At 47.6% G+C, this 144,179-nt stretch overlaps 5 protein-coding genes, 2 long non-coding RNA genes and 5 pseudogenes across 13 annotated transcripts; 6 read left to right on the forward strand and 6 right to left on the reverse strand.

Annotated features, from left to right (window-relative positions):
* Positions 1-24,313: 24,313 nt before the first annotated feature.
* On the reverse strand, positions 24,314-25,774 carry LOC136501615 (carboxylesterase 1-like). The gene has a single exon (XM_066497134.1). It carries the CDS (start codon positions 25,672-25,674, stop codon positions 24,664-24,666), a length of 1,011 nt encoding a protein of 336 aa, XP_066353231.1. The 5' UTR covers positions 25,675-25,774; the 3' UTR covers positions 24,314-24,663.
* A 1,267-nt stretch (positions 25,775-27,041) lies between these two features.
* Positions 27,042-27,749, reverse strand: LOC136500062 (uncharacterized). The gene has a single exon (XM_066495492.1). The coding sequence runs from the start codon at positions 27,747-27,749 to the stop codon at positions 27,042-27,044; it is 708 nt and encodes a 235-aa protein (XP_066351589.1).
* Positions 27,750-28,080: 331 nt separating this feature from the next.
* LOC136500063 (uncharacterized) lies at positions 28,081-29,457 on the forward strand (annotated as a pseudogene).
* Positions 29,458-29,488: 31 nt separating this feature from the next.
* Positions 29,489-45,667, forward strand: LOC136500064 (uncharacterized). Its single transcript, XM_066495493.1, has 3 exons — positions 29,489-30,384; positions 41,742-41,934; positions 45,416-45,667. Exons 1-3 carry the CDS (start codon positions 29,513-29,515, stop codon positions 45,665-45,667), a joined length of 1,317 nt encoding a protein of 438 aa, XP_066351590.1. The 5' UTR covers positions 29,489-29,512.
* Positions 45,668-47,240: 1,573 nt separating this feature from the next.
* LOC136501683 (uncharacterized) lies at positions 47,241-51,150 on the reverse strand. 3 transcript variants are annotated; one of them, XR_010770348.1, is made up of 5 exons: positions 50,740-51,150; positions 50,212-50,312; positions 49,600-49,695; positions 49,100-49,218; positions 47,241-47,675 (listed from the first exon to the last, which is right to left on the reverse strand). It is a non-coding gene; the product is annotated as an uncharacterized lncRNA (long non-coding RNA). The 3 variants fall into 3 exon arrangements; XR_010770346.1 differs by having other exon boundaries at positions 47,241-48,883; XR_010770347.1 differs by having other exon boundaries at positions 47,241-48,883; positions 49,571-49,695.
* A 5,890-nt stretch (positions 51,151-57,040) lies between these two features.
* LOC136501082 (uncharacterized) lies at positions 57,041-66,303 on the forward strand. Its single transcript, XR_010770164.1, has 4 exons — positions 57,041-57,753; positions 57,836-57,901; positions 57,994-58,053; positions 66,104-66,303. It is a non-coding gene; the product is annotated as an uncharacterized lncRNA (long non-coding RNA).
* Positions 66,304-67,335: 1,032 nt separating this feature from the next.
* LOC136500524 (flavonoid 3'-monooxygenase CYP75B137-like) lies at positions 67,336-69,437 on the reverse strand (annotated as a pseudogene).
* A 767-nt stretch (positions 69,438-70,204) lies between these two features.
* Positions 70,205-74,228, forward strand: LOC136500066 (uncharacterized; annotated as a pseudogene).
* Positions 74,229-74,417: 189 nt separating this feature from the next.
* Positions 74,418-82,412, forward strand: LOC136500067 (hydroxymethylglutaryl-CoA synthase-like; annotated as a pseudogene).
* A 2,699-nt stretch (positions 82,413-85,111) lies between these two features.
* LOC136498871 (large ribosomal subunit protein uL2m-like) lies at positions 85,112-86,499 on the reverse strand (annotated as a pseudogene).
* Positions 86,500-116,774: 30,275 nt separating this feature from the next.
* Positions 116,775-123,099, reverse strand: LOC136501491 (MYB-like transcription factor ODO1). Of its 5 annotated transcripts, XM_066497014.1 has the most exons (4): positions 122,766-123,099; positions 120,309-120,403; positions 118,789-119,094; positions 116,775-117,782 (listed from the first exon to the last, which is right to left on the reverse strand). In XM_066497014.1, exons 3-4 carry the CDS (start codon positions 119,049-119,051, stop codon positions 117,263-117,265), a joined length of 783 nt encoding a protein of 260 aa, XP_066353111.1. In that variant the 5' UTR covers positions 119,052-119,094; positions 120,309-120,403; positions 122,766-123,099; the 3' UTR covers positions 116,775-117,262. The 5 variants fall into 5 exon arrangements, with proteins under 5 accessions (XP_066353111.1, XP_066353109.1, XP_066353113.1 ...); XM_066497012.1 differs by having other exon boundaries at positions 118,789-120,403; XM_066497016.1 differs by lacking the exon at positions 122,766-123,099 and adding an exon at positions 122,568-122,750 and having other exon boundaries at positions 118,789-120,403.
* Positions 123,100-125,019: 1,920 nt separating this feature from the next.
* LOC136500755 (uncharacterized) lies at positions 125,020-129,064 on the forward strand. The gene is made up of 6 exons (XM_066496185.1): positions 125,020-125,386; positions 126,832-127,031; positions 127,448-127,588; positions 127,681-127,761; positions 128,595-128,719; positions 128,803-129,064. The coding sequence occupies exons 1-6, from the start codon at positions 125,161-125,163 to the stop codon at positions 128,849-128,851; spliced, it is 822 nt and encodes a 273-aa protein (XP_066352282.1). The 5' UTR covers positions 125,020-125,160; the 3' UTR covers positions 128,852-129,064.
* Positions 129,065-144,179: the final 15,115 nt, after the last annotated feature.

A 144,179-nucleotide genomic window follows, 5' to 3' on the forward strand; every position in this document is an offset into this window, starting at 1 on the left:
TTATTTGGTTATGTTATGTCAAACTTATGTCAAAACAATGAATATGTTATGTAGCAGCTTGTCAACTTGCTTCTTATTCGTTTCGTTGAGTCACGGCAGCACTGCCGGTGAGATTAAGTACCCTGCGTTCGGGAACCGACAGTCCTGACGTATCTGGACACCGATGGCAATTTTTCGTAATTGATTAGTTAAAATGGTGCATAACCGTATTATGAAAGACGAAAAACTAATCATTGGCTTATCAAATTATCTATTCGGCCGTGAAAAAACTCAACAAAATACGGGCGCGACGCGTTTCGATTCTACCATCTAGGTAGCCCAGGCCGGTGGTAGGCGTCGTGGCCAGGTGGTGTGGCTGCTCGTGCGGTATGTTTGGTCCAACCGCGTCACGCAATAGGACGTGGCACTACCGCGCTAGGGTTGGTGACGCGGCATTGACATGCCATAGTCAGTGGCGCGGCAGGACCCGCCATGTCAGCGACCCCCCGGCCGCCCCAATGCCACGTCAGCCCTGTGCCGCGCCACCATACATGACACGGCACAGGCATTTGGCCACGCCAAGATAATAGGCGTGGCCAAAAGTGTTAGTTTAAAAAAACCGACAATGTTAGATTTAAAATTATATTAAAAAAGGGTTAAAATTAAAAAAAAATTCCCGATCGAGAGCGAGAAGACCAGAAGCGAAAGCGTAACGAAGCGAGAGTACGTGCGGCGTTGCGAAGACGGTCATTCCATCTTGTGCGCGCGGTCTACCTGAAACGTGGACGTGGCCGATCATACCTAGTACTACTTGTACATTAAGGGGGTGTTTGGTTCCTACAGGAAAATTTTAGTCCCTATCCCATCGGATGTTTAGACACATGCATGAAGTATTAAATATAGACGAAAAAAGTAACTAATTACACAGATTGTGGCTAATTTGCGAGACGAATTTTTTAAGCCTAATTAGTCTATGATTTGACAATGTGGTGCTACAGTAAATATGTGCTAATGGCGGGTTAATTAGGCTTAATAAATTCGTCTCGTAAATTAGTCTTCGTCTATGTAATTAGTTTTATAATTAACTCATATTTAGTTCTCCTAAATAGCATTCTAACATCTAATGTGACGTGGACTAAAATTTAATCATGGAACCAAATTTGCGACGGGAACGGGCCGGGACAGACAGCACGTGGGGGAACGGGTGGAAAAGCCACAGCCACATGCGGACCGTGACGTCCCGTGACTTGTACGCTTTGTACTGTGATGACATGACATCTCAAGCTTGCGAATTTGCGATGGTGCTGGCGGCACGACGACGGCCTTGTTTAGCAATTTACATACGATAGCACGTTTTGTTTGTATTTGACAAACTTTGTCCGATTATAAATTAACTAGGCTTAAAAGATTCGTCTCGTGATTTATAACCAAACTGTGCAATTAGTTCTTTTTTTACCTACATTTAATGCCTCATGTATACGTCCAAAAATTGATGTGATGGAAAGAAAGTGAAAAAACTTGAAATTTGGAGGTGATCTAAACAAGGCCGACAGCGGGAGCACATATCTCTACATGGGTTATATATAAAAAAATCAGGAAAATACTTGCAGTATCGGGGCGCATTTGGTTGGTGCCCGTGCATGTCATTGTACACCATCATTTATGTAATTTATAAGTCGGTTAATACTGTTTTGTTGTAAGAGAAAAACGCTGTATTATGACTGATAAGCATAGCTGATACAATCAAGCGAACAGGGTATAGTTGTGGCCGCGCTAGCAGCGACCAAATCGTCCGCCACAACTTTTGGCGCATAAATTGAACTAAGCTGTGGCATGCCACAAGTCTGAAAAAAGGAAGTAAATGCATGTTAAGACTTAGGCGTGGAAGTTGCGGCGCGTTGCGGCAAGTTAGGGTAACCAGCCAAATGTGGCCTCAACCACTCCGCATTGTTCTTACAAAGAAGAAAGAGACGTGTTTTTTTTTTGCCATTAAACTATGACTGGTGTTCGATTTTGCTTTTCAAACTTCCAAACTGGATACGTACGTTTGGTCATTGAACTATCAAAGTCGAACAACTCTGGTCCTCGACTGGATTCGGAGGTGATTTTTTTCTACATACCCCCTCCGCCCCTTTATATTAGTCGTTGTCGCCTTGGACTCAGTTACCAAGAACGTTTACAAAAGACTCATACACCTCTATGTATAACAATCCTTTCACAGCTGCACTATTAAATGAACAAGTCTATGGTGTGAGGAGAAAGGGATAAAACTGTCTGTTGGACGGGGAGACAGGCTCTTGGCGACATTTATTTGGAGACAAGACTTTAGTCCTTCAACGACAAATATTAAGGGACTGAGGGAGCATGTATCTTGAAATAGAAATATGGTTAAGTCTCTAAGAAATTATAACTAAATTATTTAAATCAAAAAATACGAAACCGATGCCATTCTTTTCTAAAAATATAACTTGTCTATTAGAAATACTCTGTTTAGAGTTCATTGGGTTCCATTGCACATATTTTATTGCTCATAGCCTTGATCGTTATTAATTTAAAGTATCATTATTCGTTGTACTCTATGTCAATCGCTTGATCAGTTCATTACATGACGTTTGAGCCCATGCCTTATGTGAAACCTATTACCTAGTCAAGTAATCAAAATAAAGTAACGCACCTACCATGCAGTGCCTAAATAGGATCTTTATGTGGTGGAGCATGGCATCCACAAGGTTGGTGTCACCTTTGAGATCTTTCATGTACTCGGAATCCATTTGGTCATTTAGGCTGATCTCCAAGTCTAATATAGCGCAAAACTATGATTGAATAAATAATGGTCATGAGTAACAATATCAGTAAGAACGAGATCCAAATAGACCTAAATATAGCACCAATAGATAGACTAGCTTTTTAGAAGAAAAAATAGTACCAATTTCATTTTTTATTTAAAATGATTAGTTATTGTTTTAGATATTTAATAATATATTTATTACTTTTTGAAAAAATAACATAGGCAAAACCAACTTTCAAACCAGCCGTATGTCTAAAGTTGCCCAGTTTTAATAGTTCGATTGTCAATGATGGTTTTGAAGTTTGGTGTCCAAATATCGCACCCAGGTAATAGTTCAATTGCCACAAAAAATAGACTTCTTCCTTCTTAGAAATATAGATATAGTGAGCAAACAAGCTACTTGTATCACATCATCAAATAATTCATACTGCCACATAACAGAAGGAACCACTCAAAAAATGCCCGTGTATATGGAAAGTATGTTGATTGCTAGTTTTGAGTTGTATACTTGTATCTGAGTCTAAGATTCCATGTTGCTTAGACCATACTATATATATCCTCTTCTTTCTCCATTTTCTATTTTCTTATTACTGTTTCATTTGTAATGATTGCAATAAAGCTTTCTCTTTCCAAAAGATCCGCTTACCTCCCTAAAATATGTTTCTTATTACGGAGGACACTTTGTGTTAGGTCAAATGTCCAAACACATAGTTATGGGGAGGACATAGGTCGATTTTTCAATGGAAAAAAACTCGTTTTACCTCCTTGAAATAACTTCGTACTTTGATTTTCCTCCTCAAACTCTAGACCTAGGCATCTTACCCTCTAAACTCTCAAAACATTTAAACACCACGTAGCTCAAGTTAGAAGTGGTTTTTTCAATGCGATTCTATGTTTTCTAGTTTTAAAGTTTTTCTGATAAAGTACCTAATAAAATATTTAGAGCACATGAAATGTCTTAAAATTTTAATAGTTATGGGAAAATCCTAGAGATTATATTGGGACACAACAAACCCAAATAAAGTTTTCAGAGCTCGTGGAATCATCTCTAAAGTCTAGGGAAAATGCGCATAATATCAGAAAAATAAGAAAAATTCCTAAAACATTCTAATTGATGGCTAAACACATTTTGAAAACTTTTGATAACAAAAATATGAGATTTAATCAGCATCAATGCGTAAGATGAGTGCATTCAACATTAAATTATGTTTCATTCTTGTTGGTTGCCTCTCATTTTTGTTGTAGAAAATTTTTAAAACACATGTGGACATTGATTAGAATGTTTTTGGGAAATTTCAAATTTGTTTTGCATATTTTTCTCATTTTCCTAGAGCTAAATATAATTTTTAGAAGCTTCTAGAGATATTTTCACTAGCTCTAAATATTTTACTTTGGTTTTCTGTGTCCAAATATATCTCCAGGATTTTGTTTTCAGAATTCTTAGAAGCCTGTACACTTTCCTCATGGTTTAGAAACCTTATCGTGTATTTACTGAATTTTTGGAACTAAAAATAAGGATGAAACTACCTTGAAAACTATTACTAACCAAGATAGGGAGATAATTTAAATGGTTTTGACAGTTGAGTGTAAGATGTTCGATTTTACAATTTGACGAGAAAAATCACGTCACGAGTTCACGACGATAGTTGAGAGGTAGAAAGGACTTTTCTTTTGCAATCTGCAAGTATGCCAACGGCCCAATCTACTCGTTCGACAGCAGCTAAGTTCAGCCCGATATTGTGCGCACGGCCTGTTGGAAACTTATTGGGCCGGGCTGAAACAGCAACTGCGCGAGTCTACCACAAGCAGAAGTGAAGAGGATTCATCAGCCCATTTCTTGTTCAAAGCCCGTCACGGTTTCCTTTTTTTTTCTTGTTCAAAGCCCGTCACGGTTTCTTTCTTTTTCTTTTTCTTCATCTTCCGCTGTCTCGGTCGCACCATTGTCCATCCGCAGAGGCAGGGATATGATGGACAGCAATTAATAACGAGAACAAGACAATTCAGTGGTCAGCGCTAGACAACCAATCGATATCAGGAGCCCTGAACAATAATTTAGAGTACCTGTCATGTCTGTCGATGTCTCCACAATATACCCCATCAGTCCAAGAAAGAAGAACATTATGGGAATGTGTGAATATTAAACTTTTTAAAATTTAATTAGGTTTTTAAAAAATACGTGTAATATTTATATCTTCAAATAAGTTTATTACGAACGTATATTAAAGATCTATCTAATGATACTAATTATATATTATAAATATTAATATATCTTTATATATAATTGGTCAAAGTAAAAAAAAGTTGATTTCTTAAGAAGCGAGGAATGACTTTTTATTTTAGGAACAGAGGGAGTATGTCCCTATTTCAACATCGAACACTCAAATCTGGCTTAATCTGGTGCAGTCTTTAGTGTGATGCTATAACTATCATTTCTCTTGCTCCCTCCATTCCTGAATAAATCAATTCCTGAACTTGCAGACATTTTTAAATTTAACTGAATTTATAGAAAAGGGCGCCTGTGATTTATGACATCAAAATATATTTTTATAATATACCCATTTAGTATCATAAATAGTTGTGTTCTTTTCTACAAATTAAATCAAACGTAAAAAAGTTTGATTTAAGATAACTCTAAGCATTGATTTATTTAGAGATCGAGTGAGTAGGGTCGGTCTTAACGGAAGTTTTATGGTCATTAAATAAGCTAACATAGCATATGTAACACCTCTGGTGTTACGAGCTCGCTAAGCACTGAGATTATGGCCTGAGAAATAGATCTATAAATATAGTGAGTTAGTTACTTAAATGTGCTAATGAAAATCTTAAGAAAATAGGAAAAGTAGTTTTAATTGTTTGGCATGAAAAGCAATTTCTGTAAACAAGAATAAAACAATACCTATATTTAGTACTTAAATAAAAATTGAAGTACAAGTTTAGTAGATAGGAAATGCAACACTAACTTTTGAGAAATTGATGTTGTTAGCTAGTGTTGTGGGAGCTCAATTATCAAATAGGAAATTAAGATAAGCCTTTTAGTGAAAACTGACAAACACTTGAATTTATGTTTAAAATATCATTTTTGGCTAATCATATTGAGCGAATTAGTTAAATGATGCTTATATATTTTGCTCCTACGGGTTAGCATTAGGTATGGACTATGGCATGAAGTATTTGTTGGTTGAGGTTAGCAAGGTTTAGATTTATTCAAAATTGCGACAAAAGAGTTAATGGATTACTTAGTCCTAACTGAAAACCTTAACATTTCTAAGTACGAAGGGTGGATAGACAATGATATTTTAGCATTTAATTTTTAACAAAAATGTTTAAACATTAGTTGCATATTTTGGTATTGTTGATTACATCAAAGTGAGTGCTTTGTGATTGTATAGGTGTTGGTTTGGTCAGTGCGTGTTTTGATCACTATTAAATGTCGTTAAATAGCTAGAACGTGTTGTTTGTCAGTTAGTTCTTGACCTTGGGCACTGGTTGATAGTCCCAAGCTGGCACGTCTCTATCTTTCCTCTCTAGTTCATCTTTGTCTGAGTTTGTTGCTACTACTAGTAGCCGTATATATCTTCTTGAGCATTGTCGAGATGGTTTAGTCCTAACCGAGCAGGATTAGAATTTGGGCGTGCTTTAACATTCGTGCAACGCACGATTCCGACAGTTTGGCCTGGTGTGCGCGGTCACCGCATGCTTTAGCGCTCACAGGCTACCTTGCTCGGCTTGTCACGCTGCGCTGACCGAGCACCAGTGCTCAACTTGGCCGTGTGCCCAAGCAAGGCCATGTGCTTAAATCACCATGCCATTTTTCTATTGAAAAATAAATAAAAAAAAGTACAATAGGAAATGCGCGTATAGGTATCCTAGGCCAGCAAGCCATCGTGAGCCATTCATTTCACTTACCACGGCCTGCTGTGTCCTTGCAACCTTTCCACTGTGGCCGCACACGCCGTGTTGCCCCTGCCCTCTGCCTTATAGAGGTTGCCGAGCCGCTGCTTGCTCTCCCTCCCTCTCGCTCTCGATGCTCGTCATGGGCGTGTCAACCATGGACGCGACCGAGCACCCTTGCCGCCCATTTTCATTGTTGTGTGCGGTCACAAGCCAACCCAAGCTCGTTACCGCTCCGCTCTTCCTCTTCTCCACACCGCGCCGACCTAGCTCGCCGCGCGCAAGAGCTCCGCCTCCTTTGCCCGCTGCCACCGCGCTGCACATCACGCCTAGCCGTGCGCGCGACCAGCCTGCCGAAGCACCTTCCCGATCCTGCCACCCACCCCTCGGGTGCGCGAGGGCCCTGAAGACGTCCGTGCCCCTCACCTGGGACCGCTCACAGAGCCGCCTGGTCCCATGCCCCCACCGCAGAGCCGCCTGGTCCCAGGCTCCGACGCACGTGGCTGGGGCTCCACGCTCTAGCTTTGGCCGAGCCACGTCCATCAGCGGGTGCCCCCCGATCCCACCGTTGCCCACGCACCACCTTCTCATCGTCGGTGAGTACTCCCCCAACCGGTATCAACCTCGCCGTGGTGTGGCAGAACCGCTCGAAATAACATACTTACGGAGGCGCTCGTCTTCCACTAGACACTAAGCGTCCTAAGAGCGAGCTACATCAGGTGGATTCTATCGGGCACACCGCAAGGGAGAGCCCGAATAATCCTTATTTTTTTCGCAGGATCCAATAATGAGAACGAGTTAACATTGTTTAGTCCATTTCATACATCCAGAGTTCTTAAAAATTGTATTATTACATTACTAAATTCAGAGTGCGAAATATTAAACAGCAGAATGAAAATAAATAGCAAGTAAACATCTATCGATAATAAGTAAGGATCCATCTGTGCCCACGAGAAGAATTCTTCACACAACGGCTACGTCTCAAGCAATACCTATAATAGGGGTAAATAAACCCTGAGTACATAATATACTTGCAAGAGTTATTCGACTAGTGGGAATAATTTCCTGACTTCAAGGAATATGATAAGCTTTATGGTTTGCTGGTTTCCTTTTTGCAGAAAGCAATACTAATAGTGAATCCTTATATAAGTTAATATTAGCAGTCATGATTAATTTATTATCTAGCCCTTCTATGTAAGCACATGTTCTACTTTCAAGCAAGGGTTGAGCAAACAGTTCTATTTCATCATCTTTCATCTTTAAGTTCTTACTACAATGCTAGAGTTTAGACAAGTCGTACCGACACGGCAGCGATTCATGAATCAATGTGCCCAGCTGGATACCCTGAAACACATGCCCTGCTTGTACCCTAGATACAAGCAGGACCAACTCACCACTCTCCTATCAAGGGGTCCAGGTCTCCATCCAAACTTGGACTCCAAGCCCCCGCTCCTGAGTCCCGCACTCAGTGCGGTGCTTAGACCTCCACCATCCTCGCCTCCAATCAGTTGGTTCGGAAAGAGCCAGAACCCACAACAAGAGAGCAACAAGCCTTCCCTGCGCCCATACACAAGTATGTGCTTGGAATAATAAATTTGTGACTTGCCTAGCGTCCATTGCAACGGCTGGTCCTTAACCGACACAGATAGGGAAAAAGTGTAACCAAGCTATGCCCCATTAGCCACAGGACACAACCTCTTACACCCATCAATACCCAAACCATATCCTTGCCTGGTCTCCATTTTCCGTTTCCACCATTTTATCATGAGTGATAATAATCATCTATTGTGAGTAACGACAAGTTACTCACGCTACCGAAATCTTGAGCATAGCAGCTACTCGACCTATACTAGTAGGACTCATAGGTAGATATATTATGCATGTAGTTTTCATAAAATGCATGTAACATAAATGCACATCATATATATCCAGTGATAATTCAAAATAAGGGTTATGCACCAGGGCATGCCTTGTGCAGGCTGTGTGTCAACAAAGTCAGCAACTGATGCCTCCGAGGCTCCCTCTTGAACAAGAATCTCCTCCTCGTACTCTTCAATGATCTCCTTGAAGTCATGTTCATCCGTAGGCACGAACTCTACCAACTCGTTATCTACATGCATGAAATGATGACGCAACACTTAGTAATACGGCAACAATAACTCTTAAAATACGAACACACCTATCAAGTTACTAATCTAGTTCTACCGACTGAGGTGGCTAAGTTACCTATTGTTACCACTAACAAGTATGAAACATGGCATGTACTATCTTAGCAACTAAAGGCATTCTTACTCTTAATACTGATTTACTATATGTATACTAAAATAAGGAGTACTAGCAACTCTATTTATCAACCTACTCAAGGGCTTCAAAACTTACAGTGAGCACATAATAATCTAATGAACCTACTGTAAAAAGTTCATGGCCAATGCTATCACCAATTTGCCACAAAAATTCCTACAAATATTAAGCTAAATAATACTAAGCTCTCCTAAATGAATTAATGAATCTATCATTATCATTGTTAACTATAAATTAACTACACCAACAACAAGATAGCATTTTTGTGAACCTAATAAATTTTGTTTCACTATTTTTGGACATCTACAGAATTTATAATAATTTTTCAAAGTTCAGCTCAAAACTAAATTGAATAAACCTTTACTAATACACTAGAAAATGAAAAACCAAAATCCACTGCGTGGCCCGCGAACGAGCAGAGCAGGCCCACTCCCAGCGCATTGCGCGTGCCCGCACGTGACCCACCAGCACGGCCCACACGTGACGTGGCCCAACCGCGACGACGATGCCCGCGACGGGGAGGCCCACGTGCGCGCCGATACATTTGCTAAAACATCCTCTCTCTAATACCAAATCCAATCGATGTCCACTATCACTATTCCTTCAGTCGGCTATCTTACAATTACGCCCCTTCCCCTTTCCTTTGATACCACGACCATACACTCGGGCACCCGCGCGCGCACCGATGCGGCGGCGCTGGCGCTGGGTGGTCATGCCGGCCAGACCAGCCCCTCCCTGCCCCCAATAGCGAGCTGATGCTCACCTAGACGCAAACTCAAAGCGATGGGCGATGAAGCGGTGAATGGAGACGTCGTCCCGAGCTGCCTCCACGGCGGCGGACTCCTCCCTGTGACGGTGGCCACGTTCCTATGAGCCAAGGCACAGATGACGTGAACAAACTCAAGAATGGGCATCAATGACTCACCACGAACCTACCAGACGTGGTGGCTTGACCGAGGACGGACCGGGTGCGTCCGACCATGCACGTATGGCAAGCCTCGCGACGGCGGCGGTGGCGTGACCGAGCCAATAGCACCGGGAAGGCAATGGTGGTGGAAATTGGGTACGCATGGGATGGAGGGGAACAGGGCGAAGACACAGTGCCAAATAATAGAACGGAGGTGGATGGTGTGAGGTGAATTGAACGGGCACTGCCATGGGGTCTTATGATGGCTGACGGCGAGGGAAGCTTCAAATTGGGCCTTGGCATGGTACGGTTGCAACAGTGGCTAAGCTCGACACATAGCTAGGATCCCAATCAACCATCAGGCGCACTCAATTGCATGGATTTGACCGGCGCTACAAGCTAGCCTTGGCACGGCTCAACGACTCTAGCGCGACGCCATTAAAGATAGAGGTGACTCGGGAAGGCAGCGTGGTGCTTGCCACTCAATAGACGAGGACAAGGTCACACACAGGAGCTACATGTGTGCGTATGGAGTCAACATGGTTCGCACGGCTACAGCGCCTTAATTTGCAAGTCGACGGTGACACGGCCATGTGTCAGTGTCATAGGCGCATGCAACAGCAGCAGTGGCGATGAGATGCAATAGCATGGGTGCACGTGAAGCGACAACACAACGCAAAGGAAACGTGCATGCTGGCGAGGATGGCTGCGGCCCTATGATGCCACACACCCGAGCGGACGGCGACGATGACTGGTGGAGTAGGACTGGCAATAGGGCGATGTGGGCGGCTCCAGGGCACCAACAGCGGCAACAACATGCATCATGGCGGTGAGGTAGACCCGCTGCTAGCCAGGGATGTCAACCACCACAGCCAACCAAGCAGGACCAGCATGCGCGCGCTCTCGGCCGGCGTGCTACCGATGGCATCAAAGCGCGGTGACCATGTCCAGACACTGACACCGGCCAGAAACGTGCCATGCACGCAATTTAAAGTGCCCCAAAAATCAAACTCGTTACTTCAGGCGCCAAACCACCTTTTCTATCCTCAAGAGGGTACGTTAAACTACTAAAACAAGCCCTAGTACCCCACCATTACTTAACCCAAATCTCCTACAAAAATTGCCAAACTTGACCTCGTCGAACCAATTTCCGACTTAAGAAATTTGACTAAGTCTTGCCCGGATTCGTGTCAACCTCGATTTCGAAGCTACCAACCATGCTAGCTAGGGAATTCATTTCTCGATCACAGGTATTTCATCATCACCTATGAAGTTTGTACTACAAACTTTATTAAAATTATGTATATATGTTCTATATCATTTTCGCTTAATAAAAATTCGTTTACAACCCTAAGTGACATAACATGACATTCAATGTAACTTTCGTTTCATGTTTCCGATGAACGTTTCAGGTCACAAAATTTGATTTACACACTATATTACATACACTATCACATAAACATGATGCCCATGCAGTGTTTTAGCAAAAGATTTACAGTGTAACACCGATGGTGTTACAAATCTATCCCCCTAAAACAAAATCTCGTCCCAAGATTTCAAGTACCTAGAGTGGGAAAGGAGATAGGGATACACTTCAATGTAAACAACTACCTCAGTGACTAGAAAGAAGGTGGGGATATTGCTCTAGGATGTAACTTTCTTGCTCCAACGTTGCTTCATCCTCCGAGTGGTTTTGCCACTGAACCTTATAGAACTTTATCACATGGTTCTGAGTCACTCTTTCTTTCTCATCTAGGATCTTGATAGGATGCTCATATACGTCAAGTCAGGCTGGAGAAGCTGCCCTTCAATTTCCATAGCTTCATTAGGCACCCGCAAACATTTCTTCAACTGAGATACGTGGAACACAACATGTACCACCGATAAAATATCTGGAAGTTAGAGACGATAAGCAACTAGGCTACACTGCTTTAAAATTTTGTAAGGACCCACGTATCGAGGAGCTAGCTTGTCATGCACACCAAACCGATGCACCGCTCTCATAGGAGACACCTTGAGGTACACATAATCCCCAACTGTAAACTACAAAGGCCTTGTCGCTTGTCCACATAAGCTTTCTATCGGCTCTAAGCTGCCTTCAAATGACTCTGAATAATACTGACTTGCTCTCGAGCTTCTTTGATGAAGTCAGGCCCAAAGTATCCACGGTCCCCCACTTCAACCCAGTTGAGTGGTGTCCTACATTTCTTCCCATATAGAGCTTCAAAGGGTGCCATGCGAATGCTTTCTTGATAGCTATTGTTGTAGGAAAACTTAGCTAACTTCAAGCATCCATCCCACTTCTCTGGAAAAGAAATAGTATAAGCTCTCAACATATCTTCTAGTACCTAGTTTACCCTTTCTATTTGGCTATCAGTCTGTGGGTGATAGGCTGAACTGTGGAGGAGGCTAGTACCAAGACACTCCTGGAGTTGCTCTTAGAAGTGAGAGATAAAAACTGACCCTCTATCAGAAACAATAGTAAGGGGGACTCCATGCAGGGTCATAATCCAGTCCAAATACAACTCGGCATACTTTCTAGCAGAATATTTTGGATTCACTGGGAGAAAATGAGCTGACTTGGTAAGGCAATCCACAATGACCTAAATAGAGTTATAGCCCTTGGATGTGCGGGGTAAACCCACAATGAAATCCATAGAAATATCTTCCCATTTCCACATAGGAACAGGCAAATGCTGTAAATATCCTGGGGTATGCATGTGGTTGGCCTTAACTCTACCACAAGTGTTGCACTCCGCGACATACTTGGTGATGTCCTGCTTCATGTTAGACCACCAATACAAGTGGCGCAAATCATGGTACATCTTATTGCTGCTAGGATGGATAGACAATTTGGAATAGTGAGCTTCATTCAAAATCTTCCTTCTAATCTCCTCATTTGATGGAACCACCAATCTGTTCTTGTACCTTACTACCCCTTGCTCATCAATACTAAACTGAGGACCATGCCCTTCGGCAATCAATTTCTTGATGTGAGGAATTTCTAAAGTGTCTTGCCTTTGCTCCATAATAATCTGCTCAAGTAATTCTGAGACAAAGGCAATGTGAGCCAGCACCTCTGCATGGTTGAGAGACAAAGGTGTTTCTTCAACCTGATATGACTTCCGGCTCAAAGCATCAGCTACCACATTAGCCTTTCCTGGGTGGTAATGTACCTCCAAGTTATAATCCTTGATCAATTCCAACCATCTCCTTTGCCTCCTATTTAACTCAGACTGAGTAAAAATATATTTGAGGCTCTTATGATCTGTAAAAATGTGTACTTTGTTGCCCAACAAATAATGCCTCCAAATTTTTAGAGCGTGGACCACAGCAGCCAGCTCTAAATCATAGGTGGGGTAATTAACTTCGTGATTTTTCAGTTGGCGTAAAGCATAAGCTATCACACACCCTTCCTGCATAAGCACACATCCCAACCCTATCTTCGAGGCATCACAATATACATCAAAATGTCTATCAATATCTGGTTAGGCCAAGACAGGAGCAGTGGTAAAAAGGTTCTTCAAAGCTTGGATGACTTCTTCACAAGCCGAGCTCCAAACAAACTTGGCATCTTTCTGGACCAGCTTGGTCATCAGCTGAGCTATCTTGGAGAAATCTGGGATGAAGTGCCAATAATATCCTGCAAGACCAAGGAACTAACGAATCTAATGCACAGACTTTGGAGAATTCCAATTTAGCACATCTTACACCTTGCTTGGATCTATAGAAATAACCTCTGGTGTCAGATAATGTCCCAAAAATTGCACTCGATCTAACCAAAATTCACACCTGCTGAATTTGGCATACAACTTGTGTTCCCTCAATCGAGTCAGTACCATCCAAAGGTGTTGGGCATGCTCTTCCTTGTTCTTGGAATATATCAAGATATCATTAATGAATACCACCACAAATTTGTCCAACTCCGGCATAAAGACTAAGTTCATGAGATACATGAAAAATGTAGGAGCATTAGTGAGACCAAAAGACATGACTAGGTATTCATATAACCCATACCTAGTAGAAAAAGTTGTCTTTGGTATATCTTGTGGTCTAATCTTTATTTGATGATAGCCTGAACAAAGATCAATCTTGGAGAACACCTTGGCACCATCTAGTTGATCGAATAAAGTATTAATACGAGGTAAAGGATACTTGTTCTTAATGGTTACCGCATTGAGAGGGTGGTAATCCACACACATCCAAAGAGTGCCATCCTTCTTCTTCACAAAAATGGCTGGACAACCCCATGGTGAAGAGCTAGGATGGATGAATCCCTTTTCCAACAACTCCTCTAACTATTTCTTCATTTCAGCCAATTCCTTTAGGGCCATGCGGTACGGGCATTGGGAGATAGGAGCAGTGCCATGCTCTAACTCAAGGGAGAACTCCACATCTCTCTCTGGTGGCAACCTAGGTAGATCTTCAGGAAAGACATCTGAGAACTCATAGAACATAGGAATAGAGGCAAGATCAGGAGAGGCTTTAGCATGAGCAGCAACAGGTAAGACTAGATCTGAGGGCATAAGAAGAGACATACTATCCTTAGAAGAAGGAAGTTGTAACTCCACAACACTCTACTTTAGATCCAAAACTACCGCATATACTCGCAACCAGTTCATTCCTAGAATTGCATCAATGTCTTGCCTAGGCAGCACCATGAACTAGAGACGGTAAGTGTGAGTGGCTAATACTAAGCCCATTGTGTCCGTCTGAGTATTAACGCACAACTGCACACCTATAGTACTGATTCTATATGCAAAAGGTATAGCCATAAGAGGTATATTGTGTCGGTGTGCAAATCCCATGCTCATGAATGAATGTGATGCATCAGAATCAAACAACACATAAGCTAGATGGGAATCAATGGTGAACATACCAGCCATCACCGGTTCATTTTGCAATATTTCCTCAGCCTCCATAAAATTAATCTGTCTAGATCAGCTCACTAGCACTTTCTTCTTGATAATTATCTGCTTGATTAGCCTAGAGTTAGCTGAAGGCCAAGCCGACTGGGCTGGGTGGTTTTGCGGACACTCCCAGGCATAATAGCCTTCCTTGCCACACTTGAAATAAGCACTAGGCTTGTTCCCTAGTCCTAGATGAGGTGGACCTACTATCCCTGGGGCTGCTAGTGTTGCACCTGCTAGGTAGGTGCACGACACTGAGTGGAAGGAGCCTGAAAGGTCAGCTAACGCTATTGAAACGATTGCCCACCCAAGGGCTAGTAGGGCACCTACCTGACAACCTATACCTTCTGCGCCTGGGGATGACTAGAAGACCTAGTAGCCACCTATTTGCACTTCCATTCTGCCTAAGAGTCATGCTGCAAGCCCTCCATGACAATAGCAGCATTCATCATTGCCCCAAAGGTCTGATAGTTCCCAGTATATAACTCCTTCTGCAAGATGCACAAGAGGCCACGATAAAAATGGTCTCTCTTCTTCTCATCGGAATCAACATGAGTCCCGACATACTACGACAAGTGGTTGAACTTGTTGACATAGTCCATCGCAGACATGCTTCCTTGCCAAAGGTCCAGAAACTCTGTCAACTTCCTGTTTAGAACACTAACAGGAATATTATACTCTCTGAAGGCCATAGTGAACTCCTGCCAGGTCACACGGTGATCTGCTAGCTGTAAGGCATTAAATGTGTCCCACCATGCACTAGCAGATCCCAATAGTTGTTGCCTCGCAAAGCGCACTCTCTGCTCATCAGTTATGGTGAGCAGTAGAAACTTTTGCTCTAGAATATGAAGACAATGCTCTGCATCTAGAGGCTTAGCCATGGGCGTGAACGTGGGTGGGTGCGTCTTCAAGAAATCCTAATAAGAGTAGGGTCCCTCAGGACCATGGGCACCACACCCGTTCCCACAATTGCCTCCGTGGCCTCCACGGGCGAAGCCACCGATAGCCTGTGCCAACAGCTCCATGGCACGGGCTGACTCATGATGAGTAGCCAACATCTCTGCCATCATCTCCGCATGAGTCATCGGAGATGGTGGTGGAGGAGGAGGAGCCAGACGTGGAGCCTCATGGCTCTCCCCATTGTCGTTCCCATTGCCCCGGCCACTTTCACCTTAGCCTTCGCCAAGACCATGGCCCACTCCGGCACTGGTGCTCCCACGACCGGACCTTAAGTTCATCTGTAACAGATAGGAACCAACCACTTAGGATACCCCTCCATATCCGAAATAAGGGATTAGAGAAATGATAAGACATTTATTAAAGCATTCTTTTAATTTATCCTACCAATTTACTAATCCAAATTATACGTGTAGGGGGGATTTAGTTTTAGCAAGATTCTCTTATCATGATGCATGCATCAGCCTATACATTCACTCAAGCCAGAATATAGCGGCATTCGTAAGAATTTTTTGGCACATCATACACTCACTTTCCGTATGCAAAACGATCCTTACGCAGCGTAAGTTAGTGTACCTGTAGAAAACTGATTAGATAAAACCACTGCCACTATCCTAGATAGACCATATTGCTAGGGCTTATACTTATTTACATAATTTTATTGCATCCTACTTTTCACACACTTTTGTTGGTCAAGTTTTTAGGTTTTGTAAAAGAGTGATAAAACCCGTAGACTCATTATTGGCTCTAGTACCAACTGTGGCTAAACTGTCTGAAATAACACATTTACAGAGGCGCTTGCCTTCCACTAGACCTTTTCGCCGTGGCCACACATGCCGCATTGCTCCTACCCTCTGCCTTCTAGAGGTTGCTAAGCCGCTGCTCGCTCTCCCTCCCTCTCGCTCTCGATGCTCGTCAAGGGTGTGTTAGCCATGGAAGCGACTGAGCACCCTTGCCACGTCATTTTCATTGATGCATGCGGTCACAAGCCAAGCTGAGCTCACCACCGCTCCACCCTTCCTCTTCTCCGTACCATGCCGGCCTAGCTCGCCACGTGTAGGAGCTCCGTCACCTTTGCCCACCGTTGTCATGCTGCACATCACGCCCAGCCATGCACGTGCCTAGCCTGCCGAGGGCCCTTCTCGATCCTACCACCCACCCCTCGGGTGCGTGAGGGCCCTAAAGACATCCCGTGCCCCTTGCCTAGGACCGCTCGCCGCTGGTGTGCCCCCACCATAGAGCCACCCAGTCCTAGGCTCCGACGCACGTGGTTGGGGCTCCACGCTTCAGCTTTGGCCAGGCCACGTCCATCAACGGGTGCGCCTGATCCCGCCATTGCCCACGCACCACCTCCTCATCGTCGGTGAGTACTCCCCTGGCCGGTATCGACCTCACCCTGGTGTGGCAGAACTGCCTAAAATAACATACTTATGGAGGCGCTCGTCTTCCACTAGACACTAAGCGCCCTGAGAGCAAGGTACATTGGGCGGATTCCATCGAGCACACCCCAAGGAAGATCCCGAATAATCCACATTTTTTGTAGGATCCAATAATGAGAACAAGTTTACATTGCTTAGTTCATTTCATACATCCAGGGTTTTTAAAAATTGTATTATTACATTACCAAATTCATAGTGTGAAATATTAAACAATGGAATAAAAATAAACAACAAGTAAACATCTATCGACAATAAGCAAGGATCCGTCTGTGCCCACCAGAAGAATCCTTCACACAACGGCTATGTCTCAAGCAATACCTGCAACAGGGGTAAATAAACCCTGAGTACACAATGTACTCGCAAGACTTATCTGACTAGTGGGAATAATTTCCTGACTCCAAGGAATATGATAAGCTTTATGGTTTGCTGGTTTCCTTCTTGCAGAAAGCAATACTAATAGTGAATCCTTATGTAAGTTAATATTAGTAGTCATGATTAATTTATTATCTTGCCCTTCTATGTAAGCACCTATTCTACTTTCAAGCAAGGGTTGAGCAAACAGTTCAATTTCATGATCTTTCATCCTTAAGTTCTTACTACGATGCTAGAGTTTAGACAAGTCATAATGACACGACAGCGATTCATGAATCAATGTGCCCAGCTAGGTACCCTGAAACACATGCCTTGCTTGTACCCCAGGTACAAGCAGGACCAACTCACCACTCTCCTATCAAGGGGTCCCGGTCCCCATCCAAACTTGGACTTCAAGCCCCCGCTCTTGAGTCCCGCACTCAGTGCGGTGCTTAGACCTCCACCATCCTCGCCTCCAATCAGTCGGTCTGAAAAGAGCTAAAACCCACAACAAGACAGCAACAAGCCTTCCCTACGCCCATACGCAAGTATGTGCTCAAAATAATAAATCTGTGACTTACCTAGCGTCCATTACAACGGCCGGTCCTTAACCAACACAGATAGGGAAAAAGTGTAACCAAGTTATGCCCCATTGACCGTAGGACACAACCTCTTACACCCACCAATAGCCAAACCATATCCTTGCCTGGTCTCCATTTTCGTTTCCACCATTTTATCATAAGTGATAATAATCACCTATTGTGAGTAACGATAGGTTACTCACGCTACCAAAATCCTGAGCATAGCAGCAACTCGACCTATACTAGTAGGACTCATAGGTAGATATATTTATGCATATAGTTTTTATAAAATGCCTGTAACGTAAATGCACATCATATATATCTAGTGATCATTCAAAATAAGGGTTATGCACCAGGGCATGCCTTGTGTAGGCGGTGTGTCAACAAAGTCAGCAATTGATGCCTCCGAGGCTCCCTCCTGAACGAGAATCTCCTCCTCGTACTCTTCAATGATCTCCTTGAAGTCATGTTTGTCTGCAGGCACAAACTCTACCAACTCGTTATCTACATGCATGAAATGATGACGCAACACTTAGTAATACGGCAACAGCAACTCTTAAAATATGAACACACCTATCAAGTTACTAATCTAGTTCTACCGACTGAGGTGCTAAGTTACCTATTATTACCACTAACAAGTATGAAACATGGCATGTACTATCTTAGCAACTAAAGGCATTCTTACTCTTAATACCGATTTACTATATGTATACTAAAATAAGGAGTACTAGCAACTCTATTTATCAACCTACTCAAGGGCTTCAAAACTTATAGTGAGCATATAATAATCTAATGAACCTACTGTAAAAAGTTCATGGCCAATGCTATCACCAATTTGCCACAAAAATTCCTACAAATATTAAGCTAAATAATACTAAGCTCTCCTAAATGAATTAATGAATCTATCATTATCATAGATAACTGTAAACTAACTACACCAACAACTAGATAGCATTTTTGTGAACCTAACAAATTTTGTTTCACTATTTTTGCACATCTACAGAATTTACTATATTTTTTCAAAGTCCAGCTCAAAACTAAATTGAATAAACCTTTACTAATTCACTAGAAAATGAAAACCAAAATCCACCACGCGGCCCGCGAGCGAGCGAAGCGGCCCACTCCTACGGATCGCACCGCGCACGTGACCTACCAGCGTGGCCCACACGGATGTGGCCCAACCGCGTGACGATGGCCCTCGACGGGGAGGCCCACGCACGCCGGTACATTTGCTAAAACATCCTCTCTCTAATACAGAATCCAACCGATGTCCACAACACTATTACTTCAGTCGGCTATCTTACAATTACGCCCGTCCCCTTTCCTTCTTTACCATGGCCATACCCTCGGGCATCCATGCACGCACCAGCATGGCGGCGCTGGCTCCGGGCAGTCATGCCGGCCAGACCAGCTCCTCCCCGCCCCCAATAGCGAGCCGATGTTCACCTAGATGCAAACTCGAAGTGATGGGCGGCGAAGCGATGAACAGAGACATTGTCTCGAGCTCCCTCTATGGCGACAGACTCCTCCCAGCGACGGTGGCCATGTTCCCGTGAGCCAAGGCATAGACGACGTGAACGAACTCAAGAATGAGCATCCGCGACTCACCCCGAACCTACTAGACGTGGTGGCTTGACCGGGGACGGACCGGCTGCGTCCAACCACGCGCACACGGCAAGCCTCACGACGGCGGCGGTGGCGTGACCGAGCCAACAGCGCGGGGAAGGCAGTGGTGGTGGAAATTGGGTGCACACGGGATGGAGGGGAACAGGGTGAAGACATAGTGCCAAATAATTGAACGGAGGTGGACGGTGCAAGGTGAATTGAACGGGCGCTGCCGTGGGGTCTTAAGATGGCCGACGACGAGGGAAGCTTCAAATTGGGCCTTGGCATGGTATGGTTGCAACAGTGGCCGAGCTCGGCGCATAGCTAGGATCCCACTCAACCATCAAGCACACTCAATTGCATGGATTTGATCGGCGCTGTGAGCTAGCCTTGGCGTGGCTCGGTGACTCCGTCGTGACGCCATTAAAGGCGGAGGTGACCCGGGAAGGTAGCGTGGCGCTTGCCACTCAATAGACGAGGATAAGGTCACACACAGGAGCTACACGTGCGCATATGGAGGCAACATGGTTTGCACGGCCGCAACGCCTTAATTTGCAAGCTGACGACGACATGGCCATGTGCCGATGTCGCAGGCACGCACAACAGTGATAGTGGCGATGCGACGCAACAGCGTGGGTGCACGCGAAGCGACAACACGACATAGAGGAAACATGCATGCTAGCGAGGACGGCTGTGCCCCTATGATGCCACGCACCTGAGCAGACGGCGACTGGCAGAGCAGGACTGGCAATAGGGCAATGCGGGCAGCTCTAGGGCACCAATAGCAGCGACAGCATGCATCGTGGCGGTGAGGCAGGCCCGCTACCAGCCTAGGCTATTGGCCACCATAGCCAGCCGAGCACGGCCAGCATGTGTGCGCCGTTGGCGCGCCGACGACGGCACCAGAGCACGGTGACCGCGTCCAGACGCTGACACCAGCTAGAAACGTGCCATGCATGCCATTTAAAGCGCCCCAAAAATCAAACTCGTTACTTTAGGCGCCAAACCACCTTTTCTATCCTCAAGAGGGTATGTTAAACGACTGAAACAAGCCCTAATACCCCACCATTACTTAACCCAAATCTCCTATAAAATTTGCCAAACTTGACCTCGTTGAACCAATTTTTGACTTAAGAAATTTGACTAATTCGTGCCCGGATTCGCGTCAACCTCGATTTCCAAGCTACCAACCATGGTAGCTAGGGAATTCATTTCTCAATCACAGGTATTTCATCATCACCTATGAAGTTTGTACTACAAACTTTATTAAAATTCTATATATACGTTCTATAGCATTTCTGATTAATAAAAATTCATTCATAACCCTAAGTGACATAACACGACATTGAATGTAACTTTCGTTTCACATTTTCTATGAACGTTTCGGGTCACAGAATTTGATTTACACACTATATTACATACACTATCACATAAACATGATGCCCATGTAGTGTTTTAGCAAAAGATTTATAGTGCAACACGGCGCTCCTCTGCTCTCCTCTGTTGCGAGGTTAGGGAAGAGGAGTGGGAGTAGGAATAGAAACTTTTCCAAGGTTCTCAATGTAAACTCGTGACACTTATGAATAGTGCAACATAGTGTTTGGGCCGTGTGTATTTTTGTAAAGTGCGGGGGGCTCAGTGAAAAGTGTCGCTGCCTTGCCTTGGCCGCGTGGGCCGGCTGCTGGGCCGCTCACGCCCGCACCGCGTTGGGCCGCGCTCTCTACGCCATGGGCCATGGCCTGTGGCCACGCGCACGCCCTATCCTTGCCTGGGCCTCGCTGCTGGGCCGGTGGCTGGCCGAGCGGGCAGTGCTGGGCTAGGCCGAGCCCACGAAGCTTTTCTTTTCTGGTTTTGTGTTTTGTTCCAAAGCAGTGATCTTGTAAAATTGATAATAAAATGTAGAAAAATCACAAAAATGTCAAACTAATTTTGTTAAGTTTCTAAAATCATGATCTATCTGATAGTATATTTTATTCACATAGGTTCTGTATGTTTTTAGGGTTGCTCTAATTATTTTAACATACTTAATATTGTTAAGACATAAACTTGTAGGAATTTCCATGATAAATCGGTGATAGTGTTAGCTCTAAAAAATTACAGTAGGTTAGAAGTGTTATTAGGTGTTCTCTGTAATTTTTGTAGCCCAATAATAATTAGTTTACTAGAGTAGTTAATGTGCCCTAGTTTTGAGTATATTAAATCATTAATAAATCAAAAAGAGACTTGATTTGGTAAGAATTAGTACTTGTTGATGAAAATGATGCTTTGTTTAGTGAAGTTAATACTTAGCTAATATATTAGTCATAGGAGTTAGCTTGTTAGCTTGGTTTGTGCACTCGTATTTTAAGAATTGTTGTTGGCTTTTGATTGATTGCGCCATCCCTACATTTGCATCAATACATATCATAATAGGAACGATGGTGGATCGATGGTATCAAACGGAGTAGCTGAAAAGATGGTGCTAGGGATCAGGACACAAAGATGGAATACTAACTTTTGGTTATATGTTACTCAGGCAAGCCTCGGTGCATAACCCCTACTTTTCTACACTTTATATTGTGTTTGTACATTAAGTTTTAAGGAGTTGAATGGAACCCACTTGCATATATATCTTTATCATATGAGTCTTACTAGTATGACAGGATCGTGTAGATTGCTTTGCTACAGGACTCCGGTAGAAGTCGAGTGATTGCCTGTCACTCGCGAGAGATAGAAAAAATATTATTGTTGTTACTATATTATTATCACCTGGAATATATATATATGAATGATAATTGAAGACCGGGCGAAATGGTACTTTGGATCTAGACTTGGTTTGGTATTCGAACTAGGCTCGGATTGCATTTGTTTCGCCTGTGCCAGTTAAGGACCGGTCGTTGCATTGAGGCAGGTCGCAAACTATTATCTTGAGCACATACTAGTTTATTGGAACAGGGAAGGCTCATTGCTCTCTTATCGTGGGTTTCGGCTCTTTCTGGACCGACTCATTGGAGATAGGGATGGTGGAGGTCTAAGCACCACACTGAGTCCAGAACTCCAGTGTGGGGGCTTAGAGTCCAAATTTGGACGAGACCTGGACCCCTTGATAGGAGAGTGGTGGGTTGGTCTTGCTTGTGCCTAGGGTACAAGTGGGGCGTATATTTCGGAGTACCCAGCTGGACACATTGATTCGTGAATCGCCAGATAATCTAGTATGACTTGTCTACAGTCTAGTATCGCAGTAAGAACTGGAATATGAAATATGGTAAAAATGATTCTGATTGCTTACCACCCGCTTGAATGTAGCACATGTGCTTACCTAGAATGGATAGTTAATGAACTAATAATGACTGCTAATAAAATTGAATATAAGGATGCAAGCTTAGTAATGCCTCCTGCAGATGCATTAAATCTACAAGTCAGATAGCCTTGCATATCCTTGGAGTCTTTTTTTTCCTCCTAACGGGTAAGTCTTGCGGAGTACAATTGAGTACTCAGGGTTTGTTCTACCCTCTTGCAGGTGATAGGCAGATGCTAGAGCTGACTCTTGTGTGTGGATTCCTCCTGGTTGGCTCAGAGATGATTTCTTTACGTTGTGATCATAGTTTTTATTTATAACTCTCACAAAATATTTTTATAAATAGAAGTTTTATAATATGTTGTCATAGCTTATATATCAATGTTTCACCATGTCATGAATAGATATTTATTTTCGTTGTAACTCTGATCACATATTTATATTCCGCTATTAAATTAAATTATTCATAACTCTGATGTTGTATTAAAGTGATGTAAAAAATGACTTAAGAATGTTATAAGCTTTATTCTCTCATTTGTGATCCTGATGAAAAATGTGGATTTTTCGGGTTCTCCCTTGGGGTGTGCTCGACGGAACTGCGTAATTTAGTGTCCTCCCTTGAGTACTTAGAGTCTAATGGACGACAAGTACTCCTAGGGAGGCATTAGAGTAGGCAGTTTTGCCATAGCATAGTATAAATAAAGAGAAAGACGGTAGAAGTTTCAAGGGATGAAATCACCTGAAAATCTTAGAAAGAGGGGACATAAAACCCTGACCTGATATTCTTTGCTCAGGACCAGAAAATTGACACATCAATGTGAATACCAAGTCTGTAGCTATATCTAGAGCACATTCGCTTTTCAAGGAGGAACATTTTTAGGGAGTTGCTATATTTTATTGCCTGGATTTTTAGAAATTTTTAGACAACAGTTCTACACAATCAACTAATACAATTAAAATACAACTCACAAGGGACAATTCATATTTTTTTCTATAGCCTAAACAATGAAAAAATTGCAGGTTGCCTCAAGCTCTCAACGACAATAAAAAAAATCAGGCATCTGATATATAGAAGTGACATTTTTACGTTGACAAATACAACCGTTTTACCATAATTTATGCTTGCTGTAAACCCAATATATGGATGGCACCTACCGTTGTTCTTTGGCCAGCATACGGCGATGCTTTTTTTTTGAGCTTTTGAATCCCTAAAGTGTACTTAATTGGTTGTACATGTAGCAATGCTTTCCTACAATAAAACATGCACATGGACATGGTTACAGAACTTGTAACAGAATTCCACGAAAATATTATCAGGGACTCGGGGTTCAGATTGCAGTCCTGCACGGCTGTACTAGAATTTCAGAGTTACCTACCACTTCAACCACCTAATACACATGCCAATAATCAAGCATTAAACCTTTGTTGACAGAAGTAATGACATGTTCTTTGGCCAGCATACATGAATTGTCCAGTAAGATCCATGAAAGCGATTTATTTGTAGACAACTGCACTCCAACCCACTCGCATGAACCAGAACGGTGCCAGGTTGCCAAGATTCAACACTACAACAGTGCCGAGAATTATTTGGCTTATTGCGCACGGTCACACGACGCACACACCGATGCAACAGCAACACATGTTCACTTCTGGTCACCGGGACGAGAATTCGACGTGTCAAGCGTCGTCGCCGGTGGACACGAACTCGCGCATCGCGGCGAACAGCACCTCGGCGATCTCCGGCACGAACAGCTCCGACGCGTGGAACCCGGCGACGTCCGTCTTCACGACGACCTCCACGCTGCCGCGGTCCTGCAGCCACCGAGCGAACTCCCGGTGCCTGTCGATGAGCGGGTCGTCCAAGTTGCCAGTGACCAGGCACCGCGGCGGCAGGCCGGCGAGGGCCTCGGGCGCCATGGCCTTGACAGGGTTGCAGAACTCGTGGTCCCGGTCGGCGCCCAGGGGCAGCGCGAGGCTCCAGAGCCTGTCGTTGGCCTCCAGCGGCAGCATGGCGTCGTCCACGGACCCGGCCTCCGACGGCGTCCGGTCGACGCCGCCGAGATAGGGCTGGTGCAGCAGGACGCCGCGCACCGTGGCGGGTCCCAGGTCGAGGCCCCCGGTCCGGAGCGCCGCGAAGAACGCCATGTTGCCGCCCGAGCTGCTGCCCATGAGGAAGCAGCGGGAGAGGTCACCGTGCGCGGCCACCCAGGGGTCCCCCGGCGCGCCGTCGCGGAGCCACGCCACGGCCGCCGCCGCGTCCTCGTACGCCGCGGGCAGGCGGTGCTCCGGCGCCAGGCGGTACTCGAGGGACGCCACGATGGCGGGCACCGCGGTCGCCATCGCCTCGCAGTGGCCGTGGTAGAAGACGGTGGCCGGGGAGAGGATCACGAAGCCCCCGCCGTGGAAGTAGAGCACGACGGGGAGCTTGCTGGCGGTGGCGGCCGGCGCTGCGGGGGACGGGGAGGGAAGGTAGAGGCGGAGGTACGTGCCGGCGGAGGCGTCGAGGGGCACGTCCCTGGAGATGACGCCGCCGCCGGCGACTTCGGAGGCCGGGACGAGAGGGACCTCGGGGCGTGTGACCGTGCCGTCCGGGTTGACGACGATTTGCATGAAGAGGTTGGTCTCCTTGGTCAACGTCGGCGGGCCCGAAGCGGCGGCGGCGGCGGCGGCGGCGGTGATGTCGCCCATGGTCCTTCCTCCTCTCGACGTCACACTCTCGGTCGACTTGCTCTGTGTTCTTTGAGGAGGACGCGGATGGGTGAGTCGTCGGTCGTCGAGGCGCGCAATGGTGGCTGCAGAGCAGAGGTGAACTGTGGGGCACGGTTATATAATGCGGGCGCTGCGCCGGTGCCGTGCGTCACGTGGGTGGCGTCAAAATCAGCACAAAATCAGGGCAGTTTTCTGATGGAAACGAGGAGGGCCATAGCATCAACCGAGCCGAGCCGAGAGCCTGAGACGGCGATCGAGTCGCGGCGTGACGCCCGCCCCGCGTCCTCTGCGCGAGCACCAGATCCGGTCCAGAGCGCAGGCATGGGAGTACGTAGAGCTGAAGACTGCCGCCGAATATGTCCGAGCCGCACGGGCGCGCCCGGCCATAGGACCGGGAGAAATGCTCCGAGACCGATGGGACAACCTGGGGCTTGTTTAGTTTGCAAAATTTTTGACGAAATGGTCCTGTAACAATTTCGTTGTTGTTTGACAATTAGCGTCCAATCATAGTCTAATTAGACTTAAAAGATTCGTCTCGTGAATTTTGTCTAAACTGTGTAATTAGTTTTATTTTTTATTTATATTTAATGCTTCGTGCATGCGTCTAAAGATTCGATGTGATGAAAAATTTTGAAAAAATTGGTATTTTAAAGTGGAACTAAACGGTACCCCGAGGTGGCTGTAGGTGCCTCGGAAGTTCTTTGCCTACTGTCGCTATGGTTGGAGAGCCTTGGAGGCGCGTGTACGTCTGCCGGCAGGCTTCGCTGTTGATCGATCGTCTCATTTGTCACGTATCGGTCCCGTTTCGGTTCAGGAAATGTGATATGCCCTGTGCTAGCAGACTAGCCGACTAGGAGGAAATGTTTGTCTATTTGGTCTTCGACGGCTATAGGCTGTGGTATGGCAAAAGGTGGTTAGCGTCGCATGCGTTCCCCTCTGCTTTCTTGACCCATGAGGCTCCGTTTGCCTTTGTCTCATGGGTATACGACAACACCATTACCTCAACTTTCCAAACAAAAAATTAAAACAAAGAAAGATCGAATACTTTTTGAGTGAGGTTCTTAAAAAAAAGAGAAGGAACGAAGTCGTTTGGTCCGGCCCAACTAGCACTCCTGTCTCTTAGTCTCTCATGGTTAGCTTATAAAAAAAACCTGACTCGCGGAGGGTAAGACAAGACAGCCCTGGGTATTGTGTTTAAAAAAAGACATTTTCACATAGGTCGAGAAAATCTCCGAACATTTGCCCTACCCATACACAGCGGTATCATAACTCCCAGTGGCGGATTTGGGCCCTGGGCTGCCCGGGCTGCAGCCCGGGGCGAGGCCCATGAGCAATGGAAAATTTCTTTATAAAAATGGCACAAAAAGGCTTTCCAGCCCAGTAGCCCACCCCGAGCAGGCCGTCGCAGCAGGCCAGCAGGCAGCAGCGGCTCCCGTCTCCCGTCTCGCGTTTCGGCCTCCCCTCCTATTTCCGCTGCCTCCACGGACCACGGCTCCACGGCAGCCGCCACCCGCCACTCCGCCACCCCGGCTCCCCGCGACGGCCGACGGCGCTAGCGCGACCTGCCGACCTCCGTCCGCGTCCCGGCTGCACCTCCGCTGGCCGCGCGCCCGCGCGCCGCGCCTCCCGGCCTCCCCTCTCCCGTGTCCGCCTCCCTGCGCCACGGCGACGCCGGCCGCGCGCCCGCGCGCCGCGCCTCCCGGCCTCCCCTCTCCCCGTCTCCCGTGTCCGCCTCCCTGCGCCACGGCGACGCCGGCCGCGCGCCCGCGCGCCGCGCCTCCCGGCCTCCCCTCTCCCGTGTCCGCCTCCCTGCGCCACGGCGACGCCGGTCGCGCGGCCCGCGCCCGCACGGCCGCACCGGCTGGCCCCCTGGCGGCCTGGCCCCCTGGCCCTGTGGCGGCCTGCTGAGTGCTGAGCCGGCCTGCCGGCCGGCCTCCTGGCGGCCTGCCGGCCTGGCCCCGTGGCCCCTGCTGCCATGTAGCCCTGCTGGCTGCTGGCTGCTGCCCAGTGCCCACCCCCACGCGGCCACCCCCTTGCTGGATGACTGGATCCATGAAAATATGAAATAGGTTGATTTCTACTCTTTAGTTTCATTTCTTTTTGAAAATTGCTCCATGATTGCTACCTTTTACATTGCAAAGTCATGAATATTTCATTTCATTGAGCAGGACTGTCATTGAACATTTGAGTCTTACTTTTCAATTGCAACATTTCATACCTTATAATGGAGAAATACTATGCCAAAAAAGATGCTACAAAGAGTACTGTCGAAACCATAGAGAGCCGGGTTGAGCAAAAAAGACCACGGATTGAACTTGATATGAGAGATATAGTTGCCGATCCGGGAGAAAGGAAGCCAATTGATGATTTTCATCATGACATTAGGGATGAGGCAAGGAGAGCATATCTACAAATAGGTCCATATAGGCCAGCTGGTCATAAGTTTCCAAAAACTAAAAAAGATGGTAAAGGCCAATCAAGAGGATTTGTTGGATCATGGTTTGATCAATTTGATTGGTTAGAGTACAGTGTAGCCAAGGATGCAGCTTATTGCTTTTATTGCTATCTCTTTAAGCCACAACAAGCTGGGTTTCATAGTAATGATACATTCACCAAAGTTGGGTTTAGAAATTGGAAGAATGCAAAGGATTCTTTCAAGGAGCATGCTCAATCAATTGATGGCTTTCATAATAATGCAAGAAAGCGTGCACTTGATTTCAAAAATCAGAGGCAAAGTGTTGAACATGTGTGGACTGTTACAAGTGCAGCAGAAGAGGAGGCATATAAAGCTCGTTTAACTATCATGTTAGGCATTGCTAGATTCCTCCTTTTGCAAGCTCTAGCCTTTCGTGGACATGATGAGTCTAAAACATCAAGAAATAAAGGGAACTTTATGGAGATGCTTGAATGGTACAGAAAGAAGGATCCTAAGGCTGCACTTGTGACCGGTGAAAATGCTCCAGGGAATAATCAAATGAGTTGTCCAATGGTTCAGAAAGATTTGGCTAGGGCTTGTGCAGAGGAGACAAGTGAGTTAATTAAAAGTGAAATAGGAGATCGTTGGTTTGCGGTGCTTGTTGATGAGGCTCGTGATGCATCTATTAAGGAACAAATGGCTGTGGTTGTGAGGTATATACCTCCTCTCCATTTGGTTATTTCGTTGGTTTTGTTTTGTTGCTTTCAAGTAACACTATTTTCTCTTTTCTCTTGTAGGTTTGTCAATGATAAAGGAAGTGTGATTGAGAGGTTTCTTGGCATTGAACATGTTTCTGACACCACATCAACCTCACTTAAAAAAGCATTGGATACTATGCTTAGAAGATATGGTCTATCTATTTCTAAGATTAGAGGGCAAGGATATGATGGAGCTTCAAATATGAGAGGACAATTTCATGGGTTACAAAGACTGGTATTGAACGAAAACCCATATGCCTTTTACATCCACTGTTTTGCTCATCAATTGCAGCTTGTGGTAGTTTCTGTAGCCAAGTGTTGTGGCTCAACTTTTGATTTCTTCAATTATGTAACTTCAATCGTCAATGTTGTTAGTGCTTCTTGCAAGAGGAAAGATCAACTCCTTCAAAGTCACCATGATAAGCTTATTGAGCAGTTAGATAGTGGTACTATTTTTTCTGGGAGAGGGAAAAACCAAGAAATTAGTCTTGCTAGGCCCGGTGATACACGGTGGGGTACACATCATAAAACATTGGCACGTCTTATGATCATGTGGTCCTCTATACTGGAGGTGTTGGAGAATATTAGTGAAGATGGAACTGATGGGGAAAAGAAAACTACAGCCTCTGGATTGATTCAAAGAATGGAGTCATTTGAATTTGTGTTCATATTACATCTTATGATCAGAGTATTGGGGATGACTCAAGACCTGTCACAATGTTTGCAAAAAAAAAATCAAAACATTGTTCGTGCAATAGGATTAATTGGCTCTGTGATGAGAAATATGAATGAAATGAGGGAAAATGGTTGGGAAGCTCTTTTTGAAGAGGTAAAGGAGTTTTGCCTCCTCAACAACATAGAAATTCCTAATATGGAAGATATGATACCAGTTAGAGGTCGTTCGAGATGTCGTGGTGCTAAATTAGTGAGTTACTACCATCATTTTCATCATGGAATTTTCAATGTTGTGATTGATCAAGTTTATTGTGAGTTAAACAATCGATTTCCAGAAAGATCAACTCAACTCTTGAGATGTGTTGCTTGTCTTGATCCGAGGGATTCTTTTGCCAACTTTGAGGTACAGAAGTTAGTTGAGCTTGCTAAGATTTATAAAGATGACTTCTGTGATTATGACTGCATAAAGCTTGCGGGTGACCTTCGTATATTCATTGATGAAGTCAGAAATGATGATAATTTTGACAATTGTACTGATCTTGGTAACCTTGCTGAGAAGATGGTTCAGACTGAAAGAGATACAACTTTTCCTTTGGTGTATCGTCTCATTGAACTTGCATTGATTTTGCCGGTGGCAACAGCTACAGTTGAAAGAGCCTTCTCTGCTATGAATATTATCAAGACCGAGCGAAGAAATAAAATGAATGATGATTGGCTGAATAGTAGCATGATTTGCTTTATTGAGCGGGATTTGTTTGCATCGATTGAAGATGAAAAAATTCTAAAGCGCTTTCAAGGCTTAAGAAACCGTAAGATGAATTTGCCAAATGAGGGCTCAAGGTGCGTGTTGTTTACTTGTATTAATCTATTTCAATACATAATGTTATCTTGTTTTATAAATGGCTGAGATGTTGAAATTGTTTATGTAGAATTGAGGATGTCGGTGCAAGTGGAAGTGGTGTTAATTCATGAAAACATGTATGGTTCTTTTCTTTTTGTCATGGAAGACTCGTAATTTGGTACTTTTCTACCTTCAATGTTCTACGTATTGTTTAAGTCTATTGGTTGAACACTTGGGTGGGGTAAAATTTTAAGTCTTATATTAGTTAGCCCGGGGCGGAGCCCGTTTCTGGATCCGCCACTGATAACTCCTGTGAGATTGAGCTGGCTTTAGACCTGTGCTTTGGCGTGGGGCAGACGAGGGGATTTTTTTTCAACGCGCAGATAAATTACGCCTCATTCGGCTAACAAATCCGCCCCAAAGGGTTCAAACTCTGATCGGCAGGGTGTAAAACGCATAGCCCGACCAACTAGTCTAGCATTCGCTTACGGTTAGCTTATAAAAAAAAAGTTTAACGCTCTCTGAATTTAGTGACCGAGACCACACAGAACCACAAATTTGAAGACCGGGCCATGTACTTTACTCGCTAAAATACAAAAAAAAGCAAAGTTGCAGGCGCCTTTTCGAAGCTAATGAAATTTCTTGGTGGGGTCACTAGGCCCTGCCCCCTCTTGTATAAGCTGATCAAGATTTTTTGTTTCTGCAATCAGCCAATAGTGCACTTAGCGCCACCTCTTCTCCTCCTTAAACAATGGGCTAATGGCATGGCACGTAACGTTTCACCCCAATCTTATAAATATGATAAATGTCACGAGGGAAATGAGATACGTAGAAAATGACCGTATTGTTGTTGTATACTGCATGTGGACACAAAGCAGCCAGCAGATGGGACAGGCAGCGGATTTTATTTTTTGATTGAGACGGAATGATCGAAAAGACGAAAGGGGCGTGTTGCACTTGCCAACAATGATGCGGTCAGCCGACAAACACAGGTCTCGTTCGGTTTACTCCATATTCAGTTTGTTTCACTTATTTTTTTAGTTAGAATAGTATTTTTTTTTCACAATAATTTAGTCAGAATAGTATTTTCAGCTAGTTCAGCCAAGTTTGAGACCAGTGAATGGGGCCACTAAGGGAACGAAAGCCATGCAGTAGTTCAGTCTGTTTGCTTTTTTTAGTCAGGGCTTATCAGCCAACCAACAATATTTTTCTCTTACAACAAATCAGCATCAACCGAGTTTATCAACCCAGAAATCAACTAGCGAACATACTGATTAATTGTTACGGCAGCCTTGCATATCTCGTTTCCTGCAAAAACAAAGCTTGATGACGCTTGGCGTGGACAATCATGGCCTGCTTTGGCATTTGATTAACAAGCTGTACTATGTGACAAGATTGGCTTGTTATTTACTCCAGAGCTTCACTGTGCAGAGTTGACAAGATTGATGGCGTTGCATTATTTGTAGCTTGTAATATCAAGGCATGGGCTATATTGATTGTGATTGCTTATTAGTGTGTACTGAATTCGTCAATTTTACTTTCAGAGTTCATACCCAAATTTCAATATTTGGCGTACGTACAGAGATGAATATATCGAGATGGCCCTATCAGAGGTCACTGTACCAAGAAAACAAAAGTTGGTGCCCATTTGGGCTACTCCTTTTGAACAAGAAATAGCAGGTGCTCTAGTTTTGCAGTTTGTATGTTTTTTTCGAGAAAAGAGAAAGTTGTATTGTATTAACTAGATATAATTGCTAGTACAATATCGCTATTATGAGATCCTAGATACACACAGGCAGTGTGTACTGGAATTCATCAATTTTACTTTCAGCATACCCAGATTTCAATATTAGACGTACGTACAGAGATGAATATATCAGGATGGTCCTACCAGAGGTCACTGTACCACGAAAACAAAAGTTGGTGTCCTTTTGGGCTACTCCTTTTGAACAAGAAATAGCAGGTGCTCTACTTTTGCAGTTTGTATGTTTTTTTCGAGTGAAGAGAGAGTTGTATTAAGTAGATATGATTGCTAGTACAATATCGCTATTATGAGATCCTAGATACACACAGGTGCTTGTCCCAACCAAACTGCAGTGTTTGTTTCGTCTAGCTAAAGCAGCTGAAGCATTTGCCACTTAATTACAACCTCTCTTTACATGAAGTATTTTCACTCGCTCAGGAGCAGGGCAAGTTCCCTTGCTTCAGCTATCACAAATCTAGTCTCCGATTTATTCGCTGCTGAAGTTCTCATAGTGTCGACGATACGTGAACAATCCAATTTGATGATGATCAGAGAGTGACACCATTGCGTGGCCAGGCGTAGACCCTCGACGCAAGCCTCTGTTTCCGGTGCACTGCCACAGTGCCACATCTAAAATGATCGTACCAACTCCAAAACCTGGTGACTGCGCTCCACTGCCGACAAGGGACATTCCCGCAGGCCTACCTCGAGCTGCCATTGTCCAATACCAAGCTGCAACTGTCGGCCTTTGCGCCGCTCATAGCCAAGGTGGACCGGTACCTCGTCGGCTGGAAAGCATCCCCTTGAGCCCAGCTGGCCGCGCCGTCCTCAGCAACTCCGTCCTCACACTACGGGGTCTTTGCAGAGTGCAATTTTTTTTTTCAAAGTGCTAAAGGTCGGGCACTCGATAAAGAGCTATTTTGCCGAGTGCCGCACTCGGCAACGATATACACTCGGCGAATAAGGCTTAGCCAGACACTCGGCAAAGGCCCTTTTTGTCGAGTGTCAGGCACTCGGCAAACTCTGGCGCTCGGCAAAAAACGGCGTCAGATAACGGCCGCCGCCTGCCGTCTAAGTTTGCCGAGTGCCAGCGGGTAGACACTCGGCAAAAAACTTCTTTGCCGAGTGCCAGACTCTGACACTCGGCAAAGAACTAGGGCTGCCGGTTTACCGAGTGCTAGATCGGGGCACTCGGCAAAGGTGTTTTTTTAATCTAAATCCTAAACAGCACTGCATCTTTTTTTAATAAAAAACACCACTTTATCGAGTGCCGGACGGAGAGGCACTCGACAAACATTTTAAAAAAATTGGCACGCTCTTTGCCGAGTGTCTCCTCGGACACTCGGCAAAGGGAACACTTTGCCGAGTGCCTGGCAGCTAGCACTCGGCAAAAGAGCATGTTTGCCGAGTGTCAAAAGATGACACTCGACAAACTAATTTTTTTGTATTTTGACCTCCAAACTTTTTCTGTAGTTCTCTTACAGTACTTGGTACTCCATGTCAAAATTTGGTACATTTCCCGAACTGTTTGCTATATTTAGTTAATTTATTTCATTTAATTGAATTTTTTCGGAAAATGCAAATTTGAACTGCACGTGCATCGAATAATGGAATTTAATGATTCAAAAAATAATATTCATGGTATTGAGTGTAGTGTGAGGCCGTATCTAGGAACGGACCCGAAATTTCGAACATCTTGTTCACGAAACATGACCACAAACTTGCGGACGATTCTATAAAATGCAAACGAAGTCCGAAAATCATGAAACTTGTCGAGATATCATGATATCATATGTGGAGGATATGATAAAAATTTGAGAAGGTTTGGTGCACGTTATCACGTACGATGCTTACAAACCAGGACATCTTCCCCGTGCCGCGCGCCGCCCGCCGCAGCCCCTCCCCACGCCGCGCGCCGGCGCCTGCCCCTGCCAGCCCCCGCCCCCGCGCCCGCGTGTGGCCGAGCGTGGCCAGCTCGCCCACGCCGGCCCGCCAATGCCGGCGGGTGGAGGAGGGGAGGAGGAGGAGTAGGAGCCGGCCCTGCCCCCGGCCGCGCCCCGTGGACCGCCCGCCCCGACGCCGCCCGAGCCCAACCCCGTTCTCGACTCCGGTGACCCCGGCCCCGACATCGCCCGCCCCTACCCCCAGCGCCCGTCAGGTATACCCTCTCTCTTATTGTTGTCGTGGTAGTGATAGTTGTAGTAGTATTAGTTGTAGTAGTAGTGCTAGTGGTAGTAGTAGTAGAACTAGTGGTAGTAGTAGTAGAACTAGTGGTAGTAGTAGTAGTGGTAGTAGTAGTAGTAGTAGAACTAGTGGTAGTAGTAGTAGCAATAGTGGTAGTAGTAGTAGTAGTAGAACTAGTGGTAGTAGTAGTAGTAGCAATAGTGGAAGTAGTAGTAGAAGTAGTGGTACTACTTGGATATATTCTTCTGCATGGATTGATATCCAAACTACATGGCTTCTCTTGAGACATATGTGCTTGTCGGCCATCGTGTCGTTGTTTTTTGCAGGTTTTGGAAACCTCACCGTGTAGTGGAGGTTCTGCCGATTTTTTTAAATGACAGTATTTTGTTCTATTTTTTTAGAGAAGAGCCCGTCGGAGCTGAGTCGGAGTTCCCGTCACCATGCTGGTCTGCCTGCACCGTGTCGCCTCACCACTGCACCGACCCGCCATGGCCCTGCTAGCCTGACTCCGCCGCCACCCTAGGTATAACCCCTCTTTGAAAGGTCCTTGTTTGGTTTTGGTAATTGAGTGACAACCTAGGATGGACTAATTGTGTTTATGTGAGATACACAGGTGATTAGTCCACAGGTACATGTGTGTGAGCAACATATGCCATGAAGGTGAAAATGGCTTGGAGATGTTGCAAAGCTCACACATGTGATGATGAAGGAGCATAAATGCACATGAGACATGACATTGAGTCATGTGATCAAGATGGAGAAGATCAAGACAAGACTTGGCTTGATGGACCGGTTGCAAGCGTGAAGGGCAAGTCGAAGGCTTTGGAGTGATGGACCGCATGGCGGTAAAGCTTGAGCAAGACTTGGCGCCGATGGACGATGGCAATGGTGAAGAGCAAGTAAAGTCAAGATCGATGAACCAATATGATCATATGATGATATGAAGTGGATCATATCATTGTTGATCGTGTTGGTGCATGTGTTGCATCAACATTAGAGGAGATGGAATGGAATGCGCAAGGCAAAGGTATCACCTAGGGCATTTCATTTCACCGGTCATAGGTGTGTAGAGAAGTTTATGACCGGGTTTAGGATAGATGGCCGTACTATCAAGAGGGGCAAACTTGTTTGCATATCGGTCATCTAGTGTCACTCGAGTGATCTAACTTTGCATTGTCGCTAGGATTGAGTGGCGTGGCAAGTTGAGTGGCTAACATCCTTTGGGAAATGATTGTGAAAATGCTAACACACATACACATGGTGGTGTACACTTGGTGGTGTTGGCACATTTACAAAGGAGATGGGTTTGGGTCCCTCTCTATTGCGCTTTTGGGAAAATGCTAACACACATACACTTGATGCTGATTCGGCGCTTTCGGGAAAATGGAATGCCTATTTTCTATTGCGCCGGGTGCAAATTCTTGGTGGTTAGCTCATTGGAGCAAGGGTGAAGAAGTTTGAACTGAGAACGAGTTGGTCGCGAAGATGCTGGCGTCGGTCAACTGACCGGACGCTGGATTTGAATGCACCGGACGCTGGCTAGCTGCGTCCAATCATGCTGACATACAATGATGCAGAAGCTGGTGTGTGACTGGACGCTGGCTGCGTCCGATCGCGTTCGACCGGACGCGTCCGGTCATGCTCGGGAGCTTACTGGAAACAACCGGACGCTGAGGGTCCAGCATCTGGTCGGTCGAATGCTGCTGTGTCCGGTCAGGTCAAGTGACCGTTGGAATCGGGACACGTGGTCGTCTGCGAGCGACCGGACGCTGAGGTCCAGCGTCCGGTCAACATGACCGGAGCATCCGGTCGGTCCGACCGTTGCCCAGTGAAGGGGTAACGGCTAGTTTAGCCCTTGGGGCTATAAATAGAAGTGGCCTTCGGCCATGGCTGGTGTGGAGCACCTCAAGGGACTTAGTGTCCATGCTTGTGAGTGCTTGGGAGCCCTCCATCACATATATACTTGATAGTGATCATTCGATTGTGTGAGTGAGCGATTCTAGTGCGATTGCATCGTGAGGTTGCATCGAGTGACACTAGGTGATCGAGTTGCAAGCCGGTGGTGCTTGTTACTCTTGGAGGTTGCCACCTCCTAGATGGCTTGGTGGTTGTCTCCATCGAAGCGCACAAGAAGCTTGTGCGGCGCTCCGGAGAAGTGCTTGTGAGGGGCATTGTGCTCACCCCGCAGGAGCCACGAAGAGCAACTCTAGTAAAGCGTGTTATTGAGCTACCCTCACTCAAGGGGTAGGTTCTTGCGGCGCCCGACGTGCGGGCTTAGCGGGTGATGCTAATTAGCCGCCGAACCACCAAGTGAGCGGTCGACACAACGGGGACTAGCGTGTTGACAAATACGTGAACCTCGAGAGAAAAATCATCGTGTCAACCTTGTTCTTCCCGTTGGTTTGCATCCCCATTACACAAGCTTGCAATTACTTTTATACATATTAAGCTTGTGTAGTTGCTCTTGTAATTAGATAGCTTGTGTAGCTTGCTAATTATCTTCTTGCTTGTGTAGCATAGAAGTAGCTCCCTTGCGTGGCTAATTTGGTTTTAGTAACCTTGTTAGTCACATTGCTTAGTTTGTGTAGCTAAGTATTTGCGCTCTCTAATTAGGCATTGGTTGCCTTGTTATTGAGCATTGCTAGTGAGCTTAGTTAGCTTTGTGCTTTTGCTTACTAGCATGTGTAGGAGCTCCCTTGTCGCTTAAAGTACTAGTAGCATAGGTTTGTGTAACCTTGCTCCTAGAATTGTTTAGGAGAGCTCTAGCTAGCCCGGCACCTTTGTTGCATAATTGTTATCTTTGCAAGGTGCTAGTGAACATATATAGTGGGGTGTAGTCTTGGCTAGACCGTTAGTTTAAATTCCGCATTTGTATCAGTTAGCCGACGTGATTAAGTTTTAGAAAAGACTATTCACCCCCCCTCTAGTCGCCATCTCGACCCTTCACTCTTTCCGTATCATGATCGTAGATCGCGTAACCCAGTTAGGTGTCTCCCGTTCAAAAGAGATATGGTTGGAGGTATGCAGATCTTTGCATATCTATGATCGTATCTGTTTCGGATTGTCCATGTTTTTTGGACAGCCCGCGGATACATAGATGGGTTAGTTTCCATGGTCTGATCCGGTCCAAGACAGAGTTTCGGCATCACCTCCCTGTTGTTCTCTAGATACGCACTCTTCTTTGGCAGGACGTGTATCTTGAGAACAGCGGGGAGGTGCTATCGAAATTCTATCTCGGATAGGAGTAGAGCATGGAAACTAACCTCATCTACGCATCCGCGGGTGGGATTAGGACCTATCCTCACCTATTAGACAGTAGGAACACCATGTAGATGCAATTGATGGTTACATTACTCACTGATACATATGTTAGAGGATGGATGACCATCGGTGGATGTACACAGGCTGGAGAAGTCAGAGTGATTACACCATAGAATGGATGAACAAGACCGATGCTTTCTTGAACAGTGTATTTGGCAAGACTGCTAAAGGACATTGCCTAGTTTTGTGTCCCTACAGCAAATGTGGAAACAGGAGAAGGGTAAACATGGTGGAAATGGGTAAACATCTTGTGAAGAATGGATTTACGCTGGACTATACCCGGTGGGTCCACCATGGTGAAGCCCATCGTATGAGAGAGGAGGTGGTGAGACCACGGGTGGAGGCTTTTGATGCTGATGTCGGGGTAGCAGACATGTTAGATGACTTTCACCAAGGATAGTTCGATGAGGGATGTGAGAAGGAGGAGATGGAGGTAGCCGCACAGACGTTCTACGACATGATGGACTCAACACATAAACCCCTTCACGATCAGTCAACGGTGTCTCAACTGGATGCCATTAGATGCTTAATGGGGTTGAAGTCCAAGTTAAACTTGAGTCGACCTGACTTCGATAAGATGTTGGCCGTGATTGGCACCTTGCTTCTAGAGGGCCACATTCTACCAAAGAGCATGTACGAGTCACAGAAACTCTTTCGTGCACTTAAGATGCCGTATGAGCAGATACATGCTTGTCCGAAGGGGTGCGTCCTATTTAAGAAAGAACACGAGCATGCAAAGTTCTGTCCAAAGTGTAAATCCTCCAGGTACCTAGAGGTAGACTCTGATGATGGCCAGAAGAGACAACTTATGATTCCTGTGAAAATCCTATGGTACCTTCCGTTCCTACCGAGGATCCAATGGCTATCCATGACTAAGGAATCCACGAAACAGATGGCATGGCACAAAAATGGCAAACGGTATAATCCTAACAAGATGGTGAAGCTTGGATCCGCTTTAATGACAAACATCGTGACAAAGCAGATAAGGCTCATAATGTACGTGTCGTGCTGGCAATAGATGGGTTCAATCCTTATGAATGATGGCTACCCCATATACATGTTGGCCAATCTTTGTTATCCCCCTTAATCTTCCCCCCCTGGTGTCTCCTTTCAACGACATACCATATTCTTGTCGTTGTTAATTCCTGGACACCCGGGGAGTAATATGGGTGTGTTCATGGAGCCCATGTTTGATGAATTGGTCCATGCTTGGGACGAAGGGGTATGGACATACGATCGAGCTACAAAGACAACCTTCAAAATGCACGTTTGGTACCACTACTCCCTGCATGACTTCCTGGCGTATGGGATATTCTGTGCCTGGTGTGTTCATGGAAAGTTCCCATGCCCAATATGCAAGGAAGGTGTGAGGTTCGTTTGGTTGCAGAAGGGTGACAAGTATTCATCGTTCGACAGACATCGTCAATTCCTACCTCTTGACCATCCATTCAAACAAGACATCTAGAACTTTACGAAAGGTGTCAAAGTGACAAACCCTACACCACGGATGATGACTGGTGCCGAGGTTCATGCTCAGATAGATGCTCTCGTGCCCAATGAAGAAAGTGGTTTTGTGGGATATGGTGAGCAACATATGTGGACTCATATCTCGGGCATGACGAAGCTCCCCTATTTCGATGACCTTCTTCTGCCACATAACATTGATATAATGCACACTGAAAAGAATGTCGCCGAGGCACTTTGGGCAACACTCATGGACACTGAAAAGTCTAAGGACAACCCTAAGGCTAGAGTGGACCTAGCAACGTTGTGCGATAGACCAAATCAAGAGATGCAACCTCCTAGTCGTGGCAAGACCTAGAGAAGGCCTAAGACCAATTTTGTCTTGAAAAAGGACCAAATGAGGGAAGTACTTGAATGGATCAAGACACTAATGTTCTCTGATGGGTATGCAACAAATCTAAAGAGGGGAGTGAACTTAGGCACTCTACGAGTCAATGGGATGAAGAGTCATGACTACCACATATGGATTGAGCGGCTTTTTTCAACGATGGTTTGAGGCTATGTCTCGGAGCATGTCTGGCAAGTGCTGGCAGAGTTGAGCTACTTATTCCACCAGCTTTGTGCCAAGGAGCTCTCTCAGACCATCATTGATGACTTAGAAAAAGCGGCACCCGTGTTGCTCTATAAGTTGGAGAAGATCTTTCCACACGACTGCTTCTTGCCGATGCAGCATTTGATTGTGCACCTCCCATATGAGGCACGGATGGGGGGCCCTGTGTAGAACTGTTGGTGCTATCCAATCGAGAGATGTCTGAAGACTCTTCGTAAAAATTGTAGAAATAAAGCCAAAATTGAGGCTTCCATTGCAGAGGCATACATTCTAGAGGAGGTGTCGAACTTCACAGAGAAATACTACACTGAGAACCTTCCTAGCGTTTATAATCCACCCCCTCGTTACAATGCTGGCAAAAATAAATCGAACCTCAGCCTTTTCCAAGGGCAACTCGGAAGCGCAAGTGCATCGACCACTAAGCAATTGAAAAATGAAGAGTGGCGTAGTATCATGCTATATGTGTTGACCAACCTTGTCGAGGTGTAGCCGTTCATTGGGTAAGTTCTGAATGAACTTGTTTCATTTTGTCGTATGTCCTTGTTTCTTCATCCAACCCCCTTGTTTCTCGTTGGTACAGGGAATTTCTTCGTTAATCCTAGCATGGATCAAGGCAACCTACCCCACAAGAAAATGATATCCTTCTTTCATAGGGTGCGGGACTAGAGAGACCCGATTTCATTTGTTGGTTTAAACAGAAAGCCCAAACTGATGCGCCTATAAGTGACGAGCTGAGACAGGTTGCAAATGGTTGTGCCGTTAGGGTCAAGTCATTTACCGATTATGATGTGAATGGATATCGTTTTCACATAGCAAGCTACGAGCAGAGTCGGCCCAATCGAAAAACCACAAACAGCGGAGTTGTTACGCCCAGCACTGATGGACTCGACTATTATGGAAGAATTGAAGAAATCTACGAACTATCATTCTATGGTTCCAAACCTCTTACTCCTGTCATATTCAAATGCCACTGGTTTCATCCTCGAGTAACGAGACGGACCCCTAAGCTTGGGCTAGTCGAGATTTGATAGGATTCCATCTATCCAGGAAAAGATGTCTACATTGTGGCTCAACAGGCCGTCCAGGTTTATTATACGTCATACGTGTGCAATGACGCCGAGCATCTTAAGGATTGGTCTATTGTGCACAAGGTATCGCCACATGGTAAACTACCTGTCCCAAATGATGAAGATTACAACTTCAACCCAAACACATATGATGGAGAGTTCTATCAAGAAGAGGGGCTATAAGGGAGGTTTGACATAGACTTAACCGAAGAGATAGGAATGGAAGTAGACAATGAAAGGGATGATGACGAGGACGCTGGAGACGAGGTGCAAAATCTGAAGTACATACAAATGCTTGAGCGATTACGTTTAGGCAATGACAATGAAGACAACATTCCTCCTTCGGATAGTGCTGATGAGTTGGACAATGCTAATAGTGATGACGAGACCTAAGATCTAGCTAATCTCAATCATGAAGATTATTTCTAATACATGTAATACTATGTTTTTTGTAATTATGTTTTGTTTATTTTTGCATATATTTCTAATACATGTATTACTATATTTTTGTAATTATGTTTTGTTCATTTTTGCACCTATTTCTAATTACGTCTTGTTTTTTATTGCAGGTGATTGAATAAAGATGGCGGCGCGACCATCATAGGTCCGTGAACTCGATTTACCAAAGACCACGTCGGCTATAGGAGGAGGCGGAGGGGGCGGCGGAGGGATCGGACAGGAGGAGGAGGAGGACCGCCAGCCACAGGAGGGGGCCGTCTCCTCCCACGTCGCGTGAGGAGGAGCTGGAGGAGGAGGTGGCACCCGTGAGGCATGGGTTTCACTTCCTCCGACTCCTCTTCGAGTGTCTACTTGCGAGGTCCCGTGAGCCTCCCACAGGTTCCGCTTTCTCACCAACGCCCAGTGATTCGCCCCAAAGAGCAAAAGTAAGTAACTTTATATGTTATCACCACTACTTCATATGATATGATGAAAAAAACTAATATTTTTTCTTAATCACTTGTGCAGGAACTGGGTGTTTATGTCGGGTGGTAGCGCACGGCTAGTCAATGGTATCCCGGGTCTTCTGTGCAGGCAACACTTCCCCGGCATTGTCACGTACGCATCGAAGACGAAGCCGGCCTACTCGTTTGACCACTACGCCGTCGCCCTCGATGTGGAGTACCCCAACAAGGCAGTGTGGGTGAAGGTAGAGTTTTGGGTAAGTCTTCCTCGCACAACATTACTCAATACGTCGCATTCATTGGACTTTTCTTGAAATAATGAATGGATACATCGCTTTTGTATGCAGACTTATTATAGATGCGAGGAGGGGTTTGAGGCCAGGGCGGAGCAGGTGACTACCAAAGCCTGTAAAAAACTCGTCATTAACATGCATCATGAGGTGCGCATCTAGGCCATCGTAACCTACTACGGGTCAAAGCTTGGATGCAGCTGACCCGGGAGCAGTACCTTGAGGTAAATGAAGAACATCAATATTAATTCGTTTTGAGATTAAGTTGGTTTAATTTGATCTTCTTATATGTCCAATACTTGATGACATGTAGATGATTTCCTGGTGGTGCCAAGCGTATCCCGAGTGCTGGGCGATGATGGTGGAGAGGTGGTTCACGGAGAAGTACCTTAAGATGCACAGGGATGCCCGGGACCGTCGTTTGTAGATGCAAGGTCCAACACACCATCAAGGCAGCCACAGTCTCGCTAGATATAAACAAGCATGGGTACGCAAATTTATTTATCTATTATGATGCTCAGTTCTGTCTAATTTCTAATTATCGTGCTGTCTTTCTCGCAGTCGGCGTCACATAGTGGCCAGGCTTGCTTGAACTTCTAGGCATGGTGTATGGCCCACAAGGGCAAGGCGACGTTCGACGTCTCCTTCAACCTAGAGGACCCATCCGTGACATACACGAACCCGAGCGTCCACTCCCGCATCAGTGAGTACATTGAGGTGGCAAGGTCGCTCCATGGGTCAGACCACAATCCGAGCACCCAGGACTTCGATGGAGAGGCCGTCATGAGGGCGGGGCAAGGCAAGAAGCATGGGCGGTTCTGTCTTAGCAACGGCGTCATCGACACGGCCTCTACTCCCTCTCTCTCTCCTAGATCCGAGCACGGAGCATGAGCGAGAGCCCGGCCATTCGCACACGGCCGACCGCTGCACAACGCCGGGTCGATACACTCGAGGTTATTCCTGTTTTACTCATCATACATTGATCTTTACACACCTTAATTAGCTTTGCATTACTGAAATATTGTAGGCCCGGCTGGAACAAGAAATGAGGCAACGTCAGGAGCTAGCAGCCCAGCTGGACGCTGAGCGGACCGAGCGGCAGGCCTAGGTGCAGAGGCTGATGGACATTACGGAGTTTCTACAAGGGCTTGGGCAACGTGTGGGCTTCTCTCTGCTAGCTGGGTTGTTGGTTCCACCTCCGCCTCCAAGTCCTGTAGCTACAGCTACTCCTGTGAGTATGAAAGTTTTTTACTTTCGCTTGTGCTTTGCTTGTATAGCCTCTACCTTTCTAGATTAGCTATCCAAATAATCTTGTCTCACATGCAATCTTTACTCCTTTGTGCAGTCTCCATCTGACGGTGGTTCGAATAATCCACCTCATGCACCTCCGAATGATGGAGCTGGGCCTTCACCATAGTCACAGTAGCCAAGATGAGTGCACGTTGTATTTTTTTTATTTGTTGTTCACTTGATGATGGACTTGTGATATACTTGTGATGCACTTGTGGACTTTGATGGACTTGTGGATTTATTTGGATGGACTTGAGCACTTATTATTATATATGTGATATATATTGTGATAGATGTGATATGTGCAGATGGATGAGATATATTATGTGATGGATGAGATATATATATGATGGATGAGATATATATGTGATATATGTTTGTATAAATTTATTTGTCATGATAAAATATAAAAAATAAATAAATAAATGTCGTTTTGGGTCACTTTGCCGAGCGTTTCACTCGGCAAAGGACCCCGTTGCCGAGTGTCATGGTCACAGCACTCGATGGGCGCTCGGAAAACCATTTTTTCAGCTTTGCCGAGTGCTAAGACCATAGCACTCGACAAAGATTTTTTTTAAAAAAAAATCAAACTTTGCCGAGTGCCAGCCAGAGGACACTCGGCAAAGAATTTTTTTTAAAAAAATTCAAACTTTGCTGAGTGCCAGCCAGAGGGCACTTGGCAAAGATTTTTTTAAAAAAAAATCAAACTTTGCCGAGTGCCAGCCAGAGGGCACTCGGCAAAGAATTTTTTTAAAAAAAAATCAAAACTTTGCCGAGCGCCGGCCAGGGGGCACTCGGCAAAGAATTTTTTTTAAAAAAAATAAAAAAAATCTTTGCCAAATGCTGTAGGGTTGGCACTCGGTAAAGAGACTGTCAACAGGGCCGACGCCGTGACGGTCGCTTTTCTTTGCCGAGTGCCCGATAAAAGACACTCGGCAAAGAAGGCTTTGCCGATCAATTTTTTACCGTGTGTTCTTTGCCAAGTGCTGCACTCGATAAAGACTTTGCCGAGTGCCTCAGGCACTCGACAAATAACCTGAATCCAGTAAAGTTAGCAGCCTGCCGACCTACGCCATGGGCGCCATGCTCCTTCCCCCGGGGTCTACGCGGCCATTGATGCCAAACGCAGAGCCTTTATGTAGTCTGGGTTTGACCGTGCTACCGGTGCCTGGTGCCTCGTCGCCTGTGGGAAAAGGTTCGCGAGCTATGGAAGGACGGGGGCCTCGGCGTCAAACGCCTGGAGACCCAAAATGCAGCCTTACTCCTCAAGCTCCTGCACCGCCTCCACCACTCGGATAGTTATACCTGGGCGCGCTGGGCTGCGTCCCAAACCGCGCTCTTGGACCTGAACGACAGTCTCAGTGGGGCTCACTAGACTGCGCTCCGCCAGCTGCCGCCGGCGTACCAGAGAATGACGACGGTTTCGATCGGTGACGGCAGCTCCACCGACTTCTGAAGAGACACATGCATGGCTTCTGGACGCCTCCCTCACGGACCACATGCCGGCGCTGCATAGCCATATGGCCGGGAGCGCGACATCAATCCGCGACGTCGTGCGGGCTAGGATCAGGAACGTGGTCCAGTGCCATCTCTCTACACAGGCCGCCGCTGACCTAGAGGAGCTATCTCGACGTAAACCTTACGAACAACTCCGACGTGCGGCACTGCTGCTTCGAAGGCCCCGATCACCGTCGCTCGTCTGTCCTCATCTACAGAGCCTCGATGCTATTATAAACGATGGGCAATATAAACGACAAAGAACAGTAGATCAAGCACAGGGGACACGAGATTTTAACGTGGAAAACCCTCCCAAGGTGGAAGGGAAAAAACCACGGGTACCGGCCAGTAAATCTTCACTATATCGGATGAGGTTACAAACGTCGGGGATTTACCACTTTTCTTATCCCAAGACAACGGCTTACATGAAGTATATATAGATGGAAAACCCTAATAGGTAACGATCCGTACCGCGGGGGGCTTCGCCCCCCCCCCCCTCCCGCACCCCAAGGAGTCCCTGGTTGCGGCGGCGAAACATGATGTGCTAATTTCAACCTCCGCTTTCCTTTGGCCCAAGCCTTCCGACGACGGGCCTCGTTTCGCTCCAGCAGAAATTAGCCTTTATCTTATACATAACTGAATTTGTATCACAACTCAACAGATGCGCGGTGACCAAACCTGCCCCTCCTTCAACTTCATCTGGCGCAACTTTGCCCCACCCCAGGTCAAGTTCTTTGGATGGCTCCTCACCAAGGACATGATCCAGTGCAAGACCAACCTAAGGCGCAAGAATATCCTACAGGACGCCGTCTGCGACATTGTGGTGACGACGAGGAGACCGGTGACAACATCATCACAGGATGCCGGTTTGCCAAGTCCTTCTGGAGGCATATTGGATGGCAACCAAACTTGATCGCTCCTGCTTCAGAACTATAGAAGTCCACCCCGCCACCCCATGTTCCACCGTACCGCCGGCGGTGAGCACCCTCATCATCCTATGCTGTTGGGAGCTCTGGAAACACAGACACGACGTCGTGTTCCGTGGCTTGCCCATTGACCAACGCCGTCTATTGGCTGCTTGCCAAGAAGCGGTCAGGACCTGGAGCTGCCGCCTCCCACCAAGGAACGCTGCACTAGCAGAACTCTGGAGCTCAGTGTTAGGCATGTAATCTAACCCTCACCCCCCTCTAAATGATCTCCTTGTAAACGGATTGGCGCCAAAGCCCTTCCACCTCCCGGCTAGCCTGGTATCTGTGGAATGAAAATTCAGGTGGGGAGACCTTACTCCCCCCGGTGTTGACCTAAAAAAATGATCGCACCAAGATGTGGAAAAGACAACACCTTTGTTATCTCTTGCTATTATTTCAACCCCTATCTCCTTCTATTGTTCCTCGCACGATCCTATCTCTAGTTTGTATGTTTTATACTTCAGTACCTGACATGTCATGAACAGTGGTACAAGGTTAAAAAATTCACCAAAATTTCATGAATTTCGAAAAAAACCAGGGGTGTTCGAAAGAAAATTCCAAAATTTCGCATTACACTAATACATGTGTTATATAACTCTAAACTCGTAATTTTCTATTGTTTATGTTGTATATTCTTCTACTCAATAATACGTAGGCATAAATCATGTTAATAATATGAAGAGCGGGCCTGGTGCAAGCGGTAGAGTCTTACCGTCTGTGACCGGAAGGTCCCGGGTTCGAGTCATGGTCTCCTCGCATTGCGCAGGCAAAGATAAGTCTTGTCACTGACACCCTTCCCCAGACCCCTGCACTGGGTACGCCCTTTAAAATCATGTTAATAATATGTTTTGATATAAAAATTTTAGAAAAAAACTTACTTCATGTTTAAGTATCTAAAAAAATTTGTGATATTTTGAGCAAATTTTGCGAAATTCCGGTGGCTGAAAATTTTCTAATACCGAAATCTAAAATCTTGGTCATGGAGCAATATATATAAAAAGTATATTCTCAATAGATATTTATACAAACTATTTTCAGCTAATCTACTTGTCTTTTTCTCTTATATCATCGACTTATCACATACTTTTCTATCGTGGTTTCGTGTAAACCATTTTTTCCTCTATTTCTTAATTCCAATGCTATATTATCACTTTGCTCACTTAACACCATAATTAATATCATAAATTCCTCTTTCACTACTGGGTCAAGACAAACATCACTGTGCTCATCTTCGCAAAACGTTAACTAGCTTTGAACCTACCCAAAAGAAGGCTCACAAACCAGGCAAAACCAAGAGATTTTTTTTTGAGTGGGTAAAACGAAGAGATGTAAGCTTCGGAAAGATTACGTAGTGCGAACCTTTTTTTTTTTGAGTGACTACAGATCTTTCGGATGATTTTTTTTTTGAGTGAGTAAAACGAAGAGATGTAAGCTTCGGAAAGATTACGTAGTGCGAACTTTTTTTTTGAGTGACTACAGATCTTTCGGATGATTTCATTTGAGTCTATCAACCAGATTTTCATCCAATCATTACATGACACATAGGTTTCTGAAACCATATCAAAATCTGGTAGATAAAGGAAAATAATTACACCTAGATTTTACAGAAAAATAAAACAATGAAAATGAATGAAATTACAACAATCAACAACCAGATCTAATCAAATAAGCCACCTCCTCACGTGCAGCAACAAACCACACAGGAATCTCACGTGAAGAAAGATGACCAACAGAATATGGGACCACAGCAAGGAAAAAAGAGGGAACATGTGTGCCAAGGAAGAAAAAACAGCAAAGGTTGAAAAAAATGTTCGTCTGCTGTTGTTCGCCTGAGCTCCTGCTGTTCGCCTGCTGTTGCACTGCTGCTGAACTGATTAATTAAAAAAATGCAATCCAGCCGAGTAAACTGCAAAGAGAAAATACAATCCAGCAGAACAAACTGCTACCACTAGTCTGCAAAAAAAAAAAAAAAAAAAACAGAGAGTTGAGCTACGCTGGACTGAGAAACTGAAAATCAAAACAGATAACTCAGACTGTTCCAGGAAATCTGAAACACTAAAATAGGAAGAAGCTAGGAGAACGGAGAACTCAATGGATCTAAGAAAAATTGAAATACTGAAACACTGAAACTAAAAAAACATAAAAACTGAAACTGATCAAAAGAAGAAGAAAAAAACAAAACTTAACCAAAGACAAAACAAACAAATATTGAAACAGAAAACTTAAACATTTACTGAAACAGATTAACCACACTCTGATCTGCTTTTCTATGCTCTCTCTATCACTCCCTCCATCCTCAACCACCCCATTCTATGTGGATTTGTCTCAAAGGTACAGGTAGATTTAGGAAGACAGCAACACCCTAGACACCATGAACCTAAATACATGTTACTGCTCCTTCTCTTCAGTACCTCCATTGCTTGCTTAAGAATCAAGGGAGCACAACCATGGTCTCATGGCATAACAAACTAATGGAACAAGGCCCTATTCGGCTGGCGAGAAAAACGGCTGATGCTGATGCTGATGCTGATGCTGATTTGTTGTGAGAGTAAAACACTGTTATTTCGCTGAAAATGTACGGCTGATAAGTTCAAGCGAACAGGGCCCAAATAAATCAATAAAATAGCCATGTTCTGAAAAACTGAAATAATCGAACAAACAAGACCCTATCCAAGCAGGTCCTTCAACGAAATCAAATGGAGACAGAGGTGATGGCCTCTGCTGCAATAAGCCTATCGTATGGAGACGCAATGTGCGTAGGACACATCATGGCTCAAGTTATTAACTGAACTGAGATTCAACAAAAAAACTGAAATAGTTCACAGTATGCAAACGAAAGCACAGTCAACACACTTAGCCACATCAAAAATGAAAATGAATGAAACAGAACATAAAACGACTAATAAAACTAAACCACTGATAACTATAAGCTAATGGAAACATTTCAATAAAATCTACAAGACCAACTTAAGAGATAACACAAAGATTACAATAAAAAAACAGACATCACACAATTACAACTTGCAAAAGCTACCATTCTGACAAAAATGAGTACAGATAATAAAAAAACTGAAATATATGCAAGCAATAAAAAAATATTCAAAACTGAAAAATCAAAGACTAGTTGTTTGTGAGTTAGCCGGTGCAGTAGAAGCCACACACTGAAAACAAAAGACGGGGGAGGTCAGTTGGAACTAGTCACCAAATCTATAGGCCTAATTGTTGGACAGAGTGAGAAACCAAAGAACTAAGGATACTGACAAAAAGATAGTCAAAGACTAGTGCTCATTCATTGAAACATGGAAACAGAAAGCAGAAACAGACCAAAAGTCATCGACAAAGAAAAGGGTCATTCCATATTTCCATCAATGACTAACCTGACGAGACAATGGACTAATGCAAGGCTGGCCACTTGAGAATCCAGAAAATGAGCTTGGAAATGTCTGGACTGATGAAGATAGGTGCCTGACAGTGAAGTCCACTTTACCAACAAGTCCTGAAGTGAAAAAATGGAGATGGGATCAGCCTACTTAGGTAAACACATACCATCAAAAGAAAATATCAGATACAAACTACAATCTGGAAGTTTTCAACACTTAATCAGACTCTTTTTTTCTCCATTAGAGACTGAAAGTAAGCAACAATCTAAGGATACACTCTACATATATTACTAATACTGAAATTAGATTCAGAGAAACTTATACTGAAGATATAATGAAGCTATTTTTAGGAAACTTATACTAAAGATTGGGAGAAAATACAACAACTTATAATGAATATATAATTAAGATGACATGACAGAACGCCTAAAACTGAACCGAACACTCAAAATCAGGCACTGAAACAACATTGGAGGCACGCAGGAAAGCAGACTTGCAATGTGAAAACACGGTCGTTGATTTGGACCTCCTTGGTGAGGAAGTCCACGCCGATGGTGGCCTGGTACTGGTTGCTGAACTTGTTGTTGACGTGCCTACGCACAACAAACCGAGAAATCGGTCCCCGATCATTAATGAAACATATTATGTGCTACTAGCCAAAAAACATGCAAATAATAAAGTTTGGAGTTCTTGTATGACTATGAGTTTGTTGAAAAAAAGAGGAGACAAATATCTGGTGATACTTGCAGCCAAAACTTGGTTTCCACCAATTTGTGTAAATCTGAATGGAGTATGTGGTCATACCCATGTCTAGGGTCTCAGATTTTGGAGCATATATAGGCTATTGATCAGAAAACATATACACAAAAAGGACACCCTAAAAATATTGACCACTAATCAATAAATAAAAACCTAATATGGCCTAAAGTAGGCATTTTATCAAACACCTGAACTACAAAGCAACTGGGAACTACTGCTCCCCTGCTAATGGACGATAAAAAAATCTGAATCTCCCACAACTATGAATCCCTGTAGAAGCACAGCCGCACAGGTGACCAATGTTTGGGCTCTGGACGGTCATAAGACAAGCATAGGACAGAGGATCTCACCGAGGGCGAGGCAACCAAGTTTCTCGGAGAACCAGCAGCAGCGTCCTACCGATGAGTGCGAAACAGGGCTCCCGAAGAACCAGCACCAGCGTCCTTCATGACTGAAAATTGAAAAACTACAATACTGAAATTTGAAACACTGAACATTGAAGGAAAACTGAACCTCAAACTATACACTAACATATACTGAAATGTCCGAATCAATACTAATAAAGAAGACCACACATTGATAAACAATTCGGCTCGATCGGCATATGAACAGATAGATACAATCACAGAACAGCAGAGCAGGTGCTACCTAGGTACTAGCTGGTATTGGAATCGGCATCCATACCATACATATGGCGAGCAAACAGTAGTAGCTAAACTAATAAGCTACTAATTTGAGATGGCGTACACAGCGTACATGATGCCAGGGATGTAGGCAAGGAAGGTGGGGAGGAGACAGATCTAGAACTCGTGCCTGCACCCAAACCAAAAATGAATGAAATCAAAAATCAAATGGAAGACACAAATGACAACACGAACCTTTAGCTTTAGTAAGCGACGGATACGACAAGAGAAGCCCAGTCCTTCGTCGACAGTGACGCCAGAGCCGGAGTTGTCGTCGGCACTGTTAGAATCCCGAACCGGCGAGAGGAAGAAGATGAACAACACACGCGAACACAGTGGACACACGATGATTTGTTGCTGCAAAGCGGCAGCGTTTTCTGTTGCTTGTTATCTCTATTTAAAGGAAGTACATGCATTGTTACATGGAAACAAATAACCGAGCTAATCCCGGCATGCTCCTGATAGGTAGTTGCCATCCCAACCACCTGGGCCATGCCACAATCCTTGCGCAGCCGCTAATGGTGCTAGCCGCCTCTACCTGCTATAGTTAGGAAGCTCAGGACTTATCTCAACAATCTCCTCCTAAGTCCTAGAGCAACTAAACTAAATTTTTCATGCCGATCCCACCACGGAGTTCCTAAAACCGACTGCGGCCGAGCGCCTTCGTGAGAATGTCACTCAGCTGCAGCTCAGTGCCGACGAACTCGACGTCGATCAGCTTCCTGTCGCAGCATTCCCGGATGAAATGAAGCTTCACATCTATGTGCTTACTCCGGTCATGGTGCACAGGATTCTTCATCAGTGCGATGGCGGACTTGTTGTCCACCTTGAGCTTGGGCGCGATGACAGCTCCTCCGATGAGTTCAGTCAGCAGCCGAGCCAGCCAAACCCCTTCACACGCAGCTCCGGTAGCCGCAATGTATTCCGCCTCGCAAGAGGATAGTGTGACCACCTTTTGCTTCGCCAACTGCCATGCAATCAGCCCATCGGCGAGGAAGAAGATGAGTCCACTGGTGCTTTTCCTGTCATTGACATCTCCTGCCAAGTCGTTGTCGGAGTAGCCCATCAGGTGTGGCGTGGTGTCCTTGCCTCCTCCCGGGTGGTAGTGCAGACCCCAGTGCACCGTGCCCGCAACATAGCGGAGGACACGCTTGACAGCTGCGAGATGCTCTTGCCGCAGCGCCTCCATGAACCTGCTGAGGTAGCCCATAGAGTACGCCAGGTCTGGCCTGGAGTTGCACAAGTACCTCAAGCTGCCAATGAGGCTGCAGTACTCGGTGGCGTCCACGCTCGACGTCGAACCCTCCTTCAACAGCTTCAGCTTCATCTCCATGGGCGTGGCGCTGGCATTGCATCCAGCCAGCCCCGCCTTCTCGAGAATCTTGGTGGCGTAGGCGCTTTGGCGGAGCGTGATCCCTCGGGCTCCCTGGGTGACCTCGAGGCCAAGGTAGTAGGAGAGGAGCCCAAGATCACTCATGCGGAAGATGTTCCGCATCTACATCTTGAACTTCGCCACGGCACCTGCATCACCACCTGTGATAATTAAGCCGTCGACGTACATGCCCACGATTAGGCGTCCTCCTCCTTCGCCATGGGTGTACATCTCGTGCTCGTCGACGCAGCGCGTGAATCCGAGCGATAGCAGCTCGGTGTCGAGCTTCTGGTTCTAGGCGCGCGGAGCTTGGCGAAGTCCGTACAACGCCTTGTGAAGCCGGAGCACCTTGTACTTGTGCTTGTCGTCGACGAAGCCAGGAGGTTGCTAAACGTACACTTCCTCCTAGAGCTCCCCATTCAAGAACGCCAACTTGACGTCCATGTGATGAACACCCCAGCCGTAGTGCACCGCGATGGCGAGCAGCAGCCGCACTGACTCCAGCCGGGCAACGGGGGCGAACACTTCTTCAAAGTCGATGCCGGGGCGCTGTACGTACCCCTTGGCGACGAGGCGAGCCTTGTACTTGGCGATGTTCCCGTTCTCGTCGCGCTTGACTTTATACACCCACTTGAGCCCGATGGCGCGGTGTCCTCGTGGAAGCTCCACCAGCGACCAAGTTTTGTTGTCACGGATGGAGTTCATCTCCTCCTCCATCACAGCAATCCAGTTTGGATCGCCGCCGACCTCCTTTAGCGATTTCGGCTCCTCCACGCTGACTGCATGGAGTTTAGCTTCAACGGCGTCGCGGTGCGCCAGACCTGGAACGGCATCCGTTCCGAGGATATTGTCTAGCCTCCTGTACCTGTGCTCCACGTCCTCGTCATCATCAGCGTCGAGGTTGGGATCGTCGCTGAGAGGCGTCGCAAACTTGACTTGCATCCCAGTGGGAGCGATCAGAGTACGTGGCGATGGTGTATCGGTGGATGTAGTAGGTACGGGCGATGTGGCAGGCGCAAGGGACTTCTGGAAGGTGGACGGTGTCGCAGGTGCAGACAATGATGCATCCAACGGTAGTACGTCAGTAGTATGACGCTGGAGTTCGTACCCCTCCTCGATGGTGAAGGGCTCCAGGTCGAGGTCGATGGAGGTGTCTGCCCAGTCCCAGCGCGCGCTTTCGTCGAAGATCGCGTCGCGCGAGACGTGGACTCGTTCCATCACAGGGTCGTAGAAGCGGTATGCTTTAGACCTGCTCTGGTAGCCGATGAAGACGACCTTCTGGCCGCGGTTGTCGAGCTTGGTGAGGTGCGGGCGAAGGCGCTTGATGTAGGCGACGCATCCGAACACTTTCAGAAAGGGCACGGGGGGTTTCTTCCCATACCACGCCTGGTAGGGGGTCTTCTCGTCGAGCGCGGCCGTCGGTGCCCGGTTGAGGAGGTACACGGCGGTGTGCACCGCCTCCCCCCATAAGTGTCTGGGCACACCCGCGCGCGCAGGATGCTCCTTGCTGTCCCCACGATCATCTGGTTCCGTCGCTCTACAACGCCGCTTTGCAGACCGCCTCCGGCAACGCCAGAGCTGGCGCTGGTGTCGGCACCTACGCCCACGACTCGGCCTCTGGATGAAATTTTCAGCATATGCAGATGAAATTTGTCATTTTCATATGAATTTTTGCAAAACGAGTTTGAATCTCAAATTTTGTGACAATGCACATCTATAGATGCACTGTTGGTGTGTATAGTTTCAAATTTTTTGAAAACTCGTAAATATGATTTTAATGGGGTTTTCATGGATTACATTGAATATTTTGCCCAAACCTCCCATGGAGCCCTATAAAGTTCTGTCTCTCTCCTAGGATACTGAAACCTAATCTTGTCTATGTCCAACTCAAATTTCTGAATAATTGGATTTATCTAACCACTTAGCTCTACCTTTTCCAAAAAAAAAAATTTTAACTTATCTTAGGGAACAAACTGCCTGTATGTTGTGAAGATTATATTTTATTTTAAGGCTCCTTGGAAGAAAAGAATTTTGTAGGAAAAATAAATTGAACTCCGAAGTACTCTAAAATCCCTTTGTTCCTCTCCTATGCTAAAATCCCGGTGGCCGCGAGCGAGCGAGCCCCCGATGGCGCCCGGTGCCCCCGGCGCACGTGCTCCTTCCTCGGCATCGGCATTTGCGCTGTGGGGCAAAACTGTCTTTTTTGCAGGATAGGTCCCACATGTGTGGGGTGAAGTTGGGATGTGCTACTATTTTTAGCTTTAGAAAAAATCTATATAATCCCCTCTCATTTGATGATGTGTCTATTTTATCCTTGAACTATAAAAACCACGTATTGAACACCTAAACTTTTCTAAACCAGTTATTTAACTCCTAGTTGTTTTGGCTGGTGGTATTGTTGACATGTCTGTCCGAGCTAGCTCACATTGAAACGTTGGTGTTTGGGCCCACACGTCATAGAAAGGCAGCGCATACTCCCACCTTTTTATACAGAGGCAACTCAGGCAAGGCTGCTGAGAGGTTCCCGCGCCGGACAGGGTTTCCCACGCGCTGCACTCCTGTCCCGTCCCGCACCGTCGTCCCGCGCTGCGCTCCCGTCCCGGCCTGCACCGCGGCGCCGCTAGCTGTGCGTGTCGTGGAGCGGCGCGTGCGTGCATTCCTTGAGGGCTCGAGCTGCGGCCGGAGACGGCTACCGTGCAGTCCGTGGTGGCCGCGGCCACTGTGTCGTGGCTTGATTTGCGGCTGCCGGCTGAGCTGAGACGGGAGACGGTGTGGTGAACGTTGCCGTGGCTGCCTCGAACTGCGCTCTCTTCATCAGTTTGGACATGGAATTGTGAGAGAAAAAAGTTAGAGAACATGGCTGGTTTCAGCACCTAGTGCAGCCATGAATGCGAACTCTAGCTAATACTGAACTCCAATTTCATTTTGTACCAAATTTACCAAGCTTTGGGACCTTATATCTTTCAAAGCATTAAGGTTTTACCCTAGGTCCTAAAACCAAAATGGTACCATGAATGATTTTTGTCAAAAACGATTGAGTTGTTTACCCATGAATATGAGAGAAAGGGGTCAATCAACAGAGCTGGTTTAGGCTCTAAACTTGAGCCTAGTACTGAATCAGCACCGGCAGCAGTCTCCCTTCGAGGCTGCGCAGTGGACAAGTCGAGGCTGGCGCAGGACCTGAGACAGTACAAGTTCCGTATCCTATCCGCGAGTGAGCCGCTGAGATCTGAGGACTGAACTTTGCAGACAAAGAGGCGCTTCCGATGGCGGACGCAGATTGGTTGATGGCGAGCAGCCTCGCCTCAAGCTCTGCAGAGACATGCACCTCCTCCTCCGCGCGCTTCCCTGCGGCAGTCCGCGTCCGTCTGCACGGCCGCCCGCCTCTCACAGTCCTTCAGCAGTGGCCTGGCGTCTCGATTGCTGAGGGCTGCTCGTCTTCTCCTCTGGCAGCGACCGACGTCCCCGCAGTGGTCGGCCTCCTCTTCTCCACGGCGTCCTGGCAGCACAGGGCAGTGCGGTCGCCTTGGTGCGGGAGAGCAGAGTCCACACACGGCACGCCACTGTCTCCTGCCGACAAAACTAAGTCTGTGTATTTTGCGTCGGTGGAGCAGGATGAGCTGAACGGGGAGGTGGCGCGGCTAAATCGCCTGAGCCGCATGCAGAAGAGCATCGGATTCAAGGTAGACCGCCGCATGAGCAAAACCACCTTGCAAAATCACTTAGGCCCATACGTTTCAAGGGGAACTGTAGCCTGAAATCATCCCTACCCGATTTACTTGCATAATTTGTATAAGTTTTGATCACCTGGATTGATTCCAGGAGGAATACTGAGTAACCGAACGAGGCCTTAAGGAGTTATTTAAACGGTATTGCATAGTTTAAGGTGTATAATGTCTGGCTTTATAGTTTAGGAGGCAAAGTAGACAACCTGCCATCCGTTGGGGTTATATAGACTTTTTTCTTTCAGCTTTATTTCAATTCATATTTTTTTTGTGAGAGAAGGAGAAAAACAACTTCACCAAGAAGCTGTTTTAGAAATGAGTATCTCTATCTCCACCCCTATAAAACACCGATTCAAACATGTGGAGCACCAGAAGAGTCAATAAGACATGTTCTACTAGACTGCACTGTGGCCAAGGATTTTTGGTCTCAAACAAGATTGGCTGCAGGGGTTAACATACCGAGCTTGCAAACAACCACCTGGGCCTCTGATCTGATGTATGGGCATCCTTTGTGGCATGTGGGCTCTCTGGATGATGCGCAACAAGCGGTGTCATGGTGAGCAATCGATGACAATACAACAAGCAGCACTATGGGCAAGGGATACGGCCTTCGATCTCTGGCAATTGGTGCACAAGCCGGAGCCTGTCTGTCGCTTCGGGCTGGAAGCCGCTAGCGTCAGGCTGGGTGAAAGTTAATACCGATGCAGCGTTTCATGCGGGCAGAAAGGAAGGAGCGACAACAAGTATTATTCGAGATCATCATGGAGGTTTTCATGCGGCACAAGCGCAGTGGTATGATCACTGCTTAGATGTGTGCACAATGGAAGCAATGGCGTGCCATGATGGATTGATGCTGGCTGTAGAATTGGGGCTACAGCGGATTGCTTTGGAGACTGATAGCCTGGAGCTAGCCCCGTTAGCGGCTGGTTGATAAATAGTGTTTACTGAGGGGATCAACCGGCTGGTCTGGATGGAAGGAGGAGTCACACAGGTCCATCGTTGATCCGGTATTACAGGAGATAGATCAATTTAGACTTGCCTTTCAAGAATTTTCTTTTTATCGTGTTAGTAGAAATTATAATAAGATTGCACATTTGTTAGCCAAAGTAGGTCACTAGTACAAATCGCTCGGAGAGGTGGCATGTAACTCCAGCGTTTGCTAGTGATTTGATCTTGTACGAGGCCTCGGCCGGTTGAGTTATTGAAAGGCAAGTTTAAAAAAAAAATTATTCTATATATATTCAACAATTATCTTTTCTCACCGCTACGACCTAAAAGCTAAATCCACACTAAAATAGACAAAAAAAAAACATCATCGTAAAAACGTACGTACCAGATTAACTCTTCTCCGTTCTCTCTCCGTCCTTAACCATATCCGACGGTCATCCTTCAACGGATCTGCACCTCCTTCGGTCGCACGCCCTCCCTCCGCCCCCACGCCCGCGCGGTGCACCCACGGTTCGATCCCTGGATTCCCCAAAATTTTTCCCCTCTAGTAGACGCTCTCTCCCCGTTCGTGTCGACGGAGTGGACGAGGCGGCCATCGAGGCCGACGCGGCTGTGGGGAACCTTGACCGCGCGGGAGTGGCCGAGGCCATCAAGGAGATCGCCGCGCGCTCCTACGTGGTCACAGGTCTGAATCTTCTCCGTGGGCGCCGCAGCGGCGCGAACAGGGCCCCGGCGGTCGGCGCCCCCAACGGCAGATGCGGAGGGTCGGGCTCGGCGTGGCAGCGGTCGCCGCCGCGCTGGTGGCGCGCAGGGCATCGGCGCGGGTGCGCTGGCGCCGGGTCGTAGCGCTGCTCGGGGAGTTCCAGGATAGGGCGCCGCCGCCTGGCGAGGCGCGAAGCCGGGCGGGGCCGCCAGCGCCGGGGGAGGCAGCCTGCACGGCGGCCGGCCAGGGCATGCGGGTCAAACGGCCGCCGCGCCGCGCGTGACGCCTCCGGCCGGCCCCCTTCTGCTCCGTCTACTACTGCCCAGTACGTGGTAATCCTCCTACTTCGAGCCATCCAATGCGCTGTCGATGCATCCCGTGCTCCTAGCCGCATCCATGCCGCCCTGCTTGGCTGCTGGAAATCGAGGTTTGCAGCTCTGGCCAAATCCTCCGCTCGGTGGGTAAGACAAGAAAAAACTAACCAAACCGTTGACCTCCTGGTGGAATTACTGAAATTTAGTTTTTTTTTCTTCCCTCCAATAGATGGATTTGGAGATGGAAAGCGCCTCGCAAGCCTGAAGACTACGAACAGGAGTGGTGATTAATCAGGTACTGTCATCAGTTTTAGGGGTTCCTGTGGTTCTCATGATAAATAATCAAATCCTATTTTACTAATTCTACAATATTCATTCTGCTCGCAGCAGTAACAAAACTTCCACGGTCTCTGCTAGCGACACCTCAATAAGCTTCCTGCTGCCTCGGTGAGCTCTTCCGTTTTCCTTGTTTCGGTCATTTTTTTAGTTCAAAGTTCTCTGTGTAACTTGCATTGCTCTGAATTGCTTCATAATTGAATCTGGCGCTTGTGCTGCTGATTGTTTATTGATTTTTTTTTTTCCAATTTCACCACTTCAATGAATAGATGATTGCTTTTTTATACTCCAATAACCTCCTAGGAAAATGGTACCGAAAATGGCTTTTGCTTCTGTAGTCGGTTGCTGTTTTTGGAGCTGCAGCGGTATCAGAGAATAGTTTTGTTGGGAAAATGGAATGGATTATTTCTCATTTACCTTGAAGTGGAGCAAAGTTGGCAAACTCCACACCATCTACTATTTGGTTTCATCGGATTGAGGTAGCAACCAGCACTGTTATATGATTTTTTTAGGGGAACAGGAGGGGCTTGCTGTTGAGGACTCCTTCGTTGGACGCCAGTATAGGCGCCGGCCTAGGCGTCCACGAGAGTCCAAAGAGTCCAACCGTGGCTAAGGCCCGGTTTGTTAGGAAAGTAAGGGTCAGGGAGAGATTTGGTTGATTTGTTAGGAGATATGTCTCTGTTCTATAACAGAAATGCTATACAACACACGTGTGTTTTAGCAAAAAAAAAAAAACACATGGATTTTAGTCCACAGGATCATTGCCTCGGTTACAACACTCAGGTTGTTTTGTTTCCTGGCGACACGCGATTTCCTGGCCGCTGGATTTGACGCTCGATTTCGTGTGCTGTTTGATTTGTCTCAGCCGCTGCCGTCTGAGTTAGGCATACAGAGATACACGTACGTACCGTACCATGAGGGGCGCAGCACTGGTCCATAAGGGGCGCAGGGAATACACGTACGTACCGACGTACCGTGTACGCCCGACGCGGGCCAGTAATACACGTACGTACCGTGTACACGTGACGCGGGAATACACGTACGTATCTTTGTGTTATAATATATTGTCCTTGTGTTATAATATATTATTTTTTGTCCTTGTCTAACTATAAGAAAAAATATTGTGACTTGTTAATTGTTTTTGTGTCAACATATATATTAATTTTTGTCCTTATCTAACTATAGGAAAAAAATTGTGACTTGTTAATTGTCTTTGTGTTATAATATATTAATTTTTTTGTCCTTGTCCAACTATAGAAAAAAAATTGTGACTTGTTAATTGTCTTTGTGTCAACATATATATTAATTTTTTGTCCTTGTCTAACTATAGAAAAAATTATGACTTGTAAATTGTCTTTGTGTTATAATATATTAATTTTTTGTCCTTGTCTAACTATAGAAAAAAAATTATGACTTGTTAATTGTCTTTGTGTCAACATATACATTAATTTTTTGTCCTTGTCTAACTATAGAAAAAAAATTTGTGGCTTGTTATATTAATTTGTTGTGACTTGTTAATTGTGTGGGCAGCCGTTTGATTTAAATCTAACGTTGTTAGATATCGTGTGCTACTTTCCTCTGAAACAACCGAAGTTTGGTCCTGACAAAAATCGTGTGTTTTACACTAATCTAACAACCGAGTGCTAGGTCCTCGTGAAACACACGGGTGTAGCATAGACAGATTCGTTCTATAAAGGGGCATCTAGATTGTAATCAGGGGATATCGAAGAAGGAATAAACTCTCCCTGTATCAGGGTGGGAGTTTCCCTTTGACGGTGGCGTCGAGCGCCGGAGAAGATCCCACCGCCGAGGTTCCTCGCTATCCTCTGCGTTCCAATTCTCAATCCAGCCTCCTTCAACACTCTCCCCTCCGTTCACCACACCGCCGACGCCGTATCAATTTGGTATCGGAGACCTCCACGAGTGCATCGACAACCATGTCCAGCACTCCCTTCAACCCTGCGGCCTTTGAGGCGAAACTGGATGCAAAGCTGGACCGTATCTTCGGTCAGCTTACCACCATCACCAACCGTCTCAACTCCCACGATTCCCGCCTAGCGCGCGTTGAGACTGGCAAGCCCAATTTTGGCAAGGGCGGGGCGGACGTGGCTGGCGTCGGGGATGTCCATCGCGACGACAGCGGCACCCACCGTGAAGACCGCGGGGACTACGACGCCCGTGGCTCTGCTCGGGACAGCGCCTGGGAAGACTTCCGCGCCCGCGTGCTTCGATACCGCACGCGCTATTTCGACTCGCACGATCGGTTTGCGCGTCGCGATCAGTAGGGCTTTGGTCGCGACTTCTACAGCCGGGGCGCCCGCGACTACGGCATTCGCGATGACCGCGGTTTCGACTCTGGCGGACATGACTTCGACCGTGGCGCCTTTGGGCGCGACTACGACTACGGCAGTTGCGCCTTTGGCCGCGGAGGGCGCTGCTGTGAACGATGTCGCCGGCCGTCGTGAACCCCACAGGCCACCGAAGTTTCAGTTTCCTAGCTTCGATGGGGAGTCTGATCCGCTCATATGGCTCAACAAATGTGACAACTACTTTCGTGGACACCATGTGACGGAGGACGAGAAGGTCTGGATGGCGTCGTTGCACCTGGATGGCACCGTGGCCGAGTGGTACTACCAGATGGAGCGCGATTTTGGGATGATCTCTTGGCCCCGCTTCGTCGAATTCGTCAACCTCCGCTTTGGTCCGCCAATTCGCACTAACTCTGTTGTCGAGATCAAGGCCCTGGTCCGCATGGGCACAGTGGAGGAATACTCTCGGCACTACCTAGCCCTGCTCTCCCGCTGCGACAACCTCTCCACGCAGACGGCCATTGACCACTACACCGGTGGGCTAGGTCAGCCGTTGGCCTCAGATGTGGAACTCCAGGACCCAGTCGACCTGTAGCATGCCATGAGTTTGGCGCGGGCGTATGAGCAGCGCCACCTGGTGGAGGCCTCCACCGTCAACAGTTCGGCGCCACCCAAGTCCTCTACTCGCCGTGCCTCTGCGTCAACTGGTGCGGGTGTGCAGGACAACAAGACGGAAGGGCCGCGCTCTCGCTTTCGTCGTCTTACACAGGCGGAGATACAGGAGAAGCGGCAGAATGGCCAATGTTACTTCTGCCTAGAGCCTTATTCCAAGGACCACAAATGCGCGGCGAAGGGCGTCTTCCTCATGGACCTTGCGGAGGGCGAGGACGATCCGTTCGGCGACGATGTCACCGACTTGGAGATCTCCTTGCACGCACTGATTGGCCTCGGGCCTGCTGATTCCATGCTGCTGTAGGTTACCATTGGAGGCGTCCCGTTCAAGGCACTGGTGGATACCGGTTCCACGCACACCTTCATGCACTCCGATGTGGCCGCTCGCCTGGGCCTCTCGGTTACCCCACGCGCCGGCCTCAATGTCATGGTGGCCAATGGCGATCGCGTGTGCAGCCTAGGCGTGTGCCTTGCCACCGATGTCGTCATCCAGGGCGAGCGCTTCGCCATCGACTGCTTCGCCCTCGGCGTCCAGCGGCTTCGTACTTTGGGACCTATCGTTTGGGACTTTGCCGCCCTCTCGATGGCCTTCTGGTACAACGGGCGCTCGCACCACTGGATCGGCATGAGCCGCCCTGGCATGGCTGTCCGCATCATCGCCGACCCCCGGGGTGTTGGAGGAGCTCTTGCAGTCATACGCCGACATCTTCGAGGAGCCGTGCGGACTGCCACCAGGTCGCCGCCACGACCACCGCATCCACCTCGTGCCTGGCTCGCCTCCTGTGGCTGTGCGGCCATACCGATACCCGCAACTCCTCAAGGACGAGATCGAGCGCCAGTGCGACGACATGTTGGCGCAAGGGATCATCCGGGAGTCTACTTCGCCGTTCTCCTCCCCAGTGCTCCTAGTTCGCAAGCACGACGACAGTTGGCGCTTCTGCGTTGACTACCGCGCTCTCAACGATTGCACTGTCAAGGACAAGTTTCCTATTCCGGTGGTGGACGAGCTGCGCGGTGCCCGCTTCTTCATCAAGATTGATCTTTGCAGCGGGGTACCATCAAGTTTCGAACGCACCGCGGCCACTTCGAATTCCTCGTCATGCTGTTTGGCCTCACAACGCCCCTGCAACGTTCGAAGCACTTATGAATGATATTTTGAAGCTCTACATTCGCCGCTTTGTGCTTGTGTTTTTTTATGATATTTTGATCTTCAGTTCTTCCTGGGCGGAACACCTTCAGCATGTGCGAACAGTGCTGCAGCAGCTGCGCGTTCACCGTCTCTTCGCCAAGCGCTCCAAGTGTTTTTTTGGCGAACCCTCGGTGGCATACCTCGGTCACATCATATCAGCTGAGGGCATTGCCATGGATCTGGCGAAGGTGGAGGCAGTGGAGGCTTGGCCGTGGCCTCTCACGGCCCGCGCTCTCCAGGGGGTTCCTGGGCTTGACCGGATACTACCGGAAGTTCATCGCCGGTTATGGCGGTGTGGCGGAGCCCTTGACGGCACTCTTGAAGCGCAAGGCGTTCTCCTGGACATCGGAGGCTGATGGGGCGTTGTTGGCCCTCAAAAGGGCACTGATGACGGCGCCCCTGCTCCAGCTTCCTGACTTCTCCAAGCGCTTCATCGTCGACTGCGACGCGTCGGGGGCAGGGTTCGGTGCTGTTCTCCTTCAGGGGGACGGTGCGGTGGCCTTCAACAGCAGGGCGGTCGCTCCCCATCATGCCAAGTTGCCGGCATATGAGCGCTAGCTCATCGGTTTGGTGAAGGCGGTCCGTTATTGGCGGCCGTATTTGTGGGGGCATCCATTCACTGTTCGTACAGATCATTGGAGCTTGAAGTTCATATTGGATCAGTGCCTCACTACAATTCCGCAGCACACTTGGGTCACCAAGCTGTTCGGCTACGACATCACTGTTGAGTACCGACCTGGGAGACTCAACACCGTCGGCCTAAGGCTGGATGAAAAACTCGAAGCTCGTTAGCTCGCTTGGCTCGTGGCGGGCTCGACTCGGCTCGGCTCGGCTCGTTATGATAACGAGCCGAGCCGAGCCAAGATTTTAGCTTGTTAGCTATAACGAGCGAGCTCGCGAGCTAAACGAGCCAAGCTTCCAGGAAAAAAAGTATCAAAACTTATATTAGTTTTTGTATTGCTTCATGTCTTGCACTTTACAATTGACTGGTAACTGGTCTAGACCCTATAAATTGACTGGTAACTGGTCTAGATGCATTTCTTTTATATTATTATTATTCTCAAACTTTAGATAAATGCAAATATTATATTTTGTGTATTTTTTATACTTGGCTCGCGAGCTTAACGAGCCAGCTCGAGCTTTTAACGAGCCGAGCCGAGCTGGCTTTCTGGCTCGTTAGGATAACGAGCCGAGCCGAGCTAGCTCGTTATCTTAACGAGCCAGAACGAGACGAGCCGAGCCGAGCCAGCTCGTTATCCAGCCACTGTCCGTCGCCGATGCCTTATCTCGCTGGGATGAAGACCTTCCTGCAGTTCGGTCTCTGTCCGCGCCCATCTTCAACCTCTACGACGCTCTACGGGCCGAGCTGCAGGCCGACGGCCGAGCACAAAGTCTGCGCGACCAGCTGGCAGCTGGCACAGCCCCTGCTGGCTGGACTCTTGTTGATGGGCTGCTGCTGTTCCAGGGGCGCATCTTTGTGCCTGATGCCTCTACGCTGTGGCCTCAGCTTCTGCAGGAGGCTCACGACACAGGTCATGAGGGAGCTCAGAAGACATTACACCGGCTGCGTGCGTCCTTCTACAACAGCCGTGCACGCCGCCTTGTCGGTGACTTCATCTGCAGTTGCTCGGTTTGTCAGTGGAACAAGACTGAGCATTTGCATCCGGCCGGTCTCCTACAGCCGCTGCCCGTGCCGGAGCATGTCTGGAGCGACATCGCCATGGATTTTGTAGAAGGCTTTCCGCGTGTCAGCGGAAAATCGGTCATCCTCACCGTTGTCGACCGGTTCTCCAAGATGGCACATTTCATTGCCCTCAGCCATCCATATTCAGCGCAATCAGTGGCCCGTGCCTTCTTTGAGAACATCGTCCGGCTCCATGGGTTTCCATGCTCTATAGCGAGCGATCGAGACCCGGTCTTCACTAGCACCTTCTGGGAGTTGTTGTTCTGTCTTGGGGGGGGGTGGGGGGTGGGGGGGGGCGGGTCAAGTTGCTCCGCAGCTGCGCTTTCCACCCTCAGACGGATGGACAGTCTGAGGTAACAAACCGCATCATTGTCATGTATTTGCGGTGCCTCGCTGGCGATCGTCCGAGCTTGTGGCTGCAGTGGTTACCATGGGCGGAGTATTGCTTCAACACTTCATTCCAGTCCGCCCTTCGCGCCACTCCTTTTGAGGTTGTCTATGGCCGTGCTCCGCCAACCTTGCTGTCCTATACAGCCGGCATGGCCAAGGTGGCTGCTGTGGATCAGCAGCTTCGTGACCGCGACGCTTTCCTGCAGGATATCCGTGATCGGCTGCTGCTGGCTCAGGATGTCATGACTGAGCACCAGAACAAGAAACGGCGCTCTGTGGAGTACGCAGTCGGTGATTGGGTTCTGCTCCGTCTTCAGCATCGCACAGCTGCCGGCATCACTCCAGCATCATCCTCCAAGCTTGGGCCTCGTTACTTTGGGCCTTATCAAGTCACAGAGCGGATTGGTGTTGTGGCTTATCGCCTGCGCCTTCTTCCAAAGGCCAGAATCCATGCTGTCTTTCATGTGGCGTTGCTGAAGAAATTTGAGGGCGACCCTCCAGCTGAGTTGGTACCTCTGCCGTCCATTCTTCATGACCGCGTGGTGCCTACTCCTTCTCAGGTGGGTCTGTGCACGTTTGAACCGTGGTCGCTGGGAGTTACTTGTGCAGTGGGAGGGCCTGTGCTGCAGCTGAAGCTTCGTGGGAGCCTGTCAAAGACTTCAAGGAGCGGTATCTGCAGTTTCAGCTCGCGGACGAGCTGTTTGTTGGGGAGGAGGGAAGTGTTGTGGATTCCTTCGTTGGCCGCCAGTATACGCGCCGGCCTAGGCGTCCACGAGAGTCCAAAGAGTCCAACCGTGGCTAAGGCCCGGTTTGTTAGGAAAGTAAGGGTCAGGGAGACATTTTAGGAGATTTGGTTGATTTGTTAGGAGATATGTCTCTGTTCTATAAAGGGGCATCTAGATTGTAACCAGGGGATATCGAAGAAGGAACAAACTCTCCCTGTATCGGGGTGGGAGTTTCCCTTTGACGATGGCGTCGAGCGCTTCAGCCGTGACCACCTGAGAAGATCCCACCAGATCCCACCGCCGAGGTTCCTCGCTATCCTCTGCGTTCCAATTCTCAATCCAGCCTCCTTCTCCACTCTCCCCTCCGTTCACCACACCGCCGGCGCCGTATCACTTGCCCCTGCGGAGAACACAAGATGTGAGTGTCCTGTATGGCTGTATCATAAACTGATCCCTCCTTGTGAGACTTCAGACGCCCAAGCCTTTCCTTCTTTTTTCTGTGATGATGTGCAGAATATCTCTCAGCTAGCATCCATGAACTACGACCTGATGACGAAGCACAACTTCGATCCTTCTCAGTCCTCGAAATAAACCTTGATATCAGAGCAGTAAAGGTAGGTAATAATGTTCCATTTCAGAGCAGTAGGGGTGGCTGCTGCTAGCTTGAGCATGGTGGCATAGCAACCATATCCCATATCAACTTGAGAAGATTCCTGATTTTTTCCATGTACCATTTGATTGTTGCATCTATTTTATCTTCCATAGTTCCTGTTCTATCTAGACTTCAGATTAGTAAAGAAGTAATATATCCTGTGAATGGCTTTAGTATTTGCATGAGTCTGTCCATGCAGTATGTCATTTCACTTGAATAACAGAACCAGTTTGATGCGAGAATAGATGGGGCTCATTAGCTTTTTTTTTTAAGTCTACCAGCTCGTCAGATCAATTTATCAAGACTTTGAATGCTCTCAATTTGATCATTATTTGTGCAACAGTACAATTATACAAATTGCTTATAGCCAAAAATATTCTATCTGGTGATTGCTAAATTTTGACGTGGTAAAAGTGTTACTGAATTACAAAAGTTGGTGCTATTTTAGTCTTCAATATTCAAGCACTTAATTTGTGGTTTTGCTCTTGGGTCAGTATTCAAGACTTTTAAAATTTCTTGGAACTTTGATGAACTTGGCAGATAATCCCACCAGGGTGACCACCGGGCAGAAATGGAGAGAATCTGATGTTACACACAAGAATGCCAACTCTATATGCACCCTTAATTCGTGATGGGAGAATAAACAAATTCTATTGGTATGTTCTCCTATCTGGAGCAGTTCTGTACAATGATCTAGACCAACTGAAACTTCTGAACAGGAGTATTTTAATTTCCCTTTAGCCCTGTGTATAATTAGGTGTTTGCTTGTCTTCTTGGCATTGCCATTTTATACAGTACAAAATGTGATAGACTGAAGATAGGTGCCTGATTTTGTCAGGCATTTTTTTTTGTTTTATTATTCCTTTAATCGATCTCTACAATTTTGTTTTTCTTGCTTGCTTGAGATTGTCTGGTAAGGCAGGTATAGGCTACACTCAAACTGGCATCAAGTATCTCATTTTTTGTGGACTTGTTACCAAGGCCACAAGACAAATGATGGCATCTGCAACTTTTCACAATCAGCGTGGGGTGCAAGTGGTTAACACAAAGGGGAACTCTTTTGCCTACAAGGATATCAATGGATATCTACTTGCTTAATTACCTTTTGCCTTTTTTTAAAATTATCATCTTCTTTTCTATGTCTTCACCTATGATGAAAACCTGAATATCCAAATGATGATTGATGCAATTATGAGGTCAATTGCAATTTCCTACCCTGAATCGATTTTGGACTTAACGTGGCCCGTAGGGTTAGCACGGTTCTGATACCCTCCCTTTTTCTCCCTTTGTTTTCATCTCTTGGTTCATGTCAAGTGATTTTGAAGTTTATTTTTTCTTGCATTATGTGGGGGCACCATTTTGGATTAATGTGTCCCGTAAGCATTAGCATGGGCAATATACTAGTTTGTCTAAAAAAAACAGCTCACTGTGCCAAATAGGCCCTTTGTCATGGAATAAAATGCAAAACTCATTTCGAAGGACCATAAAACTTCGAACCATCAGATGCAAATCTCTCAGGTAGTCAGGTGTCCCTGCACTGCAGCCTGCAACTTGCTCCTAAAAGTCACTCGCAGTTGCAGCCGTGACACATCATCACACATGCATGCACCAAAGTCCACACGCCTTGCTATCAGAGAATGGATCGGATAACAATAGATAACAAGAGCAGATTCTCTGGCGCACACGGCCATCCACCATTCAACGGGTGCTGTCGCACGCGTGTCCAAATTTGTCCATAGGTAGAAGTAACGATCTATGGAGCTTTCAATCGATACTGTTCATCTTGTGAGTTTATGACTAAAATTGTAAAACATCACTGTTCAGTATACAACGTATTCACGAGGGCTCACAGATGGCCAAAATGTGTTACATTCTTCTGTGCAATGACCCATTCCAGTGGATGTGGATCGTGGATGGACATGGACTAGGCGGCGTAGAGCTCAGGCTTGGACAGCCTCGGCGTCGGCACGGCCACCAGCGGCGTGGCCTTCTTCATGACGATCGCGAACTTCTCGTCCAGCTCCAGCCTCGCGCCGGCCGGCAGCTCCCAGTCGAACGCCTGCAGCAGCATGGCCAGCGAGTAGGCCGTCATGCGGTCGGCCATGGCAATGCCGGCGCAGATCCTGCGCCCGGACCCGAACGGGAGGTACTCCATCTCGCTGCCGTTGAAGTCCCACTTGCGCCCTTCGCCTTCGCCGCCGGCGCCACCGCCCAGGAACCTCTCCGGGATGAACTCCTGCGGGTCCTTCCACACGGCGGGGTCCCTCATGATCGCCCACACGTTGACGAACACGCGGCACCCCGCGGGGACGCGGTACCCGCCCACCGTCGCGTCGGCGCTGGGGCAGTGCGGCACCATCAGCGGCAGCGCCGGGTGCAGCCGCAGCGTCTCCTTGAGCACCGCAGTGCAGGTAGTGCAGCTGCGGGAGGTGCGACTCCTCCACCACCGCGTCCCTGCCCACCACCTCGTCCAGCTCCTGCCGCACCTTGGCCAGGAGCTCCGGCTTCTGCATCAGCTCCGCCATGGCCCACTCCACGGTGTTCGACGTGGTCTCCGTGCCCCCGACCACCATGTCCTGCCGTTCGTTTTATTGGATGCATTAGCCGTATTAATTGGAGTAGTACTACTAAGTGACGTACAGGTTGGGTGATTAGCAGCTAGCAGGTGCTCGATGAATCATACCATGAGCAGTGCCTTGACGTTGGTCATGGTGAAGGATGCCTTCCCGTCGCCGCCTTCCTTCTCGAGCTTGAGCATGTACTCCAAGAAGTCGGGCGCCGGGGGCTGGCCGCCGGCGCGCTCGGCGCTGACCCTCTGCTCGATGATCCTGGCGAACATCTGGTTGAACCGCTCCTTGAGCACGTCGGACTTCTTCCGTATCCCCTGCAGGTCGAAGCGCGCGAGCGCCGGGAAGAAGTCGGACACGTTGGGCGCGCCGAGCATGTCGGTGATCTCGGCGACGAGGTGCCTGAACTCCTTGCCCACCGCGGCGCGCTCGCTGTCGCTGCCGACGTTGCCGCCCCACAGCGTGCCCGTGATGACGTTCATGACGGTGAGGAACATCTGCGCGCCGACGTCGACGGGGGCCGCGGCGCGGGCCTGCGCCTGGAGGTGTGCGAGCGTGGCCCTGAACTCGCGCGCGCGGAGGCCGTGCACGTTGTCCAGCCCCGCGGGGCTGAGCATCTCCCGGACGCACACCCGCCGCAGGAGCCGCCACGTGGGGCCGACGGGATTCCACACGATGTTCTGCCCGCCGCCGTAGGAGATGGAGCGCGCCGCGTCCGGGACGTCGCGGCCGGAGAAGACGAGGTCCTGCTCGCGCAGCACCTCGCGCGCCAGGGACGGGGAGCTGACCACCACGCCCAGCTTGGAGCCCAGGCGGATGGAGAATATGGGCCCGTACCTGCCCGCGAGGCGCGCGAAGTAGACGTGCAGCTGCGGGTCCAGCGACGGCAGGCTGCCCACCAGCGGCAGGCCCGTGGGACCCGGCGGGAAGACCGCCGCCGTTGCTCTTGCTCCCGCGGCCGCGCACCGCGGCGGCCACGAAGAGGAACGCCGCCAGGAGGAGCGCGCCGTAGAGGAGCGTGGTGGAGGCTGCTGCGGCGGCGGCGTCCATGGCTAAGTAGAGGCCGGGCAGAGCAGACAGTCGTGCACGTCTGGGAGCCTGGGAGCGGGACGGGGTGCAGACGTGCAGTGTGATGGGTGGCAGACAGAAATTATACCGGGCGCGGGCGGTGGCGGCCGTCCAGGCCGCGATATTTCCCAGCCCACCGGGACGGTGATGGCATCTCTGCCTGTGGACGGGAGCACGGAGGCGGGGGGCGCGACCGGAGATGCGGCGTTTGTCGCGTCCCGACACGCCGCGCGCTCACGGCCGACGACCCACCGCGAAAACAATGCGGCGTGGGGTGCGTGCTCAGGGCCGACAACGACCCACTGCGAAAACGAATGTCGCGTGGGGTCCTTTTGGACGCACACGCACCGCACCAGACGCGCGCAGGCGCAGCAGCTCCTGGCTCTCAAAGAACCGTAGCGTCTACTAGTTGAGATAGATAGAGTAGATAATTGGGCGTGTTGTGTCACATTCTCATTTAATTGGGCGTGTTGTATTTTAAACATTTAAAATGGGCGACATCTCGTGCTTTGGCAGATCTTTTCTCACGAAAATCAGTTTCATTGGATTTGCTGGTTCTCGGGTGGTACGCGCTTGGCCGGCGGGTACGGTAGCAACCATGGGCATGGGTTTGGACCTGTCGATGGAGTGTGGCCCGCCGTACGTGTCGCTTCGCATCACTTGTATAGTACTTGTGATGCCCGACGGCCGGAGAAATCGACGCCGGCTGACCGCACCTACCTCACGTTGCAGGCGGGGCGGGCCTCTTAACGAGACCCGCACACTCGCCCCGCAAAGTTTTTCTTCGTGGCTGTAGTGTGGCCCAACGTCTTTGAACCCGGCAAGTCCGTTGGGCAAGAGACAAAGCTCGCAACAACCCACAAGACCCGCAACACCCTCCTTTGCTCTCTCTTCCGTCTCGCCCTGAACCCTACCGCTATCGCGCTTGTCACGGTACAATGGCGTCAGCCGTCGGGCATCACCCTCCTCTTCTCTCCCTTCCAACTCGTCCTGGCCCTTGGCGTAGATGGAAATGCCGATTCCGGACGTAGCAGGCGGCGGAAACCTAGCCCTCGACTCGTGCTCCTCCATGGTGGAGCAAGAGGAGGCAGGAGAGGACGGGGGCCATGAAGCCTCCAAGATCCTAGCGTCGACTTCTGCGGGATTGGGGCGCTAGATCTCGGGTGTGGCTTCGTCGTCCTGCAATTTCTTATAGACAAATAAATATGGGTAAGGATTTTGCTCGGTTCCCTTTGATTTTGGTTGTTTACCTCTACAGTTCTCTCTTGAACTGATATACGAAGTAGAGCAGATTATAGAGTTGACACTCATAGTGCAAAGGATGATTTCAGCAGAGTGTTTTTAGTTGCATTTGTGTTTTAGGACCCTAAAGAAATTATACAGACTCCACAGTCCTACGTCGAGTTCATATTAATCACCAGAACATAGTGTTCATATAAAAATTGGACCGAACCAATTTTGAGCATGAACACAAACTAAAAACTGGGATTAATTATTGTCTAGAAATCTTTAAATATGGTCTTTTAAATCGTCTACTACAAATATTTAATTTTACTGTAGTCCATATTTTGTTGCCACCATTTGGTTGTCCTCTAGCTTATCATGTTATTGTATTCTATCTAGATGTGCTGGTGTGGACATGGCAATCCTGCCATCTGAGCTTGCGCCAGAAGAATTGAGTGGTCAAGAAGTAGATCAACAAAGCAGTAAGCATACAACTTCAAGGAGTGTGAACGTGAAGAAGTCATTGCTAGTGAAACGGATGTCATCTGCTGTTAATGCTCCAAAGCCTCCAACAGAGAAGCGGAGGAAGTCATCTGCTTCGAACGTGCAATTTGTGAGGTCCCCGCTACTGAATAGGATCCTAGCATCGCCAAGGATGCGCCACTCCAGAGCCAAACACCAGAGGTCACCATGTGAAGGATTGTCATCTTCAACCTTACCTGATGATACAAGAACGACTGCTTCTCCTAATCTTGGCAAAGATGCAGCATCAAGGAGCGTGGATAGGATCAAATCCTTGCTGTCAAAACGAAAGTCATCTGTTGTTAATGCTTCAAATCATCTAGAAGGAATGTAGAGGAAGTCACCTGCTTCACGTGTGCATTATGTGAGATCTCCTGTACTTAATAGAATGCTACAGTCAACAAGGATGAGACAGTCTCCGGTACTATATGCAAGATCACCATCTTTGTCTTCATCTGATGATACAAGAATGGTTATTTCTCCTGATCTTGGCCCAGGTTAGATTTAACTTTCTGCATATTGAAGCAACCAGTTTATGTCTCAAATTTTTCTTGTTGTCTTGACTTTGTTGATTTGTTCTATCTTGGTTAGGGTCCCGTTTCTACTGTCCTGATCCTTTAGATGAATTTTCTTGCTGCATGAGGTTCCCTTAATTACTGACTATGTATACTTTAGTAAATGCTTGTACTAATCAATACCTACATACTTATTGTATAGATGCATCAAGACTAATTAAGAGACGTAAACTTAGATCTGATGTGTGGAAATAATTTAAGCCTATTTATGAGGGGAATCTAGTAGTACAAGCTAAATGTATTCATTGTTTGGAGCTCTTGTCTGCTACTCAAGATAATGGTAGAAGTGCTTGTCATAGGCATTTGAAAGTGTGCAAAGTAAGGACTAGAATGAACCAATTGGTTGAAAGCATGAACACAGGACTATCCCCTGATTCACTAGCTCTGAAGAATTGGAAGTTTTACCAAGAGGTCTTACATAAAGTCATGGTTAACTTTATCGTATTGCAGGAGCTGCCCTTTAGTTTAGTTGACCATGCACCATTTCAGAAATTTATTGCTACCTTAAATCCTTGGTTTACCATAGTGTCTAGAACTACAATTGCTGATGATATTATGAGCTTATATGAGGATCGAAGGTTAGCCCTTCGGGAAACTATCAAAAATTCAAATTCAAGGGTCTGTCTAACTACTAATATTTTCCTAAACGGTAAACGGTCTTTACACGGTCGCCCTTCGTTTAGCGTTTAGGCTATTTACACAGTGTTTAAATGAAGTTAAACGGTCTAAACGGTTTTGTACTTTAAAAATACATATAATTATATATGTGCATATAAAAAATAAAGTATTCTAGCATTTATAAATATTTATCCGAGTAAAAATCAATTATTTTGGTATGTATATATATATTTATGCATGTGAAAAGAACCAAATATAGATATTTATGCATGTAACATATCAAGTGTACACATTTATAAATATAATAAACTTAAGTATACAAATTTATCCATACAAAACTAAACTAGATTTACCTCATGTTCGTCTAAACAGCCTAGCCTGTTTAATACTGTTTATCTCCGTTCCGTTTAGGCCGTTTAGACCGTTTTTTTTTACCGTTTAAACAGTCAACCGTTTAATTTCCGTTTACCCCCTAAACAAAACAGTTTACCACCGTTTATCGTTTAGTTGCCATTTAATCAGCCATTTAGGCCGTTTAGGCGAACACTGTTAACTGTTGACATGTGGACTTCAAATCAAAACCTAGGTTACTTGTACATTACTTGCCACTTCATTGATAATGACTGGATGTTGAAGAAGAGAATAATAGGCTTTGGTCTTGTAGCTTCACCTCATGATGGTTTTACTTTATTTAATGCATTGTTGAAGTGTTTGCAAGAATGGAAGTTAGAGCACAAGGTATTTAGCGTCACCTTAGATAATGCAAAGAACAAAACAACAACAACAACAACAACAACAACAACAACATGGTTGGTTCCTTAAGGAAAAATCTTTCAGAAAGACACCTTATGCTTGGAAATGGTGATCTCCTACATATGCGTTGTGTAGCGCATGTGTTGAACCTTATTGTTAAGGAGGGATTTAAGGTGATAGATGGTGCTACTGATCGCATTCGAGATAGTGTCAAGTACATTAGAAGCTCACAAGCCCGTAAACAACGTTTCGAGGAAATCATTGCACAATTAGGTATATCCTGTGAGAAGAGACCGTCTCTTGATGTTTCAACTCAGTAGAACTCAACTTATTTAATGTTGAAGTCTGCAATAGAGTATAGGGCAGTCTTTGATGTTATGGAGTCACAAGATCCTAATTACATGGACAAGCCTTCTAATATAGATTGGAAACATGGTAGACCTACTTTGCAATGTGTTCAAACCCTTCTATGATGCTACAAATATAGTTTTTGGTACATTATACCCAACAACAAACCACTGTTTCCATGTCCTATGGGAAGTCAAAGGAAAAATAGAAACTTTGAAATCAAATATAGATATTTCCATTGTAGTTATGGCGAGCAAAATAAAACTGAAGTTTCAGAAATATCGGGACATATGCTTGTTGCAGATATGTGTTCCAGTAGTTCTAGATCCTAGGTTTAAGCTCAGTTTTGTATCATTTCGTTTGGACGCTGGTTTTGGTGATAAAAGTCCAGCATACACTGAAATGGTAAAGGACCACATTGCAAAATCTGTTTTCTACATATTCATCAATGGCACCTGATTTAAACTACTCACAACCAGAGCCCAATGATGGAAGTACTGATGAAGATGACTGCTTGGGCAGACTTTGAACAACATCTTGCAGCACAAAAAAGGAAGAGTGAAAAGTTAGCTTGACGCATATCTGCAAGATGATCTTTTCCCTCGACAAAAGAAATTTGATATTCTACAGTGGTGGATGATGCATTCTACAAAGTATCCTATAGTTTCTCGTATGGCAAGAGATGTGTTTGCAGCATCCGCATCGGACTATAGCTTCTAAATCTGCATTTTCCACTAGTGGAAGAATTGTTAGCGACTACAGAAGCCGACTAACAAGCAAGAAAGTTTAAGCCTTAGTATGCCTGCAGGATTGGTTGAGAGCAGAAGGTACATTTTCTTTGAATTGTACAAAGTAGCATATTGTTAGTTTGAGTATTGTTGTTTGAGCAATAACGACACCTCATAACTCATTATTCGTTCTTGTTTCAGGTTTATCAGATGTTAAATTATTAGAAGATGATATTGGCGATGGTGATGATATTTGAGGAAAGGAGGTGTCAGGTTGAGCAAAGAAGGGTGGCAAAGAAGGGGTGCAAGATAGGGAGAACTAGAGAAGAAAATGACATTTTTGTTCATCAGTAGATATAGAACTCCTTTCAATTTAGCATTTCAACTTTATTTATGTTACTAGTCTTTTGAAATTCTTAAATATTTGGTCCTGGATTATTGCAGTGGGGGCATGGCTCCTTTTCCGGATCTGGTTCTTGTCATCATAAGTTCAATAGGACTTTGGTTAGTGATGTGGATGTAGAAGCTACATCATGTTATACATGGGGGCGAGGACTCATGTTCAGGGCTGAATTCGATGTGGGGTTGTAAGGGGATACAACGTGTTGGTTTATGCGTCATGGTTGTAGGCACCTGATGCATTTAGTCATTGATTGACTGCAGGGAGCGCCGGAGGCTCATGACGGTGCCAGCAAGGGGAAGTACACAATTGGGCTTGGGCAGGATTGCATGGCGTTCTGCAGCGAGGTGGAAGACATTGTATCTATGAGGTATGTTCATAACTGTTGGTTCCATTCTATCTTTGGAATTAGACCTCCTAAACCAAAGAGTAGAAACTAGCAAGCAATTGTAGTGAAGATGAATGTGTTTCATGTAACGATCTACTTGAATTGCAAATGTTCATGACGAGAAATTCTCTCAGCTTGACAGTTGTTGCATCCCTACTGCAAAAGTACAACAATGATCCTAAGCTCATTGGACGTTTGGAGGTTGGTAGTGAGACGGTGATAGACAAAAGCAAGTCCATCAAAACATAGCTGATGCAAATTTTCGAGGTTTGTCCCCTGAGACACAGACTCTGCAAATTACCAAAAAAAAGGAATGGAGGGGGAGCACTCCACCTAACCCAAAGTTGCAATGTGGCATTCATCATTTTGCTAGCTACATCCACTTCAGTTTCACCTAATAATCTGTCATTGTCAATGTTTGCTATGAAATACAAACACAAGAAAGTGGTAATACTAACATTGAAGGAGTTGACTCGAGCAATGCATGCTATGGCGGAACAACTGCCTTGTTGAACTGTGTGAATTGGGTTGAGAGTAAATCATGGGATGGGATGTTATGGCCTTGTCGTTTGCACAGACAGCATGGTTTGTCACCTCAAATCACCTAGTTTTGGAACCTAGTTGTTAAGTCTACCCCTTCTGTCTCTGTGCAACATTTAGCACTAGACTACCTTATGCAATTTTTCTTTTCAGGTTTATGCAGAAGGACCTGCTCGTCCTACAGGGGGTGATGCTGCTATTGCAATGCTTATTGGTCTAGATGCTCCTATATCTTTTGAAAGAAAATATAAAGCTTCCCACATGGCCCATGTTTATGATTTCTACAAGCCAGATCTTGCAAGTGAATACCCGGTAGGATTCAGCCATGTCCACTCTCATATCTATGATTGTAATTACTTTGGCATGCTAACAGGGACTTCTCTAAATCACAGTGATACTTTTCGTTATTCCTTTCTCAGGCTATCTATCATATTTTCTGTGCCATTGCTTATTTCTTGGACTTATATTATGTAGGTTGTTGATGGAAAGTTATCTCAAACATGCTGCTTGATGGCTCTAGATTCATGTTATAGACAGTTTTGTACCAAGTAAGCTTGCTGCGATTACTATTGTATTGGTCTTGAGTAACATCCTATTCATGCATGGTGAGTGACATTAGGTATGAAAAGCTAGTCGGAGAACAGTTCTCAATATCTGATGCAGATTACTGCGTGTTCCATTCTCCATATAATAAGGTATCATGACTTCACGCTTGCTCAAATACTAATAATTTTTAGCAACTCATTAATTCTTCCCATCCATTCACCTAATTTATGTGGAATGCTAACACTTCCATTTATTATCGCAGATTTCATGCACAATTGCAGGTGCATTTTGTTTTCTTTACGCTTAAATTGCATTTGTTTTTCTACTTATTAATACTTATCCTTTTGGTATGTCAACCAAATAATGTTACGAAGTTCTCTAAGACCTCCATTTTGGGAGGTACAAGTTACCCTTTCTTTATTCAACGCTTTTGGTCCCCAGGCAAAGCTTCTTATCTATTTTCTTTTCTTTCTTCCACACTAGCTCAGTTGATAACGATGCTAAAGAGAAGCTTCTACCTTTTGCAAATCTGACTAGTGAAGAAAGTTACTAAAGCCGTGACTTGGAAAAGGTTCTTTCTTATTTGGTGGATAATTCTTAAAGCTTAATTGATGTAAGATCCTATGAACTTTCAGGCTTCTCAACAAGTTGCAAAGCATTTGTATGACATCAAAGTTCAACCATCAACTTTGCTTCCAAAACAAATCGGTAACATGTATACTGCATCTCTGTATGCAGCACTGGCATCTGTAATCTACAACAAGCACAACAGTCTAGTGAGTTTTGTGCCTTTATTCCATGAACTTATGTATCTTCATCCTGCACAGCTAATTTTTGCTTCTTATACAGGCTGGCCAATGAATCATTATGTTCTCATACGGTAGTGGCTTGACATCGACATTGTTCTCATTAAGATTGCATGAGGGACTGTACTGTACGTCTTATGGGTTTTGCATATAAGTTTGTTGTGTCCTGCGGAACACTTGTCCGCAAGATCTACAGCTTTGTGGCAAGCCGCAAGCCCGCTAATAAACTTTGCGGCAAGCGAGGCGGGTTAGCGGTCGGTCGTGAATGAGCCCGCCTGCAAGTTGAGCGCCTGAAAGGTCCTAATATGGCTAGAGGGGGGGTGAATAGCCTATTTAAAAATCTACAAATTAACTAGAGCAATTTGATTAGTATGACAAATAGCGTAATGCAAACTTGCTCTAGCTCTACAAGGGTTGCAAGCCACCTATCCAACAATTCTAGTTGCAATGATTACTTAGGCACACAAACTTGCTACTCCAAAGAGCTCAACTAGATGAATGTAAATAATAAAGCAAGCTCTCAATTCTAATTACACTAAAGAGCTTGTATCAACTAGTTTGTAAGAATGTAGACAAGTAAGTAGGGTGATTATACCGCCATATAGGGGATGGACCAATCACAAGATGAAGATCAAGCCAATCACCGGGAGAATGCAAATGACAAGAGACAACTGATTTTTCTCCCGAGGTTCACGTGCTTGCCAACACGCTAGTCCCCGTTGTGTCGACCAACACTTGGTGGTTCGGCGGCTAAGAGGTGTTTCACAAACCTCATCCACACGATAGGACACCGCAAGAACCGACCCACAAGTGAGGTAACTCAATGACACGAGCAATTTACTAGAGTTACCTTTCGGCACTCCGCCGGGGAAGGTACAACTCCCCTTACAATCATCGGAGATGGCCACGAACAATCACCAACTCGTGCCTATCCTCCACCGCTGCTCCAACCATCTAGGTGGTGGCAACCACCAAGAGAAAACAAGCAAAATCCGCAGCACAACACGAATACCAAGTGCCTCTAGATGCAATCACTCAAGCAATGCACTTGGATTCTCTCCCAATCTCACAATGATGATGGATCAATGATGGAGATGAGTGGGAGGGCTTTGGCTAAGCTCACAAGGTTGTTATGTCAATGAAAATGTGCAAGAGATGTCCTTTGAGCCGGCCATGGGGCTATAAATAGAGCCCCCATCAAATAGAGCCGTTATACCCCTTCACTGGGCAAAACGCGCTCTGACCGGACGCTCCGGTCATACTGACCGGATGCTGGCCCTCAGCGTCCGGTCGCCCGATGGATGCCACGCGTCACCGATTTCAAACGCTGTTCGTCAGATTTCAACGGCTACGAAGCTGACCGGACGCTCCGGTAAAACTGACCGGACGCTGAAGCCCCAGCGTCCGGTCGTTTCCAGTAAGCTCCCCGAGGCATATTTTTCTGACTGGACGCGTCCGGTCCACCTTGACCGGACGCAGACCAGCGTCTGGTGCTCAACCCTAGCGACTGTGCCGTCTGACAGCTCGACCGGACGCAGCCCTTCAGCGTCCGGTCACTGAGTGACCCAGCGTCCGGTCAGTAGACCGACGCCAGCATCATTTCGACCAACTCCATTTCAACTCTAACTTCTTCACCCTTGCTCAAGTGTGCCAACCACCAAGAATTTTGCATCCGGCGCAATAGAAAATAGACATTTCATTTTCCCGAAAGCGCTGAATCTCAACCCTGCAAACACCTTGCACACATGTGTTAGCCTTTTTTCACAAATATTTTCAAGGGTGTTAGCACTCCACTAGATCCTAAATGCATATGCAATGAGTTAGAGCATCTAGTGGCACTTTGATAACCGCATTCCGATACGAGTTTCACTCCTCTTAATAGTACGGCTATCTATCCTAAATGTGATCACACTCACTAAGTGTCTTGATCACTAAAACAAAATGGCTCCTACATTTTATACCTTTGCCTTGAGCCTTTTGTTTTTCTCTTTCTTCTTTTCCAAGTTCAAGCATTTGATCATCACCATGCTATCACCATTGTCATGATCTTCGTCATTGCTTCATCACTTGGAGTAGTGCTACCTATCTCATAATCACTTTGATAAACTAGGTTAGCACTTAGGGTTTCATCAATTAACCAAAACCAAACTAGAGCTTTCAGCGCCACCACGTAGTGGAAGGTGAACGCTGTGATTGCGACAGGGGGTAGCTACGCACCGGCCGATGCCGTCGGCTCTAGCTCGGTTAATTTACACAGCCCCAACGGTGATCCTATTTAGGACCTCGAGAACACATATTTTACGATCTCTTCTTTAGCTATTTCTAGCGTTAGGCTCAACTAATAATCAATCAGGATATAAATAATATGTTTTAGTCCGTAAGCTGTTGGAGGATATTTTATTTATATTCATTGTAAATATGGAAATATCGTAGTGTGCTATCCGATTTGATAGCCGAGGACGTTGCCAAGGAAAATGGTACTTCCTACGTTCTAAATTATAAAACATTTTAACTTTCTTAGAAAATCAAAACATCTCAAGTTTAACCAAACTTATATAATAAATAATAACATTTATGATATCAAATAAGTATTATTAGATTCTTCAATAACTATATTTTCATAATATATCTATTTGATGTCATAAATTTTTGTAATTCTTTCTATAATTTTGATCAAATTTAAAATGTTTTGACTCTTCAATAAAATTAGAATGCTAGAACGGAGGGAGTACTGACAATGCCCATCCATCTTGAATCGCAGGAGGTCATAGAGCTGACCGGTCATGATAACATAGCGTTCCACAGGATAAGGGACGAAGTAGAGCCGAAAAAAGAGTTTAAGGACTAAAATACACTTTATTTGTTTACAGATGAAATTATATCCAAAATACAAAGTGTAAGGATTAAATTTTTTATGTTGATGGTTCTAGATGAAACTAGGCTAGAAGAAAATTTAAGTTATGGTCGTTTTAAAAGTTTAGGGACCAAAGTCTTGGGCCATAATTATGGAACCAAAATGATTATTCCACACGGGCGCATATATATCTTATCTGTTGTTATCATCATCGACAATGTAGGGGGTGATTGGTTGCTCTGCTCGCGCTGTCCAAAGCCCCATCCGGTACCAAGCGGTGCATTGTGGCTATGTTTGGTTCCCCTCATCGCACATTTTGCCTGCTTCGTTCCATTCATTTGCCCCCCTCCATTCCACACGTCTCTGTCTTCTCAATTTCACCTTCCCTCGCGATCCGGGATGGCTTTATACACGCATGGCGCAGGGCCCATGTGTCAGACACTTAAAACTTTGATGCATGCGTGTAACCAAACACGATCTCGTTTCGTACTGGACCAACAACAAAAACAACAAAACACAGCAAAATACATAGTCTTATCATGGCTGAAAAGAGCCTGGATAGTCACTCCATCTCGGCTCGCTGACCCTTGAGCAACCAATCACCCCTGTAGAAACATAGTGGAAGGGTGATGTGGTGATAGCGATGCGAGGCGTGGAGAAAGAAGACGGAGACTGCGCGCCGACCGCAGGAATGCACGGGAGCTCGCCACCGCACCGCGCACACCATGGGCAGGGTTGTACGGTTGGGAACACGGAGGAATCGGAGCTCGGCTTGGACCTCCACTGCAGCGTTGCCAGCTCTGGCTCTGCATGGAGCTCGCTCAGGAAGACAGGCCAAGCAGAGAGATGGCCGGAGACAGGATGGAAAAGTAAAGGATTGGGGTCCATGGTGACCAGGAGAATGTTCGGCTGGACTGAATTCCGGCTTATTCGGCTTATTTTTTCAGCCGGGGCAGTGTTTCTCTATCACAATATTCCAGCATGAACAATGTTCCAGCATAAACAGTAAAAATTTCAGTCCAGCCGAACACTCTCCAGGACCGGCCGGACGTTAAAGAAAAGGGTAGAAAAGACACTTGCCCATATTCTCTTTCTTGAAATATGAGAAATTTATTGATGCGGCGTGTTATGGCAAAGATACATATTTTTATAATGATACTGACAACTTTTCGAGTTTGTGGTGTTCATCAGTATATACCACATTTCTCTGATGTCTCTGAGCAAATTTTCCCTATACTTATTTAACGTCATAAACATTAATGTTTACTATATACTCCTAGAATTATATTTTTTCGGACAGAGATAGTACAAAAAAATATTAATATTTATGGTGCATAATTAGTACTATTAGATTAATCCTGAATATATTTTTTATAATATACCAATATTATTTATATTATTTACAAACCTAATTAAATTTAAAAATATTTGATCAGCACAAAACTCTGTGATTTTTTTTCTTTTACTGAGGGAGTACGCTGGAGCTGCCCTGCCGCTAGTCGGACGACAATCGACAGATACTGTTCTAACTGATTTGTTGTGAGAGAAAAATACTATTCTAACAGAAAAAATAAGCTGAAAAAAAAATAACAACCCAGGACAGGCAGAATAATAATAGCAGCGAACGGGCGAGAGAGGCGACGACCAAGGTAGGCAGAATAATAATAGCCCAAGATGCTCGTGCTGCCCACGCGTGTTTCTTCTTTTCTTCGCGTCAAGCCAGCCACGCCGCCGCCACCTGCGCTTGCAACTTGCAAGGCTTGCATCTCATATCTCATATCATATTATACATTTAGCCCGTGTTTAGTTCCTAAAATAACTTTCCAAAAAGTGCTACAGTATCTATCACATCGAATCTTGTGATACGTGCATTATAGCATTAAATGTAGATAAAAAAAAACTAATTACACAATTTGGTGGGAAATTACGAGACGAACGTTTTGAGTCTAATTAGTCCATGATTGAACACTAATTGCCAAATAAAAACGAAAGTGCTACAGTAGCCAAATTCCAAAATTCCCTGCAACTAAACACGCTCTTATACGTACTGTACTGGCAGTCTGGCATCGTCGATCTCTGATATTATCTATGTAAATTATTCTCGGAACCATGCACGCGCTCTCTGATATTATTCAGTCGCAACAACCCAAGAACACGGCGTGTCGTGCCCAAAAATCAAAAAGAAAAAAAAAACGAGCGCCGTCAGACGTGAGACCGTGTTTTAATCTCTTCCAAATTCATAGTTAGTTAATCAATTAATTAATATAATTCATAATTCCCTATGGCCTATGGAGATGTGGGTGGGGGGGGGGGGGGGGGGGGGGGGGGGATCCTCTCCAATGAGTGCACTACCTCGGTCTGAAAAAATATTTTTTTTTCTAATTCATAATTCATAATTCATAATTCCCCATGTGCACTACCTCGGTTCTGAAATAAATATAAATTTATTTGATAAGAACTTGTACTTCTTTAAAATTTGATAAAATATATAAAAATATACCGATATTTATAATGCAGTAATAAGTATTAGTAATAAACATGTTATGTACAAATATAAATCTAGTTAAATTTAAAATTTGGACTCCTCAGCATCTTCAAGAGTGCCCAATATTTTCTTTCCAAGATCATATTGTTTTATAACTTAAAAAATTGGTAGGAATAAATTATGCCATCTCTAAGAGTTTGCAACATTTCACTCTAAAAAAAATCAAATTTTGGTACAGATAAAGTTAACACGTGCCTTATACAGAAGCAGAATGCTGGGAGGAGCAGTCGGTCCGTCCAGCCGCAGCCCGGCGAGGTCGTCGACGCAGCTCCTGGAGCACGTCACGGGCGCGCCGGCGACGACGCTGGAGCCTGGATGCATCAGCAAGCGCGTCGTCGTCCTCCCCGCCACGGATGCCGTTAAATAACGGGTCCTGCAAGAGCTCGGCGGCGGAGGGCCGGTTCCGGGGGCTGGCCGATGCAGCGCTCGATGAAGCCCCGCAGCTCGGGCCTCGGGGGTCCTTGAGCCGCTTGAGCGCCGCGGGAGGGACGCCCCGGGTGACGTTGTGGAAGATCTGCACCCCGGGTCACCATCTCCAGCACGCACCCGTACGAGTAGATGTCCACCGACTCCGTGTACGTCTCCAAGGCGATCGTCGTCGTCGTCAAAATCATGTTCTACGTGGACACCTCGCTGGACCACGTCGCCGCCGGCATCAAGGTCCTGCGCATGCCCTAACGTGGCGGCATCGGCAACGGCGGCGGCCCATCCCGCGCGACCGTGCATAGCCCTCGAGTTCGCCCAGCGGCGCAAGGTGGCAGTGGGCCTGGAGGAGGACGAGCTGTGCCGGTCGGTGCAGGCCGCGATGGCGCCCGAAGGAGTAGAAGGCGCGGGGGAATCGTACCGCGAGCAGAATCCGCACGACCTCGGATGCGCGTAACTTTGCGCGCGTTGGGGTCAGTTTTTCCAAATGCAAGATTGGGAGATGGGTTTGTAAGTCGTTGAAGATAAGTTTTTTTTTTTTCAATTTTGCTAAAAATTCTAGATTGGGAGAGTATTTTGGGAACTCTTGGTGATGCTGAATGAGACAGTTATTTTAGGACGGCAAGAGCACTATGGTCGGAGTGTGGTGATGGAGTCATCGTGTTGTGAGATATGCGTGTCAACATCTCTTTTTTTTTTTAACTCGGAAACAAGAGCTTCCTTTGCATTGGTAGATACTAATCGCCGGGGACCATTTGAATTACAAAGTTTGGTGTATAGTTCATAAACACGTTTGAATCACCATAGGCAACTAAACATCTGTTACAGTCCGAAACTAAGCAAGTGGAAAACTCAGAAAGCATTAAGCCTCGAATTTGTCTAAACACAACCCCATATGGATTCCGATCCCATTTTGATGTTTTGAGCACTTCACTGAGGATTGAAGAGCCCGTCTCCATACAAGCCTTACCTTGGTCATCCCCATGCGTACAGCTCTTTCCAGGATCCTTAACGTTGGTAGAGCCTCTGCATGCAAGTCTGCAACTTCTCAGTCCCTACCTCAAGTACATCTCCACATTTCTTATAACAAAACCCCTTCCTCCATTGCCGGTGTTCCAATGATCTTGTAGTAGTCAAACGGTGGTGGCTTCCGTTTAGAACCTTGTCTCAGCCTTGTTGATGTGGACATGTTCTGAATCTTCCCCAACTCCATCTGATGGTAAGCAGTAGAGCTGCAGATCTTAGACACACATGCCATTCTTTTTCTTGCATTAGCTTTGTTCCTTGCCAACCACCACTGCCACAGGAAAACTAGTATCTTGTGTTTCGACTCTAGGTCCATGTAACCATGTTGAAGATTAGGCTGATAACTTCAGTCCTGACTTACATCCTTCAAGCAGAGCTTTTTTCTTTCTCTAGATTCATTGTCCGCCAGCACTCTTTGAACCTTTTGCATTTGAGAAAAAAGATGGACACAATAATATTCAGTAGCTGGTTCCTTAATCCCACGACTTGAAATGTTGGCTCAGCTCATAAAATATAAATGAGCCGAGCCAAGTCGAGCAACAAACAAGCCAAGTCAAGCGAGCTACCGGGTTGTGAGCTTTTCGTGAAACCCTACACTGAACTATCCATGTAGTCCAATTTACCTCCTCGTGATTGATGTGACGCAAGGTAGGACGTCTGACATGGCGCCACGTCAAACTAAACCGCCTTAAAACCCACCGAAGGAGGATAAACAACCAGTTTCAATGGTTGAAGGAGCCAAAACATCCGGTTTTCTAGCTTGAGGATGTTGGACTATCATATTGATCATCATCAATATTTCCAAATTCATACTCTCTTATAAATCAGAACGTCTGTCTTGAAATAGTTAATTGCATTCACTGCACAGGATACACATAGCCATGATCCAATATGAACAATATGTTAACATAGAGAAAAAAAATAAAGAGAGATAGCAAAATATACCAACATGAGCCTTGGCCTAAAAGACAAGAACACCCCCCCCCCCCCCCCCCCCCCCCCCCCCCCTCTCAATCATAACAGTGCACCACAACCAAATTTGCCGTAAGATACAGAGGAAAAGGAATATAGAAAGGAAGTCGATAATCAGATCTGACCAAACACGAAACATGACGTATATCACATTGGAGTGAAAGATATCACAGTGGAAATTGGAGTGAAAGATATCACAGTGGAAATCCGTAAATTTCTGCAAAAAGAAAAACAGAAAAGTACTCCTCTATCCTGAAATACAAGGTAAACAAGTCCAGCAAAAGACTAACCTGCCTCTCACTAATTACTTAGTTCAGTTGTTAACTTGCATAATTTCCTATTAAGCCACAGTTTAAAAAGGCAAGCAAGCATGTCACTGATTTTGGCTACCAATTACATGAGTTATTTTGGGCAAGATAGTGTTTAAAAAGCATGTATATGGATGGGGTTTAAAAGGAAGAAACACATAGATGGAGTTGAGTAATCCAGAATACCATATAATTTGGGACAAATTTTAAACCTTAGATAACTTGCATTTCAGGATAGAATACAATACTAACATACATTGTATTGGAAACGTTACTTCTTTCTTGTCTGTTTCCTCATCACAACAAAGACAACGTATCCCAATTTCCAATTCCCTCTAACACCACCATCTGTTCGTTATTATACTCAAGTACAAGATCTGAAACAAAAAGAATGGTCATTCCATAACCTTTGTTACACCACACTAAGCTTTACGGCTGGCCACACTTGGTGACCGGTACCCTGCTTTAGTGGGCTTTCCCCAAGGAGAAACTGAAGGCCTGCCTCCTTTGGTACGCCCCTCGCCTCCACCATGGGGATGATCCACAGGATTCATAGCAACACCACGGACAATAGGGCGTCTACCTAACCACCGGCTATGCCCTGCCTTTCTTAGTTTGCGTGTGCCATGGCTTGGATTGGAGACTATACCAATTGTCGCACGGCATTTTGAATCGACAATTTTCTCAGCACCTGAAGGAAGGCGCAGAACACACTGTGCACCTGGTTCCTGGACTACTTTAGCATATGTACCAGCTGCTCGGACCATCTTCCCACCCTGACCGGGACGACATTCAATATCGTGCACCCATGTTCCAATTCTTGCATTCGCTAGTGGTATGCAATTCCCTACCTTTGAGTTGAGATCAATTATATCAAACTGATTAGATGCGGAATACGGCGAAGAGGCTCGACCTTTAGAAGGTTTCGAGGAATCATAGTTCATCACTGTACTACCTGGCATGCATTGGTGACTGGCCAATATATAAGATACTGGTACACGATCATCCTTTCCCTTTGTCCCTTTGCTCATACCAACAGACTTTGCTGCCAAGCTACTGATGCGGTTAGCCTGTGTCTGAACCAAATGTTTCTTCTCCAGATCATTCTGCCAAGAGAGAGCAGCTTGACGCTTCATTCTTTGTGTCCAAAGCGCATCATCCGTTGCCCATTTTTGAATTCCAGAAAGAGAGAATGTCTGTTTTCCTTCTTCATTTCCTCTGACTTGAGCGAAGAAAGTGGGCTTGGCACCAGCTAATGCTATCCTAGGTAAGCTCCCACCAGATTTAACAGATGCAATATCTCCATTGCCCAGAGAAGAGTACAGCACAGAAGCTTCCTTTTCCTTATGCACTCTACCAGACAATGCCGCAAGGGGAAATCTACCAGAGACGTCAGCAGTGACAGATTCCAGTATCTGAGGCTTGGCACCGAGCTCTTGCAGAGCTTTTGGGCGGCGAAAATGCACCCATCGCACCAAAGCAATGCTAGAGGAGCGATTCGGGTCATACTCGATCCGCTCCGCAATGCCCAGGGAAGAGGTGGCCCTCTTCACATCAACTTTCCTCTGCAACCTCTTGGCCCTCTTCACATCAACCACGGTGGTAGGAGGTGATGCACCGGGACGAGTTCCGCCCGGCCGTCTTGGACGAGCCCAGAGTCAGACGCTTCAGAACTCCCACCTTCGCCTGATCTCTCACGAGCGACAGAGCGGACTTACGTGCCATATTGTTGACAGGGATGGTGATGGTGTAGGAGGGAGGAGTGGAGTCTCTCCAAAATAAGAAATGGCCCCTCAAGGCTCTGCAACATTCAAAAATCAAAGACGAATTACAGATATGTCTAGATACGAAGCATTATATTCCCACTCCAATATACATCCCATCTGGCATGACTAGCACAACTTAGCAGAATATATATAGTAGCAAAATCCATTTCAACTTGGCCTAAACTCGCACTGGAAAATCCCTGACATGGAAAAAAGGAAAGTGGCAAACAATCAAGAGCCAAAGCCACCGAAGCAGCATCAGCCAGCACGCGCCAATCAGTTTACACTTTCCAGGCAGACCGAGGCAACTCAGCCGAGCAAAACCTGCCGGCTGCCGCTGCCATGGGCGGCCGGGCGGGCACAGTAAAGGACATGGGTGGACACAGTAGACCCAATAATTTTTGCATTATAAAAGAAGAAAATCGAAATTTATAGGCAGAATGCGTGTATACTACTCTTGTAATTGGATCAGATCAGATCCGAATACAAATAGCCTAACTGCGTAAGCGAGGGTTTGGGTGATCAGTTTGGCACAGCAGGAACGGAAGAGAATGGGTGATCGTACCTGGTGGTGGTGGGTGCTCGTCGCCGGCGGAGTGTCCGAAGCTGGAGACCTACAGCATATTCGGTTGGCTGGTTCGTGAAAAAGTATTGTTGACTGGTTTGTGTGAGAAAAAAATACTATTTCGGCTAAAAATTTACGATCGTTTATGACAAGCCACAGCCAAACGAACAAGCTGCTGGTATAGTGCGACGGCGGCGGCGGAGGGCAACCAGTCGTCGCCACTAGACACAGGGAGTAAAGATGGCAACCGCCCCGATACCTGACGGGTATTTGATCCATTAGAGATGGAATGGGATCATATCTTTACCCGTAAGCATCTAAATGGGCAAGAATCCATCCCCGACGGGTATAACGGGTATGGAAACGTTCCCTGTTTACCCGTCCCCGTTACCCGCTGGGGACCCGATTATTTGAGCTGTCATACGAGTATTAGGCCCAAAGAAGTTCAACATAGGTATTTTGATCCAAATCTAAACAATCATATATATATATATATATATATATATATATATATATATATAGTTTAATTTGTGTGTTTTAGGAATCATAGTTTAATTTTTCCTCACCATCTCCATCAGCAGCACAAGCACGCCTGCCTCACGAGCGCTCGTGCCCCTCACTTTCTCAGTTCGGTCTCTCTGTCACCTTTGCTCGTCCTACTCGCAACCTCGCTCCTTCTCCTCGGCATCTCTGAGACTCCGACACTTATACCCGGGTGAAGAAGAAACGTCTCTGATTATAAAGCTGCGACTCAAAGTGTTCTTGTTTATCGGATATACAGTACCCGTCGGGTATCTGTTACCCGACCGATGTCCGACAAATACGAAGATGAACAAAAATCTATACCCAAGACGAGACAGTTAATAGAGACAGAGACGGGATGAATTCACCTTAGCGACAAACATAACGTTCCGATGATACCAACCGGTACGTCCCGTTGCCATCGGAGCGCGCGCCCGCGAGGGGCACAGGCTTACGAGTTGGAAGAGTAGGTGGTGGTGGGCCGCTGGGCCGGACGGGACGTGCTTGGGCTGGCAGGCCAGACGGGACATTTTTCTCCTCCAAAAAGCTCTCTCTAACACTCGCTCGCCGCTCGCGGTGCGTCATGGTCATTTTCGTCAGGTCTCCGCAGCTGCGGGCTGCCTCGCCGGTCGCGGCCACCACTCCCAGCGATGGGGATTCCCAGACGCCACCGCTGAAGGCTAAGCCTCCTCGTCGTCCACCTCCAGCCCTACAGTCATCCTAACTCCTGCCACGCGACAAAGCAGCCACAGCCATGAATCTTGGTTTGCGTCATCTTGAGCACGCATTGCATCACTTACCCGCCTTGACTCCATCTGGCCTGAACTCCTGGAGGCTGAAGCACCCGCCAGTAGCCCAGCACAGTACTCAAGAGTAACCAGCAGCCACACCCACAGCTTTCCGAGGTGCAGGCAGGCTGGACATGACCGCAACTTGACTTCATAGGCAGGTCACGCTCTCCCCCTCTCAAAGCAAGAACACTTGACTCGCTGAGCGTCCAGCGCCTACGCCCCCAGGATAGCGACCCGCCGCCAGCCATCCTACTCCAGTCTCTGTCATGGCTTACGTACAATCATACCTGTGATGACGATCGATAATATATACGTCTCTTTATTACTCCGGTAGTAACTGGGGTGCCTAGCTAGGAGGCATTTGGCCACAATCTTGATATAACGGTTCATAAGAGTTTGATTTTATGATTGCTCTTATTTGTTGGCACATGGCAGTTTTTGTTTAGCCATTGGTTCAGAGTCTCAGACTTAGTTTTGAATGATTAAGGGCAAAACTCATGTAGAAGCCGGAATAAAGAAATTCCCTTTTATTTTAAAAGAATAAGATGATCCTATGAGTTTCGGCGTAATGACTTCATCTCTAATGTTTGTACTAATCATGTGGCTTGTCAGGGGTGAATGATGATGGATCAACATATTGCATATTATTCAAACCAAACAGGAAAAACGATGGGGAGTGAGAAAGTGATGGACCAATCCATTTCTAAAGCCAAACGTACACTCCCGTAACAGAAAACATCAAGTGCACATGTTTATCTAAATGAATGGTCCAAGTGAGAGGTAATGCACAGCGCACTGAGGAGCCGTGGCTGTGGCATGCTCGATATGGGCATCTCAGCTTCGACGCTCTTGGTCGGCTGGAGAAGATGGTGACTGGGTTGCCTCACATCGAGCACGCAGGCGAGCTATGTGACAGCTGCCTGGTCGGGAAGCAAAGAAGGCTGCCGTTCCCAAAGACGGCGAAGTACCGCGCGACAGAGACCCTCGAGCCGGTCCATGGTGACCTTTGCGGGCCAATCACGCCGGCAACGCTCGGCGGGCGCAAGTACTTCATCTTGCTAGTGGATGACTACAGCCGGTACATGTGGCTGCAGCTTCTGACCAGCAAGACCGAGGCGGCGAAAGCGATCAAGAAGTTCAAGGCGCGCGCGGAGGCGGAGAGCGGCAAGAAGCTACGCGAGCTGCGGACTGATCACGACGGCGAATTCACTTCGGTGCAATTTGCTACGTACTGCGCGGATCAGGGCATGGTGTGACACCGCGCCGCGCCGTACTCGCCACAACAGAATGGCATGGTGGAGCAGCAGAACCAAACGGTGGTCGGCATGGCTCGATCCATGATGAAGGCTAAGAAGATGCCGGTGGAGTTCTGGGGAGAGGCGGTGACCACGGTGGTGTTCATCCTCAACCGCGCGCCCACCAAGGCCCTAAAGGGCAAGACGCCGTTCGAGACTTAGCATGGACGCAAGCCAAATGTGTCCTTCCTTAGGACATTTGGCTGCGTCGGCCATGTGAAGAACACCAAGCCTCACCTCGGCAAGCTGGAAGACAGGAGCACGCCGATGGTGCTCCTGGGCTACGAGAAGGGCAGCAAGACCTATCGGCTTTATGATCCCAAGAGAGGAAATGTGGTGATCCCTAGGGATGTGGTGTTCGATGAGAAGACGGCCTAGGACTGGGACAGTCCGAGCACGGGGGAAGCTGGTGGCTTCACCAGCACCTTCGTCGTCGAGCGCATGATCATTCACAGTGGTGGAGACGTTGGAGAGGAGGTGCCGACCACTCCAGCAACAGAGCCGAGCACTCCTAGGGTAGTGCCGAGCAATGCAGAGGGGGTGTCGAGCACTTCAGCAGCAGTGCAGAGTGCTACAGCAGTGGAATCGACCACTCCAGGAGTGGTGCCGACCATTCCAGCAGTGGATCCAACCACTCCGACAATGGTGCCGAGCGGTCCAGCAGTGATGCGGACCACTCCGGCAGTGGTGGCGAGCGGTCCAGCAGCGATGCCGACCACTCCGGTAGAATAGGGAAGCCAGGGACCACCGATCGAGTTCACCTCCCCTCCGAGCGACATCAGCGAGTTCGTGGATGCCTTCCACGACGGCAAGGAGGTCCAGTTCTGCAGGCTGGACAACATCGTCGGCAATGCAGGGGCCACAGGCCTGGTGAGTTAGCTGCTCAATGATCCAGAGCTGCTCCTTGTTAGTGTCGAGGAGCCACCGACGTTCGCAGTGGCTGAACACGACGCTAATTGGCGACGGGCGATGTTGGAAGAGATGAAGGCCATCGAGGACAATGGCACATTGGAGCTGGTAGATCCACCGGTGGGCTGCAGGCCGATCGGCTTGAAATGGGTCTACAAGGTGAAGTGGGACGAGCATGGTGCCATTATCAAGTACAAGGCTTGCCTCGTCGCTCGTGGCTTCGTGCAGCGTGAGGGCATCGACTTCGAGAAAGTCTTTGCTCCGATGGCGTGAATGGAGTCCGTTCGCTTGCTGTTGGCCATGGCAGCAGCGAAGGATTGGCGTGTCCACCACCTCGACATCAAGTCTGCGTTCCTCAATGGCGAGCTCGCGGAGACAGTCCTCGTCAAGCAAGCTCTAGGCTTTGCCGTCAAGGGCGCTGAGCACATGGTGCTCAAGCTGCGTAAGGCACTCTATGGGCTACGGCAGGCCCCTCGGGCGTGGAACGCCGAGCTTGGGTTCACTTGCTGCGCTACAGAGCACGCATTCTACACGCAACGACGGGGAAGCAGGAGCTCATCGTCGGCGTGTACGGGGATGACTTAATCATCACGGGACCGCGAGCAGAGGACATCGACAGTGTAGGGGACCGTGACGCCTAAGAGAGGGGGGTGAATTAGGCAACTTAAAAATCTAACTCTAAACTATGGCATCTTTTTCTAACCCTAGCAAAACCTATGCAATAGATAAACTATCTAAATGTGCAACTACGGTATTGCTAGTGTGTTGCTATCTCTACCGCAAGAAGGAGTAATACAATCAATATAAATGTGGAAGCTAAAGAGCAAGGTAGACATATGCAAACTCCTATTGACGACTCTAGTATTTTTACCGAGGTATTGAGAAGCGCGCAAGCTTCCCCCTAGTCCTCGTTGGAACCCCTCACAAGGAACTCCTCACAAGGGCCAAGCTCCTGGTCGGGTAACTCCGTGGATAGCCTTAGGCCTTCCCCACGCACAAGTAGGTCTCCGACGTGCCTTTTGGCAAGCCTCTCCCGGATGCTCCCCGCCGTCTTCACTCTCAAGCTTCTAGCCAAAACGCCGCGGACCTTGTTCCCTCTGGTACACGGTGGCGGCCACACCACAAACGCGGTTGGTGTGATCTCGCAAGACTACAAGCCCCTCCGATATACAACAAAGGTGTGCGCAAGCACCAAGTGGTAAGAGGTATGCAAACCTCACTAAACACTAGGCCTAAACCTAGAGTAAGCGCATAAGCGGTGGTCTAATCAACCTAAACACTTCGCAAAGCGCCTATGCTAATCACCTAATGAGTCACTAAGCACTATACAAGTGGAGATTACTAAAATAGTGAGTCAACATCCTTGGTATGTTTCCTTAGCTCCACTCACTTCAAATGGCCAGTTGGGGGGTCTATTTATAAGCCCCACTGAGAAAGTAGCCGTTGGGGATGAAATCCCGCTTTTCTGCTACTGACCGGATGCTGATCACGTCCTGACCGGATGCATCCGGTCGTCCCGACCGTTAGAGCCACGATCAACTGATCGAACGCTGCCAGCGTCCGGTCACATTCCACCAGACGCGTCCGGTCGCAATTTCACCGCTCTAGAACCTTTCTGTACTCAATCAGACACTGCTGTTCTACGTCCGATCGATTTGTCGCCAGCGTCTGGTCAATGCTGAATGTGTTGCTGGGATGATGAACAGTGCCATCGGTGCGTTTGGTCATTTTACTTATTCAGCGTCCGGTCGCTGCTGCTGATGCCTGCTGTAGCCGAGTCACTGATTGCAGCGTTCGGTCGATCACCTTCCAGCGTCCAATCATCTCTGTGAGCTCGTATCTTCGCGATCTTACATCCAGCTTAGTTCCTATCTTCATGCTTGGACTTTGCTTGATATCTTGAGTCTTCTCTTGTGCTTCTAGGGTCTAGCTTAAGGTGTTGATCATCGGATCATCACGTCGCCTTCGTCCAAGTCACGTCTTGCACCCTATTAAACTACAAAACAATCACTTGCAAATTCATTAGTCTAATTTGGTTGTGTTGGTCATCAAACACTAAAATCCAAAGTAAATGGGCCTAGGGTCCATTTTCCTTACAATCTACTCATTTTTGGTGATTGATGGCAACACGACCAAAGCAAGCAAATAATAGAATTTTAAAATTTGAAAAAACTACCTACTTGCTAGGATGCAATGCAAGGGGCAAGGTTATATGATGCTGAAAGATACTACTTATAAAACTAAAGGATACCACATAAAAACTTATCTTGCCCTTGCAAATGTCCCCATGTGGCATTATGGATTTAAGCCTTGCTTTCTACAATTTTCCCATTACATAGACTAATCCATAATCCACTATCCTCCCTTTGTCGGACCATTACCACTTGTAGACCATTACCACTTATAATGCTTGCTTTTGGTCCTCTAAATTCTCCTCCGTTGGAATCAAACACCGAAAAGGAAGACATTAGTAGCACAAGGGGGGTCAAACTTTGTGATCCTTTATGTAGAGTGCAATATGTCACAAAATTTGACTCTCACATTAAATAGATTAAGCTCCCCCCTAAATATATGCATACATATGGTAGAAGGCAAAGCATATGCATAAATGTCAAAGTATTGCTCAAGAGAATTTAATCTATATAATGCATGAAGAAAACATATAAATACCAAAATGAAATCAACATGATGATATCGGTTTAGAAATACCACATGTGGAAACCAATTTGATTTCTACCACTTGCAATAGATGGTGGATATTTAAAGTATGATGCTTAATTCTGGGGACTCCATTTTCCTTGCAATGAGACTACTACACATATGATAAACTTGAAAAGGTATTAGTCTCAAAGCATCCAACTTGTAGAGTATCCTCCCCCTAAATTTGTGCACATAAGTATAGAATACTTATAGAAAACATGCACATTGATTTTAGAATAAAAATACCACTTGAAAGATGACATCACATGAATGTGAGAGTCATTTTTGAAGGCGATATTTGGGAGAAATTATCTATAATTTGGACTTTGGCACATATTGGATAAATAATCAAAAGACAAGCTATGTGTCGTGCTCCTAAACAATTTTAAACCATGTAGGATTGCTCCAAGGGATAAGAATAAAACCGAGCAAGCCTACCATAAGATATACCTAGTGTATGCATGACAAAAGATATAAGCATACAAATGTAAACCTAGGCATGAAGAGTAACTAGATGCTTAAAGATGCCACTTGAAGGAGATTAAATCTAGTATCACTTGAAGCAAATTGAATCTAGTTACCTAACATGGGAAGGGGAATTCGGGTCCATAGTATTCACTAACCCACTTGGCAATGATTTTGTCCATCATGATGCACCCCATGAAATGCATCCATACTTTGCCAAGTCTCCAAATTCCTCGAAGTCCATCGGACTTCTCACTTCCCTTTCGGGATCCAAACCTTTTTGGTGCTCTTTATGTTGGAAATGATCTCCTTTGGCACCCAAAAGCGTTTGACCCTATTGTTGGCTTGCTTATTCACCTTGATGGCCACCACCTTGTTATTTTTCTTTTTCTTCAAGAGATAAGGTGTGGAGGCTTTCTTGTCCACCTTATTGGTGTAGGTGTTGGAGAGCTTGCTTATTTGCTTTTTCTCTTTCTTTTTCGCTCCTCCCCCATTCTTCACCTTGCACTCATAGGACTTGTGACCTTCCTTGTGACACATGTAGCAAACCACGATTTGTCCTTCATCAAGCTTCTTTACTCCCTTGATGGTGTTATCTTGATGAAGTTGGGCTTGCTTCGTCTTGCCTTTCTCTTGAGTCAAGTCCTTGGTGAGGCGAGCTACTTCTTGCTTGAGTTGCTCATTCTCCTCTGCAACCTCTTGTGTGCGTGTATCTACAATAACTTTCTTAACACAAACTTGGTTGCACAAAGATGAGTCTAAACAAAAATCATTACAAGAAGTAGATGCATCCTTTTTAGACATGTTAAAGATAGAACTTTTCCTTTTAGATGCCTTAGTGGTAGTTGTACTAACGGCTTCAAGATTAGTAACTTTATTAGTTAGCTCATCATAATGTTTGCACATGATTTCCATTTTAGCAAGCAAACTTTTATAAGCATCTTGTGAGCTAGCTAACTTTTCTTTTAATTTTTCATTTTTCTTTATAAGTTGTTCATCATTGATTGTGCATGCATTTGTTGTTGCACTAGCCTCAAGTTGCTCAATTTTAGTAGATAGTTCAACATTGAGATTATTAAAGTTCTCATATTGTTCGAGCAAAGTTTTGTATGCTTCTTGTGAACTATCTAGCTTTTCTTTTAATTTTTCGAGCTTCTTTTGTTGACTAGTGCAAACGTTAGCATACTTAAGATTTTGTTGCACAATTTCATCATAAGAAGGCATTTCATCATCACTATCACTCTTACTAGAGGATGAGCTTTCGTTACCTCATGCCATAAGGCATATACGAGAAGAGCTTGATGATGAGTGCTTGCGCCCTCGCCTCTTGTGATGGTGTTCTTCTTCACTTGAAGAATCATCCCATGACCTTATTAATATGGGGGCTTGGTTCTTGCATGCCTTCTTCTTTGTCTTGGTGTGGCTTTTTTAGACAAATATCCACAAAGTGCCCCAACTCGCCGTATCCATAGCATCCTCTCTTTCTTTGCTAATTTCTTTGATAGGTGAAAATGAGATCTTGGATTTGGATAGGCACACCCTTGACATTGAGCCTTTGGATCATCTTCTCTACTTTGTTGATTAGTTTGATTGATTCTTCATCAAGGTCGGAGGTGGAGGAGGAAGATTGATCATCTTCACTTGAATCTTCATCATCATCGTCGTCGTCATCATCTTCTTCTTTATCTTCACTTGAGGAGCTTGAGCTTGAGCTTGTCTCAACTTGCTTGCCCTTTATCTTATTTTTCTCGCTACATGTGAGAGCTTTACCTTTGCTCAATGAAGAGGCTTCGTCTCGACCTATCTTACATGACATTTTAAATACCACTATCTTGCCAATGACTATGCCTAGGGTCATGGTGCTCAAGTTCTTCATGTTGTGAAGGATGGTGATGATGCTTGCATATTTCTTTTGTGGTAGCACGGAGATGATCTTCCTCACTGTCGGGTACCTTAGAATGGGGTACCCCAAGCAAAACATCAAATGGGTTGCCCAAGTCCCATCTAAAAAATAATAAAAGCAAAAAGGTAAGTCGTGGGCCCCTCCCCATCGCGATCAGGCCCACTGGCTCCTCCTCCTCCTCGCCTCGAGCCCTGAGAAGGAGGTCTCGGCATCCTAGCAAGGCTCCCTAGGGAAGGCCTCGGCAGGGAACGCCGTCTCCGCCTCGCCTGAGGCTCTCCATAGAAGGCCTCGGCAGGAGGCGCGTTCTCCGTATCACGCAAGGCCTCTTGCGCGAGGCCTCGGCAAGGAGCATTCTCCGTATCGCTCGAGGCCGGCTCGTCTGCGATCCCTCGCCCCCCGCCTCGGCCGACCCTCCCGACAGCGCGTCACGTCTCATTAATACTTTCAACCACTCCCACAATCTTAGCCGGATAATAGCTCAACATCACAGAATGGCCGACGCGACCTGAAGTCGCATCAGCGCCATACCGACCAGGACAGGGCACGGCGGGGATTACCGGCCACTATGTCCCAACACTATGCCCACGATCAGCGCCAGGGATAGGGTATGATGGGGGTTACCGGCCACTGTGTCCTACCACTGTGCCCACGACCCGCCGCCCGCTCGAGGCCTCGGCACTGTACACCAGGGCCTCGGCAGTCGCGGGGTTCATGCCTGCCGAGACCCCCCACCGCAGTACAAGCCTCGGCACCGACCAGGCCTCAGCCTCGCGCACAATCTGTCCACCATGGCTTGCATGTTTGCCGCCACGTCTGCTCCGAGACACTCCCTAGGCTCCCACGACGCACAGGACCTAATGTGATGACCACGCCGCCCCTTTACTCCCAGGACGGACTACTCCGACGGCCACGCCGCCACAGGAATAGGCCATAGGGTTCGGACATGCCGCCCCTGTTGGCACGATGCCGCACAGTAATACATGTACTGTCCCTGCCCTCCCTTCAACTATAAAAGGAGAGGACTAGGGCCACTTAGGGGGGGACCGAAAAACACACACGCACACATTCCAGCCGCTTGAGAGCAACGTCTCAGACGGTCTACACGACACCCTGCTGAGACCTGGGACTAGTTCCCTCTCTCCCTTAGCTTGTAACCTCCTACTACGAGCACTTCGGTGCAAGGAATATAAGTTCGATCTCTCAGACTGGACGTAGGGCACCGATTGCCTGAACCAGTATAAACCTTGTGTCTCTTTGCATCACCATCCGGAATCGGGAGCACGCAGAACAAATTCACTAGTCGGTTGAGGACCCCCCGGTCCGAAACACCGACAGTTGGCGCGCCAGGTAGGGGTCTCTACGTGTCGGTTTCATCATCCCAGCAGGTTCCGGATGGCAGACCTCGTACGACCATTACGTCTCGGCACCGTAGTTTGGTTCGGGAGCCTAGAGTTCATGTCTCTAGGGCATGAGTACGACATGGTACTCCTCACTCCCAGAGCCCCACCGTCCGACGATGAAGTTACGCATCGGCAGCCCAGGCACAGGTGGCGCCCGAGCGGCCGCTCTCGCCACGCTCGCCAGGCACGACGCGAGCAAGGCCACCCCGACGCTACGCGAACCCGGGGCGGCACACCACTCCCCGCCGATACCCTATGACCAGCTGTTGATATGGGGTCCCTGGCTGGGGACCTGTCTAGCCTAAGCCTAGACAAAGGGAAAATGCCGGTGGCTTGCGATGGTGCCCAGTCGTCAAGCTCCACTCCACCACTCCCTGGAGAACTGACCCTGGCGGAGCAGAATCCGGTGACGGCACCATCCCCATACCCCTTTGGGTTGAGAAATGCCGCCATTTCTTACGCCTACACCTACGCTGCCGCTCGTGAGGATCCCTCAGAGCGCTGCTAGCGCTTCGGTCTCGACCTAAGCACCCACGCCGACTCCTCGGATGAGGACGAGGCATGGCCCGGAGTGGATTTCTCCGGGCTCCACGACCCTAGGACTTTGCGCCAGTTCTTGGCCGCAAGCGATTACTGCTTCGGTCACTCCGACTCCAACGACGAAGGCACTTACGACCCTACTCGCGAGTGTTTTCACGTCGGGCTCGGAATGCCAAGGGCAGGCGAAGAGGATGAGGGAACAGGTAGCCGCTCCCCACTTCGTCCAGGGGCGGGCGCCATCATGCCCCCACACAATGTCCTGCCGGCCGCACGAAATGAGAACGTCGCTCTTGCACAACCTCAGCGCCCAGACCTAGAGCAGCTCCATGAGCTCCAGGCCAAGGTCGAGCAAGACTAGCTCCTTCTGCAGCAGCTTCGAGACTCTCTCAAACAGGAACAGCGAGGCCACGGCGAAGGCGGGGGAGCCCGACGAAGAGCCCACGATGTGCATCACCGCATCCATGACGACGAAGGGAGCGAGCAACCCCCAGTCTTCAATCGCGCCAGCCAGAATGTCGTGGCTGCGGCAATGCTGGTCCGCGCATTGCCTGAGCCTTCTACCACGGAGGGGCGACAGGTCCGCGGCGAGCTCCGCGATCTCCTAGAGACCGCTGCGGTTCAGCAGGCCGAGAGTTCCGCCTCCCGACGGCGCGGGGGCGCCTCGAACCTTCTCACGGCACCGCCTCGGCAGGACAGGGGAGCCTCGGCTTGTCCCGAGCCCGACCGAGCGCCAATAGCCCACAGGGTCCCCGTGCTTCTGGACCGCCTCGACAATCGACGCGAGGTGCAGGGAGACCATGAGGTGGTCAGTAGGCGACGACGCCACGACAACGAGGGGCCCGCTCGGGGCTACCACCCACACCAAGGCGGTCGCTACGACAGCGATGAAGACCGTAGTCCTTCCCTTGAGCCGCCAGGCCCTCGGGTCTTCAGCAGGGCCATCCGCGCTGCTCCTTTCCCTGCCCGGTTCCGACAGCCGGCCAATCTCGCGAAGTACAGCGGTGAGACCAACCCAGAGCTCTGGCTCGCCGATTACCGCCTGGCCTACCAGCTAGGTGGCGCGGACGATGACCTGCTCATCATCCGCAATCTCCCTTTGCTCTTGTCGGACTCGGCGCGAGCCTGGCTTGAGCATCTCCCTCCCTCGCAAATCCATGACTGGCGCGACTTGGTTAGGATCTTCATCGGGAACTTCCAGGGCACATACGTGCGCCCTGGGAATTCCTGGGATCTCAAGAGCTGTCGCCAGAAGCCGGACGAGTCTCTCCGAGACTTCATCCGACGCTTCTCCAAACAATGCACCGAGCTACCCAGCGTCGGCGACTCGGAGATCGTCCAGGCTTTCCTCTCCGGCACCACTTGTTGGGACTTGGTCCGAGAGTTAGGTCGCAACGTCCCACGCTCTGCTGCCGTGCTCCTCGACATCGCCACCAGCTTCGCCTCAGGGGAAGAGGCCATCGGAGCCATCTTCCCCGACGCCGACACTAAGGGTAAGCGGAGGGAAGAGGCCCCCGAGGCCTTAGCCTCCCACCTCCCTAAGAAAAAGAAAAAGGGGCACCTGGGGAGGCAGGAGGTACTGGAAGCTGATCTAGTCGCAACCACAGAGCGCAAGAATCCCCGAGGCCCCAAAGGCCCTAGGCCCTTCGACGACATGCTCAAGAAACCCTGCCCTTACCACCAGGGCCCGGTCAGGCACGCTCTCGAGGATTGCACCATGCTATGGCGCTACTACGCCAGGCTCGGGCTCCCCGACGATGACGCCAAGCAGAAGGGCGCCGGTGGTCGGGACGAAGACAAGGACGACGGGTTCCCCGAGGTACGCAACGCTTTCATGATCTTCGGTGGGCCCTCGGCATGCCTTACGGCGCGGCAGCGCAAGAGGGAACGCCGAGAAGTCTTCTCGGTCAAGGTAGCCACCCCCTAGTACCTTGACTGGTCTCGAGAGGCGATCACCTTCGATCGAGGCGACCACCCCGACCGTATTCCGAACCCCGGGCAATACCCACTGGTCATCGACCCGATCATCGGCAACACCCGACTCTCCAAGGTGTTGATGGACGGAGGCAGCGGCCTCAACATCCTCTACGCCAACACCATGGAGCTCTTGGAGATCGACCGATCGAAACTACGCGGCGACGTCGCACCCTTCCACAGCATCGTGCTAGGGAAGCGCACGTGACCCCTCGGGCGCATCGACCTTCCTGTCTGCTTCGGCACCCCTTCCAACTATCGCAAGGAAGTCCTCACCTTCGAGGTAGTCGGGTTCGGGGGAGCCTACCATGCCATTCTGGGGTGACCGTGCTACGCCAAGTTCATGGCAGTACCCAACTATACCTATCTCAAGCTCAAGATGCCAGGCCCTAATGGTGTCATCACAATCGAGTCCACGTACGAACATGCGTACGACTACGACGTCGAGTGCATCGAGTACGCCGAGGCTCTTGCAGAGGCCGAGACCCTCATCACCCACCTTGACCAACTCAGTGGCGAGGTGCCTGACTCCAAGCGTCGCGCAGGGGCGTTCAAGCCCACTGAAACCATCAAACTCATCCCGGTCGACCCCGCCTGCCCCGACGACCGGGCGCTGAGGATCAGCGCCACCCTCGACATCAAATAGGAAGCCGTGCTCGTCGACTTTCTCTGTGCGAACGCCGACATATTCGCATGGAGTCCCTTGGACATGCCGGGCATACCAAGGGAAGTCGCCGAGCATGCCCTGGACATCCGGGCTGGATCTAGACTGGCGAGGCAACACCTACGCCGCTTCGACGAAGAAAAGCGTAGGGCCATAGGAGAGGAGGTACAGAAACTCTTGGCGGCCGGGTTCATCAAGGAAGTATCCCACCCAGAGTGGTTGGCTAACCCCGTTTTAGTCAAGAAGAAAAATGGGAAATGGAGAATGTGTGTAGACTACACCGGTCTGAACAAAGCCTGTCCAAAGGTCCCCTTCCCATTACCTCGAATCGATCAAATCGTTGATTCCACCGCAGGGTGCGAGACCCTGTCTTTCCTCGATGCGTACTCTGGTTACCATCAGATCAAGGTGAAAGAGCCCGACCAGCTCGTGACTTCTTTCATCACACCGTTTGGCATGTACTGCTACATGACGATGCCCTTTGGCCTCAGAAACGCAGGAGCCACGTACCAGCGGTGCATGACCCAGGTCTTTGGCGACAACATCGGGCAGACCATCGAGGCCTACATAGACGACATCGTGGTCAAAACCAGAAAGGCTGAGAATCTCGTGAATGACTTGAGGGTAACATTCAAATGCCTTAGAGAGAAGGGCATCAAGCTCAACCCCGAGAAGTGTGTGTTCGGGGTCCCCCGAGGCATGCTCTTGGGATTCATAGTCTCGGAACGCGGCATTGAGGCCAACCCAGAGAAGGTCTCGGCTATAACCAGCATGGGACCAATCAGAGACCTCAAGGGAGTGCAGAGGGTCATGGGATGCCTCGCGGCCCTGAGCTGCTTCATCTCGCGCCTCAGCGAGAAAGGTTTGCCTCTGTACCGACTCTTGAGAAAGTCCGAGCATTTTTCTTGGACCCCCGAGGCCGAGGAAGCCCTCGACAGACTCAAAAGGCTGCTCACCAATCCTCCTGTTTTGATACCCCTGGCCATGGACAAGGCCCTCTTACTCTACATCGCCGCAACAACCCAAGTGGTCAGCGCCGCCGTAGTAGTAGAGAGGCAGGAAGAAGGGCATACTCTGCCTACCCAGCGACCTATCTATTTCATTAGCGAGGTGCTCTCCGAGATCAAAGCGCGCTACCCCCACATCCAGAAGCTAGTCTACGCCGTGGTCCTGGCCCGGCGCAAGCTGCGCCACTACTTCGAGTCACACCTAGTGACTGTGGTATCATCCTTCCCCCTGGGCGAGATAGTTCATAACCGAGAGGCCTCGGGCAGGATAGCCAAGTGGGCTGTCGAGCTTATGGGGGAAACCTTGACCTTTGCGCCTCGAAAAGCAATCAAGTCTCAGGTCTTGGCCGATTTCGTGGCTGAATGGACGGATACTCAACTGCCACCTGCTCAGATTCAGACGGAGTGCTAGACCCTGTACTTCGATGGATCCCTGATGAAGACCGGGGCAGGCGCGGGTCTGCTCTTCATTTCGCCCCTTGGAGTACACATGTGCTACATGGTGCGGCTCCACTTCGCCGCCTCCAACAACGTGGCCGAATACGAGGGCCTCATCAATGGCTTACAGGTCACCATCGAGCTTGGAGCATGGCGCCTCGACATCCGAGGCGACTCGCGACTCATCATAGACCAAGTGATGAAGGAGTCAAACTGCCTCGACCCTAAAATGGAGGCTTACTGCAAGATGGTGCGACGCCTAGAAGACAAGTTCGATGGTCTCGAACTAAATCACGTCGCGCGAAAGTACAACGAGGCCGCCGACGAGCTGGCAAAGATGGCCTCGGCATGGGCCCCGGTCCCCCCAAACGTCTTCGCCAGAGACCTCCACAAACCTTCCATCGGCTGCACCTCGACAGCAGAGGAGGGCCCACCTGGGGAACCCATGGCAAAGCCCGACGCCCCCTCTGCTGCCGAGACACCCTCGACCGAGCCCGAGGTCATGGAAGTCAGCACCAAGCCTCCACAGACTGATCAGGACACGGATTGGCGAGTCCCGTTCCTCGATTGGCTTGATCGGGGGGAGCTTCCCGACGACCGAACTGAAGCACGACGGCTTGCGCACCGAGCCAAGACCTACGCCCTCTACAATGGTGAATTATACAGGCGAAGTCCCTCAGGTGTCCTTCAACGATGCATCAGTTCCGAGGTAGGCCAAGCCCTACTTTGGGACTTACACGCAGGCACCTGCGGGCACCATGCGGCGCCTCGGACGCTCGTAGGGAACGCTTTCCGCCAAGGGTTCTACTGGTCGACGGCGATCGCCGACGCTACCAAGCTAGTATGCTCCTGCGAAGGATGCTAGTACTACGCTCGGCAGACACATCTCCCGGCCCTGGCCTTACAAACCATCCCCATCACATGGCCGTTCGCCGTGTGGGGGCTCGACATGGTTGGGCCTCTGAAAAGGCCCCCGGGGGCTACACCCACCTACTGGTATCAATCGACAAGTTCTCCAAATGGATCGAGGCCCGTCCGATCAACCGAATCAAATCCAAGCAGGCAGTGCTGTTCTTCACTGACATTATCCACCGGTTTGGGATCCCCAACACCATCATCACCGACAACGGGACGCAGTTCACCGGCAAAAAGTTCCTGATGTTTTGCGACGACCACCACATCCGTGTGGCCTGGTCGGCCGTAGGACACCCAAGGACCAATGGCCAAGTAGAGCATGCCAACGGCATGATCCTACAAGGCCTCAAGCCAAGAATTCACAACCGGTTGAAAAAGTTTGGCAAGAAATGGCTCGCCGAGCTCCCATCGGTCATCTGGAGCCTGAGGAACACTCCGAGCCGTGCCATGGGGTTCACGCCTTTCTTCCTAGTCTATGGGGCCGAGGCCATCCTCCCCACTGACCTGGAATATGGTTCCCCAAGGCTGCAAGCCTATAACGAACAAAGCAACCGCACAACCCGAGAGGACGCCTCGATCAGCTGGAGGAAGCCCGAGACGTCGCGCTACTACACTCGGCCAAGTATCAGCAGAGCCTACGGCGCTATCAGGCCCGACACATACGAGGCTGAGACCTGAAGGTAGGCGACCTGGTGCTGAGGCTAGCACAGAGCAACAAGGGTCGCCACAAGCTGACCCCGCCATGGGAAGGACCGTACATCATCGCCCAAGTCCTGAAGCCCGGGACCTACAAGCTAGCCAATGAGAAGGGCGAAATCTTCACCAACGCTTGGAACATAGAACAGCTACGTCACTTTTATCCCTAAATTTCCAAGCATTGTATATGTCGTTTCTCGAAATGCAATTAAAAAGCGTTCTTTAGTTGGTCTTTATTTTTCGAGAAACCCCTCAAGCCCACCGTAGGTCTCGGCAGTACAATAAACACAATAAGGGAGACTTGGCTCTGCCTCGGCAGAACCAAGCCTCCCTCGGGGGCTAGATGGGGGACTTCCCCTAGGTCCCACGCACTATTTTTTAATTGCTTTTCGAAAAAATTCCTACGCCAAGTCTCTAGCAGGCTCTGACGAATCATTTGTAGAGACTCCTTGGACCAAGGTCTGTTTCCTAAGCAAGAGGCCGGTTGAGTCACGAGACGGCCTACGCCCCTGGGCTACGGCACTCCCTCAATACCTCTCGCTCAAGGGACGGCTTAGGCCCCAAAGGGGTGTTTTGCAAACGAAATCTGATCAGGAGTAGCAGAGGGCAAAGGCTCGGAAACATGAGAAAAACAACTAAGAAACACAAATACGTCAGAAATAAAGGCCTCGACGGCCACAAACATTATGGTATAAAAATAACCCCTATTCTATCTTTACATAGCCCCCGGGGCCCAGATCAAGGCTCAGGGCCTCTAGCGCCAGCAGATGGTAGGGGAGGAACCACCTCCTCTTCAAAGAGCGTCGCCAGCGCCGTGCCAGGGCCTTCCGCCGCCTCTAGCAGCTTTGCGACCACCGCGTGGGCCTCCTCGTCATCATCAGGCAGAACATAGCCATCACTGATGGCCGGGAGGTCGACGCCAAGGTAGTGAGAGGAGAAGACGGCCATCGCCCGCTTGACACCCGTATGCAGCGCCCCTCGGAGCCGCTCGCGCATCTGGCTGCTCAGCGCAATCAAGCGGCTCCCAAGGGAGCTACCCGACTGAACCCCCTCGACTTCTAGGGCCTCGCAGGTAGAAAGGGCAGCACACTTTAGCACCTCGTGCTCCCCGATCTCGGTCTCGAGCACCGTCTGCACCGCGCTGGAAGCCTTGGCAGCCCGAATGATCTCTGCCTCTGACTCTGCACCACGGAAAATGGAATGAGGTCGAGCCAGAGAAAAAACAACCTAAGTTAGGGACGGAAGCCCACGGAGCTCACCCTTGGCCTTCAGCTCCCAGCGTCGGGTCTCAGCCTGATAGGCCTCGGCTTTCTCCTTCAACCGCTGGGCCTCGACTCGAGAGGCCTCGGCTGCCCTGGAAGCTTCACTCCCCAGCTCTGCGTCATACAAGGAAGTTAGGGAGCAAGCATAAGGGAAAGAAAACAAAACAAGGGGACTCAAACTCACCCTCGACCGTCCCCCTCAAAACCACAGCCTCGATTCGCGAGGCCTCAACCGCAGCAAGGGCCTCATTCAGAGCGCCTTTGGTCAGCCGGTGCGCACTCTCCTCTGCCCCTAGCTGCCCAGTGAGGGCCTTGCTTGAGGCCATCGCTTCTTCAGCCCGGGATCTGAAGGCATCCCGATCGCTGACGGCGTGGGTAAGCTCCTCCTCCAGCTCCTTGATCCGCGCCGCCAAGGGGGCGAGCTACGTCTGGGCGGTGGCCGCCTCGACCTTTGCATCGGCACAGCGAAGGCAGAGGTCTTCCACCTCCGCGCTTCGGGCCGACAGAAGCTCGTTAGCATCGGCAAGAAGGCCCCTCTGCCTCTGAAGCTGGTCCCAGATTCCCCTCTCCCGCCGAAGGAAGACCGACTTCCCAAGGGACCGGGTCTCGAGCTCCTGAGGAAGCAGAGCAAAGGTCGTCGATTGCAACAAAACCAAGGAAAGAACAACGTCGCACGAGAAAGGGAAAACACGAACCTGGGTGACTCTGGGCAGTTCGTCGGCCACCACGGATAGCGCCGTCCGTAGCGACCGCTCCGCCAGCTCGCGGTACTGCTCGAAGGTACTCCAGCGCCCGCCCTCAGCCATGTCCTCGAGGGCGAACAGAGGCTCCCCCTCAGGGTCATCCCGGCTCTGCCACAGTACCCACGGGTGATCCCACCCGCGGGGCTCGGGTCGCACCCGCACGAGGGCCGAGCTTCCCTCGTCTAAGAGCGGCGCCGGCTACTCCACGACATCGGCCTCCTCGGCGCCGACCACCTCCTGCGCCCGGGAAGTATCGTCGGAGGAGATCGGATAGACCTCCGTCTCCCGGGCACTCTCCCGCAACAACAGCGGGCCCTGAGCCAAGGGCACGGCCGAGGCCTCCGCCGCCGACATCTCTGCCTCCTGCACAGACGGCCTCGCTGCCGTCACGACGGCCATGGTGACCTCGGGGGCTCCGACCTCTGCAATCACGGCCTCGGCGGTCTCGGGGGCTCCGGCCTCCGTCATTATGGCCTCGGCAGACGCAGAAGCGCCGACCGCGGACACTGCGGTCTCGGCGGTCATGGGCGCCGGGGCCCCCATCGCCTCAGCCCTAGAGGCCCCGGGAGCCTCGGCAACAAAGGGCACGATGGCCCCATCCGACCGTGTAGGGGCCGCCTCGGCAACCCTTCCCTGGGCAGCCGGTTCCTGTGGGTCGACCCTCACCGACGCCGCGTCGCGCTGGATGGCGGCTTGTGCCTCTACCACCCAGTGGGCAGAGGAGCCGGGGCTCGCCTTAAGCGCTTTAAGGGGCGCCAAGGGGAGGTCGTCCGCAGGCCGCTTCCGACTAAAGAAAATCAACCTACAGGGTCAGCACGAGACCAAAAAAGCGAATGGAAGACACCATAACCCCGTCAAAAACACACTTACTTTGAATGGGGCAGCCCCAGCTTCGCCACAGCAAACCTCCTCTGCAATGGCGGAGGCGGCGGCAGTGGTGTCGCATCCGTATCCATCGGCGCCGGTCGGTCCTCGGCGGACCCCGGCGCCCCTTCGACCCTCGGCGGGGCCGGCAGCGCCGCCTCCACCGCCACTGGCTCCGCCGCGACCACCGAGCTTACAGGGCTGACGGTGCATTTGCCTAACGCCCGCGCCTCGGGCGTGTCGGCCTCAGCCCCGGAGGGGGCCATCGCCGGCCCCGGGTCCGCTTCCTCTCCTTTTCCTGGGGGTGCCGGGCTGCTTACCGACGCCTTGGGCGCCACCTCCTCGACGTCTGGAAGGTGGTCTAGGGGGCCTCGCCCCTCCTCACCCTTGTCATTCCCGTCCGAGGCCACCGTCGACAACGACGTCGACGGGGATTCCTCCAATGGGAGACCATCCTTCCGTTGCTGACGGCGGCGCTTATCCAACGCCTCGCGTGCAAGGATATGCTTCGTGCGCTTCGCCGCCTTAGCATCCTTCCGCTTCTTCTACGCGTCGGCATGAGCGCGGTTGATCGCCCGCTGCCCCGCGTCCTCGGGAACGGGCGGCGGGGAGGAGCGCACGTCCCTCATCCCCTAAAGAAACAACAAACGCGCATAAGGAAACAAAGGATAAAGGGAGATCGAGGAGGTTCAGAGGCTACAGCGGTGCTCGACTTACCAACGAAAGGAACCCCCGCGACGGACACATTGCGAAGGGGGTCAGGTTGCCACCCCTCAACTTCACATCTACCGTCTCCCCCACCCGACGGTGAATTTCCTCGTCGGAGAGGGCAGAGGAAGACATCCGGGTGCCCTCGATGGGCTCACCCGGCCTCATCTCGAACAGCCGCCGCCGCCGAGCCATCAGCGGCAGCACCCTCCGGCGGTGGAAGGCGGCCACGACCACAGCGACGGTGAGGCCATGGTTCCGCAGCCTCACCAGCCCCTCCAGGAGCGGCTCCAGCTTGGGCTGGTCGACCTTCGGGATGCCCCACTTCCATTTCTCTGGGCAACTCCCCACAATCCACCCGGTATAAGGGGGAAGTCCTCCGTCATCGTTGCGGAGGTAAAACCAACTCATGTACCACTGGTGGTTGGAGGACACGAGTTGGGCCGGGATATAGAGATGCAGGCGGTCCTGACGCACTTGGAGGGTGCAGCCTCCGGCCCTCGATGCCTTCCTCTTGCCCGATGTGCCCGTCGGCTTGGTAGTATGCCCCGCCCGGAATAGGTGGAGCCACAAATACCAATGGGGAGCGATCCCCAAATACCCCTCGCAGACGGCAACAAAGATAGCCGCCTGAGCGATGGAGTTAGGATTAAAATTGTGGAGCTCCACGCCGTAGTAATGCGTGAGCGCCCGCATGAACCGGCCCGCCGGAACGCCGAGGCCGCGCTCGTGGAAGGAGACGAAGCTCACAACGTAGCCGTCGTGGGGCCTCGGCTCCGGCTCGCCGTACGGAGCAATCCACTCCGGCCTACTAGAGTCTGTCACCGGGCGGAGGAGTCCACCGTCGACAAGCGACTGGAGCATCTCCTCAGTGACATCCGACAGATCCCAAGGATCCACCTCGACAACAACGACATTGCCGGCCATGGATGCGATGGAGGAATCGGGCGTGGCGGTGAGTTTTTCTCTCTCCCTCCACGCTCTCGCTTTTTTCTCGCTTTCCCCCTAGGCTCGCTCTTCTCTCCTCTTCTTCCCGGCACCCGTGGCTCTGGCGACGGCTCGATAGAGGTGGCAGGTAAGGTAAGATAGGGAGGGGCGAGACTCTTCGGGTATTTATGCAGGGGGGAGGTGAAACGAACGGGCGATGAAATCGGGGAGGTTTTCCCCGTCCGGCGCGGTTAACCACGAGCCGATTTTGGCGGCCCACGCGCCCACGTCTCCCGCATTAAATGCGAGGACAGTTACGTCCCGTCCATCACGTCGCGCTCGGCCACTACGGTAGCAGGCGTCGTTTTGCCTCCCCATGAAACCGCCTCAAAAGGCGCGCCCCCCCGCGGCCGAGCCGATAGGGAAGGTATTTCCCACGGCCTGTTCCTTTCACAGGAAGGAACCGGGCTCTGAGCCTATTACGATCCAGGGGTTCGAAGGCTGGACCCCAAAGGGTTTCGACAGCCGCCCCAGGATAATAGAGTCAGGGGTGACTGTGGGCGAGCCTGTACGAGGCCGAGACCCAAACGAGCAAAATGCTTGGGACGCCCAAAGTCGTGTCCGAGACCGGCAGGAAAGTATCCGAATGGGATCCCACCGTAGGGAGGCATCGAGCCACCGAGGCCCAACGAATGGCCTCGGCACCCACTAGAGAAATCCGCTGGTACTCTTGGAGTGTGTCTCTGGACCGCTAGCCGTCCCCTAACGAACGGGGTTCGGACCTCCACTCGGACTACCCGATAACAGCTCACCGGAAGTGCCACCGCTCGTGCCCATCGAGGGTAGCGAGGCACATTCCACCCCTCCTTCTGAGCGAAAAGGAAGCGCAAGGGTCGCATAAAAAGTTAGGGGAACCCCCGACGGCCTTCTCGCCCTATGCAGAGGCTAGGGGGCTCCTCCTGCAAATATGCCGAGACCTCACGACCCGGGGTCGCGCCTAAAGAGGCCTCGGCAAACAAACCCTCATGCGCGAGGGGCGTATAAAAAGTCAGGAGAACTCCTGACGGCCCTCTCACGCAGAGGCTAGGGGCTCTTCCTGCAACCTCGCCGAGACCAGAATGGGCTCGGCAAACTAACCCTCCGTCCGAACGAAAAGGACACGTGAAGACTAGGTGAAAGGGCCAGAACACCCAAGACAAAGACAAACAGTCCAAAACCGCGCTAGAAGTTTCACTACAAACACGATAAAAGGGCACCGAGCTCATTACGGTCCAGGGGTTCGAAGGCTGGGCCTCCAAAAGGTTTCGACAGCCGCCCCAGGGCAATAGAGTCAGGGACAACATCGGGGCGAGCCTACGAATGTCCTAGACCCGAGCGAACGGTCGCTCGGGGCGTCCTAAGTCGTGTCTGAGACCGGCGGGGAAGTATCCGAATGGGATCCCACCGTAGGGCGGCACCGAGCCACCAAGGCCCGCGAACGGCCTCGGCACCCACTAGAGAAACCCCTCGGTACTCTTGGAGTGCGTCCCTGGACCACTAGCCGTCCCCCAACGAACGGGGCTCGGGCCTCCACTCGGACTACCCGCTAACAGCTCACCGGAAGTGTCCACGCTCGTGCCCATCGAGGGTAGCCTGGCACATTCCACCCCTCCTTCCGAGCGAAAGGAAGCGTGAGGATCATACCCAAAGTCAGGGGACCCCTAACGAACCTCTCGCTCTACGCAGAGGCTAGAGGCCTTTTTCCCTGCAGCCTCACTGAGACCCCCGCAACCCGAACTTGCGCTTGGGGGTTTGGCAAATGCAATAAGAACTACTCGTTCAGACACGGAAATGAAGAAAGCCCCTGGAGGAGTAACAAACCCCAATTCCTACGGAGCAGGTATGGACCCAGCCTCGGCAAACCCTCAGGGGGAGTGCACGCACTCCCCCCGAGGCTCGGGGGCTACTGTCGGGTACCTTAGAATGGGGTACCCCAAGCAAAACATCAAATGGGTTGCCCAAGTCCCATCTAAAAAATAATAAAAGCAAAAAGGTAAGTCGTGGGCCCCTCCCCATCGCGATCAGTCCCACTGGCTCCTCCTCCTCCTCGCCTCAAGCCCCGAGAAGGAGGTCTCGGCATCCTGGCAAGGCTCCCCAGGGAAGGCCTCGGTAGGGAACGCCGTCTCCGCCTCGCCCAAGGCTCTCCATAGAAGGCCTTGGCAGGAGGTGCGTTCTCCGTATCGCGCGAGGCCTCTCGCGCGAGGCCTCGGCAAGGAGCATTCTTCGTATCGCTCGAGGCTGGCTCGTCTGCGGTCCCTCGCCCCCCCGCCTCGGCCGACCCTCCCGACAGCGCGTCATGTCTCATTAATACTTTCAACCACTCCCGCAATCTCAGCCGGACAACAGCTCAACGTCACAGAATGGCCAACGTGACCCGAAGTCGCATCAGCGCCATACCGACCAGGACAGGGCACGGCGGGGATTACCGGCCACTGTGTCCCAACACTATGCCCACGATCAACGCCTGGGACAGGGTATGATGGGGGTTACCGGCCACTGTGTCCTACCACTGTGCCCACGACCCGCCGCTCGCTCGAGGCCTCGGCACTGTACACCAGGGCCTCGGCAGTCTCAGGGTTCGTGCCTGCCGAGACCCCCCACCGCAGTACAAGCCTCAGCACCGACCAGGCCTCAGCCTCGCGCACAATCTGTCCACCGTGGCTTGCACGTTCGCCGCCACGTCTGCTCCGAGACACTCCCTAGGCTCCCACGATGCACAGGACCTGATGTGACGACCACGCCGCCCCTTTACTCCCAGGACGGACTACTCCGACGGCCACGCCGCCACAGGAATAGGCCACAGGGTTCAGACATGCCGCCCCTATTGGCACGATGCCGCACAGTAATACATGTACTGTCCCTGCCCTCCCTTCAACTATAAAAGGAGAGGACTAGGGCCACTTAGGGGGGGACCAAAAAACACACACGCACACATTCCAACCGCTTGAGAGCAACATCTCAGACGGTCTACACGACACCCTGCCGAGACCTGGGACTAGTTCCCTCTCTCCCTTAGCTTGTAACCCCCTACTACGAGCACTTCGGTGCAAGGAATACAAGTTCGATCTCTCAGACTAGACGTAGGGCACCGATTGCCTGAACCAGTATAAACCTTGTGTCTCTTTGCATCACCATCCGGAATCGGGAGCACACAGAACAAATTCACTAGTCGGTTGAGGACCCCTCGGTCCGAAACACCGACACTCACGATGTCCGCATCATCTAGCTTTGTTAATCCTATTGAATGGAGCCCATTGATAATTAGATTCAAATGAGAATACATATCACGAACAAGCTCATCATCATTCATTGTAAAGGAATCATAATTTTGTTTAGTTAGACAATATTTTTGCTCACAGACATTAGATGTGCCATCATAGAGCTCTTGAAGTTTTAACCAAATTTCATGTGCCGTATTTAAAGTGAACACTTGGTTAAACATATCCATACTAAATGATTCAAACAAGCAACTTTTAGCTCTAGCATTGAAATGAATTTTTTTTCTTCACTCTTCGTGGGTTTAGCGAAATTCTTAATAAGTTTTATCCCGTCATGAGTGACTCTCCAAACACTCAAATCAACCGCCTCAAGGTGGCAAGCTATTCTAGCTTTATAATAGGGGAAGTTAGTGCCGTCAAAGTACGGAGGCCTAGAGGTATCCATCCCAACCACTCTAAAAAGCGTCGACTCAACGACGGTGAAGCCAAAAGTCTAAATTGAGCCAACCTGGCTCTGATACCACTTGTAGGGGACCACGATGCCTAAGAGGGGAAGTGAATTAGGTAACTTAAAAATCTAACTCTAAACTATGGCCTCTTTTTCTAACCCTAGCAAAACCTATGCAATAGATAAACTATCTAAATGTGCAACTACGATTTTGCTAGTGTGTTGCTATCTCTACCGCAAGGAGTAATACAATCAATATAAATGCGGAAGCTAAAGAATAAGGTAGAGATATGCAAACTCACATCGACGACTCTGGTATTTTTACTGAGGTGTCGAGAAGCGCGCAAGCTTCCCCCTAGTCCTTGTTGGAGTCCCTCGCAAGAAATCCCTCACAAGGGCCAAGCTTCTGGTCGGGTAACTTCGTGGATAGCCTCGGGCCTTCCCTACGCGCAAGTGGGTCTTCGACGTGCCTTCCGGCAAGCCTCTCCTAGATACTCCCCGCCATCTTCACTATCAAGCTTTCGGCCAAAACGCCGCAGGCCTTGTTCCCTCCGGTATACGGTGTTGGCCACACCACAAACGTGGTTGGTGTGATCTCGCAAGACTACAAGCCCCTTCGATATACAACAAAGATGTACGCAAGCATCGAGTGGTAAGAGATATGTAAACCTCACTAAACACTAGGCCTAAACCTAGAGTAAGCGCATAAGCGGTGGTCTAATCAACCTAAGCACTTTGCAAAGCACCTATGCTAATCACCTAATGAATCACTAAGCACTATGCAAGTGGAGATTACTAAAATGATGTGTCAACACCCTTGGTATGTTTTCTCAGCTCCACTCACTTCAAATGGCCGGTTGGGGGGTCTATTTATAAGCCCTAGTGAGAAAGTAGTCGTTGGGGATGAAATCCCGCTTTTCTGCTACTGACCGAATGCTGATCACGTCCTGACCAGACGTGTCCGGTCGTCTCGACTGTTAGAGCCGCGATCAACTGATTGGATGCTGCCAGCGTCCGGTCATATTCCATTGGATGCGTCCGATCGTAATTTCACCGCTCTGGAACCTTTCTATACTCGATCGGATGCTGTTGTTTTGCGTTCGATCGATTTGCCGCCAGTGTCCGGTCAATGTTGAATGTGTTGTCGGGATGATGAACAGTGCCATTGATGCGTCCGGTCATTTTACTTGTTCAGCGTCCGGTCGCTGCTGCTGACGCCTGTTGTAGCCGAGTCACTGATCGGAGCATCCAGTCGATCACCTTCCAGCGTACGGTCATCTCTATGAGCTCGTATCTTCACGATCTTACATCTGGCTTGGTTCCTATCTTCATGCTTCGACTTTGCTTGATATCTTGAGTCTTCTCTTGTGCTTCTAGGGTCTAGCTTAAGGTGTTGATCATCGGATCATCACGTCGCCTTCATCCAAGTCACGTCTTGCACCCTATTGAACTACAAAATAATCACTTACAAATTCATTTGTCTAATTTGATTGTGTTGGTCATCAAACACCAAAATCCAAAGTAAATAAGCTTAGGATCTATTTTCCTTACAAATGGTTTCAAGCGTGAGATGGTAGCTCATTTCAAGATGAGCAATCTCGACGCGCTCTCCTACTACCTCGGCATTGAGGTGTGGCAGGGGAAGCAGAGCATCTCCTTAGGTCAGCGTGCCTACGTGGAGAAGCTACTGGAGCGCAGCGGCATGGCGGAGTGCAAGCCGTGCGCAACTCCGATGGAGGAGCAGCTGAAGCTGAGCAAGCACAACACTGCTACAAAGGTGGACGTGATGTGCTATCGAGTATCATCGGCGGGCCGTGCTACCTCACTCATACCCGACCAGACATTGCGTTCATGGTTTGGTACGTCAGCCGTTTCATGGAGGACCCGCGCGAAGATCACTGGTCAACAGTGAAAAGGTTGCTGTGCTACGTCAAGGGGACGCTCGATCAAGCGATCATCTTCCGCAAGAGTGGCGGCAAGGGAGGGTTGCGGCTCACGGTGTTCAATGAGGCACCCCAAGGCAAAGGAAGGTGAGTCGGAGCTCACTGTTTTCAGCGATGCGAACATGGGCGACGGAGCACCTCTGACGTGCTCATCTTCTTTGAAGCGGCCCCCATTGTTTGGCAGTTGCTGAAGCAAAAGATCATGCGCTATCGACGTGTGAGGCGGAGTTTGTCGCAGCTAAAAGCATCTAGGCCCCTAGTTAGGTTTCGATGATTAATGATAATATGTGATTACTATAACTAACGTGTATTTTATAGAGGCAATTAAGTTAGGTCATGGTAATGGAGATTGATTGGGCAATCATGGTTGTCATGCCCCTACGATGGAAATCATTTTAGTTTTCAAAGGATGGCCGACAAGGTTAAGGATGGACTAGTTCTAAGTGTCGTTTGGAGTTAGAGAGACACTTAGAGTAGTTTAGGACTTTGTTTTTTTTCCTTTGGCCGTACTATTAAGGGGGGTATGGATGGGTAGCTTAACCTAGGTGAGTCTAGTGGATTAGGTGTGGTGCACACTTGCTAAATCTAGCACTAGGTAGCTCCTAAAAAGCCCTTAAATCAATTAGAGCGAACTTCATTCACATATGATTGTGAGTTGGAAGTGAATGGAGGGTCAATGCTGACCGGACGCTGGTTTCGGTATGACCGGACGCTAGCGCAGAGTTCGGTCAGTTCATTTGATCAAGGTGAAATCATCTGGCGCGACCGGACGCTGAGAGGTGAGTGATCGGACGCTGGGTGCTAGCGTCCGGTCGACTCTAGTAAGGTTCCAGAGTCCGATCAGTGCTAACTGAACGCTGTCTAGCGTTCGGTCACAACTTAAACACTAGGTTTCGGAGAGAACTAACCTGAGCGTCCGATCAACTTGATCGGAGCGTCCGGTCACTCCGCAGAGGCACATAGTTGTTCGTTTTGAACACGGGTGTATAAATACTTTCTCCATTCGTGTGAGAGGGTACTTTTGCTCATTCCAACAACTGAAAAACACCCTTGAGAGTGCCAAGAAGAGTAAGGTCCTAGTGAGGTGATTGAGATTTAAGAATCCAAGAGTGAGCCCTCATTAGTGAAAGCAAGAGTAGCAAAGTGTGTATCCACCTTTCTCATTAGGCTTATTGTGGTCAAGTGAGAGTTCGTGCTTGTTACTCTTGGTGATCGCCATCACCTAGATGGTTTGGTGGTGATTAGGAGCTTAGTAATCATCCGGCAGAGCTTGTGAATGACCCAACTCAAGTTGTGAGCGGTTGTGGGCAATTCACCGCGATAGAGTGTCAAAGAATCAATCCATAGAGAGCACTTGATCCTTGCGCAGATCAAGGGGGAGCTACACCCATGTGCGGATGCTCCAACGAGGACTAGTGGAGAGTGACGACTCTCTAATACCTCGGAAAATATCGCCGCGTTCCTCATTCTCTCTTTACTTTGAGCATTTACTTTAAGCAATTTAATTTTTGTCTTTATATTCATAGAATTACCATACTAGAGTAGGATTGGAACTTAGGTTGTAAGACTTTTTGTGCGGTAGAACATTAGAAATATTTTCTAGGCACAAGGGGTGAAGTTGGGCTAACCGTAGGGTTTAATTATTGCAAAGAAATTTAGAATTAGCCTAATTCACCGCCCCTCTTGGGCATCTTGATCCTTTCAGCAGCGGCTACGGCGGCGTGCCAGTCTGTCTGGCTGCACCGGCTGCTGGGCGAGCTGACCGGCAAGGAAGCTCACCCGCCAGCTTTGATGGTGGACAACCAGCCCGCCATCGCCCTCGCTAAGAACCATGTCCTCTACGACCAGAGCAAGCACATCGACATCAAGTTTCACTTCCTTCGGGACTGCATCGATGGAGGATAGATCGTCATCGAGTTTGTCAAGACCGACAGATAGCTCGCTGACATCTCCACCAAGTCACTCGGACACCTACAGTTCATGAAGCTGAGGAAGATGATTGGTATGGATGAGGTCAAGGCATCGGGCTAGCAGCAGGATTATGGAAAAAATTGTTAGACATAATCTGGTGCTCCCCATTCTCTCCTTGGTTGGAGACTGGTCGGCTCGACCGACCACTCCCTATTGGGAGTTGGGACTGATCGGCTCTGCCGACCAGTTCCTGTAGCTGTAGCAGTATTGCAATAGGCCACCTCTAGTACATTAGTTGGTAGCTATTACATCAGCCATGTCTTGGTAGTGGGCTGAGGTAAGCTTTGTACTGTTAGGAGTAGTTGGTATACCCTGTACCTTAGGAGTAGGTAGTTGGTGTACCCTGTATCTTAGGAGTAGGTAGTTGGTGTACTCTTGTACTTAGGAGTAGGTAGTTGGCCAACAACTATGTACCCGGTAGAGGTACAGCTAGAATTGTATATATTTCATTTAAAGGGTAATTGAATACTTAGTTCAGTTGCCACAAACCAAAGGGCAGAGCTTCGGCCAAAGCTGGTGCTCATACTGAGTGTGTATGTGCTATTTTTAATCTCTTCTTCTATCTTTAACCATAATGAATAAGTATATGTGCTGGTAAACTAGTTGCTTAGACGTGCAGGACATGGATCAATAGCCCCTTCGTGCCTTGTGAATTCGTAACGGCCTTGGTTTCTCCTGGCATTTCATCGAAGTTGGAAGAGACACGTCAGCATTACGTGACTATAAACGTACGCCGTACGGATGGTTGGTTCACTGAACCCTTCTTTAAGGTCTTGCATCTTTGTCAAGGACATGGACGACAACGGAATAGGGACACCTTTGGCCTCTGAACGTTCATTTAATGGAAACTGGACTGAGGGGGTGTTTTGGTTCCATGAACTAAATTTTAGTCCACGTCACATCGAACGTTCGGATGCTATTTAGGAGAACTAAATATAAGTTAATTATAAAACTAATTATATAGATGGAGACTAATTTACGAGACGAATTTATTAAGCCTAATTAATCCGTCATTAGCACATATTTACTGTAGCACAACATTGTCAAATCATGGACTAATTAGGCTTAAAAAATTCGTCTCGTAAATTAGCCACAATCTGTGCAATTAGTTATTTTTTTCGTCTATATTTAATACTTTATGCATATGTCCAAACATTCGATGAAACAGGGACCAAAATTTTCCTGTAGGAATCAAACACCCCCTGATATGCGACTGCTTAAGCTTACCCAAGAATAAACTAGACGTTGGCTTATACCTCGCTAAAAATCAGTACACATTATGCACATCAAAATTCAGAGCCTGTGCGATGAGTCTGATGTTGGTAGGATGGTGAGTTGACTGTTGGAAGGATGTCGAGTCACTAACATAACATGTTCTGAACTCTGTAATTGCTCCACAGTTGCCAGGGACAGCAACAGGGAGACATCAGAGATATACCTCGCTGCTGCACTGCTCAAAGCACAGCCTTGCACAGAAAATAGGCTATTTTATTCACTGCAACCTGCTGAGCATGACCCCGCGTGTCACATACGTAATACCCTAACTTTGTTCATAGGATGCCTTGCATGATTCGAGCATTTGTATCTAGTTCTTCAGCTTCTCATACCGAGAAACATTAGGCTTCTACCAATACAAACCCCTTACTTTTAAGGGCAAGGTATCACTATTCTAGGGTCTAAATATGCCCCATGCCTATCTCTTTTTTCACAATCTTATTCGTGTAAGTACTGTATCTATTTTCTATACTAGGAGCTGTGCAGTGCGCTCAAACTTACAGTCTGTCTTCCTCATTTTGATTGGCAGTCTTTCCCCGATCTTTAGAAGTTTGATCCATTTGAGGCGTGGAACATTGAATTGTTGACTGAGTTCGAGCTGCACATGCCAAAGTCTTGGTAGTCCAGCAGCCAGTCTGTTGTTCCATCCCATGGCAACATCCCCTCGACATTGCCAAGTTCATCGTTGCTGCTCATAAAATTCAGCCATGGCTCATCCATCGACAGGTCTGTCTCTGACAGCCAATTCACCAGCAGTTCAGGGTCTTGATCACAGCCGTTGGTGCCTGACTCTGGCCAGCTGGACTGCTCCGATGAATCAGTGGACAGCGGAACCTCCCTATGGCTGTCATCCTTCAAGCTCAGCTCCTCTCTGAAGTCGCTGGATTTAGCAGATTCATCTGTAACTGTGGACTGTGAGGAAGCTGCCTTGGAATTGGCTAGAGGCTGGTGCGTGGCCGGGTCGATGCCCATCTTGATGAGCTTCTTCTTGATGTGCGTGTTCCAGTGGTTCTTGATCTCATTGTCTGTTCTCCCAGGTAACTTGGCAGCGATCTTGGACCATCTGCATAGGTTTAAGTCATTAGGAGCGCACAAAGCGGTTGTAATATTTTGTTTCTGGGGAACGAAGCACATGAGCAGAAAGGAGCAGCTAACCCTTTTTACTAAGGTTTCAGCCAGCTGAATTTGAAGCAATTGCATAAATTTACAAATTTTCATTATTTCCACAATTGTGTGCTTCATGGTTTAGAACTGGAGTTTGTGCTACAAGTGAAGAGGTTGAGAATGACCTGAGCGCGAGTGGTCCTATTACTACTGCCCTTCAATTCTAGTGTGCTCTTTAACTCACATGCAGGCATGAAGTCCACATCGGTGTATCAGTAATAACTATCAATTCAAAGTGCAACAACTAAGAAAAGGTAGCCATTATATTTTGTTGTTTTTTAGATAACTTGCCATTTGCAAGAGCACTGAAAGCATGAAACAACAAAGAGGTTACTGCAGAGTGCTAAACTAGGGACAAGGTAAAAAATTATACCATTTATAGGGTTATAATATGTAAGGTGCAATAAACTCAATAACCATGAAAACCACTTTTCAAACTCTAGGTAAACTTGATTAACTGATCCTGGTATTGCAGGATTTATTTCTTTCTCAAAACTATACATTTCGATTGAACTTGGCCTTTGTTGATACATGTGGAGCACCAGGGGGTTTGACAACAATACCACGTGCATGTAACTTTGTTACTATTAATTGCACGAATTCAGTTGGTTCTAAACTTTGTGGCATCATTTTACAGTAAGAAGCAGCTAGCGCTGCTACACTTCGTGTAGACTTACAACACATATAAGAATAAGCTAGCTACTCTTAGCCAAGTATTCCATCAACATGTTCTGCAGTTTCCTTGGCACTTCAAAGCTTAACCAGGGGAATATTCACCCATGCCAAGGAACCGATGCAAATATAGCTTATTCTACCATAGCACAATAAAGAAGATGGATTAACATACAAAATGGAGTATACGCATCCATGCACACTTGTTATATATACCATGCAAGCTAGTATACCTATTTCCGAGCTTGGCATGGAGGTCAATGACGAGCTGTTCCTCGGCAGTGCTGAGGAGGCCACGCTTGAGGTCAGGGCGGAGGTAGTTAGTCCACCGCAGACGGCAACTCTTGCCGCAACGAAGCAGCCCTGCCAGTTTAGGCACTGCCCGCCAGCAGCATCGACCATGTGTCAGGATGAAGCTAATGAGCTTCTTGTCCTCCTCCGCTGTCCATGGCCCTCGCTTCACCCCCTGCTTGTCACAGCATGGCTGTCTCCCCATTGATCAATTTACTATGAGCTGGCAGCTTGTACTAGATTACACACTAAGTGAACAAGGCTATCAGTAAGCTTCTATTGCATTTTATATATGCTGTGAGCCACCAAACTCCGCAGACAAACATCAGACAAAAGGGCTGTGAAAGCTCCATTGCAACTGCAATGGATGTCTGCCTGCATATATGTATATCTCCGTGCAATATCACTAAAAAAATGTCCTGTGCTTTCCATGCTTTTCTATTTGCTGATGTAGAAAGCGATGGTGATTTGGTTACTTTAGAGTAATCTGGAAGTAAGAGTTTAAGTCTGACCTATAAACTGTACCATGTTAAGCCCTTGTTAAAAGACAGTTACCAATCGCACTGCAGCATCATGGGGTACTACTACTAGAGTCGATAATCTAAAATGAGATGTGTCAACATCCTTGACCAAGCTGATTATTGTACTTCAATATTCCAATATGGTACAGAGTGATAATATGATCTTAATTAACTAGCATACTGAAATGAACAACACCCTATTTGCAGATAGATTAGCTCAAATTTTTAGTTAGCTATCCTTTTCTAAACACGGCAATTTGTTTGCAAATGATGCAACAGGAACTAAAGTATGATTATCTCTAAGTATTGATGCTTCCATTCCCACAGGGGTATATAAATGTGTGCCGCCCCAGTTGCCATCTTAAGCAACTATATCTCACCAACCATTTTATCATTGGTGGTGCACTGTAACAAATAAAACCATGAGGAACAACTAGCATATGCTCTGCAAGCTGCATATCTAACATATATGTATGGGCCAATGATGACATTGTGCACCATGATGTAAATGTTGCATTCTAATTTGTGAGAAAGCTGAGACATTCAGACAGTCAGCATCCTAGCTCACTGAGACTGGTGATATCAACATGATGATCAACAGGTGAGCTTAGCCTCTGAAGAGTTTGATTTACATATCGAGCTAGTACAACAGATGAGAAAAGACAGCAATTAATTAATTAGACATAGAAATCGGTGCATCGCCTTGGTTCTTTTCTTTAATGCAAAGACGTGCAGCTCAGTTTCATTTCATGTTTGCTAAAAAAAAGCACAAAGCTTACTTTTGCTAATAAAAAAGCTCAGTTGCAAAGATGAAACTCTAATTCTGTAAGCAAAATGGTTATTCTGCAACTAGATGCAAAGAAAGGATAAGAATTAGAGTTTCTTAATCCACCGAACTCCCAAGAAAGTGAATATGAGAAAGGATCCATCTTACAACTTACTTTAGCTTAGAAATGACAACAAGGGACAGCTTAAGAATTTGTGGGTATTCAAGACATCTGCCGACATGAGGAAGAAATGACTGCACTCTGACGCTCTGTAACCACAAAAATAATGTCAACTCAGTTATACATATTTGGAGTGTTGATATAAGAAGGAGCATCATCAATCAATCAACAGACAAACGTTTTGCTATTCAGATACTGTGCTGGGGAGCTAGGCAACAATGGACATATATTTTGGACAACTAAAGCCTACAGGGGCTAATTTATGCCGTGTCTGCAAGAAAAATGCTAGTAACTGCTGATAGAATAGCAGCAATCTTCTGATACACAATGCTAACTCATTCTTCTGCTGAATCTGCATATGCAACAAACTTCAATCTGTGAAAGGCTGTGCGCTAAAACTAGAGCATCTTATTATTTAAATAAATAAGTATAACACAAAAAGATAGAAACTTTAGCAGATTATTCTAGACAAACACAATCCAATCCATGGAAGCTAATGTGTATCTCAGGTATTCTGCCACAAAAGAGACTAAGAGAGACATTGGGTTGAAAAAATGATTTATCTCATTTCATCTAGAATATAGGCATCTTGTATAAAAAAAATAAGAGAAAAAATGTCCATGCAAACAAAATGGCCACACCATAACAATTGCATCTGTTAAATTGTTACTCTCAGAGTTTGTGCACTGTTGCTATCCCAGGTAGTGATGTGTGTTCTGTGCTGAAAAGTAAAAGAAGTAAACAGAAGTTTCTTTTCAAAGAGAAGTGGCAGATGAAAACAATATGTTCCTAGGTCATAGGTCTATTCCATCCAACCTTCCAATATTTATGCAATAAGCTATAAGTTGTGATGTGCATTTCCAGGAGACATCTAATGCGGATCATACACTAGCTATCATGACAAATACTATCATTTTGTTATTAAAACACAATATGAAAACTTCTAAAACAACTGTAAATGTAGTACTCAGAGATCTACCATCATACGAATTTTCAGTTTCACATTGCAATTCAGTTGAGTAGAGAAAAAACCAAGGAGAAAAGTGTGTCAATCCTAAGTCCTAACTTCTGTTTGTAGCCTTTTCTTCTATTTATTTGCTAACATAGATCTCACTCCCCTTAGAATTCATCAATAGATGGTGGTTAATTACATCAAGACAGCCACTTGCTTAATAACATTTGGCGGCAGTTTGTATATACTCCTGAATGATTCCCTACACTTTTCCTAGCAAAAAGACTTGGTCTTCCTGAATCTTCTGCAAACATGATTACTGCTCACATTACGAAGAAGGCTAACTTTAGGAGATGCCATTAGAAGAGAATGGGCCAGGTATCGCTACATCCCATCAGACTAATTCACTGAATGACAGCCTGGATTACCAACCTTCCAGCTACAAAACGGTGCAACTGATGTAGATTGACAAGAAAAAAGCCTTGACTAGGAGGAGACATTCTAAATATTTAGGCCTTGAAATATGATCTCCTAGACACTTTAATTTTGAATTATCCGGTCCTCAGTACCACATCCCACAAGCTTTTAGCACAAGGGTTGAAAATTGACCAGGCTTTCAAAAAAGATTGCATCTACCTCTTCAAAGAGAGACCAATTTTAAAACTTGCTAGTAAATGTAGCTTCTCTGAGCCTCCATTATTGGTTACCCAATTTTGCAGATAGCTAACGAGTAAGGTATTCCATTTGAAGAATTCAATGGAGCCGGCTATACTGACGTCTTCATGAAGAATGGATACCGACAACATCTGGTCACAATATTTGAGTTGGAATGTTCCTGTCATGCATTCATTCGTGCAGTATTTGAGGAAGCAACTGGTACAGTGGTATTACATGCTTTGATTCAATCTCCCATCTGAATGCAGCACATGCTGGATTATCTGAGCACAGAGGTACAGGTTTTGCAATGAATCAGCAGCACCACCAAAGGGTCAGGACCGTCCTATTACCTACTGGATCACTCTCTGTTACCAAATGCCATGACTTTGAGCAAGCTAGTCCGAACGAACTCTCATTCCAAAACGTGGTACGTACAACCCTTTTGCAGAACAAACACCTGACATGTCAGGACGTTGTTTTAACCACAGCAACAGATAAAAGATGGGGATCCCCCAGCTGACACCTCTGAGCGTAAAAGATGCGGATCCCCCAGCTAAGCATTGCAGGGGATTTTGGATCAAAAGCCACCGTACACCCAAAAAAGCACAAGGAAGGCGCACATGACCTCAATTCGCAGCGATTACCGTGTCGGCCATACACGAACTGCGGAAGCGGAACTCCTATGGATCACCGACCCTTCTGCTAGGCATGACATCAGGTCTCGCTCGTCCCCACGAAGATTTGCAAGGACTCGAAAAAGCTAGGCTGGATATCGCAGCCCGCAATCGTGTGGCTGCAAGTAAATCCGGCGAGGAGACACAGAATCTTACGAAGGAACTCACATTGACGACACGGCGCGGGGAGACGGTGACCTCGCACCCTTCCCCCAATCCCCATCTTGCACGGAGCCACGGACGGCCTCAGGTGAGTGGGACCCGGGTGCACGGACTGTACCGACCCCGCCTTCTGGTTCCTGCTCACTCCGATGGCGATGCCCGGAGGCCGCGGAGGGCAGCCGAGCGGCGGCCGGCCAGGGGGAGGGAGGATTCCGTGGGTCCCATCCCATGGCAACGGGAGATGCGACAGATGGACGTCTCCTGCGATTGGAGAGGAATCGCTACGGCCCAGCCCAGATACCAGCGACTTGGGCCTTGGCAAATTGCAGAGCCGACGTCGAATATTGGAGGAACCATCAGTACAGCCCAGCGTTGGGTTAGTAGCAGCATGACCCGATCGGCCGACGGACTCCCAGCCCATCCGTCCCAGATCGCACGCATCCAGCCCAGCGTGAGACTGGCCCGCCCGGCCGCCGAGTAGAGCACCAGCTCGGCCGGCACCGCACGCGGCACGAGCACGACTCCAGCCGATGGGAAATCGACGGATTTGCGCTGTTTTCTTCGTGCCCTGCGCCGCGTCCACCCCGAGCAGCACGGCGGGCGTTTGCGCGTCCCGCGTTCCCGACTCCCGTTCGCCGTGCCGTGGCCCTGTTTACACGAGATCGCAGTCGCACGGCAGCGCGGGAAGAATTCCGCGCCGTGCGCGGGGCGGCGGTCCCAGCTCAGGACGGTCGCCGTCTTCCGCGTGGATCGTGCCGTGCAACGGTGCAAGTCGTCGTCGTTGTCTTCGTGGTGGCGCCCATCTTCCACTGTCCACTCCACGAGGCGCATTAACACCCCGCACCGAATCAACACACGGGTAGGTGCCCTACCCACATCGGCTCGAGATCGCCACTGCTCGCTGGCTTGCACGCCGCCTGTCCTCGAACCAAACCACAACGCTGTCTGTGTGCTCGGTCTGTCCCACGGCTTCCACGAGACCACGACGACGTGTCGCAAGGATCGAGAGAGCAACCTCAAGCAGCCGTCGAGGAATGCCCATGAGATCGATTGTTTAGGCATTAGGGCACGTACAACGCGCTGTATAACGCTGTTTTTGCAGATACACCCTCCATACGACGTATTCAATGTGGAGAGAGAGCGTGTCCGTCGTCTCACGAGACGACGCCCCGTCTCGTGCTCCTAGGCAAATCGACGGCTTCATCTACCGCTGTACCAGCCGATGATGGTAGCGAGCGACTCCGTGGCCGGATCGAGTGTGCGAGGCATGTTGTATATGCACTGTACTGTTTATGAATGAATGCAACTCTGTCACTGAACATCTCATTTGTATAAAAAATAAAATAATATACGAAGACCTTAAATAGGTTCAAACAGAATCCATCATATTATATTATAATATATAAATATACTATATATATTGATGCTTCCAAAAAAAATGTTATAACCATGATCATCTTATTATTTTTCGTTTGATCTATTTTGTATCGATAAGCATCACAATGGTTTACACCAATAATATTCACACTCGATCTTAATTACATGCGAGCATTATATAAACAATAGACAGCCAAACAGACACTCCACTGTACAAGCTATCTATTTAGTCGTCTGTTTGTCATGTGACATCATATAGACAGCACCCTGTCTGTCGATTGTACATGCCCTTACCGACAACGGCTAATAATTATCTCTTCTGAATCCGCTCCGTACAGATAATAGATTAGTTAATTGTTAGCTGGACCTCTAGATAACAATTATATCCCACTAGTTATATCAAATATAATAACAGCGTGGAGAAATAACAACTATCTCATCAATTAGTTATGTCTCAAGCACCCTCCTAGCTAATACTAGTAGCTAGTTAATTGTTCACCAGCTAATATAGCTAACTACTAATGTATCAGCCAATAGATCAAACAGGGCCTTAGGTGTCGCTGATAATTGGCTTCCTATTTTTAACCTTGGACCATAATCTGACACGCGTATCAGAAGCCATTTTTCTAAGCATTTCTCCTTGAGCTATGCCAATTGGCGTGTCTATAAAACTCTTAACGAAGAAGCAAAAGATTACAGGAAAATTATCCATTTTTTCTAGTCTTCTTTAAATTTAATAAATACTACATGGAGCAAAAAAAAAAAAATCAAAAAGATTTGCTTGCCAAAGGGGCGCGGGCCCACAGGCGCAGACCATGAACGCCACGAATCGAAACAGCTGCAACAACCCGACCGGACCCGTCCATAACTCCACCACCCCCTCCGCCTCGCCCATCCCAGGCCCCACCCCAGCTCAGGTCCTCAGACTCCTCACGCCGCGCACGAGCCGGAGCCGCCGAGGGCCAGCCCATCCGGACCCAGACAGAGCTCGCCTGCGCCTCCACCGATCGGCAAGCGGGGGGAGATGAGGGGTTCGTCGCGGAGGCCGGTGGCCGTGGTGATGGCCTGGGTGCGGCGCCAGCCGCCCAAGGTCAAGGCCTTCCTCGCCGTCGTCGCGGGGATGGCCGCGCTCGTCTTCATCCGCTTCATCGTCCACGACCACGACAACCTCTTCGTCGCCGCCGAGGCCGCGCACGCACTCGGGATCGCCGTGCTCATCTACAAGCTCACCAAGGAGAAGACCTGCGCCGGTTCGCCCCCCCGGTTCCGCCACCCCTTTCCCTCTTACGAAATTGCATCCCGGCGGCGCTATCTGCTCGATCCGTTGGGCTCGCTGATTTTCGATCCAGATTGCTGAAGTCATGCGTTTGTTTTTCCTTTCCTCGCGTCTATGGACTACGGTGACCGAGCATCCGGTGGTCCTCAGTTTATCAGTACTAAAGCGTAGTCTCGTATTTAGTGCGAGTCGTGTTGCCTGTTTCGGTGGATTTTGTGTGGATTTCCGGCCTGATTCGTTCAAGGCAGTAGATAATTTCTCTGCTGTTTCGCTTAGGGTGTATGCATCGACAGGTCACGCTCGAGGTAATTGTTAATTTCTTAAACTGAATACTGCATGCGACTTGTGCTGTGGTGGGCATTGCAGTGGAAGGAGTTTGGTATGTGCTTGCTTTCTGGGGAGGATGTTTTTTTATGGTGGTATTCACTGGGTGAGCGTTCATTCTAACTGTTCCATGGTGGGTGAGCCCAAGAGGAGGGTACGAGCTTGTGCCTGCTTGATGCAATGGGTTCCTTTGCTTAAAGTCAACCATGTTCGTCTGTTCAGGAGTTGTTTGGTTTTTGGAACCACCTCGTTCTAGATGAGGCAACGTCGATCCCATGATTTTTGTGGAATGACCCCGGCACCCCGCTCCTCATCCTCTTACTAATTCTGAGAGATGAGGCTGTGATGAATCAAACCATTACATTCCACAAACCAAACAAAAAGGTGATGAGTTAGAAGTAATGGACCCCTTTTCCAACCAAATTAGTAGCCGATTCGGGCTACTTATACTTTGTTTCCAATTATGGAAATGCAATAGCATTATTGGATTTGTATGGCATATGGTTGGGAAATTCTGTGACCTGCTCTTGTCTGTGCAAATTTGGGAAGAAGCATCAGCTAGGAGGATGCCACCATCATCCCCTGGTCCACTCATGCAGAGAGTGTGGTGGCTTTAATTTCTTTTGGTACCTACATTTGTCTCATTTATGGGATTGTTGCTTTCAACACCTTTCCTGATTCACTTTTCGAAAGGATTATGTGCCTAAATGCTTTGTTAATGCAAAATCAAGGATTCATTCAGGTGTGTAAGTCTAGAAATCGTGGCATATAAAAGTAGGCAATGGACAATATTAGTGGTATGGTTCATACACATCATCATCATCATCATCTTGTAATTACTATATTACTTTGTATATAATGGTTGTCCTGCCGTAACAATATGTGGATGGCCTAAGAATCTATCTCCTTACATACTTTTGACATTTATGTTTAGACAAAAGACTAGATTTGAGAATATGCACTAAACTGGCATATATCAATTTATGTTGAAAATTGGTCATAAGCTCGATATTTTTATTAGTTTGTTTTCATGGTTCATGATGTTTAAATTTCTACTCATACTCTAATTCTGTACAAATTATGTATCTCTTTCAGGATTGTCACTCAAGTCTCAGGATTTGACCGCATTATTTCTGGCTGTTAGGTTGTATTGTAGTTTTGTTATGGAGTATGACATCCATACAATTCTGGATACAGCTACACTTGCAGCTACTCTTTTTGTTATTTACATGATTCGGTTCAAACTGAGGTCAACATATATGCTGGACAAAGACAACTTTGCCTTGTACTATGTGGTAAGAACAATATTAATCTCTTAACTTCAAAGCAATGAGCATCTAGGGACCTTATACTATCTTTTGCTCTGTACAGCATAACCTGTATTGTGAATATGGATCCAGAAGTTGTAGTTTCAAAATGGCTATGTGTTGTTTCACACTGCTCTGCTTGACCCAGACTTTGTACCACCAGCAAGAGCATTTCTGGTTATATACTTTAGTCCGACATGATCAATATCGCTGCTTTGATTATATAACTTGTAGAAAGAATTTTACCTCAGATCAGAAATTGCATCTGTGCTGCCGGCTATTTTTTGGGCATTTTACCGTTTGCCTTTTTTTCTTGAAAGGAAAATGGCAAGGGAGGCCCCTGATGTGTTGTCTAAGTGTCTCCTGTGGGCCACACATAGTATCTAACTACATTTCCTTTCCAGGTATTGCCTTGTGCTGTGCTAGCGCTACTTGTTCATCCTTCAACATCGCACAACATAGTGAACAGAATCTGCTGGGCCTTCTGTGTTTATTTGGAAGCAGTTTCAGTGCTGCCCCAGTTGCACTTGATGCAAAACACCAAGGTAAATATCTAAGCATGCATGGCGTTTGAAACAATATCCAAATATCCAATAACTGTATTTATCTGATATTGTATTTCTATTCTTTTCTGCAGATTGTTGAGCCATTCACAGCTCATTATGTGTTTGCACTGGGTGTTGCAAGGTTTCTTAGCTGTGCACACTGGGTCCTTCAGGTTCTTTTCTTTCTGTCTCCCTTCCCTTTTTATTTTCTTTTAAAAGAACTACCATGCTAGTTTCATCCTTTCTTACCAAAGAGTCAATTGGCCATCTATTTCTGAGGCCTAATGTTAGTAGAGTATGAACAAATGTCTTCCCCGTCAATTAGACTATGGACCATATTGTTGCAGGACTTCCAAGATATCCTAGGCTAAAAATACAGTATGGAAGCACAATTATACAAAACAGTTCAGCACATCATAGGGTATAGACGAGCAGTGATTAATGAAACAGCAAAGCATTCTTTTTTAATTTAGGTGTGATTTCCTTGTTATTGATATCATCACCTGTGTGTCCAATGCAAAATATGCTGGGAAGTACTATACTTTGTTCTACCTCATCCCATGACGTATGGTATTTTTCTCAGTATCCGCGGTTTCAGCTGAAATTTGTTACCTAGTATTTTACTGGGCGTTGGGTCCTTATTACTAGTATAAATTTAGGTTCGAAGAATGCTTGGATTGACATTCCTTATGAATATTTATGTACAGTATCTCCAGTTCAAGCTCTACTACTTCCTCCATTCCAAATTATAGGATGTTTTGGCTTTTCTAGATATATATAGCTTTTTCTATGCACTATATCTAGATACATAGCAAAAACAGAGCCAAAACGTCTTATAATTTGGAATAGAGGGAGTAGGAAACTTGTGGTGTTCATGAATGGAGGAACTATCCTCCTTACATGTGTTTTTTAGATGAATGAAAACTTTAATTTGTGTTTTTGCAGAGTTCAAGTTTTTTCTGAGTTCAGTCCATCTGATATCAGTTTCGATTACTCTGCTTTGTAGGTTTTGGATACCCGCGGCCGTTTGTTGACTGCTCTGGGCTATGGTCTGTGGCCTTCAATGGTGCTTCTCTCCGAAATTGTTCAGACATTCATCCTTGCAGATTTCTGCTACTACTATGTGAAGAGGTACATATGGTCTACTATTTCTTATCACTTGCGCGAAAGCATTGAGCCATTGACTAACAACCTACTTCTGGTGGCACACGCAGTGTTTTTGGTGGGCAACTGGTTCTGCGGCTTCCGTCCGGGGTGGTGTGAAAACTGCAGCGAGATAGAAAAGCATACCGTTCGTTTCTTCTCTCTTCATCATACAAAGCAACCGTCACTATGCTCCCAGTGCCCAAACTTTTCAATCCTGAAGTGAATTAGCGGAGCCCTGTTCGCTCTAACTTTTTTTTTAAGTTGTAAACTGTTTACGTGAAAGCTGTACCGATACCGTGAAATGTAGGCTGTCCATCTGACTTTTTCGTCCATGCTAGAGTTGAAGCACGTAGGTGCTTCCACACCCGACATGTCGCATTCGCAGAATAGAGGCCAGATTCTCCCATTTCAATGACTATATCTTTCGTTCTCGGTTTTCTGGGTGTTGTAGAAATAGGTGGGGTGAGTAGCAGTTATGGGTGTGTTTGGTTTCATGCCTTTCTTCTAGCCTGGCTAGCTTAAGCCTACCTCTAGCAAGTCAAGATGGACTTGTTTGGTTGCATACACAGCTAAGCGTGGCTAGTAAACTAGTGTGTTTGGTCGGTTGTTCTGGCATGGATAGAGCCACCCCTTCTTTGTGCAAGGGAACTTCACCACTTTGAGGCAATTCCTCGAACATCTGATGAGCAGGTCCATGGCCATCGCAGGCAGCACAACCTGGACGACGACTGGTGCTGCTGCGGGATCATCCATGACTGGACCGCCGGGACACATGCTATCTGCTGGTGCTATCAACTATCAAGCTCCCACTCGATGCAACGCCTGGAACGTTTCCAGGCTTCAGCATGTACAGAACGCAGGATATGCAACAGATCCGATTTGACAATCCAAGAATTGGAAGAAGTCTACAGAGATACACAATCAAAATCTGAATTGCCAACGGAAAGCAGATACTATGATTTGTTTTGGGGCGTCTTAAATTGGACGTTAAGAATTCAGACCACGGGAGTTCAGAGTATTACAGAGAAACTGAAATTGCTTTCGAAAAATAAGAAGACAGGAATTGCAATACTCGTGCTTCTAATTGCACATTGGGATGTGACAATTTTGAGGCGTCGTCAAACCTTGCGGAGCAGAAGCGAGGGACTGGTGATCCAGGAGGTGGAAGATCTTGAGGCACAGCTGTCTAGGCAACCCATCCATGACTGGACCGCCGGGAGGAGCCGCAGCCGCGCGTCATGCTCCCCATCCCCGAGCACGTGCTCTGGTTCTTCATGCCGCTGTGCCGGAAGGTTAGGCCGCGGTCGCCGTTGTTTCGCTCGCCCAACAGCACATCGACTTCCCCCTCCCCATCCCCGAGCTCGTGCTCTAGCATTCTAGCGGGCGGACCGCCGGCGAGCTCTAGCATGGCGCCCCGCAAGGGTGGGGGCAAGCATGGTGGTGCGCCGGAGGGAGGGAAGACGACTCGGAATCGGGAGTAGTGTTTCGAGGGGCGGGAGGTGCTCAGGTGGCGGGAGCAGGGGACGGGTGCGGGCGTTGGCGGTGAGCGCGCTCGTCAACGTTGAGTTCGCCGCCACAACGCAGGCTTTCTCGGCCCGAGTTCCTGCCACATCGGGCGGTGAGGCGAATGTGGCACAGATGCTGGCTCGGGCTAGGCTCCACAGGAACGACTAGATCGGGCGTTCTTCCAGGGCGAGGCTACGGTGGTACGGTTGGCCAGAGTTAGGCAGGCTTTAGCCCACCCACAAGCAACTAATGTCCGAGACTGAAAATGTTGTTAGCTGATTTATTATGAGATAAAAATAATATTTGTTGGCTGAAAAAGTACAACTTATAAGCCAAACAAACATGGCATAAATAGACAAAAAAATGGCTCCAGAGAACAGGCGGGTAGGCTGTCCGCACCGCACAGCTCCAAACTGCCCTGAACTGCAAATATATAGTCCAGACTCCCGCACCGCACAACTCTATTTGCTCCACAATCCTTTCGTTCGCTACAGGGAATCTGCAAACCCAGCGTCCGTCCTCTCCACCGCAGCAACCGCTCCTCTCGCGGCAGCCCTGCGAAGTGTCCACATCTTCCCCGATGGCAGCCTGGGGAAGCCGGCGGTCTCCCTCAAATCCGAGGGCATTGGGGACAGAGGGGAGGAGGAGGCAGTGCCCGCCGGAGAGTGCAGGGGCGGGTCATCAAAGGGGTCCAGGAAGAGTCACTCACCCTGTCGTCGACGGCGGAGAGAGTTGAGGCGGGCGCGGACGGACTTGGAGGAGAGCTCTATAGTGCGGTCGCCCATTCGCCATCGACGGAGAAGGTAATCCCTATCCCTACAGTCTGTGCAGCCTCTAGATATGGAGGCGCTCACCCGCCGTGGCCGCTGCGACCCGCCGCAGTGGCCCCGCCGGCCCCGCCGCGGTCGGCTTGCCGTCCCCGCTGCGAGCCGCCACACTCGCCCCTAGCACCGCCATGGCGCTCGGGCTCCAACACTGCCACCTCGCTCGCCCCCGGCACGTCTGTGTGATACTTTCTCCATGTATTCAGCCTCAGAACATGGGAGTTTGGATTCTTGGGGAATTAAATTGGCCATGTTCTGATGAGCAGCAAATCGGTAATTTAGATATTTCATCCCACGGGAGTTCTAATCCCAAGTCGAATTTTAAATGGTTTGCGGTTGATTCTGGTCTAGTGCTAAGTAATTCTTCTTCTAGTTATCTGAAACATCATAAGCTTTGATGGATTTTGTTCCTCCTGCTTGTAACATTTATTTGTATAAAATTGTTCCATGATATGCTTATAGATTTAGAATCTTGCAGTCTTTTCTTCATGTTTTAAAATAGAGCAAGAGTTCTACCATTCATTAAGATAAAGGGAGCAAAGATGCTATGCTAATTTAGAAATGCTAGGACCAGCACACCCGCTGCTTAAAGAATTTGGATGTTCTTCTGCTATACTCATTGTACCATTTACTTCATGTTATTGCAGGATGAATCATAATAATTGTGATGAAGCTGGTGATGACATTACCGGTTTCGACCGGGGTCTTCCAATGCCTGGCTTCTATGGAGGGTGGAACCCAGGGCTGCAACCATCTGCTCAGCAGCACCCATTTTTCCAGGGAGGGTGGACCGCAGCTCTGAACCGAGGGTTCATGCCACTCCCAACTCCAGCATCATCTCATGCACCCCATGCTCAAAATTAGCCTATCACTGCAACGGTCGAGAGTGTTGAACAAGCAGTAATGAAAGAGAGTCAGGGTGATGGGGAAGGAGCATCGGTGGTAGCTAGTCGACGACGCAAGGTCGTACCTAGTCGTTGCAAGTTATCCAACTTCTCCCCAAAAGAAGACGTGTTCCTTGTGAAGTCATGGTTGGAAATTAGTTGTGACCCAATTATAAACACAGGGCAGAAGAATGAGGGGTTCTAGGCTAGGATTACAAGCGAGTACAATAAAAAGAGGGGTTCCTTTCCTAAGAGAAGTTTTAGATCGCTGCAGAGTCGTTGGGAAACTATCAAGGCTGAAGCGAGTAAATTTGCAGGGCGCATGGCAAATGTTCTTCAAGACAATCCGAGTGGGATGAGTGATGCAGATAAGGTGAGGGGGACAATCTGTTATTGGTATTTGGTTTCAACTACAGTTTGCTTTATAATTCTAACATTGTGTACCCTTTTTGTAGACCTCTTTAGCTCTAGCTAACTTTGCAGATATCGAACCATACCTGTTTTTTACATGCATTGCTGGGATTTGCTGAAGGACGAGCCTAAGTGGATGGAGCTCAACATCAGAGAGGCACGACCTGGAGACAACGATGCAATAGCCGATCACATTCCCACAGCCGCCACCAACATCGATCATGACCCAGAGACACGTCTTCTCAGTACTCAGGGAGCAAGAGGCCTATGGGGAGGGATGCAGCTAAAAGAGAAGCTAAGAAATCAGCTTCTTCCTCCCCGTTAGATTCATCTCAGTATGTTTCAAAGTTGCAGGACCTGTCGATACAAAAGATTTCAATATGGCAAGAAGAAAATGCAAAGAAAGGCTCTCGCTATGAGCAAATGGTAGCCATCGAGTCACAGAGGTACGATGAGGTGCGCCAACACAATCACCACATGGTAGCAATTGAGGAAGAGAAACTGCGGATCATGCGTAACAAAGATGACATACTACAAACACACGAGGAAGAGCGCATCCTCAGGATTGATCTGGACAAGTGTGCTCCGCGCCTCCGCAAGTACTATGAAAAGAAACAACAAGAGATACTAAAGAACATTGGTGCCGATGTAGACGACAATGTAGACCCTTAAACTAGTGTTGTAATGTGTTGCATTGAGGATTGTCCTAGTTGAGGCTACCTTGCAGTGGTTGTGTTGTACTACTAATAATTGTGAACCCATGTTGTTGTGATGTATCGAGTTGCTCTTTGCTAATTGAAAGGATCTAACAATGCCTAGAGGGGGGTGAATAGGCGTATCTAAAAATTAACTGCAAATGCTAAGTTCAAATTTGTCAGTCAATGTCGGAAGTTCCGATAGTTTGGGTCGGAACTCCCGACGTCGTCAGAAGTCCTGACGCCTACGTGAACTACAAAAGTAGTGCCAAATTTAACTTTGCTGATAAATAATCTTACAACACCACTTTCTAGTGGTTTGGTGAAGATGTTGGCTCACTCCCTTGATGCCGAAATGCCTCCAAACCATAGATCGAGTCCAAACCCTAAAATGAAGTTCGGGAGAGAGAGACAAGCAAATACAAGTAATCTCGAGCAAACACAACAGCAAGCACACGGGACACAAAGATTTATCCTGAGGTTCGGCAACCCCACAAAGGAGCTCCTACGTCCTCATTGTTGAGGTGACCACAAAGGTCGGAGTCTCTTTCACCTCCTTGCCTCTCTCAAAGCAACCACAAAGGTCACTTGAGCTTTCCACTAAGAAATCAAGGGTAATACAAACTTCCCAAGGCTCTTCCACAAGATGGAAGCTCTTAGGCAACGCCTAGCTGGCTAGGGGCAAAGCCCCAAGAGTAATAGACGTAAATCCAACTGGCTTGATGAAGAAATCAAGTGCTCAAGCTTGCCAAAGTGATTCTCTCACTTAACCCACTCTCCTTTCACTCAAAACCCTAGGGGAATCGAAGATTGGAGCAAAGGAGGGAGGAGAGATGTGCCTTTGTTGCTTGGGAGCTGTTGAACACGAAGGTTGGTGAGCTGTGAATAAGTCTGTAATGGTTAGAAGTGAAGAGATGGCTATTTATACTCATAGTAGAAATCTAACTATTTAGATCTACGTCGGAAGTTCCGACGCAGATCTCGGGACTTCTGACCTTAACAGAAACACTGTTCATGTAGGGTCAAAGTCCGCACGAGCAAGTCAAGGTCGGAACTCCCGACAAACGTCAAGACTTTTGACGTGTGTAGACAGCCAACTAGTAAAACCCTAGGTGTCAGGACTTTCGACGGGCGCAGACAGCCGGCCAGCAAAACCCCAGGTGTCGGGACTCCCGACTTGGGTTGGGACTTCTGACTGTCAGGAATTTCGACTCACGTTGGGAGTTCCAACAGACACAGTCACTGCGCAGGCTAAATGACAGGGCATCAGGACTTCCGGCATGAGTCGTGACTTCCGATGATCGGGAGTTCCGGCTTACGTTGGGACTTCCGACACCAACAGTCACTAAAAAATATTCTACGTGCTCGTGGAGTGCTAGAGTGTCTCTCTTTTGATTTTATTTTTATGCTTGAGCACTCTATCTTCCTCAGACCGACTAAGTTTGCATCCCTCTATATAGTGCGGTGGATCCTAAACTCAAAAACAAAAATAAAACCTTTGGAGAGCGCTTTGAGTTCGTCCGCCTTTACAACTTTAAGAATTGAGGGATACCATTTCATCTTTATCAACTCTTTGAATCTTTTATGGGACTAATAGTTATGACATATCTCATTAAGATCACATCAGTCCCTAATTTAGATGTCATCAATACACCAAAACCCATATAGGGGGCAAATGCACTTTCAGTCTCCCACTTTTTGGTAATTGATGACAACCAACTTAGACTTTTATAAGAATGAAAGAATTTAAAGCTTTTGAAGCCCAAAATTTATGAAGAGCTCCCCCTTGATGTATGCATGAATTTTAATTTCAATTAGAATCATCTATACATGATTTGCATACATCAAGACAAAAGCTTCCCCTAAATTTTGCAATCCATGGGGTGCAACAAGTGTGTGTGAACAAATATATATCCATGAAAAGAGATGCAATATGACATGTTATTTCACACAACAAATAAAAGAGAATATGATGGCCATGATTTCAAAGTAGAAACTTGAAGCAACACATGGCCATCAAAAATACATCCACCATCACAAGTAGAGACAAGCACAAGCTAATAAGGTAGATAGATAACCATTACTTGTCCTATAATCATGCATCACAAACACATATATATAGTTGTCCATCACATACTAGCCACCACACTGAAAGCATCTAGGCCCCTAGTTGGATTTCAGTGATTAATGTCAATACAAGATTACTATGACTAACGTGTGTTTTGCAGAGGCAATTAAGTTAGGTCATGGTAATGGAGATCGATTGGGCAATCGAGGTTGTCTTGCCCCTACGATGGAAATCGTTTCAGTTTTCAAAGGATGGACGACAAGGTTAAGGATAACTAGTTCTAAGTGTCGATTGGAGTTGGAGAGATACTTAGAGTAGTTTAGGACTCTGTTTTTCCTTTGGCCGTACTATGAAGGGGGGTATGAACGGGTAGCTTGACCTAGATGAGTCTAGTGAGTTAGGTGTGGTGCACACTTGTTTTAAACTAGCTCTAGGTAGCTCCTATGAATGCCTAAGATCCTTTGGAGCAAACTTCATTCACATATGTTTGAAAGTTGGAAGTGAATGGAGGGTCAAACACTGACCGGACGCTGGCTCCGGTGCGACCGGACATTGGCCACAGGGTCCGATCAGTTCATTTGACTGAGGTGATTAAGTCTGGTGTGACCGGACGCTGGAAGGTCGTGTGACCGGACGCTGAGGGCTAGCGTTCGGTCGACTCCAGTAAGGGTCCAGACTTGGGAAAGAGTGACCGGACGTGTCCGGTCAGTGCTGATCGGACCCTAAGGGTTCAGCGTCCGGTCGAGTCCAGTAAGGTTCTAGTAAGGGTTTTATGCGACTGGACGCGTCCGGTTAGTGCTGACCGGACCCTGCCAGCGTCCGGTCGACTCTTTACTACTGGTTCGCGGGTTGAACTGACCGGAGCGTCCGGTCATCACGGCCGGAGCGTTTGGTCATCCCGCAGAAGCTCATAACGGTTCGTTTTTCAGGCTGCCTTATAAATAGAGGCTCCACTCGTGAGTGGAGCAACTTTTGCTCATTCCAACAGCTGAGAAACACGTTTGTGAGTGCCAAGAAGAGCAAGGTCCTAGTGAGGTGTTTGTGATTAGAGAATCCAAGAGAGTAGCCTCACTAGCAAATCAAGAGTAGCAAAGTGTGAATCCATCTTCTCATTAGGCTTCGCGTGGTCAAGTGAGAGTTCATGCTTGTTACTCTTGGTGATCGCCATCACCTAGACGGCTTGGTGGTGATTGGGAGTTTGGTGTTCACTCGGCGGAGCTTGTGGGTGACCCAACTCAAGTTGTGAGCGACTTTGGGTGATTCGCCGCGACGGAGTGTCGAAGAATCAACCCGTAGAAAGCACTTGATCCTTGCGCGGATCAAGGGAGAGCTACACCCTTGCGCGGGTGCTCCAACGAGGACTAGTGGGGAGTGGCGACTCTCCGATACCTCGGCAAAACATCGCCACGTTCCTTACTCTCTCTATTTACTTTGAGCACTTACTTTGAGCATTTACTTTGAGCAATTCAATACTCGTTTTACATCCATAGAATTGCTTGCTAGAGTAAGTTTGGAATTTAGGTTGTGAGGTTGTTGTGCATTAGTTTGATATAAACACTTTTCTAGGCACAAGGGGTTAATTGGGCTATCTGTAGGATTTGATTATTGCAAGAGAATTTAAAATTAGCCCAATTCACCCCCCTCTTGGGCATCTTGATCCTTTCAATTGGTATCAGAGCCTTGTGCTCACATTTTTAAGCTTAATCGTTTAGAGCAAGATGTCTCACGGGGATGGACCTCCTCCTATCTTTGAGGGAGATGCTTTTCCATATTGGAAAATCCGCATGGAGGCATACTTAGAAGCTCTAGATGTTGGAATTCTAAGAGCCGCCTCTCAAGGGTTCCCAGCACCTAGGAATGCCGCACAACTTCAAGGTGATGAAGTGAATTATAAAAAATGGAATGCAAAGGCTCGCAACACCATCTTTAGAGGCCTTTGCAAAGATGTGTTCAATCGTGTAAGGAACCACAAAGACGCCCATGCACTATGGTCGGACGTTTGTGCGCTCCATGAGGGAACCAAGAGTGAGCGTGAGGAACGCTATCATCTTATGATTAAAAAGCTAAATTCTTTTGAGATGTTTCCCAAAGAAAGTACTAATGAGATGTATTCTCGATTAAATGTTCTTGTAGAGGAAGTCAATGGGCTTGGACTCACTCAAATGTCACCATCCGACGTTGTGAGAAAAATCTTAAGTGTCCTCCCCATTGACAAATATGGGCACATTGTGACCGTGCTACATCAAGGTGATCTTTCCGCCGCTACACCGACACAAATCTTGGGAAAGATCAATGCTCATGAGATATACATGCACATCACACCATAAGATGGCTCATCCTCTACAAAGAAGAAAGAGAAGGACTTAGCATTCAAAGCTAGCCAAGACAAGGGCAAAGCAAGACTTCAGTATGAGAGCTCAAGTGATGAAGATGATGAAGAAAGCCTTGCCCTCATGGTGAAGAAGACCACCAAGATGCTAAAAAGGCTAAACAAGAGTGGCATCAAGTTTGATGGCAAGAAGAAGAAGTTCTTCACTAGCTCAAGAAGAAAGCCAATCTCTGAGATGGATTGCTACAATTGTGGCGAACTTGGCCACCTAGCTCATCAATGCACAAAGCCCAAGAAAGACAAGTTCAAGAACAAGGGCAAGAAAGATGATTCAAGCGATGAAGATGAAAAGAAGAAGAACAAGCCATACAAGAAGAGAGATGGCAAAAAGAGGGAGTTCTACAAGAAGAAGAAGAGTGGCAAGGCCTATATTGTCGGTGATTGGCTCATAGACATTGATTCATCAAGTGGATCATCCGATGATGATAGTGACGATGAAAAGGTGGCCGCCATTGCTATTGATCTTGCATCTTCACCGCCATCATCGCTATCATCCTCTACACACCTATGCCTTATGGCCAAAGGTGAACACAAGGTAACTAAGAGTGATGATAGTAGTGATGATGAACATGCTAGTGATGATGATAGCGATAGTGATGATGATAACTCGCCTACATATGATGATCTTGTCAAAATATTAAGAAAATATACTAAGATCATTAGAAAGAGTAGAGCTACAAATGAAAAACTTGATGCTAAAAATGATTCACTCTTAGCTAAGTGTGATACATTAGAAAAGGCTAATGATGAGCTCAAAGAAACAAATGATTCTATATCATCCAAACTCAAGGAGCTAAAATCTTCTAAGAAAGAGCTTAAAGATAAAAATGATAAACTTGAGTGGGTGCACAATGAGCTTATCACTAGTCACAACAAGCTAAAAGATGAATATACAACTCTAAAGATCGATTATGATACCCTTATTATTGCACAAGAATTCTTACCAAATGAGCCACATGATGCTACTAACCATGTTGTTAAGATTGATATAGCTACCTCATGTGATGATTTAATTGATGAAAGCATTGAGCATGGATCTAGTAGCAAGGGCAAGCAAGTGGTTAAGTGCAATGACTATGATGAGTATGTCAAGCTCAAGAGTGACAATGAGAAGCTCATGAAAGATCTTGAAGAGATGAAAAGTCACAACACCATCATGCTAGAAACTCTTGATCATGACAAAGAGGTGATCCTTGAGAATGAGAAGCTAAAAGAAGAAATCAAGAAACTCAAGGAGGAGAAGAACAATGATATTCTCAAGGAAGAGAACAAGAAGCTCAAGATGGAGAAAGAGCATCTCAAGGTGGGATTGAGCAAGTTTGCTAGAGGCAAGCATCTCCAAAGTGAGCTACTCATGAATACCGTCATGAAGATGGATAGAAGTGGCATTGGATATATGGCTAGTGTAGAGAAGAAGAAGGCTCAAGCTCAACACCAACAATCAAAGCCAAAGCCAAAGCCAAAGAGATGTTTTGAGTGTGGACAAGAAGGCCACTTTACTCATGAGTGTCAAACTCCACCACCACAACCCTTGCCCAAGCATGCTAGACCCTTTGCTTTCAATGCTCACTACATGCTTAGGAAAGATTCGAGTGGAAAGATGAAAGTCATGTTCTTAGGTCCCCCCAATAAGAGTAGGCCTAAGAAAATTTGGGTGGCTAAGTCACTTGTTGAGAAGGTGAAGGGCCCTCAACAAGCTTGGATCCCTAAAGCTTAAATCTCTTGTGTGTAGGTGAACTACAAGACCGGTAGAAGTCATTGGGTTATTGATAGTGGTTGCACTCAACATATGACCGGTGATCCCCGTATGTTCACCTCACTAGATGAAGAGGTAGATGGACAAGAGAAAATAACATTTGGAGATAATTCAAAGGGCAAGGTTAAAGGATTGGGCAAAGTGGCAATCTCAAATGATCATTCCATCTCCAATGTGCTCTATGTTGCTTCATTGAGCTTCAACTTGCTATCCGTTGGGCAATTGTGTGATCTTGGCTTTCAATGCTTATTCACCGAGAAGGAGGTTGTTGTATCCAAAGTAGATAACAATCAAGTGATATTCAATGGATTTAGATACAACAACTTATATCTAGTTGACTTCACCTCCAAAGATGCAAACTTGAAGACTTGCCTATTCACCAAAACAACACTTGGGTGGCTATGGCATAGAAGACTTGCTCATGTTGGGATGAGCTCACTCAAGAAGCTTATGAAGAATGATTTGGTGAGAGGGTTGAAGGATGTGAAGTTTGAGAAGGACAAGCTTTGTAGTGCATGTCAAGCCGGTAAGCAAGTTGCAAACACTCATCCAACCAAAGCTTTCATGTCAACCACAAGAGTGCTAGAACTCCTACACATGGATTTATTTGGACCAACAATATACAAGAGTTTGGGAGGAAATCTCTATTGCCTTGTGATTGTGGATGACTATTCAAGATATACATGGGTGTTTTTCCTTCATGACAAATCCGAAGTTGCATCTTGTTTCAAGAAGTTTGCCAAGAGAGCTCAAAATGAATTTGAAGTGAAGCTCAAGAAGATAAGAAGTGACAATGGCAAAGAGTTTGACAACACAAACATAGAAGCTTATTGTGATGAAGTCGGAATCAAACATGAAGTCTCCGCAACCTATACTCCTCAACAAAATGGTGTAGTTGAGAGGAAGAATCGGACTTTGATCACTCTTGCAAGGACAATGCTAGATAAGTACAACACCCCCGAAGCTCTATGGGCGGAAGCAATCAACACCGCATGTTATGCATCCAACCACCTATTTCTTCAAAAGTTCCTTGTCAAGACACCGCATGAGTTGCTCAATGGGAAGAAGTCGGACGTCTCCTTCTTTAGGGTGTTTGGTTGCAAGTGCTACATCTACAAGAAGCGGCAACACCTAGGGAAGTTTCAAAGACGGTGTGATATAGGTTTTCTTGTTGGCTACTCATTGAAGTCCAAAGCATATAGAGTATTCAATCATGCCACCGGCTTGATTGAAGAAACATATGATGTGGAATTTGATGAATCTAACGGCTCCCAAGGAGCACATGAGAATCTTGATGATGTAGGTGATGAACCATTGAGGGAGGCTATGAAGAATATCCCAGTGGGAGACATCAAGCCAAAAGATGATGAAGATGATGTACAAGTTATTAACCAACCTTCTTCATCAAATGTACCACAAGATGGTGAAAAAGATGGGAGAGTAGAAAATGAAGATACTCATATCTCCCATGAGCAAATGGTGGTACAAGCACAAGATATTGATGCTCCACAACCTCCTCCTCAAGTGGTCAATAGAAGAAATACACCTCTCCTACAAGATCATCCTCAAGATCTCATCATAGGGAGTCCATCAAAGGGTGTAATGACTCGATCTCAAAAACTTACTTCATTTATTGCTCATCACTCTTTTGTCTCTTGCTATGAGCCTACCAAGGTAGAAGAAGCTCTTAAAGATCCGGATTGGATCAATGTCATGCATGAAGAGTTGAACAACTTCACTCGCAATGAAGTTTGGAATCTTGAAGAGCGACCAAAAGGTACAAGAGTCATTGGAACAAAGTGGTTGTTCCGCAACAAGCAAGATAATCAAGGTGTTGTTGTGAGGAACAAGGCAAGACTAGTTGCAAAGGGGTTCTCTCAAGTTGAAGGTTTAGATTTTGGAGAAACCTTTGCACCGGTTGCAAGATTAGAAGCCATCCGTATCCTTCTTGCATATGCATCACATCATGAAATGAAACTATATCAAATGGATGTGAAAAGTGCACTCTTAAATGGTTTTATTAATGAACTAGTCTATGTTGATCAACCTCCTGGGTTTGAAGACCCTAGATATCCTAATCATGTTTATAGGTTGTCCAAGGCACTATATGGGCTTAAGCAAGCCCCAAGAGCTTGGTATGAGCGCCTTCGGGATTTCCTTATTGAGAAGGGCTTCACCATTGGGAAGGTCGACACCACACTATTCACCAAGAAGCTTGACGGGCATATCTTCATTTGTCAAGTATATGTTGATGATATCATCTTTGGATCATCAAATGAAGACTCATGCAAAGAATTTGGTGAATTGATGTATAAGGAGTTCGAGATGTCAATGATTGGTGAGCTTACATTCTTTCTTGGTTTTCAAGTCAAGCAAATGAAAGAAGGCATCTTCATCTCTCAAGAGAAATACACAAAAGATCTTCTCAAGAGATTCAAGATGGATGAATGTAAGTCAATCAAGACCCCAATGCCTACCAATGGACATCTCGACATAGATGAGGGAGGTAACTCGGTTGATCAAACTCTCTACCGTTCTATGATTGGTAGCTTGTTATATTTAACCGTATCTAGGCCCGACATCATGTTTAGTGTGTGTATGTGTGCTAGATTTCAAGCTAGTCCTAAGGGAACACATTTAATTGCCGTAAAAAGAATCCTTAGGTATCTTAAGCACACACCAAGCATTAGCCTTTGGTATCCCAAAGGAGCTTTATTTGAATTAATTGGCTATTCCGATTCGGATTACGCCGGATGCAAAGTTGATAGAAAGAGCACATCCGGAGGGTGCCATTTGCTTGGTAGATCACTTGTGTCTTGGTCCTCCAAGAAACAAAATAGTGTGGCTTTGTCCACCGCCGAAGCGGAATACATTACCGCGGGTGCTTGTTGTACACAAATATTATACATGAAACAAACTTTACTAGACTATGGAGTAGTTCTAGAGAAAGTGCCTCTTTTGTGCGACAATGAAAGTGCAGTAAAACTTGCAAATAATCCGGTTCAACACTCTCGCACCAAGCATATAGATATCCGCCATCACTTTCTAAGAGATCATGTAGCTAAAAATGACATATCACTAGAAGGTGTAAGATCCGAAGATCAATTAGCGGATATCTTCACTAAACCGCTAGGTGAAGCTACATTTTGTAGATTGCGGAATGAGCTCAATGTACTTGATTTTAGCAATTTCACTAAAAATTGAGCTTGTGTTGTCCCTTGCATTCATTGTAATATACAACATGTTTAATTTGTGGCAATGCATATAGGGCTTGTCTAACATGGTTAAGATAACCACCGAAAAGCGTGTGAAGAAGCTTAACCTTGGATCAAACTTGATAAGCAACTAGATTTACTTACAAGTATTGCATATGCATGAATGTTGTTTTGTCGTTTTGTTCCATTTGCTCTCTTGTTGCCTATTTTCTTAAAAAGAATTATAGCCTAAGGCAAAATATTTTGAAAAATATGAGGGCTTGAGAGAGGTCACTCACATCAGTCCCAATTGGTGTTTATTTGGATCTTATTTCAAGTTGGGACTTGATTGGGAACAGGTAGCGCGAAGGAAGTTTGAAGATTTGCTGGAAAAGGTGCACCGGACGCTGCACCGGACGCTGCTGTCCAGCGTCCGGTCACTTCACAGGAGGAGAACTGCTGATGAAGGAGTGACCGGACGCTGCGTCTGTGTGTCCAGTCAGGAAGGGTTCAGCGTCCGGTCGATCGAAGGATGACCAAGTTGTACTGACCGGACCCTGCCTACGTCCGGTCATGGACCACCGGACGCGTCCGGTCCCGATTCTAGAGGTTTTGGACCTCTCTGGAATTGACCGGACGCTGGGTGGTAGCGTCCGGTCGCTACCACCGGAGCATCCGGTCAGTGGATCTCGCGCGACTTCAGGACTCTTTTCGGTTTCTTTTTCTGTCGCGTTTGGGGGAGTATTTATCCAAGCCTTCGTGTGCCTCTTCCTTGACCTAACCAGCGCCGCTGTGCCCTAGCCCGAGCAGCAGCCAGCCACTCGCCGCCAGCGCTCCAGCCGAGCCCGCAGCCGAGCTACACGCCCCGGCCTCGCGCCCCACCGAGCCCAGCGCCAGCACATCTCGTAGCACCGCCGTCCTGCGCGCCACCGCGCCTGCTCAGCACCACGCCGGCCACCTCGTGCCCACCTCGCCGCTCTGTCGTTGCCAAGACTGCCGATCTTCACGCCGAAGTACCCTAGCCCTACCATCCCCTTGATTGGTAAGGCAAGCTTTATTTTTCATCTTGATCTCTACAATTGTGACCTAGATCGATTTGTAGTCTCTGATTCACCATTACATTCAGGACTTTTACCCTAACCCTAGCCCGGTTCCGAGGATTCCCCGCGTGACATCTTATCTCTTCTCTGATCGCTGATCGTCAGGTAGAAAGCCATTCGATTCAATTTCGCATCTACATTGCTTTCTCTATTAGGGTTTCGCATCTATTAGACATATGGTATTTATTTGTATATCCATCTATTCTATCGTGCAGCGAGTCGGTTTCGTTGTGTTTCGTCTGGCAGTTGGTAGTCAACTCAGAGCCAAGCTCGTGAGTAAGGATCGAGGCCAAGCCTCGAAAGCGGCAGTTTGACAGTTGATCTTCATCAGCGGCAGTTTACCATCTTGTCAGTTCAGATGGCCCACACCAAGAACGTTGGTGGAGGCCCAGGCAATGATGATCGGAGGCCCCCGCCTCGCCAGCCAGCCAGATCTAAGGGCAAGTCAACCAAGCAGGTAACATCCAAGAAGCGGAAGTATCCCGACACAGAGACAGCGAGAGCAGCAGCTGTGGTAGAGGCCGCAGAGCGTGCCGAGAGAGGTGATACCCGCAGCAGAGTTGTCATTGCAGATCAGCCAGTTTCACCCGCAGTCAGAGCTGCGATTGAGGAGGTTGA

Source organism: Miscanthus floridulus, chromosome 13, assembly GCF_019320115.1.
Source record: "Miscanthus floridulus cultivar M001 chromosome 13, ASM1932011v1, whole genome shotgun sequence".
In the NCBI taxonomy this organism is placed as follows: Eukaryota; Viridiplantae; Streptophyta; class Magnoliopsida; order Poales; family Poaceae; genus Miscanthus; species Miscanthus floridulus.

Coding starts and splice junctions, on each gene's coding strand:
- LOC136501615 (XM_066497134.1), bottom strand. CDS start 25,674: ATGGGCGACATCACCGCCGCCGCCGCCGCCGCCGCCGCTTCGGGCCCG.
- LOC136500062 (XM_066495492.1), bottom strand. CDS start 27,749: ATGGATCCAGTCATCCAGCAAGGGGGTGGCCGCGTGGGGGTGGGCACT.
- LOC136500064 (XM_066495493.1), top strand. CDS start 29,513: ATGGAGTCATTTGAATTTGTGTTCATATTACATCTTATGATCAGAGTA. Junction 30,385..41,741: donor TTGCCAAATGAGGGCTCAAG/GTGCGTGTTGTT, acceptor TCACTTGTGCAG/GAACTGGGTGTTTATGTCGG. Junction 41,935..45,415: donor GGGTGAAGGTAGAGTTTTGG/GTAAGTCTTCCT, acceptor ACAACTCAACAG/ATGCGCGGTGACCAAACCTG.
- LOC136501491 (XM_066497014.1), bottom strand. CDS start 119,051: ATGGGGAGACAGCCATGCTGTGACAAGCAGGGGGTGAAGCGAGGGCCA. Junction 117,783..118,788: donor CATGCCAAGCTCGGAAATAG/GTATACTAGCTT, acceptor AAACCTATGCAG/ATGGTCCAAGATCGCTGCCA.
- LOC136500755 (XM_066496185.1), top strand. CDS start 125,161: ATGAGGGGTTCGTCGCGGAGGCCGGTGGCCGTGGTGATGGCCTGGGTG. Junction 125,387..126,831: donor CAAGGAGAAGACCTGCGCCG/GTTCGCCCCCCC, acceptor TATCTCTTTCAG/GATTGTCACTCAAGTCTCAG. Junction 127,762..128,594: donor GTGCACACTGGGTCCTTCAG/GTTCTTTTCTTT, acceptor TCTGCTTTGTAG/GTTTTGGATACCCGCGGCCG.